At 42.6% G+C, this 136,207-nt stretch overlaps 4 protein-coding genes across 4 annotated transcripts; 2 read left to right on the forward strand and 2 right to left on the reverse strand.

The window, feature by feature from the left end:
* Nucleotides 1-2,441: 2,441 nt before the first annotated feature.
* LOC129814419 (transmembrane protein 125-like) lies at nt 2,442-11,708 on the forward strand. The gene is made up of 2 exons (XM_055867529.1): nt 2,442-3,108; nt 3,396-11,708. Exon 2 carries the CDS (start codon nt 3,449-3,451, stop codon nt 4,139-4,141), a length of 693 nt encoding a protein of 230 aa, XP_055723504.1. The 5' UTR covers nt 2,442-3,108; nt 3,396-3,448; the 3' UTR covers nt 4,142-11,708.
* A 12,934-nt stretch (nt 11,709-24,642) lies between these two features.
* Nucleotides 24,643-49,888, reverse strand: sec62 (SEC62 homolog, preprotein translocation factor). Its single transcript, XM_055867530.1, has 8 exons — nt 49,796-49,888; nt 44,673-44,781; nt 36,131-36,236; nt 35,687-35,888; nt 35,466-35,561; nt 33,171-33,231; nt 32,873-32,992; nt 24,643-28,071 (listed from the first exon to the last, which is right to left on the reverse strand). The coding sequence occupies exons 1-8, from the start codon at nt 49,829-49,831 to the stop codon at nt 27,542-27,544; spliced, it is 1,260 nt and encodes a 419-aa protein (XP_055723505.1). The 5' UTR covers nt 49,832-49,888; the 3' UTR covers nt 24,643-27,541.
* Nucleotides 49,889-55,594: 5,706 nt separating this feature from the next.
* LOC129814608 (sterile alpha motif domain-containing protein 7-like) lies at nt 55,595-58,906 on the reverse strand. The gene is made up of 6 exons (XM_055867780.1): nt 58,804-58,906; nt 58,186-58,510; nt 57,238-57,878; nt 56,960-57,081; nt 56,050-56,160; nt 55,595-55,843 (listed from the first exon to the last, which is right to left on the reverse strand). Exons 1-6 carry the CDS (start codon nt 58,904-58,906, stop codon nt 55,595-55,597), a joined length of 1,551 nt encoding a protein of 516 aa, XP_055723755.1.
* A 36,773-nt stretch (nt 58,907-95,679) lies between these two features.
* On the forward strand, nt 95,680-100,721 carry LOC129814609 (uncharacterized). Its single transcript, XM_055867781.1, has 5 exons — nt 95,680-95,777; nt 96,762-96,847; nt 98,113-98,157; nt 98,432-98,556; nt 98,870-100,721. The coding sequence occupies exons 2-5, from the start codon at nt 96,781-96,783 to the stop codon at nt 100,160-100,162; spliced, it is 1,530 nt and encodes a 509-aa protein (XP_055723756.1). The 5' UTR covers nt 95,680-95,777; nt 96,762-96,780; the 3' UTR covers nt 100,163-100,721.
* Nucleotides 100,722-136,207: the final 35,486 nt, after the last annotated feature.

A 136,207-nucleotide genomic window follows, 5' to 3' on the forward strand; every position in this document is an offset into this window, starting at 1 on the left:
TAGGATTCCACCCCTGTGACACGCTAGCAGAGAAGGCAAGTCATTTCATTGGCCACCTGCAGTTATGGAATGTTTGCTCACAAGTACAATTCAATGGATGATCTCTCCTGATGACCTGGGTGGAATTGTCTATCTAAGTTTACGGTGGAGGTGCAAAAAAAACAAGTGGAGGGCCAGTCACACCATCAACCAATCAGAGCACACAAACAATTGAAACGGACTGACGGGAGAGCATACACCGTTCATAGTTACTCTAACAAGGACACCTCCACCCAAGAGGGTATTCATATGAAGTGTTCCCATTTTCCTTCAATAGCATAAATCACATAGCCTTCAATAGCATAAATCACATAGCCTTCAATAGCATAAATCACATAGCCTTCAATAGCATAAATCATATAGCCTTCAATAGCATAAATCACATAGCCTTCAATAGCATAAAACACATAGCCTTCAATAGCATAAATCACATAGCCTTCAATAGCATAAATCATATAGCCTTCAATAGCATAAATCACATAGCCTTCAATAGCATAAATCACATAGCCTTCAATAGCATAAATCACATAGCCTTCAATAGCATAAATCACATAGCCTTCAATAGCATAAATCACATAGCTTTCAATAGCATAAATCACATAGCCTTCAATAGCATAAATCACATAGCCTTCAATAGCATAAATCACATAGCCTTCAATAGCATAAATCACATAGCCTTCAATAGCATAAATCACATAGCCTTCAATAGCATAAATCACATAGCCTTCAATAGCATAAATCATATAGCCTTCAATAGCATAAATCATATAGCCTTCAATAGCATAAATCACATAGCCTTCAATAGCATAAATCACATAGCCTTCAATAGCATAAATCACATAGCCTTCAATAGCATAAATCACATAGCCTTCAATAGCATAAATCACATAGCCTTCAATAGCATAAATCACATAGCCTTCAATAGCATAAATCACATAGCCTTCAATAGCATAAATCATATAGCCTTCAATAGCATAAATCACATAGCCTTCAATAGCATAAAACACATAGCCTTCAATAGCATAAATCACATAGCCTTCAATAGCATAAATCATATAGCCTTCAATAGCATAAATCACATAGCCTTCAATAGCATAAATCACATAGCCTTCAATAGCATAAATCACATAGCCTTCAATAGCATAAATCACATAGCCTTCAATAGCATAAATCACATAGCCTTCAATAGCATAAATCACATAGCCTTCAATAGCATAAATCACATAGCCTTCAATAGCATAAATCACATAGCCTTCAATAGCATAAATCATATAGCCTTCAATAGCATAAATCATATAGCCTTCAATAGCATAAATCATATAGCCTTCAATAGCATAAATCACATAGCCTTCAATAGCATAAATCACATAGCCTTCAATAGCATAAATCACATAGCCTTCAATAGCATAAATCACATAGCCTTCAATAGCATAAATCACATAGCCTTCAATAGCATAAATCACATAGCCTTCAATAGCATAAATCACATAGCCTTCAATAGCATAAATCACATAGCCTTCAATAGCATAAATCACATAGCCTTCAATAGCATAAATCACATAGCCTTCAATAGCATAAATCACATAGCCTTCAATAGCATAAATCACATAGCCTTCAATAGCATAAATCACATAGCCTTCAATAGCATAAATCACATAGCCTTCAATAGCATAAATCACATAGCCTTCAATAGCATAAATCACATAGCCTTCAATAGCATAAATCACATAGCCTTCAATAGCATAAATCCCATAGCCTATCTTTATCTTCATGTTTTGGCTCTGGCATTAACTATATGTAGTATTATGCCTGCACATCAGGAGCTGACATTGGAGTTTGAACAGTATAAGATGGGAAGGGCCAGTTAGAGCCTTTGTGGCCAACACAAGAGGCAATCTTAGATCATGTGAATCAATGACGCCATGCTCGGAGTGACAGAGGGGGCATTATCTGGGGACACTGACATCAGAGCCACCTCCACAAACACACCAGCCGTCTCCAGCTCAATCGTTGTCACCCCATTGTCTGTCTGTCCGTGTGCCGTCTCACTGCGAAGCACTGGTCGATGTCACCAATGCCACACCGTAACAATCCCACCCCTCCCCCCCTATTTCCACCATATGTATTGTGATTTGTGATTGTGCTTTTTGACCACTTAATGACGTGGTAGTTTTCCTTTATGAGAAGAGTAGAGAGGTTGTCCTCTCTCATCGTGTGTGTGTGTGTGTGTGTGTGTGTGTGTGTGTGTGTGTGTGTGTGTGTGTGTGTGTGTGTGTGTGTGTGTGTGTGTGTGTGTGTGTGTGTGTGTGTGTGTGTGTGTGTGTGTGTGTGTGTGTGTGCCGGTGTCCACGGTGCCAGCGAGCCCGTGATGCCAGCTTTGACAGAACCAAGTCAAATAAGTGGGCAGTGTGTCACTGTCACCAGGCTTGCCATCTTGTGGGTGAGCGACGCATATACAAATCTTCTGCCTATCCACCCTCACTACCATTATCATCACCACCACTAGCATCCCCACTCATGATGGATTGTCCTTCGACTCCCTCCTTCTGTGTGTCATCATCCTTGATTCACAGCCCTGACAATTATCACAACTCACAGTGAAAGTGTGTGTGTGAGAGAGAGAGAGAGAGAGAGAGATAGGAGAACAGACCAGAGCGAGAGAGAGCGATAGGAGAGGAGACCAGCGAGAGAGAGAGCGATAGATGAGCAGACCAGAGAGAGATTACACTAAGGAGGGAGGACCTGTTGACATATCTCTCAAGTCAGCCATGAGGATCTCCTTCAGGACTGGAAACTACCTCAGATAATCTGACACCACTGCAAACAAGCATACAGTCAATGCTGGAGCACATGGACCATGACACAACCAGGATGACTCCACTCTCTGAGACCCAACAAGACCCACAGCTTTGGAATTGTGAACCACAACTGTCTCAACCAGCCTCCAGGAAGTGTTGTGGAGTGTGTATGTCTATCGTGATGTGTTTTTATTATGACGATCTGATTGGAGGACTGACAGATGGGATGACTAAAGAGAAGCTGGAGGAACAGGCTCGTTAGTCTGCACTGGTAAGTCATCTACATGTGACATTGTTACTATGGACCATCACGTGCACCATCACGTGCACATTTCAGCACAACTCCAATAACAATCTCTGGAGAACTACTGTAGTATACACTGCGTCCTTCGAGAACTTTGAGTTTTGCATTGCTAATATACACAATGGATGTTGATGAGGCAACTAGCACAAAAGATAACAAGTAGAATGTGATAAGATTTGCATGACATCTTTAACCATTGATATAGTTCACAACATAGCTCAATGCCAGTTACCAACTGCTCTTAACCCCCTCAGGTATCTATTGTGAGCTGGCTGGATTAACCTCGAGGGGGGCTCCCCTAGTAGCCATGGCTGAGATGGAGGAGTTCTCCCCCATGTCCCCGCGGCGCACCCCACGCCGGACCCCCCGTGTGCTGCGCCTGGACCCGGCCCTGCTCCAGCGGCGCGTGTTGGAGGACCAGGTGGAACTGTGGTGGTTCCGCGAGCCGCGGCGCTCCCTGCTCTGCTACTGCATCTCAGTGAGCCTCGTCCTGGGCTTGGGGCTGGGCGGCGTAGGCCTCCTCTACACCACCACCAGCCTGTCCGGGGAGTGGCGCCTAGGAGTGGGCACCATGCTCTGCCTCCTAGCTCTGGCTGTCCTCCTCAAACAGCTCCTTAGCTCCGCCGTCCAGGATATGAATTGCGTTCGCAGCCGGAGGCGGATAGAGTTAATGAAGAGCGGTGGACGGGCGGACCCGGTGGTCATCCTTTTCACCGGGATGGCTTTGGCACTCAGCGGAGGGGTCCTACTCTACATGTCGCTAGCCAGCGGGCACCATGGGCCCAGGCAGCGCCACCGGGATATGTTCCTGTCCGGGGTGGTGCTACTGTGGGTAGGGGGCACCACCGGGTTGGCGGTGGCTGGGTACTTGCTGGTAGTGCACCTCCAGCAGAGGAGAGAGAGGAGGATGTTGCAGAGGCGGAGGAGGGGAGGGAGAGGGTTGCGGGACCGGGCAGTCAGAGTGTTTACAGTCTCCTCTAGTAGAACTAGCCTCATCTGAGAGAGCAGACCTGGGTCTTGTTCATTAGGCACCACACGGCGTTGCCCTAATGAACACTACCCTTGGTTCAAATAGTATTTGTATTTCTTTAAAATACTTGAGCTGTGCTTGATTGAGCTTGCCTGGCGCTATGGGACCAGAGCCATAAATACTGTATACATCCCAGGTCTGTTGAAGAGGAGAGGAAAACAAGTGAGGAGAGGAGAGCAGGAGGTGAAAAGAGGAGGGGAGAGGGAGGCAAGTTAGGAGAGGAGAGACAAGACGAGACTAGGGGACTTAATAGATGAAGGGACTTGAGGGGAGGGAAAGATAGGAAAGGGGTATCACCACTCACTCTCCCGGGTCTGTAACAGACTCCTGTGTTGGTTGCTGGCACTGTGACTGCGTCATCCTGTTGACTAATGCCCATTGCAGACCATGCCCACTATGCCAACTAGGCCATTCACCACTGATGTGTTGTGGGAACCAGGCTGTGCAGGGTGACACCAGCCTCACGGACCCCCAGGACCCTCTGTCAGACTGGCCATTGTTTCTGTCAGTGGCAGAATGAGTGCTACACTGCCATCGTCACAAACAAGCCACTCGCATGGGGGAGACCCGACTAAGTCACATTGTTCTAGTTCCTCTATGTTGTTTTGACTCACTTGTCCTATTTGATGTTGCTATATTGATCCACATTTGGTAGTCTAATCGGTGCTTAACTTGTAAATCGGAAGGTGCAGGAACAACATTTTTGCATGAAATCGGGTGACCTGGGGAGCTCAGAGGTACTGGAAAACATGACAAAATAGATGCACCTTTATAATAAAGCATAACGTGCATATCGTCGCATTCACCTAGTGGCATAGAGTTTACAGAAGTTTGCGCTTACAGAAGTTGCACACATGGGCAGTGGTGGAAAAAGTACCCAGTTGTCATACTTGAGTAAAAGTAAAGATACCTTTAATGGAAAAGGACTCAAGTAAAAGTGAAAGTCACCCAGTAAAATACTACTTGAGTAAAAGTCTAAAAGTATTTGGTTTTCAATATACTTAAGTATCAAAAGTATATTTAATTGCTCAAATATACTTAAGTATCAAAAGTACAAATCATTTAAAGTTCCTTATAATAAGCAAATCAGACGGCACCATTTTTTTATTTTTTATTTTAATTAACGGATAGCCAGGGGCACACTCCAACACTCAGACATTAGTTTCTTTCGGAATGTAGTGAAGTAAAAGTTGTCCAAAATGTAAATAGTAAAGTAAAGTACAGATACCCCCCAAAAAACGACTTAAGTAGAACCCTTAGTAGCCTAGGTTCTGGGGAAAATGTGCCCTTTAATAAACGCATTTCATGCAACTCTACATACTTTTACGACTGCAGACTTTGGAAGAATCTTTTTTAATACCACACAAATGATTGAAATGACAGGCTAGTTTGACACTGACAAACTGAGAATCTGAATTCATTTAAAACGACCTAGTCTTGATTCCATCAATAGCCTAGGCCTAGATGTGTGGAGACACATATTGTACAATATGAGGAAGAAACTACAGTCCTAAAATAGCTTTCCAGTTTCACTGACTCACCCAATGATGTGCAGCGCACTCGTGGCAAAAGCTCTTTCTTGTTATACTTTGTCAAACATTGTAAAACAATGCTGTTTGCTCAATAGGCCTATTTGGAAGTTGATCAAATATTTTGGTAGCCTACAGACAGATTAGTCTTCTCTTTTAAATGGAGGAGTATTCTGAATTATTTCATTTATTTCTGTACAGACAGCAGTAATTCTATAACTTTGGCAAATGTATTTCAATTTATCAGGGGTGCTGACTCCGTAAGGAAAAATTGGCATATAATTTATTTTTACAAACAAATGTGATGAAGTGCAATGCTGGAAAAATAAGAGTTGCAGGATCATGTCTTTCAGAGCAGAGAGAGGGAGAGAGATCATAGAAAGTGACTCTCATTCTAGTTCTGTGAGAGACAAGCGCGCTTCTCTCTCTCACCACAGCAACGACCATTCGTTGGTCTCAAACAGGCTACGGTGTTGCGCAAACCTAAATCAACTTTTTATTAGGGGGCAGGAAAATGAATGACAAGGCAACTCAAATGAACTTTGATCGCTTTTATTTACATTTTTACATTGCAAACAGTGAAAGTTATTTGTCGAAGCCACAAGCGGTATCGGATCCTACCAAATAGGTTCCGGAACGAAACAGTCCAAAAATTAGAGGTACCGGATCCTGTTCAAATTAAGCACTGGTAGTGTTTCTAATTAACAGTTATGCGTAAAATATAAGACCAAATGCAGGGATGGTTGCAATGTCCATATGAGGAAAGTCTCAGCAACACTTGTTCTAAGCTGTCCTAATATGGACACCGCACATTTATTTTGTATGTACTGTATCAGATGAATATCAACATTTTTACGAATATGATGATATGGACTCAACATCTACAGGTCAATCTGTCTGTATAGATTGTATATTCTACTGTTTTTAACTAAATGCTGAGAAGAAAGTGACAGTGTATATAAACCTGAGAACTGTAAACGATCGATGAGAACAAACTTTAATCTTTTCTCCATGAGACTTATTGTCTTAATTCTTCATCAATGATGATATAGTGGCAAAGAAAATGACTGAAAATAAAAAAAATTGTACAAGAGCCACATTTCAATAATTTATTTACCAAGTAGATTATAATAAATGTATCAATATCAATGGTTACATACAAGTGTTGTTCATTGTTATTGCTTGATAAAACAACATCACTTGAGCATAGTGTTAAATAGATCTCGCATCTTGAACATAATACAATTTTTACATTATATAAAAAGTGTCAAAAGACTACACAAAGTGCCTTCAGAAAGTATTTATACCCCTTGACTTATTTCACATTTTGATTAATTACAGCCTGAATTCAAAACGGATTACATTGATAAATTGTCTCACCGATCTAGACACAATGCCCCATAATAACAAAGTGAAAACGTGCTTTTAGAAAAGTTTGCACATTTATTGAAAATAAAATACAGAAATATCTCATTTACATAAGTATTCACATTACATGTTAGAATGACATTTGGAAGTGATTACAGCTGTGAGTCTTACTGGGTAAGCCTCGAAGAGTTTTTCAAACCTGGATTGTACAATATTTGCCCATTATTCCTTTCAAGCTCTGACAAATTGGTTGTTGATCATTAATAGACAACCATTTTCATGTCTTGCCATATATTTTCAAGCAGATATAAGTCAAAACTGAAACTCGGACACTCACTGTCTTCTTGGTAAGCAACTCCAGTGCAGATTTAGCCTTGTGTTTTAGGTTATTGTCCTGCTGAAAGGTGACTCAATCTCCCAGTGACTGGCTGAAAGCAGACTGAACCAGTGATTCCTCTAGGATTTTTTCCTGTGCTTACAGTTGCAGTCGGAGGTTTACATAGCCAAATACACCTTAGCCAAATACATTTAAACTCAGTTTTTCACAATTCCTGACATTTAATCCTAGTAAAAATTCCCTGTTTTAGGTCACTTAGGATCACCACTTTATTTTAAGAATGTGAAATGTCAGAATAATAGTAGAGAGAAGGATTTATTTCAGCTTTTATTTCTTTCATCACATTCCCAGTGGGTCAGAAGTTTACATACACTCAATTCGTATTTGGTAGCATTGCCTTTAAATTGTTTAACTTGGGTCAAATGTTTCAGGTCGCCTTCCACAATCTTCCCAAAATAAGTTGGGTGAATTTTGGCCCATTCCTCCTGACAGAGCTGGTGTAACTGAGTCAGGTTTGTAGGCCTCCTTGCTCGCACACGCTTTTTCAGTTCTGCCAACAAATTGTCTATGGGATTGAGGTCAGGGCTTTGTGATGGCCACTCCAATACCTTGACTTTGTTGTCCTTAAGTCATTTTGCCACACCATTGGAAGTATGCTTGGGGTCATTTAGAAGACCCATTTTCAACCAAGCTTTAACTTCCTGACTGATGTCTGGAGATGTTACTTCAATATATCCACATAATTTTCCTGTCTCATGATGCTATCTATTTTGTGAAGTGCACCAGTCCCTCCTGCAGAAAAGCACCCCCACAACATGATGCTGCCACCGCCGTGCTTCACGGTTGGGATGGTGTTCTTCGGCTTGCAAGCACCACATGTTATCCTTCAAACATAACGATGGTCATTATGGCCAAACAGTTCTATTTTTGTTTCATCAAACTAGAGGACATTTCTCCAAAAAAGTACGATCTTTGTCCCCATGTGCAGTTGCAAACCGTAGTCTGGCTTTTTTGTGGCGGTTTTGTAGCAGTGGCTTCTTCCTTGCTGAGCGGCCTTTCAGGTTATGTCGATATAGGACTCGTTTTACTGTGGATATAGATACTTTTGTACCCGTTTCCTCCAGCATCTTCACAAGATCCTTTGCTGTTGTTCTGGGATTGATTTGCACTTTTCACACCAAAGTACGTTCATCACTAGGAGACAGAACTCGTCTCCTTCCTGAGCGGTATGATGGTTGCGTGGTCCCATGGTGTTTATACTTGTGTACTATTGTTTGTACAGATGAACGTGGTACTTTCAGGCGTTTGGAAATTGCTCACACGGATGAACCAGACTTGTGGAGGTCTACAGTTTACTTTTTTAGGTCTTGGCTGATTTCTTTTGATTTTCCCATGATGTCAAGCAAAGAGGCACTGCGTTTGAAGGTAAGCCTCGAAATACACCCACAGATACACCTCCAATTGACTCAAATTATGTCAATCAGGCTATCAGAAGCTTCTAAAGCCGTGACATCATTTTCTGGAATTTTCCAAGCTGTTTAAAGGCACAGTCAACTTAGTGTATGTAAACTTCTGACCCACTGGAATTGTGATACAGTGAATTATAAGTGAAATAATTGGTCCGTAAACAATCGTTGGAAAATTTACTTGTGTTATGCACAAAGTAGATGTCCTAAACAACTTGCCAAAACTATAGTTTGTTAACGAGAAATTTGTGGAGTGGTTGAAAAACTTGTTTTAATGACTCCAACCTAAGTGTATGTAAACTTCCGACTTCAACTGTAGCTCCATTCCGTTTATTTTTTATCCTGAAAAACACCCCAGTCCGTAACGATTACAAGCATACCCATAACATGATGTAGCCACCACTATATTTGAAAATATGGCGAGTGGTACTCAGTAATGTGTTGTATTGGATTTGCCCCAAACATAAGTCTTTGTGTATAAAGGACAAAAAGTGAAATGCTTTGCCACATTTTTTGCAGTATTACTTTAGTGCCTTGTTGCAGACAGGAAGCATGTTTTGAAATATTTTTTTCTGTGCAGGGTTCCTTCTTTTCACTCTGTCAATTAGGTTAGCATTGTGTATTAACTACAATGTTGTTGATCCATCCTCAGTTTTCTCCTATCATAGCCATTAAACTCAATAACTGTTTTAAATTCACCATTGGCCTCATGGTGAAATCCCTGAGCGGTTTCCTTCCTCTCCGGCAACTGAGTTAGGAAGAACACCTGTATCTTTGTAGTGACTGGGTGTATTGATACACCATCCAAACTGTAATTAATAACTTCACCATACTCAAAGGGATATTAAATGTCTGCTTTGTATTATGGTACTTGTTAAGCACATTTTTACTCCTGAACGTATTTAGGCTTGCCATAATAAACGGGGTGAATACTTATTGACTCAGGACATTTCAGCCTTTTAATTTTTTTATAATTTGAAAACATTTTGAAAAACATAATTCCACTTTGGCATTATGGGGTATTGTGTGTAGGCCAGTGACAAATACATATACATTTGAACCGTTTTAAATTGAGGCTGTAACACAACAAAATTTGGAAAAGTCAAGGGTTGTAAAAGGCACTGTACAACCCTAAAAATCAAGGATATGTTGTTTGTGCAAACAGATCATCAGCATTGCGGAGTGTCTTCAGAAAATTAAAATCATTGCATATCAAACAATAAGATTTGCATCATCATTACTCATCTTCAATATGCATCATCCTTATCATCCTAATAATAAATTACATTTAAAAGCACTTCTCATTCGATGGGTGGCTCATTTAGTCCCACACCTGAGAATAGTCCAACTTTAAACTAAACATAACTTTTAAGTCTTAATGAAGCCGTCATAAAACCTTTATAAGGCTGACATTTAAATCATTCATAAGCAAACATCATGCCATATAAGTGTGGATTGTGTTAAATCCAACAATGTATAGTTGGTGTCCCTGTAAGGTGGTGTCCCCAAGGTTCTATTCTGGGTCCTGTGCTTTTCTATACTGTTATTATGCATAATTAGATGTAATTACCTTATATCATCATTTATGTATGTGTTTGCGTACAAATTATTTCAGTGTACAAAACATTAGGAACACATGTTATTTCCATGACAGACTAACCAGGTGAACCCAGGTGAAAGATTTAATCCCTTAGTGATTTCACTTAAATCCACTTTCAAGTAGTGTAGATGAAGGGGAAGAGACATGTTATCATCAGTGACAAAATCTATGACTCATAGCATACGTATCGGTGAATCGTCGTGACATATGAAATACGAGTGAGAGTGTAATCAATGTGTAATAACTACGTAAAAAATGTATGAACGTGTTAAATCATTATGTGACTTGGAGTCATATTCAGGTCCTGATTGGTCAAGAAGCTTATTTGACGCATCAAATAGTGTTATTTGACGCATATCTTTTTGACACGTAAAGACCCAAACGGCGTTCCATAGTCAACATGGGCCAGCACCCCGCTTTCGACATCTTGTAGAGTCCATGCTATCACAAGGCTGTTGAGGCTGTTATGAGGGCAAAAGTGGTTGCAACTCAATATTAGGAAGGTGTTCCTAATGTTTGGTACACTCAGTGCACAAAGTGTGCTCTTGACGGATGAATCACGGTTTCAACTGTACTGGGCAGATGGCATGTAATTGCGTTGTGTGAGCGAGCGGTTTGCTGATGTTAACATTGTGAACAGAGTGCCCCAAGCTGGTGGTGGGGTTATGGTATGGGCAAGCGTAAGCTACGGACAACGAACACAATTGCATTTTATCAATGACAATTTGAGATAACGTGACAAGATCCTGGGGCCCATTGTCGTGCCATTCATCCACCGCCATCACCTCATATTTCACCATGAAACGTTAAAGAAATGTTTTTTAAAGGAACATACCAAACCCTGGCCCCATGTTGCAAGGATCTGTACACAATTCCTGGAAGCTGAAAATGTCCCAGTTCTTCCATGGCCTGCAAACTCGCCAGACATGTCACCCATTAAGCATGTTTGGGATGCTCTGGATCGACGTGTGCGACAGAGTGGTCCAGTTCCCGCCAATATCCAGCAACTTTGTACAGCCATTGAAGCGGAGTGGGACAACATTCCACAGGCCAAAATCAACAGCCTGATCAACTCTCTCCGAAGGAGATGTCACGCTGTATGAGGTATCTGTGACCAACAGATGCATATCTGTATTCCCATTAATGTGAAATCCATAGATTAGGGCCTAATGAATTTATTTAAATTGACTGATTTCCTTATATGAACTGTAACTCAGTAAAAGCTTTTACATTTTTGCATGTTGCGTTTCTGTTTTTGTTCAGTGTAGTATTTATGAAGACTTGATGAATGTTCTATAAAGCCTTAATAATAGGTTGTTGTTTGTTTAAAATGGGACCATGATAATTTCTCAGTATCTTTCATCTATCAACATATTCTCACCAGACCTGGATTCAAAAAGTAATTTTTGTCCTTTCAAATACGTTGAGTGTTTGATTGAGACTGAAGTGAAGTGCCTGTTTCACCCGGAGGGCGGATTTTTCCACTTTAGGGTGCCACACAAGCTCAATTAAGCACAGCTGGAGCATCTGAAAGAAAACAAATTTTATTTGAATCCAGGTCTGGTCTGGACAGCATCTGCTCTGTGAAGTGAACCCACCACTGTCACCCAATCAACAGTAAATAATCATTTTCAACCAGTCCTGAAATCACCCAATGGTGAACTGAAGATCATCATCACTATCCTCCACCACCTCTCCTTCCATCCCTTCGTCCTCGTGACTCTCTGCCCGAGCCCGCTCGCTGGCCTGGATGTAATTATCCTCTATGAAGCCATCGTCGTCATCAGTATCCAACCCTCGATGGGTCCCATTACCTCCACCTCCTCGGCCCACCAGGCCGTGCCCAGGGAAGGTCACCTCGTCTGGGCTCTGCTGGCTTGCTGTGTCCCCCTCGGGGAGCAAGGAGTGGTGGTAGCTGGCTAGGTAGCGGTGGAAAAGGCGGCACTTGATGGCCACCACGATGAACAGGGAGATGGTCAGGGCGGAGGCCAGAGCTGCAGCCATGTAGGGCCAGGTCTGGGAGCTAACGTCCTCACCAGGGGGAACAGCCTTGCTGGAGTTGACAGCTGTGGGATGCAGGGGACAGGAGAATGGGGTAAATTCTGAGAATATCCTGAGAATTTACCAAATACCCACCACACTAGCATACTACATAGATTGAAGCAATGTATTGAGCAAGCAGGTATGCTCGTGTGAAAATTGGAACATAAGCATATTTATAGTAATTGAATGATTATTAAAGGGTTACTGAACATGGTATTTGTTCACTTTGTCCAAACTAATACTTTATTTAGCCTATACCAAACCAAAGATAACTCGTCAAGGTATGTCAAGGGTTAACATATGCCAGTAAACTGAAACAGTGTTGTAATTTAGCACTGGATTAGTGGACCTTATATGTAGTCTGTGAAGGTGTTAAATGTAACCTGGGCTGGCGTTATGGGCGGGACTTAGGGGACCTGGCCTGGCCTGCCCTACCAAATTAAATTTTATTGGTCGCATACACATGATTAGCAGATGTTATTGCGAGTGTAGCAAAATGCTTGTGCTTCTAGCTCCGACAGTGCAGTAATATATAACAAATTACACAACATATACCCAATACACACAAATCTAAGTAGGAATGAATTAAGACTATATACATATTGACGAGCGATGTCAGAGCGGAACGGACTTAGGTTACAGTAGAATAGTATAGAACACAGTATATACATATGAGATGAGTAATGCAAGATATGTAAGCATTATTAAGTGAATGAGATACCGTAGAATAGTATATAAAACAGTATATACATATGAGATGAGTAATGCAAGATATGTAAACATTATTAAGTGACTAAGATACCGTAGAATAGTATAGAATACTATATATATACATATTTTTTTTATATTTTTTTACCAGGTAAGTTGACTGAGAACACGTTCTCATTTGCAGCAACGACCTGGGGAATAGTTACAGGGGAGAGGAGGGGGATGAATGAGCCAATTGTAAACTGGGGGATTATTAGGTGACCATGATGGTTTGAGGGCCAGATTGGGAATTTAGCCAGGACACCGGGGTTAACCCCCTACTCTTACGATAAGTGCCATGGGATCTTTAATGACCTCAGAGAGTCAGGACACCCGTTTAACGTCCCATCCGAAAGACGGCACCCTACACAGGGCAGTGTACCCAATCACTGCCCTGGGGCATTGGGATATTTTTTAGACCAGAGGAAAGAGTGCCTCCTACTGGCCCTCCAACACCACTTCCAGCAGAATCTGGTCTCCCATCCAGGGACTGACCAGGACCAACCCTGCTTAGCTTCAGAAGCAAGCCAGCAGTGGTATGCAGGGTGGTATGCTGCTGGGTATGAGATGAGTAATGCCAGATATGTAAACATTATTAAAGTGACTAGTGTTCCATACCTACCTCACACATCGAAATAAAATATTGAAATATTGATCATTTATCTGTCCAGACAGCATCAGATACATGGATTTACATGTAGTAAGTAAGACAGAGGGGCGCTGTTTCGCTCACTAGGATGCATTCTCTGGTGAGTTTCAGCAGAAAAGAAGAGGAGAAGAGAGAGGACTCACTCTCACAAGAATACGTCCAGAATAAGCACAATGGTTTGCTATGGAGATAATATGGAGACCTAAGCTTGTCACTTGCCTTCCCGCCTTTGGGACAACAACTCTCATTGTTAGGGTTGAGACATGAGCATCTCGTCATTATATACAGATCTCCGGTTTCAGCCTCTCGCGAATTGGAAAGGAAAGTTGGCATGTGTACAGGGCACTGTTAAGATGCTGGCTTCCCCTAAAGTAAATGGATGTTTTGCCAAAAGGATGTAATTACTCTTGTCTAAATAAAAATATTCAAAATACTTCACCAGAGAGCTTAACTTAACCAGAGGACCATTAGCTTATTTTAATATAGCTGTGGATTGTTTCCAATCACTTGTGTCTAGCCATTTGAGCAGCGCACATGGCAATATGTTGCGGCTGTCAGTGAAAAGCATCTAAAATATGTGTGAAGATAATGAGTCTTGAGTATAACTTAAAATCCTGCAACAAGTGGGAGGGGTGTGTGACGAAGATCTGGCGTCTCGCTCCAGAATGCATGCACGCAGCTCTCCAGAATGCGCTCAGCTGTCTCCCGCCAATTATTGCCCATTCATTGTTTCCTTGTGTGAATTATTTGCCCTTTGGTGGTTTATTGTTGATCAATTCTCCATCACATATGTCACCAGTGGCCTAGTAAATGTATTATTAATCCCACTTCATTTGGTTACATACATTTCTGTTCATGCATTTTTTAATTACAGTAATTTACCATTCTCATTCTCAGAGGGGAAACATTGTTTGCAGAGTTCACAACATGCTACACTTGTGAGTAAAACGTTTTGGTTGATTTCATAACCATTACGCGTTTTGTCAATCTTGTCATTGTCTTTTGTTTAGAGTACTCCGTGAGCAATGAGCATGTGTCTGGTTTCACTGTCCTGACAACATTGAGAAAACACGCGCCTGCGTTTATGCATAAAAGTGGGCCTACCTGGTGCCGATGTGGCAATGTCGGATTTCTGATTGTCTTAATTCACCACATCTAACACTAATAAACGGAGTTTCTCTGTCATTTTTCTTCACCTCACATTTTATAAATGAAGTATTTGTTTTAACATACATTGCAAATGATAGTTCCTCAGTATTTGATAAATATGTCCAACACTCACGGCCTTGATAAACACCAAGTCTCGGTGTGAAAGAGCAAAATATCATGATCTGATGATCCCATAATATCCAGTGGAAACGTCACTGGCGCGGGAAACTGTGAGTGGCCAGAATAAGCTAGTTGATACAATGTTGCAAATTCGCTAGATACCAGCCAAGGAATAGCTAAAGTCAAACAGATAGAAAGGGAGGCAGACAGACGGAGTAGAATGTGATTGAAATAAAGCTAATTTTCATCAGGATATTTTATACCGATTTTTCGGCTTTAGGCCTATGTACTGTATTTTACTCAGTTGATGATGGAAGTTATAGGCCTACTGCAAATATTTATATAATAACCATCATATCGAAGTAAACTTGGAGTTACGCCATGACATGTTGTGTGGTCCTTCCTCTACGACTCATCAGAAAAGCATGCCGTTCATTAGGCTACAGATTAAATAAATTATGATGAACTTCACAGGGTGGTGAAAGTGCACAGTGATGAGCTTGATGCTCCTTTCAAATAAATATCGAGGGTTTTATTCTGGTGAAATTATCATCGATACTTGCCTGCTGTGTAACAAATAAAAATAATAAATTGCTCTTCTGTCCATAATAATCTCATCATGTAGGTGTAACGGATGTGAAATGGCTATCTAGTTAGCGGTGGTGCGCGCTAATAGCCTTTCAATCGGTGACGTCACTTGCTCTGAGACCTTGAAGTAGTGGTTCCCCTTGCTCTGAATAACGTATGCCCTGATATAAATACATATATAGACAGCAGCAGTATTCCAGTGGAGCTTTTTCAATGCTTATGTCCAGTAATGTTTGTTTTTACATCTTGCGAGGGGACGGATTAAAGTAATACTGTTACATGGGCTATATGTGTGAGGGCCAATACCAGAGTGGGCACACGCATTTTTTGAGACAAAACCATCAGTAGAGTTGAAAATGCGAAAGAAACCCCTTTCATTTGTATTTTTTATTCGGTACATGGGAATTTACGGCAAAATGTATTTTTATCCTCACGTCATCACGCACAGCCTTTTATCTGCAACAAGTACATTTGATGGAAACATCTCTGGTGGGAAAATTCACAAATGGTTTTATGCAGATTTTAGAATATTCTCATGAAAATCTAGTGCCAATTGGAAGGAAACCTAGCTAATGTGTCCGTCCATATGGCAAAGGCTGGTGATCTCCCCTTAGTTGAATTTTAACTTTTAGATTTTTATCATTTTACTTCAAATTGTTATTATTTACCATGTGTCAATGCTTTTGAGAAACAAAAACTTTATTTTTATTGAAATTAAACTGTTCCACGAAAATGCGCATACAAAAATAATCATAATTTTCACGCAGATCGGTAGAAATGGTAGGATAAATGGTAAACTTCACCTATGGTCTTTACTAAAACGGTAATAAAAAAATATGAACGCCCAAGCGCGTGAACACCTACGGGGTCTTGTGAAAAAACTTGCCCGCCTACGGACATCAAAGGCCCGTCCAACTGATTCGTTCTGGCACCGGCCCTGAATTTAACACTCTTCGAATTAAAGATACAGGTGAATTTGCTGTGAAAGTGACACAAATTAAATGCATGTATTTATCTGTTGACAGTGAATTATTTACTGTTTGTTGAGGCAAGGTTTTCATCACCTTCCATCTGGAAGTTGCTTTGAAATGCTTGACTTTCTCCCAGGACTGATCGAGGAGGATGTGCACCTGCAATAAGTGCCATCCAGAAACAAAAGGCCATGATCGCACTGCAGCCCAGATGTTCCATGATGGTCCTACAGAAACAAGAAGATTTGAGTGACATGATGAGCAAGTGTACTTTAGAGAATCATTGTACCATCTTGTACCATGTGAAATATATTTTCTATAACCAAAAATATTTTCTGCCGTTTGAAGAAGGGTGGAATTGTGGCCCGCAATTCAGGGCGTTCCTGCATGTGGGCATTCCTGCTCATGCAGGAACCCCTCTCTATACTTCTAGTGGTACATTTTTAAGTTAGGACAGGTAGAGGGGGCGTTCCAGTACAGTAGGTGGCGTTAATGCACAATTGCGTTGTGCATTAACAGAACTGTGGGGTTTATCGCCAGCCGCGATAAACCCCACAGAAGAAGGGGCGGGGGCAACAACGGCAACTAGCTAGCCATACACAAGTGGTAGACAGTGTCTGTTGCCCTCGACTGTCGGGCACTGTTTTCCTACAGTTCTGTTGATGATGGCGAGGGCAGGTGTTCGGCAGGCGGGAGTGAAGGACACTGTGTGCTAGCTTAGCCAGCTAGTCCTAAGGAGGACGCCGGTACACAGTTAGCTAATACACGGTGTCACCAGAGCCTCCAGTCGGCTGTGCTAGTGGGAAGTGGGGACGACTGGTAGACAGTGTCCTTCACCTCCGCCTGTCGAGCACAGTTTTCTCCAGTACACAGCAGGTGGTGGTGAAACTGTATGCTAGCTAGCTAACTTGCAAGCTAGCATACAGTGTTGCTAACTAGCACATGGTGTCGCCCTAGTCTCCCTTCTGCTGTGTACCGGAGGAAACTGTGCTTGACAGGCGGGGAGCGAAGGACACTGTCTACCCGCCTGTCGGGCACGGTTTTCTCCAGTACACAGCAGGCAGGGGCGACACTGTGTGCTAGCTAGCTAACTAGCTAACCAGTGTCCTTCACCCCCAGATAATACTTGTATTTCCCTTTTTACACAAATTCAAAAGTGTCACACAAGCATGAAGATGTCGTGCTCATGCAGGAACCAATGAGGTGCTCAGTGGGGCGGGGGGATGGCCACATGCAGTAACACCCAGAATTTCAGGCTGCAGTTGCACACTATTAGAATCTGTTTTTTTACCGAAAGTAAAATTTGCAAAATCAAAACTTAAGAACAGGAAGCATAGAAATAGCACACATAGAAAATATCTACCGCTTCTTAGACTTGCTTTCAAAGAATATGGCAGATCTATAACACACATTTCTAAGTGAATTTGGTCAGGTGGGACAAAAAGCTTCAACACAGAGATACTAAACTCATCTGCCCTGTTCCACACTAGCTCTTCGATTGGACACATTGATAGACTGAAGGGTCGTCTCTTAGACTCAATAGCGTAAACAGTTTATGCATAAGAATGAGGGTTAACAAAATTAAGGAAAAGTATGGAATTTACACAATACTGTCCAATCCATAATTAACACTCATTCTAATGCACCAACTATACCTCTTGATAAAAACAAGATGAGAGTAAAAATATTATATTCAACACAGTGACAAAACAACCACTGGGGTGACACATTTTCAATAACAATCCACAATCAACCAAGGTTGACAGTAACGATTACATTATAACAAGGTTGTCACCGCAAGTATTGTGTTGATTATCTTAATATTGCTCATAAACATTTTCCAAAGCAAATTCTGAAAATTAAAGAGGGAATCTCCAGATGGAATGTTGAGTCCCGTGATACAGACAGGGTACATCAAGTCCTTTCTAGGTCAACAACATACCGTGGTCATATGACCACCGCATGCTTATAACTGACATTACTCAAAAGTATCGCTAACTCCCTCTCCATACGAATATTAACACATCATTTATATTACATACCTGACAAACAATGTTTGTTGATATTCAAGTGGATTACAGAAGCTTCTAGATTTACAGGTGTTATGTTCCCTTGTTTAGCCTACTGCATGGAGACTTGTGCTAAAGGTTGAAGGAGGTGTCACTGACTGCCTCATACATAGCCTTAAGAAAGAGAAAGTTAATAAGTAACTTTATAACTGGGTTTGGTTTGTCATTCATTCCTTCATTCCCATCTCTGTCCCTTAATTCAGTCAGCTATCTAAGGCTCAACAATGTGCTGGTAATTGGCTCAGTAATGTATTAAATGGATTTAGTGGGGCTCCCGAGTGACGCAGCGGTCTTGAGGCGTCACTACAGACCCGGGTTCAATCCCAGGCTGTGTCAAGGCCGGCAGTGACAGAGAGACCCATGAGGTGGCACACACCTGTCTATATAAGGTCCCACAATTGACAGTGCATGTCAGCGAAAACCAAGCCATGAGGTGGAAGAAATTGTCCGAAGAGCTCTGAGACGGGATTGTGTCGAGGCACAGATCTGGGGAAGGGTACCAAAACATTTCTGCAGCATTGAAGGTCCCCAATAACACAGTGGCCTCCATTATTCTTAAATGGAAGAAGTTTGGAACCACCAAGACTCTCCATAGTGCTGGCCGTCCGGCCAAACTGAACAATTGGGGGAGAAGGGCCTTGGTCAGGGAGGTGAACAAGAACCCGATGGTCACTCTGACAGAGCACTAGAGTTCCTCTGTGGAGATGGGAGAATGTTCCAGAAAGACAACCATCTCTGCAGCACTCCACCAATCAGGACTTTATGGTAGAGTGGCTAGACGGAAGCCACTCCTCAGTAAAATGCACATGACCGCCCGCTTGGAGTTTGACAAAAGGCACCTAAAGGGTTCTCAGACTATGAGAAACAATATTCTCTGGTCTGATGAAACCAATATTGAACTCTTTGGCCTGAATGCCAAGCGTCACGTCTAGAGAAAACCTGGCACCATCCCTACGGTGAAGCATGGTGGTGGCAGCATCATCCTGTGCAGATGATTTTCAGCAGCAGGGACTGGGAGACTTGTCAGGATAGAGGGAAAGATTAACGGAGCAAAGTACAGAGAGATCCTTGATGAAAACCTACTCCAGAGAGCTCAGGACCTCAGACTGGGGCGAACGTTCACCTTCCAACTGTCACGTAGGTAAAATGGGATCGGGAGACAGGGGCAGGAATGCGTAATAGGGGTTTTTATTGACTCAAATCACAGCGTGCCATGTAAAGGCACGGGGACGCAGACCAAACAAGCACGTATACAAAACACAGGGTTAAAACCAAAACAAAAGAGTGAGGAGTAACACAAATAAATACACGGGGCGCACAATGATACCACATGAGATGAGACCCGTAATCAGCGTCTGAATACTTATGTAAATTTGACATTTCAGGTTTTTCATTATGGGGTATTGTGTGTAGATTGATGAGGGGAAAAAAACTATTTAATCATTTTTAGAATAAGGCTGTAAAGTAACAAAATCTGGAAAAAGTCAAGGGGTCTGAACACTTTCCTCATGCACTGTACACATGGAATTATGCAGTGTATTTTATGTGTGCTTTCTTTGCCAATTGTTTGCCAATTTGGAGGAATTACTTGAGTTTGAAGTCCTAATGGTTTGAAATTGAGGAACATTCCATTGCTTTACTGCACAAATCGAGCAGTATAGTCTTATGACCAGATGGCACTACACTGGTGTGCCATTTATATACTCCAGTACTTTTAATGTCAAATAACACCTGCAAACAGTGAGAGAAATGCCAGACACCTGAGGCATCAATTTTATTTACACCAAGGGGACACATGCCCTCCAAATTATCAAATTATCAAATTATATCCATTTGTAGAATATGCATAAGATAGGGGCCTCCCATGTGGCACAGCGGTCTAAGGGACTGCATCGCCGTGCTAGAGGCGTCACTACACACCTGGGTTTGAGCCCGGGCTGTATCACAACCGGCTGTGATCGGGAGGCTTTGTTTTGGCTCATTACGTTCTAGCGACTCCTTGTGGCGGGACGCGCGCCTGCAGGCTGACCTCGGTCGTCAGATGAACGGCGTTTCCTCCGACACGTTGGTGCGGCAGGTTAAGCGGGCAGGTGTTAAGAAGCGTGGTTTGGCGGGTCATGTTTCAATGACTCGACCACCCCCTGAGCTCGTTGGGGAGTTGTAGCAATGAGACAAGATCGAAATTGAGGAGGAAAAGGGGGTAAAATACCATGATGGTAAGCTAAATAAATACCTTCTTGTCAAGGCTAGGAATGTCAGTATTAATGGGTGAAAATGACTCAAAACATGAGTAGGTTTGTTTGTGTATGAGTATATGCCCAGAGTTAGCTTAAATGACGACGTACCTATTACTGTTATAGGCCTATTCCTATTTTGCCCTGTTTATCAAAAATGTTGGAAAAACTTGTCAATAAACAACTGACTGGCTTTCTTGATGTCTATAGTATTGTCTCTGGTATGCAATCTGGTTTCCGCTCAGGTTATGGATGTGTCACTGTAACCTTAAAGGTCCTCAATGATGTCACCATTGCCCTTGATTCTAAGCAATGTTGTGCTGCTATTTTTATTGACTTGGCCAAAGCTTTTTGATACGGTAGACCATTCCATTCTTGTGGGCCGGCTAAGGAATATTGGTATCTCTGAGGGGTATTTTGCCTGGTTTGCTAACTACCTCTCTCAAAGAGTACAGTGTATAAAGTCAGAAAATCTGCTGTCTCAGCTACTGCCTGTCACCAAGGGAGTACCCCAAGGCTCAATCCTAGGCCCCACGCTCTTCTCAATTTATATCAACAACATAGCTCAGGCAGTAGGAAGCTCTCTCATCCATTTATATGCAGATGATACAGTATTATACTCAGCTGGCCCCTTTATAGTGATTGGGTGTATTGATACACCATCAAAAGCCTAATCAATAACTTTACCATGCATTGGAAAAGCCCCCTGGTCTTTGTGGTTGAATATGTGCTCGAAATACACTACTCGACTGAGGGACCTTACAGATAGTTTCAAGGTTACAAATGTAAAGTTTTATTAGTCCTATTTACAGGATACACATGGTATATGGTGTTCTCAATTTGCCTACCTGGTTAAATAAAGGTTAAATAAAATAAATAAATAAATAAATACATCGTCCAACGAAATGCTTACTTGCATGTTCCTTCTCGACAATTACAATTGTATGTCCGGGGTAAAAAAAAAGATCATGTTAACCTCTATTATTGGACACAGATTGAGTCCATGCAACTTATTATATGATATGTTAAGCACAAGTTGACTCCTGAACTTATTTAGGCTTGCTATAACAAAGGGGGGGGGGGATACTTATATAACCAAGACATTTTTATAAAATGTGTCCCAAAAGAAATTGACATTTCAATCCCACTTTGTAATGCAACAAAATGTGAAAAAACCTTATGAATACTTATGATATGCACGGTTTGCACGGAAACGCATGTACTTTTACACACACACACACACACACACACACACACACACACACACACACACACACACACACACACACACACACACACACACACACACACACACACACACACAGACACACACACACACACACGGGTCATGAGCAAAGTCATTGATATGTCCACGCTTCTTCCCAAATTAGCCATTGGTAAACATACATCCTTTATCACTACCATAAGAGAAACTCCAGGGGGATGATGCAGACCAGAACACTACTGCCCACAATGGCTATGGCCAATACATAGCATCAGCAATCCAGAGTTTATATACATCACTTGTTGATTGAGTCGTTTGATCCCAGGTAATTGATGCATGTTGTTTTTCTCTGCTCAGGATTTGTTTACAAAGGGGATGTTTTGACTCACCATGACTGAAGGCTTGATGTGCAGACATAACACACATCTCATCTTTGTCTTTTGATCCAAAAGGTTTGCACCAATATGTCGACAGTACATTGATCCAAAAGGTTTGCACCAATATGTCGACAGTACATTGATCCAAAAGGTTTGCACCAGTATGTATACAGTACATTGATCCAAAAGGTTTGCACCAATATGTCTACAGTACATTGATCCCAAAAGTTTGCACCAATATGTCTACAGTACATTGCACCTGTGAACATATCTCTTTCAAAAGTAACTTGAGAGAGAATGTCAAATAAGTGTCAGTTTTTCTGTGAAACTCTTCTGCGTGTTGAGTTAAATGATGGAATGAAGATGTCCTTGATTTTGTTGCTGACCTATATGTCTTTACAATCAGTAATGGGGGGTGGGGGAGTTATGCTTGTTGTGTAGCTGTGGTTGGCTTTGGAACATATTTCCTCCTAAAGGTCAGTAAAGATTACCATCATCATCAGCAGAAGCAGCAACAGCAGCAGTAGTATAAGAGCAGCTATTAAGCGCGTAGCCTTAGGGCTGCACTCACTCACTAGCTTTTCTTTGTTTCGAGACGAAAATACAGTATAAGCACATACACAATCATGGCTGAAGCAAAGAAAAAACCTCCAATATCTCTTTGATTTTTCACTTGGAATGATCCTCCCCCTCAGTCCCCCCAAACAAACAAGTGTTATTTAGCCGAATTGTTGACAAGTAATTGAGGCTACGGATTGTACCTGTAATATTACTCCTTAACTTCTTCCTCCCCTCAAGGCTTACAATATTGACAAGCTGACTTCTGTGTGCATGTCACAGACATGGCTCCACAACACATCTGGCAGCACTGGAGAGAAATTATTGGACAAAGCAGCAAGTTTTTCGACGGGGCCAATTTTCTCTTAGTATGCTGGTATTCATAATTCTACACTACAATGGGAAAGTACGTACACACTAGCAATATAAATGGTACACCAAATTAATTTTATTAATTATATACATTTACATTTGGATGTTGTCATTTTATTTGTTATGAATGAATGGTATAACAATATAGAAAGGTAAATGTTTATTTTATCGTGAATTTGACATACTATTGAAAGTACGTACACACCACAAACACACAGTACACACTAAAGGCTATGGCAACAGTGCTAGAAGGCCAATATGTGACTGTGCGTTGGCTCCATCTAGTGGCCAAATAGGGAAGCACCTAATTGCCACGACACCTGGATCAGCTTGTTATACAGTACCAGTCAAAAGTTTGGACACACCTACTCATTCAAGGGCTTTTCTTTATTTTTACTATATTGTAGAATAATAGTGATGACCTCAAAACGATGAAATAACACATATGGAATCATTTAGTAACCAAAAAAGTATTAATTAAACAAATCAAAATATATTTTATATTTGAGATTCTTCAAATAGCCACCCTTTGCCTTTATGACAGCTTTAAAGATTGTAATTCAAACGTCCAATATCAACCAACTTTACCTCAGTCCCGAACCATATACCTACCGGCTTAATAAAAAGTTGGGTAAAAAATATGTTCCTCTGGATATTCTGTCTCAAATTTCAAGCAACAGGACACATTTTTTACCATTTTAATTTAAAACAAATCGCAGTAAGGTACTTAATTGTTATCAGAAATTATTTGATGAGAAAACTGGCTGCATTGGACATTTAATTAAAAACTAACAGTATTTCAATCTTCTAATTATATAATTAACCCAGCAGCAAATGACACCTTTCATCCCTGGATTGAGGTACGTTTTCAAGCCATATCCCTGGTTCGTCACAGCGATGCAAATATTACGGAATAGCTGCTTTTCGACTTGAAGTCAAGTACCTTCTCTCCCTCAAGTCGAGTTTTGGCGATCTCTGTCAAAGCCTGGAGTTACCTGCAGCTGAAAACTTTTTTTTTTTAAATGCATAATTTCACGCACTAACAATTAATACAAATAAGCCAGGAAACTCAATTGCGTTCTATATTTATTGCAATGATAAGATACAGATATACAATTCAATTATATTCCAAATATTGCAAGAGACAGTCTCTCTGATATTGATCCAAATATGAACAACTACATGACTAGAGACATTTTGACCAGATAGAACATGTATTTTGATGGGGAAAAAGCAGCATAGTTTAATACTACAATATACAACAGACTGTGCACGAAGAACACTCAAAAGAACAAGTCGAGATTTTGATGAAAAAGCCAAAATTCATAATACAGCTACTGGCACCTTGCTTTCCAGAAGACATCAGGAAACAGAAAAGCAATTCAAACAAAAATACTTAGAAAAAGACAAAAAGCTACACGATGCGCAGTTGTTAGTAGTATACGTGTCCTGTAGAAGAGCTTCACGCTGTTGAGAAGAGTTCAGGGAAACACGTCGACGAAGAAACCAGTTGGAGGCCTAAAAATCAGAGGTTAACATGCTTTTTCGAACAGGAAAGCAAGACTGAGTACTTGTACCCCTTTTCACACTAGTGAGCCTGAACAGACTGCCGCCGGTCTGGTTACACATCCAGCATGGTACCAGGAACAAGCCGGCACTACAAAATAGTGTGATATGAGTGTCTCGAAGATACTCCTCAGTTGACCACATTGGGTCGATCTGTGTAGGGTGCGTGATATCAAAGCCATTGAGTGACTTTTCCCCCCCTTGCTCTCACAAGTTCTGCTCTACCATTCCACTGTGGGGAGAACTTTCCACCGAAGAGCATTTTGTGTGGAACAGCAATATAAATGTTATGCAAGCCACTGCCAATGAGTTTCTCAACCACTAGTTAATCATTCACTATTCTTACAGTAAGTAGACAAATGGACAAACTAGCTACATTACTCTTCACACATTCAAAGAAATGACAGTGTAAAATTGATCAATATAAAATAAAACAAAATTAGGTAGCCCATCTGATCCACACATAACATAACCCACATTTCTAGTGTTTGAAAGTACCCAATTGAGTACAGTACACTCTTGACAATATGCCTATTGGAGGTCAAAATTATAGCAAAAAAGGTTTAATAAAAATACAAATAAATTATGAAAAGAAGTCTTGATACCAAAAACCTAAACAAAAAGGTTTCTGTTCAGGTTGAACAAAGTAGGTTCATAATTTCTCAGACTAAGTTAATGTGTGTGTGTGTATATATATATATACACATACACACACACACACACACACACACACATTTGATATATCAATAGATATCATTATATAAATGATACATTTATCTATTTTATCCTCACTATGAGTAAAAAATGTGACCTTACGAATGGACAGTCTTGGACTACAGCCCACATAATGCAACAATTGAGGAGAATTGGACCACGACCCCATTTGCTTTCAAATGGAGTCGCCATGCATTCACAGGGGTCTTCATCGTCGTCTGTTAGCTTGACTAGAATACCAATGAAGGCAACGCAACAAACGCAAATCATGAAAGGATGGGCATCCGAGTTGAACTGACAACAGGCCCACCATACTCATTATACAATAGTCTGTAATAGTATGAAGTACACTGTCTGCTTTGCGTGGCTTAAATAGAACTGAAGGGAGAATGGGATCGAAGTCTACAAACCAATGTCCTGGCTCCTATACTGCTCTACGTTCAAAAGGTTTGGAATCTGACACGAGTTACAAAAATGAATAATTGTACCAAAATCCCTTGCTGACACTTTTGACATGTCTTCTCGTATGAAAACTGCATGCATTGTAACAACGTACGTGTTTGGCACTATTTCATTTTGGCGCCTCATTCTAAAAATGGTGCATACGAACCTCAAACCGTTTTTCAATTCCATCTTTGCTGTCTGCATATGTGTGGCCTCAAAGAAAAGTTATTCTAGTAAGGAATATTTTAGATGATCAGTTTTACACTTAAAACGAGTCCCACTGCTCATGGACACTACTCTTATGTAATGGACACGACTCTTGCGAAACTCTGATTTTATGTGTGTGCAGAACTGCACCACGATCATTATCAACCATACAAACAAGCATTTCTCACTGAAAATAGAAAGTAATGCCAAAAAAAACAAGGCCGGGGGAGAAACTACAGATTCTGGTCCATCCAGATTAGTTATATTGGCGCAGCCAGCGGTTGGTCAATTGTAACGTGATGGCTGCCTACGAGAGATCAGATTCTGGCTTTAATCCAAATACAAGAGCTGAACCGTGTACAGGAGGGCCAGGACACTTGGCCCAGTTGTGTGACTGGTCCAAAGGAAAGGGCTGGTTTGAGTAGGGAAAACGTGCCTCCTGGACACAACACTGGGCTTAACTTAACTTTGATTGTGCCAATCACACATCTTTCATTAACCACAGTCAGGATTTGAGGGACAGGTAGAGAAGATGGCAGTATTTCTCCTGGCAAAACAAGGATTCCATAGTTCTATGATTCCCTCATCTGTGGAGATTGACTAAACTTTGCCTCGCGTACAAAAACAAGACATACAAGGGACCATTGTACACATAACATGTAGAGCAGATGAGTCTTTCTGAACTAGGATGATATGGGATAAAGTCATAACGTAAGTACCAAAAAAATTTGGGAAAACATCGGGAGAACTACCGTGACAACTTCCTCAGACAAGCACGTCTGTTAAGTTAGTTTGCATTTCTCAGTTGAAATCATTTCAGAACCACAATAAGGCGTTTTTTCTCTCTCTCTCTTCTCTTTTCCATTGTCATAGCCGTTTGCTTCGTTTCACCGGTGTCAATACCAAGACAGACGTGGTACAGTATAGTTAGTGGAAGATCGGAGCAGACAAGATGGGGAGGTGTCTCCTCAGCGAGGTTGAGAGAGGACCTGGAGGAGATCCTTCAGAGGAGGAGAAGGTGGTGGTAGTGATAATGTTTATGTTTGAACAGACAAGGGCTTTGCCTCACCGTCTCCCTTCTCCTCCACTCCTCTTTCCCCCTCTCCTTCCCCTTCCGTGTGCTGCTCCAGCTCTTCGCGGGTGATCATCTCAAAGTCGTTTCCGTTGCTGTGCTGCGAGCCCTCGTCCTCCCGGCGGTCGCTGTCCGTGTCCGAGTGGCGCTCGGCGGCGCTCGTCAACGTCCCCGCCGCCTCAGTCACCTCGCTTTCTTCCGTCCCTTTCGGCGCTGTACCCTCACCCTCTTCTCGTTCCACCTCTCCTTCCTCCCCACCATCACCGTTCTCCTCGCTGTCCGACTTCTGGGCCTTGGCTGTGTCTGCATCGGTGGTCTTGCCTTCTGTCTTGTCCGTGCTCTTCTTGCTGCCGCCCCGTGGTCCCTTGTACTCGTGCGTGTAGAGCGGGCGGAAGGAGTCGATGAAGCCCACGTCGGCAGTCAGGTTGGGCAGGAACCAGAAGTGGTGGCGACCGCCCGTCACCAGCCAGATGATCAGGAACAGGATGCAACGAGCTGATGGGAGACAAACAAAAACAATGTCAAATGGCATTGTACTGTTAAGGTAAGAGCCTGGAAGTAACATCATTGGTTCTGAGGGGAGGTAATGAAGTCCTATGACATCAACTTTGGTGCATTGTTACCAGTTTTGACTAGGGTAAACAAGTGGTAAACTTACCAGGGCTGCGTTTCCCAAAAGCATCTTAGGGCTAACTTCGTTGCAAGAACCTTTGTAGCCGCATCGATACATCTCTGAGCTGTTCCCCAAAATCATTGTTACTGAAGTTGCACTTAAAACGCTCGTTATTTACCGACTGCCTCAAACCACTCGTACAATAGCTAAGCGAGACGTGAGATAATTTGCCGTTGTTCACAGAAGACCTCCGCTAAACAGAATCAAGAACGATATGTGTGTGTGTATATAATGTGTAACATGCGCAATGACTTGCCAAATCTACAATTTAGTGCATTATTATAGGGTAAGCAGGACAATAAGCCGCCTCAATATTTGCAGCAATATGGGTGATAATATACACCACATTACCAAAAGTATGTGGACACCTACTCGTCGAACATCTCATTCCAAAACCATGGGCATTAATATGGAGTTGGTCCCCTCTTTGCTGCTATAACAGCCTCCACTCTTGTTGGGCGATTATGCCTGTTTTGCAGTCAGCCATCCAATTCATCCCAAATGTGTTCCATAGGGTTGAGGTTAGGGCTCTGAGCGGGCCCGTCAAGTTCTTCCACACAGATCTCAACAAACCATTTCTGTATGAACCTCACTTTGTGCACGGGGGCATTGTCATGCTGACACAGGAAAGGCCTTCCCCAAACGGTAGCCACAAAGTTGGAATCGTCTAGAATGTCATTGTATGCTTTAGCGTCAAGATTTCCCTTCACTGGAACTAAGGGGCCAAGCTCAAACCATGAAAAACACCCCCGGACCATTATTCCTCCTCCACCAAACTTTACAGTTGGCACTATGCATTGAGGCAGGTAGCGTTCTCCTGGCATCCGCAAAATCTAGATTTGTCCGTTGGACTGACAGATGGTGAAGCGTGATTCAGCACTCCAGGGAACGCGTTGCCACTGCTCCAGAGTCCAAAGGCGGCGAGCTTTACACCCCTACAGCCAACGCTTGGCATTGTGATCTCAGGCTTGTGTTTTTTATTTATTTATTTTACCGATATTTTACCAGGTAAGTTGACTGAGAACACGTTCTCATTTGCAGCAACGACCTGGGGAATAGTTACAGGGGAGAGGAGGGGGATGAATGAGCCAATTGTAAACTGTGCGGCTACGCGGCCATAAAAATCAATTTCATGAAGCTCGCAACTAACAGTTTTTGTGCCGACGTTGCTTCCAGAGGAATTATGGAACTCGGTAGTGAGTGTTGCAACCGAGGACAAACTATTTTTACGCACTACAGGACTCAGCGTTCCCTTTCTGTGAGCTTGTGTGGCCTACCACTTCACAGCTGAGCCGTTGTTGCTCCTAGACATTTCCACTTAACAATAACAGCACTTACAGTTGACAAGGGCAGCTCTAGCAGGGCAGAAACTTGACGAACTGACTTGTTGGAAAGGTGGCATCCTATGACGGTGCCACGTTGAAAGTCACTGGGCCCTTCAGTAAGGCCATTTTACTGTCAATGTTTGTCTATGGATATTGCATGGCTGTGTGCTCGATTTTACACCTGTCAAGGGGTGTCCACATACTTTTGTGTGTACACTACTATTCAAAAGTTTGGGGTCACTTAGAAACGTCCTTGTTTTTGAAAGAAAAGCATTTTTTTTTTGGTCCATTAAATTGATCAGAAATACAGTGTAGACATTGTTAATGTCATTTACAACATTAACAATGTCTACACTTTATTTCTGATCAAGTTGATGTTATTTAAGGGACAATAAAAATGTGCTTTTCTTTCAAAAACAAGGACATTTCTAAGTGACCCCAAACTTTTGAACAGTAGTATGTATGTATATATATATATATATATGTATGTATATATATATGTATATGTATATGTATATGTATATATATATATATATATATATATATATATATATACCAGTTAGTGCAAATACAGTGCCTTCAGAAAGTATTCACACCCTTTGACGTGTTTCATATTGTTGTTAAAGCCTGAATTTAAAATGGATTAAATAGCGATAATGTCAAAGTGGAATTATGTTTTTCCTAAATGAATTACAAATGAAAATGAGTATAAGTATTCATCCCCTTCGTTATGGCAAGCCTAACAACTTCAAGAATAAACATTTGCTGAACAAATCACATAATAAGTTGCATGGACTCACTCAGTAACAGGCTTTAACATCATTTTTGAATGACCTCATCTCTGTACCCCACACATCCAGTACAATTATCTGTAAGGTCCCTCAGTTGAGCAGTGAATTTCAAACACAGATTCAACCACAAAGACCAGGGAGGTTTTCTAATGCCTTGCAAAGAAGGGCACCTATTGGTAGATGGGTACAAATAAAAAAGCAGACAATGAACACCCCTTTGAGTATGGTGAAGTTATTAATTACACTTTGTATCAATACACCCAGTCACTACAAAGATACTGGCGTCCTTCCGAACTCATTTGCCGGAGAGGAAGAAAACCCCTCAGGGATTTCACGCTGAGGCCAATGGTGACTTTAAAACAGTTAGAGTTTAAATGGCTGTGATAGAAGAAAACTGAGGATGGGTCAACAACATTGTAGTTACTCCACAATACTAACCTAAATGAAAGGAAGCCTGTACAGAATAAAACTATTCCAAAAACATGCATCCTGATTGCAACAAGGTAATACTGTAGAAAATGTGGCAAAGCAATTCACTTTTTGTTCTCAATACAAAGAGTTGTGTTTGGGGCAAATCTAATACAACACAATACTGAGTACCACTCTCCATATTTTCAAGCATAGCGGTGGCTGCATCATGTTATGAGTATGCTTGTAATCGTTACGGACTGGGGAGTTTCAGGATGAAAAAAGAAACGGAATAGAGCTAAGCACAGGCAAAATCCTAGAGGAAAACCTGGTTCAGTCGGCTTTCCATCAGACATTGGGAGATGAATTCACGTTTCAGCAGGACAATAACCTAAAACACAAGGCCAAATCTACACTGGAGTTGCTTACCAAGAAGACAATGAATATTCCAGAGTGTCCGAGTTACAGTTTTGACTTAAATCTACGGCAAAACCTGAAAATGGTTGTCTTGCGATGACCAATCAACAACCAATGACAGAGCTTGAAGAATGTAGAAAAGAATAAATGGGCAAATATTGTACAATCCAAGTCTGCAAAGCCCCCCGAGACTTACCCAGAAAGACTCACAGCTGTAATCACTGCCAAAGGTGATTGTAACATGTATTGACTCAGGGGTGTGAACACTTATGTAAATGAGGCATTTCATTTCCAATACATTTGCAAAAAAAATTCTAAAAACATGTTTTCATTTTGCCATTATGGGGTACTTTGTGTAATGGGCGAGAAACCAAATTGAATCTATTTTGAATTTATGTTGTCACAACAAAATGTAAAGGGGTGTGAATACTTTCTGAAGGCGCTGTAGATAAAATATAGTGTTAATGCATATGATTGTGTTGACTCCCAATAACCAAAGTATTGGGAGAAACAGTTCCTCCCCTGAATGACTGAAGGCAGCAGACAATATACTAGGTGTGATTTACAACCTGATAGCAATATTTAGACTACTTAACGATTTATGGGTGAATTTCATTAATCATGCATTCACTGCATCCATTCAATTCTGCCAACAGTGCCTTACTGTACGTAATGGGATTTCTTGTCAAAGCATAAACTGTCAATGATATTTTAGACGGATATGATCATCTATGCGTTTCATTTCTGTAAAGAACTTAAAACGGTGTCAGCTCCACTAAGTTCCATTGGGCGCAGATCAACTATTAAAAGGGTAAAGAACAAAACAAACATTTTATTGGAATTTCATTCAAGGGTTGGATAGGTATATTAGCAATATTGTGATATATTCTACCTAGCATGTTGGAAGTACCATATTGATTGAAACTACCCAATCTTTTCAGGTTGTACACAAGTGTCTAGAGCAGGGATGGGCAACGTTGATGGGGGTGGGGGCTCATTGGCTCGTGCAGTCAGAGTCTGCCTTAGCCTTTTGGGGGCCATAAGCGGAATGTGGTTCAATCAAGGCTGGAATGAAAACCCGCAGACACTCGCTCCTTATATTTGAGTAGCACACGATTAATGAATTAAAATCAGTCAACACAAACGGATATTGAAACAATTAAAAAAAATCTACCTGCAATAGAGCTTGCTGGGAAATATGATGGGTGTGGTTTTGGTTCAAAGTGAATTGCATGAGTTTCAGGCGAGTTATCTCGGTTAAAACTAGGTCTTCAAAATAAGGACTTATGAAATGCGTATGATTTGTTAAAATGGAAATGTATGATAAAATTCACTTCGGGTCTCACTTGGTGAAGTCCATAGGACACAATAAATGTATGATAAAATTCACTTCGGGTCTCACTTGGTGAAGTCCATAGGACACAATAAATGTATGATAAAATTCACTTCGGGTCTCACTTGGTGAAGTCCATAGGACACAATAAATGCATGAATGTAACAACCATGTCTCTTTCACTAACAAATACAGTCATGGGTGGTATCTCTACAATTTACTCACATTTTTTACACTGGAGAATTCTGTGAATACTGCTGAAATGGGTTAATTGAGTGACTGACATAAGAGAAACTGCTGATGCACAACCCCCCCCCCAAAAAAGGCGTGTTTTCTTTCTGTCACTCACCAACAGCTAACAGCAGTATACTGGCCACGAAACAGCCTGCTGCCACGCTCAGGTAGTACACACCCACACGCATCTCAGCCGGCCACAGTGGGAAAAGAGTGGCCGCAATCACTGCAATTACTAGAAACACAGAGACAGACACGCCTTAGTACAGTGGAAAATAACCATTGTTATTCTCTTCTTTACCAATTCAGTCGCAGTTTTCAGTCATTTGTGTGAATGACAGTTTAAATCAGGCAGTTTAAAAATTTCAACAAAATGTAACGTTCTAGGTAATTAACACTACAATGCCACTCACCCAGAATCAGCCCCATGGCAAAGGTTTTAAAATGGACTGGATCATAGATCCAAACAAACACCTGGGAAGTGGAGTAAACGTCAATTTTACATTTCACCTTAATTATTTGTTTATTTGGGAGGGAAAAAAATCTGAATTTGCCACGATTCACCGGTTTCAGATATTACATGCTGTAGTCAGTGCATGTCACATTGAACCATCTGCCATCATATGATAACAAGCTAGCCTAGCAAACTGACGTCACAAAGAATTTGGGTCTTATGACACGTCATGGAGAATGTGTCTCGTAAAGTGCACCCTCAAACAGTTATTTTGTGAAATAACCTTTTTTCTTGGAATTCTCTCAAATGCCACATGGGAACACGAACACCAAAGTGCTGAATTCATGTACAGTTGAAGTCGGAAGTGTACATACACTTAGGTTGGAGTCATTAAAACTCGTTTTTCAACCACTCCACAAATTTATTGCTAACAAACTATAGTTTTGGCAAGTCGGTTAGGACATCTACCTTGTGCATGACAAGTCATTTTTCCAACAATTCTTTAACAACAGATTATTTCACTTATAATTCACTGTATTACAATTCCAGTGGGTCAGAAGTTTACATACACTAAGTTGACTGTGCCTTTAAACAGCTTGGAAAATTCCAGAAAATAATGTCATGGCTTTAGAAGCTTGTGATAGGCTAATTGACATCATTTGAGTCAATTGGAGGTGTACATGTGGATGTATTTCAAGGCCTACCTTCAAACTCAGTGCCTCTTTGCTTGACATCATGGGAAAATCAAAAGAAATCAGCCAAGACTTCAGAAAAAAAAACATTGTAGACCTCCACAAGTCTGGTTCATCCTTGGGAGCGATTTCCAAACGTCTGAAGGTACCACGTTCATCTGTACAAACAATATTATGCAAGTATAAACACCATGGGACCACGCAGCCTTCATACCGCTCAGGAAGAAGAAGCGTTATGTCTCCTGGAGATGAACGTCCTTTGGTGCGAAAAGTGCAAATCAATTCCAGAACAACAGCAAAAGGACCTTGTGAAGATGCTGGAGGAAACAGGTACAAAAGTATCTATATCCACAGTAAAACAAGTCCTATATCGACATAACCTGAAAGGCCGCTCAGCAAGGAAGAAGCCACTGCGCCAAAACCGCCATAAAAAAGCCAGACTACGGTTTGAAACTGCACATGGGGACAAATGTTGTACTTTTTGGAGAAATGTTCTCTGGTCTGATGAAACAAAAATATAACTTTGTCCATAATGACTGTCGTTATGTTTGGAGGAAAAAGGGGGAGGCTTGCAAGCCGAAGAATATCGTTCCAACCGTGAAGCACGGGGGTGGCAGCATCATGTTGTGGGGGTGCTTTGCTGCAGGAGGGACTGGTGCACTTCACAAAATAGATGGCCTCATGAGGAAGGAAAATTATGTGGATATATTGAATCAACATCGCAAGACATCAGGCAGGAAGTTAAAGCTTGGTCGCAAATGGGTCTTCCAAATGGACAATGACACCAAGCATACTTCCAAAGTTGTGGCAAAATGGCTTAAGGACAACAAAGTCAAGGTATCGGAGTGGCCATCACAAAGTCCCGACCTCAATCCCATAGGAAATTTGTGGGTAGAACTGAAAAAACGTGTGCGAGCAAGGAGGCCTACAAACCTGACTCAGTTACACCAGCTCTGTCAGGAGGAATGGGCCAAAATTTACCCAACTTATTGTGGGAGGCTTGTGGAAGGCTACGTAAAACATTTGACCCAAGTTAAACAATTTAAAGTCAATGCTACCAAATACTAAATGAGTGTATGTAAACTTCTGACCCACTGGGAATGTGATGAAAGAAATACAAGCTGAAATAAATCACTGTCTACTATTATTCTGACATTTCACATTCTTAAAATAAGGTGGTGATCCTAACTGATCTAAGACAGGGAATTTTTACTCTGATTAAATATCAGGAATGGTGAAAAACTGAGTTTAAATGTATTTGGCTAAGATGTATGTAAACTTCTGACTAAACTGTACATACGAAAACGCTCAAACTGTACACTTTCTCTGATTCAGAGGGGTTGGGTTAAATGCAGAAGACACATTTCAGTTGAATACATTGTTGGTCAACTGACTAGGTATCCCCCTTTCCCTTTCCTTCAAAGCGGATATTACAAATACCTCTGGCTAAAGACGTTCTCGTCTACATGTCAACTGAGACATGCTCACTTTCCCAGAAATTCTCACGTTCATATTTCCCTATCCTAACCTGTTATCCGAAGTCACCCTGTGTTCCAACTCACCTCATTCCCATCCAGGAAGAGCTGGTCCTCATGAGGCTCCAGTTTGAACTTCTTCTTGGCATCTTTTTTCTTCTTTGGCATTCCGGGGCTATCATCCTGATCAAAAAGACACAGCAAGATCAGACCCAGAAATATGACTGATCCATGTCTACGACGAGACTGCTTCGGTGGTCTACTACAACAACATGCTTACGGCCTACGTATTCACCGGATTTACTCACACTCTTCTCCTTCTTTGCATCTGAAGCCTCGGCATCCTTGGAATCCTTCTTCTCTTTCTTCCCCTTCTTCTCCTCCTCCTTGCCGCTGTCGCCCTTAGCCTTCTCCTTTTCTTTCTCTTTCTCCTTCTCTTTCTTGATGTCCTTCTCTGGCTTCTTCTTCATGACTTTCAGAGCGCGGTGGAAGAACTGCTTCTTCAGTAGCCTGAACGAGGAGAGCAGAAACCGGGTGGTAGATAGTTACTCTCGTGTGTAGGGTGGTAGTTAGCTAGTGCAGTGTTCGTGAAGTCAGTGTAGGGTGGTAGGTAACGGTAAACAGTCAAGTGTATAGTCAATGTGGTAGTAAGTGTGGTGTAGCGTGGTAGTGATATTAGTTAGTCTAGTATACAGTGGTAGTGATGGTAGTTAGTCTAGTGTGGTATGTAGTTGAAGGTAGGTGGGTCCCACCTATTGCAGTAGTCCACCACAGAGTCTCTGGTGGTGAACACAGCCTCCTCTCCCTTCTTGGCCTTGGCCCACTTGGAGTCCAGCAGACAGTCTACTGCCTTGGAGGCTGACATGGGGAAACCGGCAACATGTTCAAACATACAGACAAGACACGGAGATACCGAGTGTTGAAACTCAAATGGCTATCATGCCATGTCAACAGCTGCTGTGTGGGACCAGTTATCAGAAGGCTCAATCCAGATCAAAAGTATCCTTTGTTGTCTCAATCCTGTTTATAAAGAGACAGTGATGAAATATTCCAAACAATTGTTGTGGGATTATCGACACTATCTTGGTTGTAGCATGTGATGTGGTATATAGAGCTTTGGTCTAGTTTTGTCATCAAGACTCATCCAAAAGCAAGGGGGGGGGGGGGGGGGGGGGCATAGGCTCACTTAAAACAATTATTTTGTTCTGGGTGAACGTTCTGAAATCCTGGCCCCTGGGGATATGATGTGTACAAAAGCTACTCTCCACAACAGACACAGAAGCTCACACAGACATTTAACCCACACCTGTGCAAACAACATTGACTGACACTGTTGAGAGCAGCAGCTCTGCTATGGGGCTAACATTGAAAAGGTACTAAAACGTGATAGGATGTCATTCTTTGGCCGAAACAAGTAACCCTCTTTGAATCTTGTATTAATCCACATCTTCATTTGAGACAGACCAAATGGCACAGTTCTAAGCAATCTTGTATCTATACCATTTCAAGCCAAAACCATGGCTTGAATGTACAAAACATTAGGAACACCATACGAACATTGAGTTGCACCCCCTTTTGCTCTCAGAACAGCCTCAATTCATTGGCGCATAGACTACAAGGTGTCGAAAGCCTTCCACAGGGATGCTGGCGCCGATGCTTCCCACAGTTGTGGGAAGTTGGCTGAATGTCCTTTGGGTGGTGGACCGTTTGTGATAAACAGGAGAAACTGTTAAGTGTGAAAAGCCCAGCAGGGGTGCAGTTCTTGACTCTCAAACCGGTGCGCTTGGTACCTCCTACCAGACCCTGTTGAAAAAGGCACTTAAATCTTTTGTCTTGTCCATTCACCCTTTGAATGGCACACACACACAATCCATGTCTCAAGGCTTAAAAAAAATCTTCTTTAACCTGCCTCCCCCCCTTCATCTACACTGACTGAAGTGGATTTAACAATAAGGGATCATAGCTGTGTCCTGGATTCACCTGTTCAATCTGTCATGGAAAGAGCAGGTGTTCCTAATGTTTTTACACTCAGTGTAGAGGGTTACCTACTGAGCACAGCATGTTTGTGTTGGAGACTGTCTGGTCTGAAATCCCACAGCTGAGGCCCTGAACTGATTCATGTAAATGTCAAGTTTGATTTTGAAAATATATCTTATTGTAATTCTGGCTTTTCAAACTAGCACAGACATTTAGATAATTACTGAAACCTGGTTAAAGTCTGTGCCAGACACTGATGTGTCTCTGAATGGATACAATTTTTATAGATCTGACAGACGTGTGGGTGTCACCATATTCATAAAGAACAACTTGCATGTTGCTGTGTGTATATCCACCTCAGTCTACAAACTTTTTGAATATCTTGTCCTAAATGTGGGCCTGGGTAATAATGCCCAACTAACATCAGTGGGAATTTATCGCCCTTCCCAATAGACCTTAGCAAATTGTCTGACTTGCTGTCTAACTACGGTGAATCTGAATTATTAACATTGGGTGATCTTAACCTGGATTAGTTGATGCCAGTATCAGACAGACTGAAATATATTTGCACTGAGCTAAATTAACTCAACTGAAAACTAAACCAACACGCCCCAACTTAAAAAACGCCACGAAAAACCTACTCTTTTGGATATCATTCTGACAAACACCCCTTATTAAAGTATACAGCCAATGGAGTCTTTGCTAACGAGCTCAGTGACCATTGTCCCATTGCCTGAATTAAAGATACTAAGCTATCTAAATCGTGTCCATGCATTATTACAAAGAGACATTTCAATGACCAGCATTTCCTGTATGACCTGGTTGGGAGGGTGTGTTGTCCTCTATCTCCGATTAGGTCCTTACATGTTTAACCTCTCTGTTTAACTCTGATGCAGATAAGCATGCCCCATATAAGAGATTAAGGGTAAACGACAGCTATAACCCTTGGTTCACACATGAATGATCTGAAAGATTTCATGAAAGAAACTTAGCTTGGGCTAAGGCTAAATTGACATTCTACCTCAAAGGCAGTCCTTAAGATATTCAAGAAATAGACGTCTTACTCTGGTTAGAATAGCAAAGTGAACATACTTCCTGAATTGTGTATATGAGGGGTTGAAATTCCCCCCCCCCCCCCAAATTGCCCCAGCAGGTTAAGACAGCCTCTGGTCCCATAACAGACAAAATAGACCACATTTGTGGTGCTATATTTAACCATTTTGCCTCAGCTGGCTGAGATGAGATTCAACTAGATATTTTAAATAATGGTTTCTGAAAATAGCAAAGTTCCACTAGAAGGAGTCCTTTATTAATCTCTAAACAGACAGCAGAGACTGATGTACTCCAAGGCACTCTTTTTTCCATTTGAACCATTTTGTGTCAATGATGTAAAGTGCCTTGTAAAAAAAATGTATCAAAAGATATCCACTGGAGTTGATTCGCTTTACCGCTTTCTACTGCAGCTTTCTCCCCCAATCCCCGCTCACTGTAGAACCTTTGACCAGCATTCTTTATTTAACAATTGCTTCTGGTGCAATCCATAATATCTGGAAGGGGGTACATGTCCTCCCTTTTTACAAAAGGTTGAGAGGCTTCTGACCTAGACAACTACCACCCAATTTCTAAACTATCTTGCAAAAATATTGGAATCACTTGCAAACTCTCAGCTAAGAACTTTTTCACTTCAAATGATATTCTTAATGTGTACCAGTCTGGTTTTAGAACGGGACATAGCACCGTGTCAGTCTTAAATGACATTCAATTGCTTAGATCATAAGAATCACTATGTTGCCATATTTATAGACCTATCCAATGCTTTCAACACTGTCAACCATTCCCTACTCATTCAAAGGTTGTATGAAATGGGCCTCGACCAGGTGTCTTGCAAGTGGTTTGGGAGCCATCTGTCAGACAGGACACAATGTGAGCTTTCTGATGGTGTCAAGTCACCTCGATATTACTGAAGGTGGTCCCGCAGGAGTCGATTTTGGGACCTGCCCTCTTTACTATTTATATAAAAAATATTGGTCTATCTGCAAAACGTGTAACGTTCATCTATAAATAGATTACATTTATCTACGCTATTGCCCCTACCAATTTTGGCGCCCTGCAGAAAGCCCTTGTGAATTTAAAAATTAGTACTTAAATGTGGGAAAAAATAAATGTATGCTGTTTTCTAATTATTGTAGAAATATTTCAGATGGCTTACCCATTTATGCATTGGATGGTTCTTTCATAGAGCAGGTTTCGCCTACACATATCTGGGCTTTTGAATTTACAATAATTTGATGTTAAAAAAAAAATGAATTAGCTAGTTATGATGAGATTTAAATGTAGGCTTCTTTTATAGAAATAGATCATGCCTCCTTAATTAGAAGGAAACAGACTGACCAAAAGTATGTGGACACTAGGGTTGTACATTTTGGGGAATATTCTGGTGGAAACTTTCCGTGGGAATTAGCGGCACTATATGGGAATTAACGGGAATATATGCAATTAATATCATTTAAATTATGTTTTTTTGAATTGAATATATTTACCATATCATATGGAGACAGAAACGTAAACCTTATGAGTAGACAATTGCAAATTACTAAATCCTTTCAATACATTTTTTTAATTTTTTTTTTTTAAACAATTTAGTTACGAATTAAATTACTTGACTTCACATGGGATGATTTCACTATACAACAAAAGGTAATACTGAATGATCACCAATGATCCCATCTCATCTCCCCAAAAACAGACTATCATCTGTAAAATGATAGTCTGGAAACTAAAGCTTTGGTTGTCTTCCTCTCACTCTTCCATGTCTTCTCCCTAGACCTCCTCAATGTCCACCTCTTGAACATCAGACTCTGAGGCCTCATCTTCAATGTCACTTTCATACCCTGTTGAGGATGACTCGTTGTCAGGCTCAAAAAAACTCAAATTTGCCCGGATGGCCACCAATTTTTCAACCCTTGTATTGGTCAGCCTGTTGCATGCTTTGGTGTGTGTGTTCCCAAACAAGGACCAGTTGCGCTCTGAGGCGGCTGATGTTGGTGGGATTTGGAGGATGATAGAGGAAACAGTGGAAAGAGCCTCAGATCCACAAAGTCTCTTCCACCAGGTGGCTGCTGAGATATGTTGGCACGACTGCCATATTGCATCTCCATCCCAAAGCCTTGCTTGAAAGTGTCCTTCGCAGGACTGCCAAGAACCTTGCCCTCATCCAGGCCAAGGTGGCGAGATACGGTAGTGATGACACCATAGGCCTTGTCGATCTCTGCACCAGACAGGATGCTCTTGCCAGCATATTGGGGTCCAACATGTACGCTGCGGCATGCAAGGGCTTCAGGCAGACGTTTTCACGCTTTTTGATGCATATCAGAACTGGAGCAACAGTGAAGTGGTCAGGACAGTACAAATGTATTCTCTTACAATCTCTTACAAGCAGAGTCTGAACATCAGACAGGATGCCATTGTCTCAATCCGTGCAATGGCTACTGCTATTGGTTTCAGGAGTTTTAGGCTGCTTACCACTCTCTCCCAAAATACATCATCCAGGAGGATCCTCTTGATGGGGCTGTCCATATCGGCAAACTGTGATATGGCCATTTCGTGGAGACTCCTTACCCTCCAGGAGACTGTCAAATATGATGACACCAACACCCCAACGGGTGTTGCTGGGCAGCTTCAAGGTGGTGCTCTTATTCTTCTCACTCTGCTTGGTGAGGTAGATTGCTGCTATAACTTGATGACACTTCACATACCGAACCATTTCCTTGGCTCTCTTGTAGAGTGTATCCATTGTTTTCAGTGCCATGATGTCCTTGAGGAGCAGATTCAATGCATGAGCAGCACAGCTAATGAGTGTGATGTGAGCGTAGGACTCCTCCACTTTAGACCAAGCAGCCTTCATGTTCGCAGCATTGTCTGTCACCAGTGCAAATACCTTCTGTGGCCCAAGGTCATTGATGACTGCCTTCAACACATCTGCAATGTAGAGACCAGTGTGTCTGTTGTCCGTTGTGTCTGTGCTCTTGTAGAATACTGGTTGAGGGATAGAGATGTAGTTTTAATTATTCCTTGCCCACAAACATTTGACCACCCATCAGAGATGATTGCAATACAGTCTGCTTTCTCTAGGATTTGCTTAACCTTCACTTGAACTCTGTTGAACTCTGCATCCAGCAAATGTGTAGATAAAGCATGTCTGGTTGGAGGGGTGTATGCTGGGCGAAGAACATTCAGAAATATCTTCCAATTCACATTGCTTGTGAGCAGAGGTGAACCAGTTGCATACACAGCTCGAGCAAGACATTAATCAGCATTTCTCTGATTACGTTCCTCCACTGATTCCAGGAGCACCATGAGCTGTTGCTATCGATAAGGTGTCTGATTCATCATTTTCACCTCGAATAGAAGTAGAGGGACTTTTGTCAGAGGTTGTTTGTTGTGAGCGCTGAGGGAACTTTATGCACTTGGCCAGATGATTCTGCATCTTTGATGCATTAACAAAAAAAATATATACAACTCCATGTAAAGATCAATAGTTAATCAGTTAGATAAACAACTCCTTTGTAAGATAAATGTTTTAAAATGAAACATGTATGGAAACAGGGGAATTAATACTCCTCAGTTAGCAGGCTCAAGCAAGCTAAAACCCACATGGTAGGAAAAACTAACTAGCAGAAATTGTTAAAAAGTTATAAATTATTTAAACACTTATATCCTGCCTGTTTGTCCCTGTCCCTGGTTATCGTCAGACGGGGCCAGTGTCTCCCGACCCCTCCTGTCTCAGCCTCCAGTATTAATGCTGCAATAGTTTGTGTCGGGGGGCTAGGGTCAGTCTGTTATATCTGGAGTATTTATCTTGTCTTAACCGGTGTCCTGTGTGAATTTACGTATGCTCTCTCTAATTATCCCTCTCGGAGGACCTGAGCCCTAGGACCATGCCTCAGGACTACCTGGCCTTGCTGTCCCCAGTCCACCTGGTCGTGCTGCTGCTCCAGTTTCAACTGTCCTGCCTGTGGCTATGGAACCCTAACCTGTTCACCGGTCATGCAACCTGTCCCAGACCTGCTGTTTTCAACTCTCTAGAGACAGCAGGAGCGTTAGAGATACTCTCAATGATCGGCTATGAAAAGCCAACTGACATTTATTGCACCCTCTACAATCACTGTGATTATTATTATTTGACCCTGCGGGTCATCTATGAACATTTGAATATCTTGGCCATGTTCTGTTATAATCTCCACCCGGCACAGCCAGAGGACGACTGGCCACCCCTCATAGCCTGGTTCCTCTCTCGGTTTCTTCCTAGGTTCCAGCCTTTCTAGGGAGTTTTTCCTAGCCACCAAGCTTCTACACCTGCATTGCTTGCTGTTTGGGGTTTTAGCCTGGGTTTCTGTACAGTACTTTGTGATATCAGCTGATGTAAGAAGGGCTTTATAAATACATTTTATTGATTGGACTTCTCTGTAGGTTACTATTCACTAGTTAAAAACTCATGTATGTCATTTAAAATATAACAATGCATTCGGAAAGTATTCAGACCCTTTGACTTTTTCTTACATTACAGCCTTATTCTAAAACGGATTACATTGTTTTCCCCCCTCAACAATCTACACACAATTCCCCATAATGACAAAGCAAAAACAGGTTTTTAGAATGTTCTGCTAATTTATTAGAAATAAAAAATGAAATAACATTTACATAAGTATTCAGACTCTTTACTCAGTACTGTGTTGAAGCACCTTTGGCAGCGATTACAGCCTTGAGTCTTCTCAGGTATGGCGCTACAAGCTTGGCACACCTGTATTTGGGGAGTTTCTCCCATTCTTCTTAGAAGAATGTCAGGTTGGATGGGGACCGTCACTGCACAGGTATTTTCAGGTCCCGAGTCTGAGGTCCTGAGCACTCTGGAGCAGGTTTTCATCAAGGATCTCTGTACTTTGCTTCGATCCTGACTAGTCTCCCAGGCCCTGCCGCTGAAAAAAAATATATCTTGTTTCTCACGGTCAGAGTCCTTTAGGTTCCTTTTGGCAAACTCCAAGCGGGCGGTCATGGGCTTTTTACTGAGGAGTGGCTTCCGCCTGGCTACTCTACCATAAAGGCCTGATTAGTGGAGTGCTCTCTGACCAAGGCACTTCTCCCCTAATCTCTCAGTTTGGCTGGGCTGCCAGCTCTAGGAAGAGTTGGAAAAAGTTTGGAAACACCATTTAAGAAGGAAGGAGGCCACTGTGTTCTTGGGGACCTTCAATGCTGTAGACATTTTTTGGTACCCTGGCACGAACACAATCCTGTCTCTGAGGTCTACCGACAATTGTTCGACCTGGTCTTTGCTCTGACATGCACTGTCAAATGCGGGACCTTATCTAGACAGGTGTGCACCTTTCCAAATCATGTCCAATCAATTGAATTTACCACAGGTGGACTCCAATCAAGTTGTAAAAACATCAAGGATGATCAATGGAAACTGGATGCGCCTGAGCTCAATTTAGAGTCTCATACCAAAGGGTCTGAATACTTACCTTATTTAGGTATCAGTTTATTTAATACATTTGCAACATTTTCTAAAAACACGTTTTTGCTTTTTCATTATAGGGTATTGTGTGTAGAATGATGAGGACGTATTCTTTTTTTATTTTAATCTATTTTAGAATACGGCTGTAATGTTACAAAATGTGAAGAAAATTGAAGGGGTCTGAATACTTTCTGAATGCACTGTACCTCTAGTAACTTTTTCAACTGATACCGGGGAGACCTTCAGACGAGTCTTGTGAGACCTGTGGGCTCCCTAGAGCAAAACAACCGACACGTACGTCTTCGTGAGAGTCTATTGTGTAGCCCAAACTGAAAGACAGAAGTTGGCTAAGACATTAAGAAAACCCGCTAAGCCCTCCAACATTTTCAACCGCTCTCTGTAATACCTAAATGTTTAAAGCAGACCACATAGTCCCTGTGCCCAAGATCGCCATGGTAACCTTAAGGCAAATATTAGTCTATTGTATTCTATACATGCTGGTTTTCGTGGGATATACCTGAGACATGAAACAGATAGGTGGGAGGGCATTACAGGCTGTAGCCAATTTATTAAAGTGCAATTTGCCTAAATGGGTAATGGCAACACTTCAGCCACTACTTTGTTATTCAACACTAGGTTTTCGCGACACTAGGTGTTCAATTGTGACGGCATTACGTCCAGCTGTTTTTAAATCGACAAGATCGTTACATGGAAACGCAACCTAGCAGGCAATAGTCGCATCCATTTTCTATGCTAACTTCCTAAATGTCGACCAAAGAAAAGCTTACTGAAACATATTTACTGACCGATGAAGTAGTCCACCCGATGGCCCATCATGTTAGTGGATTTGGTGGGGCAGTTGAAACGGAGGAACTTGGCCACTGCCTTCTCCTCCTTGGTGGGCTCGCTCACCTCCTACACACACACACACACACACACACACACACACACACACACACACACACACACACACACACACACACACACACACACACACACACACGTGAGGAAGGCACATAATAAAGTAGGGCTAAATGTTATCCTTTCTCTACTTCTACAGAGCATTGTAAATAACTTTTATATCAGACCAGTGAAGCAGATCGGCCAGTTAACTCAGGGCAGGGGTGGGGTTTAGGTCAAGTTGTAGAAAACTCCCACTCACTTCCTCACACTCAACCCAGTAGCAGTTACATAAATGTCCAGGTTCCTGCAGGGGTGGGAGATCCTTCCCCAGCACACCTTAACTGGACTCACCTGCACCCTAATCAGTCGATTCCTTCTTTGTATTATCCTCATGTGTGGAACAAACGAGGAAGAGGTGAAGCGAGAGGTTTCACTCATCCCAAAATCGGTTCACGAAAATAGGCCCACGAAGCGAGGATTTTTTTTAATGGAGGTCAATGAGTGTCGAATTTGGTCAACAAAAAATGTAATTGCTCATTTGCAACGTGAGGCTTATTTAATCTAATAGAAGCTTCGTAATGGTTAGGTTGTTACGAATGTAGTGATAAGTAAAACGTATGTGGCATTTTGGGAACTTTGAAATAAGAAAAAAAGGACTTCATATCGGAGCTGTCTGTTGTAATAGAGATGGATATAACCCGTTTTAGCGTGGACATTGCCATTTAGGGCTTCCACCATTTTAAAGTAAGTATTCCTAGGAGCGATCAGCCAATGAAGAAGAAAATATACTACTTTAAAATGGAGATCGCCTCAATGGCGATGCTAATGCTGTCACAGACGCTATAATGGCACTCATCCAAATATGCGTTCTCTATCCCTATGGCCTGTTCACATGAGTATATGCCCTTTCATTGGCTAGAATGGTCCAACCTGATCTCAACCCCTCCCATCTGCTTTCCATCTTTGAGGACATGTATTTCCATTGTTAGAGCGGTCCCGTGTCTATCTAGTCAACATTATAGACAATCTTAGGTTGGAGTTATATGCAAGCTGGCGAGGGCTCCAAAAAGTGAGTAGTATCGTGATATCACAGGTATCCTGCAATTGACACACGTTGAATTAGTCAACAGAATGTGACAACCGTAATTAATGAGGCAGTCTAGACAGCGCAGGTGAGTGCATGTAGGCCTACACAGAGGACGTTTGTGGTTACAGCCCTGTTCCACCACTTTGTTAATGTTTGCATATATGCAAATACATTCAGCGTATAACTAACATAGGCTTGACAGAAACAGGAACCCCATCACTGTCTGCACACCTCAGCTCGCCATCGCGGCAAAATAACATTTTAAAACTGATGGAGATGCAAACAGACGGAGAGAAGCAGCTGATTAGGATAACGGCTGGTTTGGGAAAGCGTGATATTGGATGAAGAACTCATTCCGATATGACATCACGCTCTGGACTTGGTCTGATATTCTATTTACACACTTATCCATTTGGGGGTGGTAGTGTTAGATTGCCAACTTAGATGCTAGCTAACTAACACACATTGTGTGTGTAATAATTTGCGCGTTATTGAAACACCTACTCATTCCAGGGTTTTGCCTTTATTTTACTATTTTCTACATTGTAGAATAATAGTGAAGACATCAAAACAATGAAATAACACATACAGAATCATGTAGTAACCAAAAAACTCAACAAATCAAATTATATTTTAGATTTCAGATTCTCCAAAGTAGCCACCCTTTGCCTTGATGACGTATAAAGTTTGTCTCACTAGTCTTAACTAAACATAACCCAATACAGGAGAACACCAGAGCCCCCTTGGCCCACTTAGTCCCCACTAAGCTGCCCACGTTAAGGCTTTGGCAATATACCTTTTATACTGCATACCCCGCAGGGCCTGCGGAGGTGTGTGCTATACCACTGCTTATAACTATAAATTAAGTATAACTACAAGAAATCTAAGATGTGTCAAAAAAATTATATGCCAACTTGCTAGCTAAGTGACTAGATGTCAAGATCAAGCTTCTTGGTTACAGCAGAGACATTCAATCCCCTCCTGTATCAAGTTCCCTGTTAACTAATTAACTAAAATATTGATTTATATACAGTACCAGTCAAAAGTTTGGACACACCTACTCATTCAAGGGATTTTCATAGTTTTTTACATTGTAGAATAATAGTGAAGACATCAAAACTTTGAAATAACACATTTGGAATCATGTAGTAACCAAAAAAGTGTTAAACAAATCAAAATATAGTTTCGATGCGATTCGTCAAAGTATCCATCCTTTGCCTTTATGACAGCTTTGCACACTCTTTGCATTCTCTCATCCAGCTTCATGAGGAATGATTTTCCAACAGTCTTGAAGGAGTTCCCACATATGCTGAACACTTGTTGGCTGCTTTTTCTACACTCTGAGGATCAACTCATCCTAAACCATCTCAATTGGGTTGAGGTCAGGTGATTGTGGAGGCCAGGTGATCTGATGCAGCACTCCATCACTCTCCTTCTTGGTAAAAAAGCCCTTACACAACCTGGAGGGGTGTTGGGTCATTGTCCTGTTGAAAAACAAATGATAGTCCCACTAAGCGCAAACCAGATGGGATGGCGTATTGGCTACACCAGGCCACGGCTCGGCTACACCAGGCCACGGCTTGGCTACACCAGACCGAGTGTAGGCCGAAGCTCCTGTATAGTTTGAATTGTCATCTTTATTCTGTTTGTCTGTATACTATGGTAATTACAATATGCTAATATCTGCACTCACACATGATGCAGGAATGTGGCTTTGGTCACACCACATCCTAACTATATTTTGATCTGTGGCAGCAATGATGGTTAAGTGTGCCTTTCATTCTAAATAAATCACTAACAGTTTCACCAGCAAAGCACTCCCAAACCACCATGCTTCACGGTGGGAACCACACATGCAGAGATCATCCGTTCACCTACTCTGCATCTCACAAAGACACAGCGGTTGGAACCAAAAATCTAAAATGTGTACTCATCAGACCAAAGGACCAATTTCCACCAGTCTAATGTCCATCGCTCGTGTTTCTTGGTCCATTGCTCGTGTTTATTTTCCAAAAGCAGCCAACAAATGCTCAGCATATGTGGGAACTCCTTCAAGACTGATGGAAAATCATTCCAGGTGAAGCTGGTTGAGAGATTGCCGAGAGTGTGCAAAGCTGTCATAAAGGCAAAGGGTGGCTAATTTGAAGAATCTCAAATGTAAAATATATTTTGATTTGTTTAACACTTTTTTGGTTACTACATGATTCCATGTGTTATTTCATAGATTTCGTGTCTTCACTATTATTCTACAATGTAGAAAATAGTAAAAAATAAAGCAAAACCCTTGAATGAGTAAGTGTCTCCAAACTTTTGATTGGTACTAATATATATATTCGTTATTTTTATAGCTCCGCTTGTGTCCATATTCAGTAATACTACACACCTCGCTATGGTACAGAAACGGTACGACGAAATATGAAAATCTGGATACCGCCCAACTATAGCCAACGTCTTGGCCAAGTCCCAGTAATCTGCATGCTAGCTAGCCAAACAAAAGTCTATCAGACCACATAAATAAAGGTAAAAATCTGAACAAACATGTGAGGATAATCAGATAGAAGCCAGATTAGAATAGGCATTAGCCCAAACAAAGGAAGCCATGTTTCTAAGTTCATACATGTGCATCCAGGTATACTTTTGCGACTGAGTCAATTTATTTTAATAACATTATTTAATACGTGTTATTAGAGCCCCATGCAGCTTTTGTTCACTGTATGTGTAATAAATCACTGTGTGTGTTTGTTTTGGCTATGCTCGCTTTAAGTTCACTTCACTCATCGTGGTAAAGCAACATTGCAAGCAGTTATTCCTGAATATTATTACACCACCATGAGTGAGAGAGCACGCAAAAGGGAGGTAAAGGAATAGATAGAATTCTAGCTGTTGCATAATAATGACATGAGCTGTTCTTTCAGGCAAAAACTGCCATAAATGAGATATGGGTCTGCAATTTTATGAAATTTTACGACTACCAGCCAAGCTGTCTGTTTCAGTTGTTGTTGATGCATGTCAACCGGTTTCATTATCTGACAATGACCACCAGAAGGCCTAATTGCTTGTAATCTTAGCACTACAGTGAGGTATTTTATCGTCATCATCAGGTTTGTCTCAAACAAAATTGAGACGGACTCACACCCAACAGTACACTTGTCAAGCCTTGCTGGTAAATCCTGATACTATCTACGTTTAGTTACGTCATCGATTGGAAAATAAGAAATGTACTATTTTCGTGCAGCCATCAAACATCAATGAATGAGGATGTACTGGTACATCATTGACATTTGGCTTGCTAAACAGTATTTATGCATACCAAAACACTCAAACACGCCTGCACATTTGGTTACAACCGCAACTTTGCCTGCTTTAAGTTAGCTAACTACTGTCATTGGTGATGGTAGCTAGTAAGACACCGAGTTTCGCTAAAAACTGTTAAAAAGTAGCTTAAGTGTTTTGCGCTAGCGTTCAATACATGAGGTGTATTCATTAGTCGGTTTCCGTTGAAAAACGGAAGCATACAGAGTAAACGTAACGGAGGGGACATACCTGTATTTGCCCAATAAACTCGTTTTCATTTGGAATAAACGGTTTCCGTTCTGTTCAAAACGTTTTGCAACGGAAACCGAATACTACACCCCTGGTTTCTGTGATACCCCGACACAGTGAAATATTCGGGTTACAGATAACGGTCTACATAGAAAATTACTTCCTTCAAAATAAAATATTTCGGTGGCTAGCAAGCTAACGTTAGCTAGCTACCTGCTAGTTGCAGCTTTTCGCCAATCAACTGCATCGATTCACCAGCAAGATTATCTTCATATAAAACTAGCCTGTTGCTGAAACTTATACATATTGCCATGTCCAAAATGAGAACGGTTTTCAACTCTGTAATATATCAAACCAAATATTATCTTCTTCCAGTTAGCGTTAAAAAGATTTTACCTGGATCCGTTTCTTATGCCTCCTGCGCTCCGCCATGATCCTCCAACACTGCTCGTCTGACGTGTGTTCACGTACGGGTAGTATCGCGATAGCAAAAATGATCTTCGTTAGGTTTTTACGGCGGACTACATCCAAAAGTTGTATTGCTGCCACCTACTGTGCGGGATGAAAATAAAAGATCACAAATGATTAAAAAAAATATGTGGATAAAAATACTCATACTGACTACCAGAAAGTAACTCAATATTCTCCTTGCCTATAATGTTAAAATGAATAATCCATGTCTGATCCCTACACAGGCTCAGGAGCCTGGGGGAGCGCACGTCTTCCTTTGCATATAACCCTTGCAACTCTTCCGCTGTGAATTCCTGATGCCCCAGATACGTTCCTGCCGCAGCCACAATGATGGCCAATTTCTTTGACTTCCTTGCTACTTGATCCGTGTAGTTTCACATTTGCAAATGAACGGCACAAAACCCACTTTCTTTACATACAGCATGTCTGGTTCTCTTACATGCGTAGGGAGGCATTCATTATCAAAAACAACAGTACCGACAAACTTTCTTCCATTCCTCCATTCACTATGCGGGTCAGGCAATGGGCCCTAACCACACCTGGGATTCTCATTGCAAGGATTTCCTCCTTTATTTCCACCAACACCACAGAGATGACTCCTTTAACAGGTGCCCTACTCAAGAGTTCGAAGCATGACACTTCAGATGGTCCTTGGCCGACATACACTTATCATCCCCTTCAGTTTTCTTCTTTTTCTTTCCCTTCTTTGATACTACCGTTCTCCATTCCTCTCCTCTAACTCCACTCCACTCGCTTCTCGTCTCACTCTCGACATCCACTTCCGCCATGATCCTCCGTGACCGAGCAAAATGGATCAAAGCACTACATTGCCAAATATCCAAGATTAAGTTTTTTCAACAACATACCCTTCTTCAAAAAATGTAATCGAATGAACCCCCTTGTAGTAAATCATGTTAAATCCAATATATGGCTACTGTTATGTGTTTTAAAATAGCCTTACCGCTTTCTCTCAAATGGATAAAGAGTGTTCATTCGAATCTAGATAAACTGGAGGCTTACTGAATACTTTTAGATAATGTGTAGCTATCTATAAATGGTTTATATCATTGATGTTCAGTGTCCATTGCTACATCAAAATTGAGTAACGACTGTCCCCGTAGTGACCAGGAATGTTCCGGATTTTTGTGTGTGCAAAAGTTGTGATTTGACAGGCTTTGTTGTGCAATTAAAATCAATCGTTCATATTCAATCATAAAAAGGGGCAATATTCATTGGAAATAATTATTTTACTAAAACAAAAAGAATGCATTAGCATTTAAATAATACTGTTTAGTCTTTCCCAAACAGGTTCTACATTTCATTGGCTGCATTTAGACAGGCAGCCCATTTGGAATATTCTTTTCACTAGTTGGTGTCACGCCTGCTCCCCCCCCCCCCCCCTCCCCCCCTACCCCTCCCAGGCGCTCGAGGGCGCCAGACTACCCTTCTTTACACGCACCTGTCACCATTATTACGCTCAGCAGCGCTCATTGGACTCACCTGGACTCCTTCACATTGTTGATTACCCCCTGTATATCTGTCTGTTCCTCGGTGGTGTTCCCTGTGTCCGCATTAATTGTTGTTGTGTTCCTGTTCCGTTTCGTGTCCGTCAGCTATTAAAACTTCACTCCCTGTACCTGCTTCTCATCTCTTGCGTTGATCCTTACAGTTGGTCTTTTGACAAATCAGATCAGTTCGGAAAAAAATCTAATGTGAAAAGATCTGATGTGATTGGTCAAAAGATCAATTAGTGGAAAAAGTATCAGAATTTGGCTGCTGTGTGAACGCCATCGTCGGAAGTAGAGTCACTGCCTGCATCGGCAAAATGGCAGCGACTTGTAGTTGGTAGTGAAGTTATGTTTAATACCAGAGCTCCGGGCATGCGGTGAAATAGCTAAGAAGTTTACTTCAAAGCAGTGTGCCGAAGCAGTGTGCTTGTATCACTTTAACAGAAGAACGTGATCAATGACGTCCGAAGCTTTGTTTCTTCTAACAACCACCTGATTGGTTTTGTATTGGTTTCAGTAGAAGATAAAAAAGGCTACTCTGTGCACTCGCTACAGCGTGTGGGACGTCATCTATAATAATTTGGCTGCTCTAAATGATTTTAACCAGCAGGTGCCACTAGTCTACACCGTGTTGATCAAAGCCTCGTAATGAACCTATTTTCGACACAATTGGCTGGAAAGCTCAATGCTTCAGGAAGCTTAGTTTCCCCATCACTACTAGTTGGTCTGCACTGCAACGCTGCTCAAAGAACAAAGGAATGTTTGATGGGAAAAAGGGGCAGAGCACTGGAATTTATTCTAATTTTCACAATCTACATGGGAGGTGTGAATTGCAGGCTGTTACCACTTTCCAAGTGGTCAGGTAGAAGCCACACTAGCCTAGCCATTAGCCCAAACAAAGAAAAAATCGAATCAAATCAAAGTTAATTTGTCAGGTGCGCCGAATACAACAGGTGTAGTAGACCTTACAGTGAAATGCTTACTTACAGGCTCTAAACAATAGTGCAAAAAGGGTATTAGGTGAACAATATGTAAGTAAATAAATAAAAACAACAGTAAAAAGACAGTGAAAAATAACAGTAGCGAGGCTATATACAGTAGCGAGGCTATAACAGTAGCGAGGCTATATACAGGCACCGGTTAGTCGGGCTGATTGAGGTAGTATGTACATGTAGATATGGTTAAAGTGACTATTCATATATGATGAACAGAGAGTTAAAAGTTTCAACTTTCAAAGTTGATACATGTGCATCCAGGTATACTTTTGTGGCTGAGTCAACTTACTTTGATAACATCATTTCACATGATTTAATACATGTTTTTAAAGCCCCCATACAGTCTTTGTTCACTGTATGTCTAATAAATCACTGTGTGTTTATTTAAGGAAAATAACATCTAAAATATATTTTTTATCATTTATTTCGCTGAGCCTCCTTTGGCCCTTGAAATGCTCAGTCTGATCTTGTGGGCTTTAGGAAACAAATGTAAAGATATTTACATACACAGCCCTGATTGGCTGAAAGGATGATCTAGAGCCCACCCCCTTAACCAGAGGAACAGTCATTAGTCTATTATAATCAGATCACATTGTGACATCATGAGGTGGGCCAAAAGTTCCATCCCATCTGAACAGGCTGAAAATCCAGGCATTTTTTTCATAATTTTCACAATTTCAGAGCGTTATTTCTACCTCACTAGCTAGGTTTCCATCCAATTGGTGACAGATTTTCATGCAAATACTCTAAAATCCACATGAAACCAATATGTGCATTTTCCCACCAGATAAAAGGGATAAAAGGCTGTGTGTATGATGATGTAGTGCACATAGAAATACATTTTGCGGTTCAATTCCCATGTACCGAATATAGAAAATACAAGTTACAAGTCAAATGTGTTTCCATCACATTTTTTACTTTACTGATATTTTTCTCACAAAATACTTTTCCATTACAGTATATAGCAAGTGTGTCCACTCTGGTATTGGCACGTGCTCTCTAGCCGACAGCTCACAGATACAGTGCTAGTATAGCCTACATGATGAGATTATTATGGACAAAAGAGTGAGATTATTTTATTTGTCAAACATTGATGATCATTTCACCAGAATAATACCCTCGATATTTATGGGAAAGGAGCATCAAGCTCACCACCTTGCACTTTCACCACCCTGTGAAGTTCATCATCAATTATTTAATCTGTATCCTAATAAACTGCATGCTTTCCTGACGAGTTGTAGTGGGAGGACAACACATGTCACCGTGTGAATCCAATTTGACTTTGATATGAAGGTTATTCTATCAATATTTGTGCATAAAAGCGTTTCCACCAAAATGTCTCACATAATTCATTTTACAGACACAAAAAGATCCCACCTTGTCTAGCGTATTTTGTTTTGTCGACATTTGGAAAGTTTCCTTCATAAAAATTTCTGTCCAACATGTACTTTACTCACATTAAATGGTTGGATGGAAACCTGGTTATAGTGTGGAAATATCATTAAAAAAACTGGAAAATCACGTTTTTAACTGCACTGTGCTCCTTGTGTGCTTTGTAAACTTTAACACATGAAACAGAAAATGTAATAATTTTGAGACAATATGAAATAAGTTGACTGCTATGTTAAACAACTGTAGTAATGGTTGCTTTGGTTGTCAACAGCCTTGTGGCTATTGTAGTCTTTTTACTGTAGACAAACAAGAATCTCTAGGTGAGGCAGGCAGCATGCAAGGGAGGGCTACCTGCTCAGGCGCCTAGACAGTCTGGAACTCACCCATGGGTCATATTCCCCTGCTCAGACGTCAGCTAACCACATCGTATGTTATAGCAATCTGGTGCCCGACGGCACAGTCGACGACGTGGCACGCAACCATTGGTTGACGCATGCAACTTCTGAGCAGGGGAATACAACCATGGTCTCCTGAATCTGAAACATGGCACAAAAAAGTACCAAACATTTGAACTAGAACTAAACACTGTACATACAAAACAATTCCATCATATTCTTAGCAGTTTAAACACTGTATGACACACCCTAGAAAACTGAACCGAGCACGCTCCCATTCTCATCGACGGGGCTGTAGTGGAGCAGGTTGAGAGCTTCAAGTTCCATGGTGTCCACATCAACAACAAACTAACATGGTCCAAGCACACCAAGACAGTCGTGAAGAGGGCACAATGAAAACTATTCCCCCTCAGGAGACTGAAAATATTTGGCATGGGTCCTCAGATCCTCAGATCCTCAAAAGGTTCAACAGCTGCATCATCGAGAGCATCCTGGCTTGTTGCATCACTGCCTGGTATGGCAACTGCTCGGCCTCCGACCACAAGGCACTACAGAGGGTAGTGCGTACAGCCCAGTACATCACTGGGGCTAAGCTTCCTGCCATCCAGGACCTCTATACCAGGCAGTGTCAGAGGAAGGCCCGAAAAATTGTCAAAGACTCCAGCTACCCTAGTCAAAGACTGTTCTCTATGCTACTGCAGGGCAAGCGGTACCGGAGCGCCAAGTCTAGGTCCAAGAGGCTCCTAAATAGCTTCTACCTCCAAGCCATAAGACTCCTGGACAGATAATCAAATGGCTACCCAGACTATTTGCATTGGAATGCTGCTGCTACTCTCTATTATTATCTATGCATAGTCACTTTAATAACTCTACCTACATGTACATATTATCTCAATTACCTCGACACCGGTGCCCCTGCACATTGACATTGACTCTGTACCGGTACCCCCTGTATATTGTTATTTACTGCTGCTCTTTAATTATTTGTTATTCTTATTCTTAATTTTTATAGGTATTTTCTTAAAACCGAATGGTTTGTTAAGGGCTTGTAAGTAAGCATTTCACTGTAATATGTGTTGTATTCGGCGCATGTAACAAATACAATTTGATTTGAACACAATAGCCTGATAGAAAGGGTAAGCAGCTTAAAAACAGCTCTTAGGGCTGAAACACTTGCTGAATTCCAAATGGACCCCTACTTCCTACTACCTATGCACTTCTGAATGTTTGCAAGGATTGGACAGATGCAATTAACATTTCACCTAGCCGATCAGAGGGCAAGATGCATCCATTACCTTTACCCGTCCAATGCTTAAAGATCTACATTAAGTCCTGAGGGGGTTTGTGTCTATATGTACAGTATGTGGTAGGAGCTAGGGGTCGACTTGGAACTGAGTCACTGACCCGAGGACTCGTACCTCCCTCACTGATGCCTCAGGCAGTTTCACTGCTGGCCGAGGGGGGAGAGGGGTTGTCAGTCTCTGGGAGGGGGTCTGTGGGTTTCCGGCCTTCTGGGTCTCTGGTGCAGGGGCTGCCCATCATCTCCACACTGTTACAGTATACAGGGGAGCTGATCTCTGACGATCTGTCTCCTCCTGCATTCTCAGGGGTGGCCTGTAGGGCGGCGGCAGCGGAGAATGGGAGGCTCATCGTGTAGAACATGCTGCCTAGCCGGCTCGATACCTGGTGAGTTGGACAGAAAAAGAGCGATACCATGAGATATTATAATAAGAAATGTGCTGGTTTCATTATTAATCATTTCCAAAAAAATGGTTCTGTGCTAGGTTATGGTAAATATAATCCATTGGAAATGAAATACACAGCACTCCAGAAGATTCTGGTCAGTTGTCCGAATTTGTGAGGCTAACTGTTTTTGATGGTTTGTATACCCGTGATCGTATCTTGAGTGCCGGGCCCAGCTTCAGTCCCATCGTGTCCAGTAGATGGTCTTCTGTCAGGAATGGCAATGTCTCTCCATCTATCACGTGGTCCTTGAACGTCTGTAGGGAATAATCAGGTATGATGAGGAGTAGTATAGTAATGTCTATCCATTGAACAATTTCCTTAAAGACAGATGCAGCAGTGTGACAGCAATGCAACTTCCTGCTGACATAAATGATCAACAGAATTAAAACCTGCCAAGATGGCCTCCATTTGCTCTCTTCCACTGTTCGAATGCCTCAAGGTAGGGTGCAAATTGGAAAGAGTCAATAGTGGCAGTCCTGGCCGATTTGAATTCTGTTGCTGATTTACATGGAGTGTACAAAACATTAGGAACCCCTTAATATTGAGTTGCCCTCAGAACAGCCTCTATTTGTCGGTGTGTGGACTACAAGGTGTTGAAAGCGCTCCACAGGGATGCTGGCCCATGCTGACTCCAATGCTTACCACAGTTGTGTCAAGTTGGCTGGATGTCCTTTGGGTGGTGGACCATTCTTCGTACACACGGGAAACTGTAGATCGTGAAAAACCCAGCAGCATTGCAGGCACCTACTACCATACCCATTCAAAGGCACTTAAATATTTTTTTTTGCCCATTCACCCTCTGAATGGCACACATACACAATTCATGTCTCAGTTGTCTCTTCAAGGCAAAAAAAATCCTTCTTTAACTTGATCTTGATCACTTCATCGACACTGAATTAAGTGGATTTAACAGATTGCATCAATAAGGGATCAAAGCCTTCACCTGGATTCAACTAGTCAGTCTATGTCATGGAAAGATCATAATGTTTTGTACACTCAGTGTATATTTCTAAGCACCAAATCACTTGATCATTATTAGGAAATGACACCAACCTGAGCATATTCAGAGCAGCTGGGCATGTTTTTAATGAAGATGTACACGTCATCCACTGTCCACTTCCTGAGGTCTTTAACAGAGGACATGTCTTGTCCGTTAAGAAAGAGATTGGGTGGCCCTGATCAAAGCAAAAGACAAAATGTGTTAGCACACATGCGGCTCACATCTGTCACATCTGTCCTTGTTCAAATACATTATAGAAATCAAATCAAAGACAGCAGCATAACCCCTGAATAGTTTGATCAAAACAAGACTGTAGAAAGTAGACACTCACCAGGAGGGAACATGTAAGGCATGCCTGGGATAGGTCCACTGGCGGAGGGATACTGGAACGCAGAGCATTGAGTGGGCCTGTCTTTGTCGCTGGCGCCACTGTTGCGGTTGGTGACGTCAGGGCAGCCATCTTGACTGTTTATGCAGGCTTTGCGCAGGCCCTGCGCCGCCTCCTTGTAGCTCTTTCTGCCATTCGACGAGAGCTCTGTGTCCATTTTGGCTTGATGTTGTTTGCCGACTGCCTCCCCTCCCATATCCATTTTCCCCTCCGCCTCTTTCTCATCTCCAGAGGCACCCCCGGGACTCTGCTCCACGCTCTTGCCCTCCGATTGGCCCTTGGGGCCAGACGCATGGCTCTCTGCGCTCTTGTGATTAGTTGCCCTGCGACCAGCCCTGCGGCCCCTCTCCCTCTGCAGCGTGCTGATTGGTGGATAGGGGCTGGAGGACATCAGGAGGTTGTTGGCCTGCATTTCCTCCAGGGTGGTACGGTGGACGAAGAAGTCGTGGCCATCTGGGAGGCGCTGGCGCCCCCGGAGAGCCATGGCGTTGGACTGGTACATCATGGGCGCATCCATACCCACCAGACCCCTCTGATGGGCATTCTCCATCTCCTTCTGGTGGAGGATGGCATTCATCTCCATCCTGAAAAACAACCAACACACACCAATCAGACACAATGCACGCCATCAAGACATAACAAAATAAACCAGCTAGATATAACAATACACCAATACGACATAACAATAAACGTTTCTAGGTCACATGGGCTCTAAATATATTCAAATCATATCTGCCAACTGTTCTGTAACATAGTGCATAGAACAGACTCTTGGTATCAGGTTGAAGGGGGCCATAAAAGGAAGGCTGGGATATCTAAAGCCCTATTGTCCATGATGTGTACTTTGACAAGCCCTGTGACAAGCAGTTGCAGGTCAATGTCAGACAATACCTGGCGACATTCTGCTTGTGGATGAGCTCCTGTCGCCGGGCAACTGTCTCCATGGGCTCTGAGGGCATGAAACTGTAACCAACTCCAGGGAAGCCCCTGCCAGAAATTCCAGGGTGTGGGGGCATGGGCGGACCCAGGTGACCCCCCATGTGCATCTGCCTGGCCTCGGAAGATCCCATCTCCGAGGGTGGAACCAGCTCTCTTTCCATGAAGCGAGGCTCAAACTGGGTGGGCACCCCCTGTAACCTCTGCTGTCCTTGGGCCAGGATCTGAGGAGCCATGGCTATCTGGTTCCTCATCATCATCTCTTGCCTCTGACATAGCTCTGAAACTCAACACAGTAAACACAATGTTAGATGTGTTACAAGTCTACAGAACTAGGGCCGTACTGACTACTAAGTTTCTACTGACTATGTGACTTGACCAGGAAAAGCTCTGGGCCCCAGTAATTACCTAGGTTAAGGAAAAGTTCCTGACTCCAAGATTGTAAAGCATAAAAATGTAGAGTGAATTTTCTAAGCAAGGCTAAGGATTTACAAGCTAATACCTAGGGCTTTAACTCAGCAGACTAACAAAGTCTTGAAGCATACAGATTCAAACCAGGTGGGTCAGCCTTACCTCCGGCAGACATGCCGTTGACCAGGCGGTACCAGTGTTTCTCGTCCAGAGCCCCCTGCTCCCCCATCGCTGACATGTTCCTCAGCTGCTCCCTTGGGGTCATGGCCCGACCTTTATGTGGAACCGAGATGAGGAGATTAGTGTATAGATTAGTATATAAAACCAGTGTTTCTCAATCTGTGGCCCGTGGACCGGCACCGGTCTCTGGGATGTTGCTGACTGGATCTCGGATTGGTTAGCTGACAGCAATTTAGTCTGTTTTCAAGTACTAGTTTTAAATCGGTCTGAAGCACCCTAGCTTACGTATCCCTGGTACAGGAAAGATCACATTTGCCCGGGAACAAAAACAGTTGAGTAGTGGTGAGCAGATTATTGTTTGCTCGTAGAGGGCAACCCTCTTTAAATGGCTTGTAATTTTCCTCTTTCACCACTAGGAGTCACCCATGACTTATGAATTCAAAGGCCCTCTATGACAATGATGATGCTACACAGTTAATACTGTATGCACGAACGTAGCCTCTTCGAGAACCTGGCTTCCCCAATCGGAAAGCCCGGTGAAGTCAAATGCCTTGCTTGGGCAGTGCTCAAAATGTGCCCATTAGTGCCGTAGAAGCAAGAGTGCGAGAGGATGGACAGGAAATCGCAGATTAAAACCCCATGAAAATATGTTAATGTATGCCATGTTTGTGCTGACTTTCAATTTCAATAAATCGCAGACTGTCGGCCACACTTGATACACTAAACGTATACCATAGCACTTAGGTAGACACGCCATAACGTTGTTCTCTGTTCAAGCAGAGGAGTGGTAACGCATTCATCGACGCGGAAAACAGTGACGAACATAACACGCAGCACTCCCTTCTACGGGCATGTGGAGGGGAGGGTTCTTAAAAATGTAAACAGCCAATTAAAACGGAGCCACTGGAATCCAGCAGATGTTTCGGCTAATACAATATTCTCCAGACCTCCAAAGGAGGAGTGACAACAACGAGATTTGGAGGTATGGTTACGCGAGACTAGCGCTAATGTAACTGTGTTAGCACTGTGTTAGCCTAATGAGCAAAGCTATAGCCAACGAGGGATGCAGCATTAGTCCACAGGTCTCAGAAAGATTAGGCTACTCATCAGTAATCACATGAGCGTTTGCCTGTTCGACAAACCCCTCCACTACACCATAACTATACTTATTAATAGGTTGAGCACGTAAAGATAACTAGCCATTGCTAAGCATGTGCTCATCAATAGTATTTAAGGGAGAGAGACACAGATGACTTTGAAGTGTTCCTATAGAGATTTAAAAACCTGTTGGCTGAATTTGTCAAAAGTGACATTTAAGCTGGCGGAGGGACCAAATCTATATCGAGGGAATACTGTCTAGACTCAACATTCACCTCAGAACAGGAGAAGTCCACAAATGGAAAATACTGTCTCCAGTACCTCTGCCTCACTTCTACAGTCATTGTAAACAAACAGACCATGTCATCATATTACACGCACACAGTGCGTATCATTGGCCGTCGCTGCAGATTGTCGTTACACCCGATTGACTTATCTGATCTGATTAGCCTCTTATGAATAAATCCCATTCATAAATATTAGACAGAACAGGCAGTGCTTTAATCCAGGGATAATAATCCTGGGCCAGTATGGGCTGTAGATTTACACAACATTAGAGATATAGATTACAACACTAACTACATGGAAAATGAAGGGAAATAGCAGAGGGCACTTAGAAATAAATGTGCTCATGGGGGAACTGAAATTAATAGGTGTCTCTCTTACTTTGTATGTGAGTGTGTGTGTGTGTGTGTGCATGTCTCTATGTCTAGATACATATATAGGATACCCTCCAACCATACACCCTGAGTTTATTTCTCCCTCTCCCCCCTCTCATCTGCGGCCATACGATCCAGCCCAACCCTAACCGTTAGCAGCCCGTAGCCCCAGTCAGTCGTGTACCGTATCACCCCACAGTCCCCTAAAGTTACCTCAGACACATCTAATCTGGGCTCCAGTAATCCTCCTGTTAGTCCCACACAGTCTGCCAGGCCCAGAGAACATCTGCTGACCCCGCGTGTCTTCCACCCTGGTCTGGGTGGCATTGGCAGGGCCAGCAGGATCCAACACCTTATCCTCCCCCACTATCCGATTAGCCTAAATCCTGGCCATACAGCACTTTAAAGGGATGTGTTGAGGTAATCCAGGCGTTTAGGAGTTTTACCCTCAGAAAACCTTGTCTGTAAGCACACCGGACAAAACACCCTGAGTGATAAGCCTATTAGCCTCCATCAGCCCCTTGAGATGTCCTGAAAACACCTTGGGGGATAAATCTGGGAGGGAAAACAGTTTATGGGGGAAATATCTGGCACACGCATGCACCCTGGTCCCTGCCATCAATGGCACTCTACACACAGCATTTTATCTTTCTCCTACTATAGTAAGCAATTGTACACAGGGACGGATAGAGGTAAGAAGAGAGAACATTTAAAAAGATGAGATAAACCATACTGGATTACTGTAAAAGATGTGGTTCAAGGTTTTGATGTCTTTATTATGTGTGTTAGGAGTTTGTGTGTCAAATGTCTCTACACAACCAAATGTGAGTGTGAGAAAATCTGTTGCTTCATAGTGTCATTTTGCCTGTGTGAAATGTCAATGTGTGTATGTCTCTGCGTGTATAAATGAATGAACACTCACCCAGTTAGTGACCAAACCAGCGCTTCAAAGCAACAAACAGACTAATGTACATTCAAGCCTGTCACTACTATCATTACTGCACTACCAGTCAGAAGAAGAACGGAATTCTAGTCTTTGTGGTACAGCGTTCAACTGGAAAAACGACTTGTACTCGGTAATTCATCTTATACAGGAAGAGTAGAGCTTGCATGAACTTGAACCAGAAGTTTGGGGTAAGTCCGAAAGGCCTGGCCCCTATTGCAGCACAGACAGTAAGAATTGCCTAATATCAAAGCAACTGCTACTGTATAACCTTTTGATTCAGTAAAATGCCTGTTTCATTGTGGTTCCAATGGCTCAGTGTGTTAGAGCTTGTTGCCGGTGGCAACACCAGGGTTGTGGGGTTTGATTCCTGCACAGTAGTAGATGACCTTTAGCTTGAGTTCTAAAGGGGTAACTTTAGACTAATGATACAATTAGTCAATCATCATTTACTAACTACCAAACATGGGTGGAAGTAATGAATTATAAATATTCTCATTAATGTAATTGAGTAGCTTTTCCGAGAACTTTTTCAGAGTATTTTTCAAAGTCAGTCATTTTACTTAAGTATATTTTTAATGAAGTATTGTACTTCGCAACCTTTTTAAAACCATCCACTACAGAGTTCAATTTTGTAAGCTATCCATAATTGTAGTCTATGGAAAGTTCTGTGGGCGGCATCACTCGCAAACAGGCCAATCAAATCAAGCTGTCCCCCCCAAAAATGTACTTTGTGGGAGAGATGTGTCGGGAAAGGTTTTTTATCAAAGCGGTGTGTCTGAAAAACAATTGAGACGGAGGGGACTGAAGAGTCAGGAGACAGTCGAGACACAGACCCAGGACTTTTCTCAATTAGAAACTCCTGCATCCTCTCTCCTTCGTCCTCTCTGGCCTCCTTTTGAAAAAGGTCAAAGGTAATCGAGGAGAGGTGGCGATGAGAGGGAAAGTTGCTAAAAATACGCTTGTATGAAATTAGACTCTCCTTCTCCAATCGCGTGTTATCAGGCAAATTACATTTACAGGGTGGAATCTCAAAATAAATGTATAAAGTGATTTAAAAAAATGCTAGTTGTGCAAGAAATGTTATAGATAAAAAAAGATAAGTAGCATTTCATTGTTCAATGTTGGCATGTTTTTCTCTTTCCTGAAAACAATAGCTGATTCAAAGCGTGCGTGGCACATTTCAAAACTCTTCTGCGAAGAACTCAGGTAGGATACACTTGTACTTTCTCGCCAAAAGGAGGCTATTGAGGAGGACCGTCTTCCATTTGCCTTCTTCTTCTTCTTCTTCTTCTTCTTCTTCTTCTTCTTCTTCTTCTTCTTCTTCTTCTTCTTCTTCTTCAGGGTTTAAAGGCATTTTCCATTCAATATGTTGCATCACTGTCCCCAACTGGACTATAGTATAAATCCATTATACCTTGTGATACAAAATGGGATAAAAAAACGCTCTTCCAACTAACCCTACACTCAATAAAAACCCACTACTTTTACCATATCTGCTCCTGCACCATGCCAATGGCCTGGGACGACGGGACACAACCACTCAACACAACCTGTAACTCTTCTGAAGTCAAATCTCGTACATCCAAGTACATCTCTGCAGCTGCCACCACAGCATCTATATTCTGTGGAGCACCGTTGATAGCCATTGCTATGAATACTAAGAGGCCAACCTCTGTGGTGGTACAGATCTACTATTCACAGGGATCCTCTCAGGATCCCTCACCCTTGACCCATCCTCCTCTTCTTTCTTCACTGCCTCAGCATATGACACCTTCTGCACTACTCTGATTCTGGCGACAACAACACCTGCCTCTCTTACACCGGACACATCCGATCCTCAGAAGCATGGGCACACCTACAGTACTTTTCCACCCGACCTGATACCACATATGAATCAGCCAAAATATCTGGATCCACTATCTCTAAGAATCTCACTCTCACTTGACCAAACTCATCTTTATCATGTCCATCGATGCAAGGCTCGGGCTCGAAGCTCCTCACCACAACTTCCACTTCACTTAAATCTCCCTCATTCACTTCCATTTCACCTCCAAAGCTCGGTCTGGCGGACATCTCACTCTTTTTGTACTTGACCCCAGTCTGCTTTGACACACCATATTCTTTTTAATCTTCATCAAATTCAGATTCAACCTCTGCTTCCCTCATTCTCTTCTTCCTCTTTTTCCTCCTCCATTACTCCTCCGAAATCAACCTTTCCGTGTCCCTGTCCCAATATTACTATTCTCCCGTCCTTCACGGAGTCGTGGCTGCCAACGGGACATTCAAAACAGTAATATCTCATGCTTCATGGAGTCGTGGCTGAACGACGACACTATCAACATACAGCTGGCTGGTAATACGCTGCACCGGCAGGATAGAACAGCTGCGTCTGGTAAGACAAGGGGCGGCGGACTATGTATATTTGTAAATATCGAAGGAAGACTCAAGCTATTGCTCGCCTGAGGTAGAGTATCTCATGATAAGCTGTGGACCACACTATCTACCTAGAGAGTTTTCATCTGTAATTTTTGTAGCTGTTTACAGTACATACCACCACAGACAGAGGCTGGCACTAAGACCGCATTGAATGAGCTGTATTCCGACATAAGCAAACAAGAAAACGCTCACCCAGAGGTGGCGCTCCTAGTAGCCCGGGACTTTAATGCAGGGAAACTTAAATCCATTTTACCAAATTTCTACCAGCATGTTAAATGTGCAACCAGAGGGAAAAAAACTCTGGACCACCTTTACTCCACACACAGAGACACATACAACATTCTCCCTCGCCCTCCATTTGGCAAATTCGACCATAATTCTATCCTCCGGATGTGCCAGTGACTCGATCAATAAAAAAGTGGTCAGATGAAGCAGATGCTAAGCTACAGGACTGTTTTGCTAGCACAGACTGGAATATGTTCCGGGATTCCTCCGATGGCATAGAGGAGTACACTACATCAGTCATTGGCTTCATCAATAAGAGCATCGATGACATCATCCTCACAGTGACTGTACTTGACATACCCCAACCAGAAGCTTATAAGCTTATAAGAAATCCCGCTATGCCCTCCGACAAACCATCAAACAGGCAACGTGTCAATACAGGACACAGATCGGATCGCACTACACCGGCTCTGATGCTTGTCGGATGTGGCAGGGATTGCAAACCATTACAGACTACAAAGGGAAGCAGAGCCGAGAGCTGCCCAGTGACACGAGTCTACCAGACGAGCTAAACTACTTCTATGCTCGCTTCGAGGCAAATAACACTGAAACATGCATGAGAGCACCAGATGTTCCGGGAAGACTGTGTGATCACGCTCTCCGCAGCCAGGACGTGTACTCCGAGCATGCGCTGACCAACTGGCAAGTGTCTTCACTGACATTTTCAACCTCTCCCTGTCCGAGTGTGTAAGACCAACATGTTTCAAGCAGACCACCATAGTCCCTGTGCCCAAGAACACTAAGGTAACCTGCCTAAATGACTACCGACCCGTAGCACTCACGTCTGTAGCCATGAAGTGCTTTGAAAGGCTGGTCATGGATCACATCAACACCATTATCCCAGAAACTGTAGACCCACTCCAATTTGCATACCGCCCCAACAGATCCACAGATGATGCAATCTCTATTGCACTCCACACTGCCCTCTCCCACCTGGACAAAAGGAACACCTATGTGAGAATGCTATTCATTGGCTACAGCTCAGCGTTCAACACCATAATGCCCTCAAAGCTCATCACTAAGCTAAGGACCCTGGGACTAAACACCTCCCTCTGCAACTGGATCCTGGACTTCCTGACAGGCCATCATCATTCAATTTGCAGATGACACAACAGTGGTAGGCCTGATCACCAACAACGATGAGACAGCCTATAGGGAAGAGGTCAGAGACCTGGCCATGTGGTGCCAAGACAACAACCTCTCCCTCAACAAGATCAAGACAAAAGAGATGATTGTGAACTACGGGAAAAAGAGGACTGAGCACGCCCCCATTCTCATCGACGGGGCTGCAATGGAGCAGGTTGAGAGCTTCAAGTTCCTTGGTGGCCACATCACCAACAAACTAACATGGTCCAAGCACACCAAGACAGTCATGAAGAGGGCACAACAAAACCTATTCCCCTTCAGGAAAGTTTTGGCATTGGTCCTCAGATTCTGAAAAGGTTCTACAGCTACACCATAGAGAGCATCCTGACTGGTTGCATCACAGCCTGGTATGGCAAGTGCTCGGCCTCCGACCACAAGGCACTACAGAGGGTAGTGCGTACGGCCCAGTACATCACTGGGGCCAAGCTTCCTGCCATCCAGGACCTCTATACCAGGCAGTGACAGAGGAAGGCCCTACAAATTGTCAAAGACTCCAGCCACCCTAGTCATAGACTGTTCTCTCTGCTACCGCATGGCAAGCAGTACCGGAGCGCCAAGTCTGGGTCCAAGAGGCTTCTGAACAGCTTCTACCCCCAATCCATAAGACTCCTGTACATCTAATCAAATGGCTACCCATTTGGACTTTGTCCAATAGAAACTCTAGTTTGCAACTGTTGGAATAATGATTGCACCCTAGATCAGCTGGATGCAGGCAAGAGTGTGCAAGGCAGTATTGAATGTGTCACTGTCTGTCACCTTGGTGACACAAAATTCTCTCGACCTGTGCACCTACAGTACGTCGTAAACTTTCATTCATAGGCTAGGCTGTAGCAACCTCATTATTGGTACAGAGAACAATTTGCGTATCATGTAGTAGCCTAGACCTATCGATGTTACATTGAGCTGGGTGAATGTAATATGAATGACAGTCATCCAATATGCTGTAAATAGAAATAGAAAAGGCCATGTTCATGTAAAAGAAATGATCATCCTCCCTCATCTTAAATGACTGTGACCACCACTGAAAACAAGTATGAAAAGTCTGTGTTTGGGTGGGCTATTGTAATGTCAGTCATATGATGAACTAAGTTGCCACAAAGCAGAATTTTCAGAAATACACATTGTGTATTTGCCACTATACAGGTTAACATACTGTATAGACGAGACAGAGCAACAGAGGCAGTATTCATCTGATGAAGATGATTTCTTCTTATAACTGATGCCCAATAGGTCACAAGGTACAGGGGAGATGGATGGGTACCTTTCCTGTGTGTCAGACAAGATGGACATGCTTCCTTCTTTTCCACGCATAAAGAAGCTGTCGCTCAAACTGAACACAGGCCTGCCTGCCTCTGTAGCTTTTAAGAGTCTTTTTAGCTGTGCTTTACTGCTCTTCACTGCAAAGTAGGCCAGGATAGACTCGATTCACTTTGAACATCAGCTGAACCTGCTGAAACTGAACCGCAAGTTCAGAGAGAAGTGAAGGCAGTAGAACAGAAGTCCTTTGTTTTTGCTGAAGGAACACTACATAACCTAATGTATTCTGTACATGTAGCCTATAGTTTATCAATCTATTGCAACATCTATAGCGGTGTCTTAAACGTTTTCTCATTCATGTGTAACAATGTTCAGGTACCCTTAGGGAAATTAGCTAATTATCAAGGTCAGTGTTATATTTGAAAAGTAACTCAATTATTTTTTACTCTGAGCACTTTTTAAATTAGCTACTTTTGTTAACTTGAGTGTAGTAGTTTTACTTCTACTTGAGTAAAATGTCATTATAGTAACAGTACTTCTACTTGAGTAGGATATTTTTGTACTTTTTCTACCTCTGCTAACTAAGCACCTAGCTGATTCTATGGTATATTTGAAATCAGGCCACTTTACCCAGTAGCCAATCAGAGTAATGCCATTCAATTGGATGAACACGTCCCTTTTTATAACCTTAGAAAGCTTGAGGTTTCAAACAGTGAGATTTAGGAGTCTCCCCATCCAATCCGGCATATTTCCACACAACAAGTGGGATTTTGGCCTGTATGTGACAAGTGGAAGCCATACTGCATCTAAGCCTAGAACTCTGGGTGCCTGAACTTGCGGCTGCCCGGCTAATCTCATTACAAGAATGAGCTAAGGGAAAATTGCTGACGACTTACATGAAGCCTTGCATTTGGGGAGGTCATATCAGACAAGACAGAAGAATTGTCTGAAACGTTTTAATCCCTCTAAGTGACAAACAAGTGCAAGACATACTTTTGCTGAGACCGTAAATACCTTGTAATTATGTTTGAATGAACCTGAGCCATTTTGATATCAATTAGCTTTAGATTTTAATTAGATTTGGATTTAGTTAGATTTTAATTTAGATTTAACACGTGAGAGTATTGGGTAGGTTTGAGAAATAAAGTTTCACATTTCTTGAAAATGTTTGAAAGTGTCCGAGCTACAGACAGGTGCATAGTTCAAAGCGTCATTACCTAAATATTTTACAGAAATGAAATAAATGAACTAAACAGGCAAAAAGTTAAATGGATAGTTCAGCGAATTTGTCATTTTGATATTTATTTTCTTACTTTGAAAGCAGTCTACAGACAAGGAGTGACTGCAATCCACACTTTTTTTTGTTATCCACGCTAAGACTAGCCTTTGTCAACAAACAAAGCTAGCATTTTTGGACCCAAACCCCATGTACTTGGATAAATCGCTAAACTATCCCTTTAAGGATAACATTTTGGGGATACAAAGTTGATGTAGACATTTGACAATGTCTATTTTCTGAAATGCATACAATTTGAAATATGTAGAGTCAACGTAGAAAGAATCAATATACTGTGTGTATGTATATATATATATATATTTTTTTTTTATGGTATTTTCTGCTCTTTACATGATGAAATGCTATAAAATCTTATTTCAAAGTGTTTAGCTCTTGCAACACATTAGAATGGATGAATGAGAGAGTAGAATAGAGAGAAGCAGGATTGAAGAGTAACAGAGAGAAAAGGTGACACAGTGAGAGAGGTTCAATTGACTCACCTTCAAGTTCCTGCCAATGAGAAGAGCTTGTGACTGGCTTGTCCCAACGGAGTAGACAGAACGAGAAGCTAATCTGAATAGAATTTCAATAAAAAAACGTACAAAACCTTAAAGCTACACTCGGTCTTCAGGTCAGGAGTTCACAATTTCTGATGGTGACAGACTCCTTAGTGCCTTGGTATAGCAGCCTAGCTAGACATCTCTGATAAGTTAAGTGACAACTCAAACTGATCAGCCAATCAGCCACACCCTTGTCCTGTGTCACTAGCTAACGACTAACTAAAGGCTTTAACCAAAAAATAACTTTAAATACCGCTTCGCCTCATCTCCATTAGTCTGGCTTTATCTCCCGTGTTAAGTCCCCCCCCCTTTACTGAAATCGAGGTGATCTCCTCGTCCAACTACACACCGGCTGCACTAGGCGCTACACAGTAATTACTCCCAGGAGTTCTGCCTTAAGCGTTGGGCAGCTAAACCTCTTTTAACATTTACCTCACTAAGCCCTTGTTAGCACTTTAGGCCGCGGTTAAGACACCTAAATGCTTCAGCTTCCTTTTCCCCGATGGCGAGGCCTTATAAGTAGTCACTACCATTCGGTGGCCACTAATAGTACAGGGAAGGTTGCCCGTGTAGACTGTGTTATGTGGAAAGAACAACCATGGTTTTTTTGTTTGTTGGTGAGGTGTCTGGGTTTGGCACAACTGTTAAGACTCCCTGTAGTTCAATACGTTGATTCTGGCCAAACATGCAAGCTGGTCATTTGGTAGGAAACAAAATCCTGCTAAATGTGTGACCGGGATCATCCTCTCAGACTTCTTAATCTGACAGTTTGTGCTCACCACCCGCTTACAGCAGAGGCAGTTCCTCGAATGATGTTTTTTTTTTATGCTGGAGGGATAAAGTGGGATTAGTCTACAGCTAGGTGTGCTGTATTGCGGGCCGGGATGGGGGGGGTTTTGCTATCTAGTGGTGTTATTGCATCCCTCTCCCTCCCTCTCTCCCTCCCCAGTCTAGGAGTGAGCATGAGGCTCGGGCAGGGCTAAGTAGACTCAGGGTCATTACGCTGTTGCTATGCTTATGCACACACACTGACAGGCACACACACTGACAAAGCATGTAAATAAGTCATATTCCTCAAAGATATGCACAACAAAAATGCACACAAATGCTGACATTTACCACAAATATATCAGTGGTATTTGAACATTTGTCATATATTTGACAAACACAAAAAAACATTCACAGTATGTATTTTACTGTAAGAAAATTGGGTTTAAATCCCAAAATATAGTTTTGAACATCAGGTCTGTCTGTCTCAATGATGTGTATATCATCATTGTCTGTCTGTCTGTCTGTCTGGGGGGGGCAGGGTGCCAAACCAGACAGCCATATTGTGAGGGGAATGCTCACTTCATCCCACCAAAAAGAAGAGCAACTCACTGATAAAGGATTTAGGAAATAGGTAAACAGAGTATTAACACAGTTAGCTAAACTGCTAATTTAAGAATCCCCGGGTGTAAACCGGGATTTCTGTTTGGCTTGTTTGCACCCTGTATTATGGAGTCACTGTGAGGAAAAAGGGTTAAAAGCGGGTTTAACCTTTAAAAAAAGCAGGACAGGGCTGTCCAAAGGTAAACAAGAATCCATTTTAAAAAATTCTGTACATCATAATTTTTTCCAACAGAATACAAAAACCACACACAATCACTTATTTTGAAGCCTAATCCTTGAGTAACAGGCTTTAAATCCCTGTTGCATTGGGACACATGAGAGAATTTATCTAGTCATATTACTATACATAACATATGGCCTCTAATCTTACAATATAATAAAATAGAAAATAAATGACTGTAATAGAAAAAAAATGGACCAGAGAGAATGTTGATCTACTTGTGATAAATACATACACTACCGTTCAAACGTTTGGGGTCACTTAGAATTGTCCTTGTTTTTGAAAGAAAAGCACATTTTTTTGTCCATTAAAATAACATCAAATTGATCAGAAATACAGCGTAGACATCGTTAATGTTGTACATCACTATTGTAGCTGGAAACTGCAGATTCTTTAAATGGAATATCTACAGACGCATTATCAGCAACCATCGCTCCTGTGTTCCAATGGCACGTTGTGTTAGCTAATCCAAGTTTAGAATTTTTAAAGGCTAATTGATCATTATGGAACCCTTTTGCAATTATGTTAACACAGCCGAAAACTGTTGTTCTGATCAAAGAAGCAATAAAACTGGCCTTCTTTAGACTAGTTAAGTATCTGTAGCATCAGCATTTGTGAGTTCAATTACAGGCTCAAAATGGCCAGAAACAAAGAACTTTCTTCTGAAACTCGTCAGTCTATTCTTGTTCTGAGAAATTAAGGCTATTCCATGCGAGAAATTGCCAAGAAACTGAAGATCTCGTACAACGCTGTGTCCTACTCCCTTCACAGAACAGTGCAATCTGTCTCTAACCAGAATAGAAAGAGGAGTGGGAGGCCCCGGTGCACAACTGAGCAAGAGGACAAGTACATTAGAGTGTCTAGTTTGAGAAACAGATGCCTCACAAGTCCTCAAATGGCAGCTTCATTAAATAGTACCCGCAAAACACCAGTCTCAACGTCAACAATGAAGAGGCGACTCCGGGATGCTGGCTTTCTAGGCAGAGTTCCTCTGCCCAGTGTCTGTGTTCTTTTGCCCATCTTAATATTTTCTTTTTATTGGCCAGTCTGGGAAATGGCTTTTTCTTTGCAACTCTGCCTAGAAGGCCAGCATCCCGGAGTCGCCTCTTCACTGTTGACGTTGAGACTGGAGTTTTGCGGATACTACTTAATGAAGCTGCCAGTTGAGGACAAGCTCATTACTAAGCTAAGGACCCTGGGACTAAACACATCCCTCTGCAACTGGATCCAGGACTTCCTGATGGGCTGCCCCCAGGGGGTACAACACATCTGCAACGCTGATCCTCAAAACGAGGGCCCCTCAGGGGTGCGTTCTCAGTCCCCTCCTGTATTGTGGACTACAGGAAAAGGAGGACCGAGCACGACCCCATTCTCATCAACGGGGCTGTAGTGGGGCAGGTTGAGAGCTTCAAGTTCCTTAGTGTCCACATAACCAATGAACTATCATGGTCCAAATACATCAAGACAGTCGTAAAGAGGGCACGACAATGCCTACTATCCCTCAGGAGACTGAAAAGATTTGGCATGGGTCCTCAGATCCTCAAAACATTATACATCTGCACCATCGATAGCATCCTGACTGGTTGCATCAACGCTTGGTAAGGCAACTGCTCGGCCTCCAACCGCAAGGTATTACAGAGGGTCGTGCGTACGGCCCAGTACATCACTGGGGCCAAGCTTCCTGCCATCCAGGAGCTCTATACCAGGCAGTGTCAGAGGAAGGCCCTACAAATTGTCAAAGACTCCAGCCACCCTAGTCATAGACTGTTCTCTCTGCTACCGCACGGCAAGCGGTACCGGAGCGCCAAGTCTAGGACCAAAAGGCTTCTGAACAGCTTCTACCCCCAAGCCATAAGACTGCTTAACATCTAATCAAATGGCTACCTAGACTATTTGCATTGCCCCCCCTTCTTCGCTGATGCTACTTTCTGTTATTATCTATGCATAGTCCCTTTAATAACTCTACCTACAGGTACATATTACCTCAATTACCTCGACACCGGTGCCCCCGCATATTGATTCTGTACCAGTATTCCCTGTATATAGCCCCGCTACTGTTATTTTACTGCTGCTCTTTAATTATTTGTTATTTTTATCTCTTACTTTTTTTATAGGTATTTTCTTAAAACTGCATTGTTGGTTAAGGGCTTGTAAGTAAGCATTTCACTGTAAGTTCTACACCTGTTGTATTCGGTGCATGTGACAAACACAATTTGGTTTGATAATTTTTTTTATGTGTCGTCCATAGTGGAAATGACTAAGTGAACATTGGAGAAGTGTTTCAACATCAAGCAAAAAAAGACGACGTCTAGAGAAAATTATACATCCATAACACATACAGCAGTGGAGGCTGCTGAGTGGAGGACGGCTCATAGTAACGGGCGGAATGGAGTGGATGGAATGCTATCAAACATGTTTATGTGTTTGATACCATGCTATTCACTCCATTCCAGACACTTTTATGAGCCGTCCTCCCTCCAGCAACCTCCACTGACATACAGGTACTGTAAGGTCGACTAGGGCCGTGTTATATTGGTTTCTCTTGATCAATATCTTGTCAGAAATCTGAAAGATCTCAGGTAGGATCATTCAAAGATAATGAGACGTTACAAATCCTCAGATATCTTGTCAGTTTGAGCAGCAGCAAAAGATGCAATCATCTATTTGTGTACACCAGATCTCCTCGAAGAGCTTTTCAATTCCCTGTGTCTTCTATCTGTCTGTTTATAATGAATCCTCAGGGAAGGTTTTGCTTATCATGACATGGAGGTTGGGGGCTTAGGAAAATCATATTCTTCTGATGTGACCACCTTTACAAACCCGTCGGATCGTATTTATCATAACTCAACCCAATTGGTTACTACCTGCCTGGTACCAAACGGTGCCATGTGGACCTTGTCCGAATGATCCACAGGTTATTGTGTAATTACCATTTTATCATGTAATATCCGATTGTTTTTATGTCATGACAGGGTGAATAAAAAGCGAATAGCAGTAAATAACATCTTAGGTGTTAGAAATTGCATGGTTATATGGTAAATACACCGTTATAACCCATGCATGACTTTATCTCTTAGGTATTGTAAAAGAGAACGTGTTCTCATTGACTTACGTGCTTAAATTAAACGCAAACACAAAAGCAGTGAGTGTCATTGGATTATTGACTGCTGACGTAAAAGGTAAGGACGTGACAGCCAGAGGCACTCAACAGGAGGTAGAGTCCCAGGAGAGGGGAACCTTCCCCCCCTTCATCAAACACGTTCACATAGCAGACCCCCGGAGTGTGTACACAGGTGCCTTATACACAGGGTTTTGGCACCCTTTAGGGTAACACGTCGATCATAATTATGCAAGTTCTACATCCATGTAACTACTGACAGCTGTTTCACATACAGTACATGTAGCACTCTCATTCGATGTTCCCTCGAAGCTGCGTGCAGTAGCCGAGACTGCCGTGCAGACGAAATATCAGAGATTTTGTTGAAGGCAGAACCCATTGACACACATGACTCAGCCCATACTCTCTACACAGACCAGTGCGGCATAACCAATCAGAGCTGCAGTAGGCCTATATGCAAATAGACCATTGCCATATATGGATCTGTGCCATTTACCTTTAACTAAACTGTGTTTACAGAATGAGTGGTCCTGAGTAGATGCGCTTGTTTTGTGATCAAAGCTAGAGCTGCGTGCAGCCACATGTGCACGTTTTGTTCATATCCTTTGCTAGGTAGTGAGTTATTAACCCAGTTATAGATCATTTGTAGTCAGCAATAGGGGAGTGATTGCTTCCTACAAGACGTGTACATTTCTAGACATCTTTGAAAAGCAAATCAGGTAAAGAGCTTTTTTTTGTCTTAAAGGGGCAGTGTTGTATTTTGAGGCAGGCTTGAAAAACCTAAGTAGCCAATAGGCCGAGGGTAGCATCATTTGTGTGATTCTCTGTAATAATGGTACGGGAATAATAATGCACTTTATTTTGCAAAGTGGTTTCTTACATCATACAACACAACAACATTTTCAGTCACCTCCTTGTCTGAAGGACAAGTGGATTAACAGGCTCATGTCAAGCCCTGCATGTTTTTTTCAAAAGTCTCATCGAATGTAGGCCTACATTGAACACCACACATTGGCTGCTACTAATTACTGATGAGACAGGCTATAGGGAGGAAGTCATACTAAGACAGTCGTGAAGAGGGCACGACAACGCCTATTCTCCCTCAGGAGACTGAAAAGATTTGGCATAACTTCCATGTTAAAATGTTATGGGATGCATTTTCTTCATTGTTTTTGAAGGTAGGCCACTCTGGTAGACCTACATCATGATCAAATAGCCACAGTAGCCTACTTGACCACTGTTAAAACTGTAACTTAAAGCGGGTACAGGCTCAGTGTTCCCAGTAAATGTGCGCTGGAAGTTGCACCGAACCTTCAAGTTTGTACTCAGCAGACCTGAAATTTGCTCAGAGGGAACATTGCTCTCATTCATGGTTGAGCTGCGCAATTACTGGTACCATATAGGAGCGTCATACTGCATGTTGGTTGTTCAATTATTATCGGTCAAATAGTCTGATTACTTGGGTTAGATTTAGGTTGTTTGTATGTCTCAAAACTAATACTTCGTATTAAATTGTTTTTTCTTCTGAAAAACAATTTTCAAAAATAAGATACAATTGTAACGGATTACGCTAGAGATGAGAAGTAGGTACGGGGAATCTAAAATTTAATTAGGAAAAGACATAGAACAAGACAGAAACAGCGTCAGCACACGGGTAACACGGACATATGACAATCAATGCAGCAGCGGGGAACAGAGCTGGGGAACTGACAAATATAGGGGGGGTAATAAACAGGTGATTGAGTGCCTCCAATATCGCTGATGCGCGTGACAAGGGAAGGCAGGTGTGCGTAAATGATGGTGGCAGGAGTGCCTAATGCAGGGCAGTCTGGCGCCCTCGAACGCCAGGGGGGAAGAGCGGGAGCAGGCGTGACAACAATAAAAGAAACTACAACACGTGATTAATTATAACTGCCCAATCTGATATGAATCAACAGACATTTTTACATAGTTAGTCTGTTAGTTATGGGTAGATTCAACTTCACCATATTGTCACGACTTCCACCGAAGTCATTTCCTCTCCTTATTCGGGTGGTGTTCAGCGGTCGGTGTCACCGTTCATCGTCGATCCACTTTTCATTTTCCATTTGTTTTGTCTTGTTTTCCTACACACCTGGTTTCCATTTCCCTCATTAAGTGTTGTGTATTTAACCCTCTGTCCCCCCATGTCCTTGTGTGGAATTGTTTGTTTGTAAGTGCTTGTGCACTATGTTACTGGTGCGCGTCGGGTTTTGTACCCATGTAGTTTCTTTTTTTATTGTCGTTGGTTTTGAAATTAAACTGCTCCGGCTATTACCCATCTCTGCTCTCCTGCGTCTGACTTCACTGCCACCAGTTCCGCAACCCTTCCAGAATTCCACACCCCCCATATGGAGTCAGCAGGAGCAAGTGCTACTGGTATAGGGGTCTAGGAGCGTGTCCTGGAGCAAGAGGCGATGATCCAATATCTCGGCGCCGCCATGGACCGCGTTGTCCAAACGATGGATCGCTGAGAGAGACAGGGAGTTCCTCCAGTGCCTCCCCCAGCACAACAGGGACCTCCACTACTCACTCCCCCTGCACCCGGTTCCAGTGGGATTCGCCTCACCCTCCCCGGGGAGTACGATGGGACGGCTGCCCGCTGCCAGGGTTTCCTGCTGCAGTTGGAGTTGGTTCCTCTTTCTTCTCGAAGAAGCTCAGCCCGGCGGAGCGAAACTATGACGTGAGGGACCGGGAGTTGTTGGCTGTCGTCAGGGCCTTGAAGGCGTGGAGACATTGGCTTGAGAGGGCTAAACACTCTTTTCTCATCTGGACTGACCACCGCAATCTGGAGTACATCCGGGCAGCGAGGAGACTGAACCCTCGCCAGGCAAGGTGGGCCATGTTTTTCACCCGTTTTGTGTTCACCCTTTCCTACAGACCAGGCTCCCAGAATGTGAAGGCAGACGCATTGTCCCGGCTGTATGACACAGAGGAGCGGCCCATGGATCCCACTCCCATACTCCCCACCTCCTGCCTGGTGGAGCCCGTAGTGTGGGAGCTGGACGCGGACATTGAGAAGGCGTTACGTGCAGAGCCCGCTCCCGTCCAGTGTCCCGCTGGGCGTCTGTACGTCTCGTCTGTTGTTCGTGACCGATTGATCTATTGGGCCCACACGTCACCCTCCTCTGGTCATCCTGGGATCGGTTGGACAGTGCGCTGTTTGAGCGGGAGGTACTGGTGGCCTATCTTGGCTAAGGACGTGAGGGTTTATGTTTCCGCCTGCTCGGTGTGCGCTCAGTGCAAGGCTCCTAGGCACCTGCCCAGAGGGAAGCTATACCCCTTACCCGTTCCACAACGGCCTTGGTCGCACCTGTCGGTGGATTTTCTTACCGATCTCCCCCCTCACAGGGTAACACCGCAATCCTGGTCGTTGTGGATCGGTTCTCTAAGTCCTGTCGTCTCCTCCCTCTGCCCGGTCTCCCTACAGCCCTACAGACTGCGGAGGCCTTGTGTACGCACGTCTTCCGGCACTACGGGGTGCCTGAGGATATAGTGTCTGATCGAGGTCCCCAGTTCACATCTAGGGTCTGGAAGGCGTTCATGGAACGTCTGGGGGTCTCGATCAGCCTTCCTTCAGGGTTTCACCCCGAGAGTAATGGGCAGGTGGAGAAAGTAAACCAGGATGTGGGCAGGTTTCTGCGGTCTTATTGCCAGGACCGGCTGGGGGAGTGGGCGGCATTCGTGCCCTGAGCCAAGATGGCACAGAACTCGCTTCGCCACTCCTCCACTAACTTCTCTCCCTTCCAGTGCGTACTGGGGTGCCAGCCGGTTCTGGTGCCTTGGCATCAGAGTTAGACCGAGGCTCCTGCGGTGGACGACTGGTGCAGGCGCGTGGAGGAGACATGGGAAGCTGTCCGTCTTCACCTTCAGGGGGCCGTTCTGCGCCAAAAGGAGAACGCAGACCGTCACAGCAGTGAGGCCCTGGTGTTCGCACCGGGGGACCGGGTCTGGCTCTCAACCCAAAACCTGCCCTTCCGCCTGCCCTGCCGGAAGCTGGGTCCGCGGTTTGTCGCTGGAGGCTCCGGACTGTGGCCCCTTTCTGGAGGTTCCGGACTGTGGCCCATCTCTGGAGATTCCGGACTGTGGTCCGCCGTTGGAGGTTCCAGACTGTGGCCCGCCGTTGAAGGTTCCGGACTAGATTAAGGTTATACCGGGCAACTTTCATAAGGTCTGGATGCCTTATATGGAATACAGTCCGACAAAAGGAGTCTGTATTAAAAACACCTAATTAGCCTATCCCTAGTTGCTAGGCTGCTCAGTCCTAGCCTGGGGGTCTACCGTCCTGTGGGTTGTCACTCTGGGCTTGGCATAATACACCCAAAAGCAATAATGAATATTTCAATAAGATCCTAAAGCTGAGTAGGGTGTGTTGGGTTGGGGCACTGCAGGGTGGTGGACCCATAGAGTCAGGATGGGGCGACCCAGCAATATTGTGTGCAAGTAAAAAAAGCTCTACAATACTATTAGGCCTATGAGATTAATTATATGGAGGATGTGCTGTTTCTGTGTGTTAATGTATATGTGTAGTTGTATGTGTGTGTTTTTTAAACTTTTGTTTCCAAATCTTTCCAAAAATGTGGGATATTTTTTTTGGGGGGGGGGGAGTTGAGGTATTGACTAGACTGGTGGGGGTCAGGCGTGCAGGTGGCTCGAGCTGGCTGGGAGTCTGGCTGAAATTTGATATAGAGAATGTCTTAATAAAGACAATCAAACCCACAAATGCTGATGCAGGCCAGTTTAATTGCTTCTTTAATCATCACAACAGTTTTCAGCTGTGCTAACAGAATTGCAAAAGGGTTTTCTAATGATCAATTAGCCTTTTAAAAATGATAAACTTGGATTAGCTAACACAACATACCATTGGAGCACTGGAGTCATGGTTGCTGATAATGGACCTCTGCCTCTGCCGTTTCCAGCTACAATAGTCATTTACAACATTAACAATGTCTGCACTGTATTTCTGATCAATTTGATGTTATTTTAATGGGGGAAAAAATGTGCTTTTCTTTCAAAAACAAGGACATTTCTAAGTGACCCCAAACTTTTGAGAGGTAGTGTATGTGTATATTTATTTCCTCTGTGTGTCTTTCTATGAATGTCTTACCTTCGTGTGTGTGTCTCTCTGCTCTGTCTCTAACAGTCCTGCCCTACTCGCCTTACTGGATCATCTCCACCGACTATGAGAACTCAGCTCTAGTCTATTCCTGTACCGATGTCCTGCGTCTGTTCCACATGGACTTTGCCTGGATCCTGGGGGCGCACACGCACCCTCCCTCCCGCCGCCGTCGACAAAGCCAGGGAGATCTTCACAAGCAGCAACATTGATGTTAGCCGGATGGTCACTAACAGGCAGCAGGGCTGTGACAGGACTCTTTGAGAGATGGAATAGAGTTTGATAGAGTAGATGGGAACTTAGTAGACTTTTCCCAGAGGGGAATTTTGTTTGCATCAACATTGTATGCAGAAGGGGGGGAGGGGGGGGGGGGGCGGTTGTTGTGACCTTATTTAAATGTTTATGTCAAACTAAAAACATGCGTATTCTCATTAGAGGCAGTAAAGTACAAGGAAATCAGTATCATGTGAGCTTGATTGATCTTGGACAGATGTCTACTGCCACCATGTGGTATACTGTCAAAAGAGAATGCCTGATAAATGCAGTCTTAAAGGCCCAGTGCAGTCAAAAACCAACATTTTTTGTTTTATGCAGTTGCTTACTAAACATATTGGCACCCTTGCACTTTTCTTAAATAAATACCTTTTTTTTTTTTTATAAGTGGACATTTAGTAAAGTAAAAGGTCTCCACACCTTGTTATTGGATTTTAAACATTGCAGAACCAATTACATTGTCAACTTTATTTTACTATTTTAATTTAGCAAATGAATACAAATGGGATGGACAAAAGCTAGTACTTCATTGCACAGCCTTGGCCAAGATAATTGCCAACAAATGCTTCTTATAGCCATCAATGAGCTTGCTTCACCTTTCGATTGGCAATTTGGCCCACTCTTCATCAGCAAACTGCTCTAATTCTTTCATGTTTGAGGGGTGCCCTTCATCAACTGCTGTTTTCAGCTCTCGCCATAGTTATGGATGTAATTCCGATCTCGTCTCTTCACTCCACAACAGAACAGTCAGACATTTCTTTAACCATTCCAGGGTGCTTTGTGTGGTTGTGGCTGTTGTCCTACTGGAAGACCCACAACCTTCAACAGAAAGATAGTTTTTGGACAATGGGTTTGCACTCCAAAACACTCCACCCAAAAACTATTTTTTGGTATTTGTTTCATGAGTCCATTGTTGACATAGTCCCTAACGGTTTTGCTTGTCAGCAATCAAGTTTTCAAGATATGAAACTTTAAAAATACAGAAATCATCCCTGTATGATAGATGTAAAATTGTGCAACTTAAACATCCTCTGCAAAAACATCAACATTTATTATATATTTCTTGAGTTATCTTAGATTCATTCTGGGGATTTTGAGGAAGTGAAATAGGCTTCCGTGTCTACAGTGTCTCATGGGGGACAAACATCCTTAACCAAATGCGGAATCGGTCAGGAAATCTAGTTTTTCTTCTTCTTCGGGAATGGGTTGGCGGATCGCATCCAACTTACAGGTGCATACACTGCCACCTACTGTACTAAAGTGTGAGGCCAGTCATGGCCGACCTACATTAAATGATCTTAATTATTCCTGTTCCTAGAAGAAAAAATTAGTTCCAAACTCGTTCCAAACCACACCTAGTTCAGTTTCCCCCTCCCTATTCAGACCACTCCTGGACAGTCCTAGCAAAAGAAAAATTGCTCTTTGCTAAGAAGCTATTTTGCTTTATTTTTTAGGTACTAAATTGTTAGCCAGAAATGATTGATATTGAGATAAAAACAGCTTCATTGGACCTTTAATACGGACATCCCCCTACAGTGTTTTAATCCATCATATGGTCAAATTCAACATAGTCTTATACTCTGAAATACAATGTCAGTATAAATGTGCATGGGACTTCCATATAGCCTGTGCACACAGAGATATCCTGTATCTCTATTCTGTTGCATGCACGTTCCTTGTCTCCCCATCTGATATATTTGTAATGTGACACTGCATCAAACCAGCGACGGCACACAGCTAGTTAGCTAGCAAGGTAGTTTACCAAACATTCAAGTGTGAAAAAATACATTTGATTCATCTATGCCACTTAAAAGACCAATCAAACTCAACCATGATGAAGCCAGCAGTCGACAAGATATTCCCTGAAGGAGCTGGGTCATACGTGGATCTTGATGAGGTTTGCAAACATTTGTTTTGCTTCAGAATTGTTAGTTAGCCAACTATCTAGATGTACTCTGCATGAACTCACACAAGAAGTAACCAAGCTCTATTTGGTTGTTGTAGGACATTTTTAGTTAGCTGGAGACTAGATTTCAAATCACATTTATTTAATTAAGTCAGCCAGGTAGCTAGCTAGCTTCCAACACAGAACTGTTGTAGATTAATACAGCTAGCTAACGTTAGCTAGCTACAACACTAGCTAGCTAGCTATTGAAGTAGAACAATATACTTATTGTACATTGTCAAAGAGAAACAGAAATGTGGCTTCTGCTTTAACCCTCTGGAACACACTCACTTAAAGGTTGGAGCACAGCGTCAGTCTTAGTTCGGCAAACCTTGGCCAGTTTGAGTGCTTTGCTCAGGGGTACAACGGCAGTTTATGGCATCTGGGATTTGATACCAACAACAACCCTCTGAGAGGCCCGCTTCTCTAACTCGGCTACCTTCCCCCAAAATGTCTGCTTGTTGAGTTTCTCTATCAGCTTGTCACATGCTGCACTTTCAGACTTTTTCAATGGTAAGAAGAACACCTGTTAGGGTGAAAGAATACGTTTACCGCTCACATTGTAAATGTTGAAATATCTATTCCAGGGGTGCACACTGTAGCAAACAGTTGCAAATCAAAAACTAGTTTCTATTTGCCAAATTCAGGTAGGTCCCTCCCTGTTTTCGTATGTTCTGTTTGATTCTGTTTGGTTTCTCGTGAATACACCCCAGGGGTAGGCCTATCCTATTAAAATATCCTATACAAGTACTGCTGGTCTGTTCTGACAGATAATGAATTGCTCCCACTTTGTGTCCTACATCTAAATCAGTTCTAGATCTGAGGAGAATAATTAAAACCAGCAGTGGAACTGGCTTCTAGGTCCACATTTTAGTGATGTCGTTTGATACCGGAGCTCCTGGGCATGCGTTGAAATCGATAGGCAGTTTACTTCGAAACAGTGTGCCGATGCCTGTATCACTGTATCAGAAGCATGTGATCAATGACGTTTGAAGCTTCGCTTCTTCAAACAACCACCGGATTGGTTTTGTATTGGTTTCAGTAGAAGATAAAAAAGGCTACTCTGTGCATGCGCTACAGCGTGTGGGACGTCATCTACAATAATTTGGCTGCTCTAAATTATTTTAACCACCAGGTGCCACTAGTCTACACCGTGTTGATCAAAGCCTCGTAATGAACCTATTTTCGACATAATTGGCTGGAGAGCCTCAATGCTTCAGGAATCCCTACGAGATTAGAAGTTTCCTGATCTATATAGCCTACTACCAGAGAAAGTGATGCTTCTGCATCCTTGTTTTTTACTATTTTGTTCAACTGTCTGCTTATTGGTCAGGGCCATAGCCGCCTTTCTCCCGATAGGCCTTCCGCTGCTAAGAAAATTAGCATGATTCATAAAGGTACACCACATAGCCTTCATCCCAGTGAGCAAAACTGTTTGCAATGATGTCTTTGAGGCGTATTTTGTGTGACGTCATGGACAAGTTGTGTACTGACTCTAAAAGTATGTTTTCCAGATGTCTTTTTTAGTGATCAGAAAAAAGGTATTTAATTGACCAGTTAAGAACCAAAATATGACATCCGAGAAAGGTACGTATGTATATACTGTATTCTAGTGAAGACCTATCCTATTTAACTATTGCTGTACATGTAATATTCTTCAAATACTACATATTCTATCCATATACTGTCCATATTGTCTACACATCCCATCACACATATACTCCGGACCCCGACATTGCTCGTCCTAATATTTCTTAATTCCATTCTTTTACTTTTTAGATTTGTGTGTATTGCTAGATATTAATGCACTGTTGGAGATAGGGACACAAGCATTTCACTAAACCTGCAATAACATTGCTAAATATGTGTAATAGACCAATAACGATTTGAGTTACGTGTCACATTTTCTGAACTATCTAGACAAATAATTGATTTCCTCTCACTCTGAGCTATGGAGAAGGCATATTTAAACGGGACAGTCTAGCGATTTCAGCAATCGTGATTTCATCTCAGTGATTTAGAGCTCTCAACATGAAAAAATACTAAATAGTTTTGTAGAATTGAAGCACGACTACTTTCTCTTGGCACAGAGGGACGAAATCACTTTGTGTTGTAAAGTAAAGTTGTAACGAGTCTGCAGTAGGGCTGGGCGGCAAAGTTCCCTCAAACTGTGCGCAGTAGCCAGAAATATCAGCTCACAGAGAGAAAGAAGCATGAGATTGAATTTCACTCAACTTTCTAAAGCGGTGGTCACCAACCGGTTGATCGGGATCGATCTCCAAGGCATTTCTAGTCGATTGTATTGATTCGAGATACCTGCCAAAAGGTTGAACATACGTATCATTAGGATCGTAAGAAAATCCATACGTAAATTGTTATGATTGTAAGAAAAGCCATGCGTGAAACGTAAATGTGAAATTTAATCTGTGAATATACAAACAGCATGTTACGATTACAGACCAACATTTTAGGCTTGAACAAATCTTGTGTTGCAATTCTGACGTGCAATAATACCTTTTGGGGTTTTGGCAGTTTCATCTCACCAACAAACAAAAAAGTACACCAAAAGGCCTGTGAGGAGTGCTACACGAAAAAGTATAACACAGTATAAAAAAACGGAAGTCAGGGAAAATGGAAAGAGGTATCCTGCACATTAGCTCACAGGCCTCTAAACATACCCTCAAATACATTTTTCAACAAATAGTTGATGAAGCCTGTGCAGTGGCTGATAGAGAAAACAGATCTGGCAATGAGAATATGCTATAGATAGTCTTGACCCTTTCGGATCCCTTGGCTATTTCACTCAGGACAGATTATAGCCAAGACTTAATCAATATTTTGTTTTGTCTCATTTATTGATATAGCCTCTGTGTGATGGGGTTTTGCAATGGAAATGGCTATAACAAGCCTACATACAGAGTGGAATTCACTAATACAACAGTCAAAATGCCTAATGTAAGGCTTACAGTCCATGCTCCCAAATACTTGAAAAAGCCTGATTAATTACGTTGCATGATCACCACAGTAGACCCTCGCAGTTTTAAAAATAAATTCTGCAATTATATCTCCATGAAATAACACACAACAGGCATATACTGTGAGATTTCAAAACGTTTAAAACCATGACTAGAGAGAGACTGTCAACGAATACAGCAAACAGATGCTGTTTTTACGAGTGAGTTCATGTTTCTTACTCAGCACTGTCAACACCTTGTATTCAACACTTTTATAAGCCATAAAAAACACGTTCTTCCTATTTCCACTCAGCGCTACAAAAAGCACAGCAGCAGTAATGAATGAGTAGGAAAGTGTACCTATAGGCTTGTGTTGTTGTTATTATTAGCAGATTGGGTCGTTTTCAATATCAAGGAATATTTCACTTTCTCTGTTCATAGGAGTAACAGCATGTTTTGCGCACGAGGCAGAAATAATGCGGTGCGAGTCGAGTTTCGCCAGCTGGAAGACGGTGTCCCTTTTTTGGTCAGTGTCAGTGGAGGAAAGGGAGAGCGGAGGGATGTGGAGAGGCGGAGCCTCAGTCTGCTGCTCTCTCCATCAGCTGAGACTGACCATCAGATGCAGGCACCATCAACTCAGTAAAATAAAATTAAAAATGTTCACTTAGCTGTGCTTCACAAGTAATACAACAATGGATCTATTACCGGTGTGATCATATAGCCTTTGATTCAAAGTGATCCTCAAAAGGTTAGTGACCACTGTTCTAGAGTTTTCCCTGTTAACACTATCAACGTTTCCCTTTACTGTGGCAATTGTGATCGAATCAACACAAGAGTTGCAAGAGATTTGTTGTGGGCAGAACAAATCGGAGTAGGATTCTAGTGCATTGACATGCACTACTCAGCTAGTACTCTACACAGACCTGTGCTCCTATATGCAACTAGACCATTGCCATATGGATCTGTGTTTATAGCATGAGACAGGCTTGAATAAGCTAAGTAGCCAATAGGCAGAGGGTAGCATAATGTGTTTGTTTCTCTGTAATAGTGGTACGGGAATAATAATTCCTTTTATTTTGTAAAGTGGTTTCTTGCATCAAACAACACAACAACATTTCTAGTCACCTCCTTGTCTGAAGGACAAGTGGATAAACAGGCTCATGCCCTGCATGTTTTTTTCTCCAAAAGTCTCATGGAATGTAGGCCTACATTGAACACCACATATTGGCTGCTATTGTAGGCTGAATGATAGAACAGCTCTTTCCATGTTAAAATGTTATGTGATGCATTTTCTCTATTGTTTTTGATGGTAGGCCACTCTGGTAGGCCTACTGTCACGTTCGTCGTCGTGAGGAGACCAAGGCGCAGCGTGATATGTATACATACTCTTTAATAAACGAAGAAACACTAAACAAACTAACAAACTAACATGACGCTATAAACAACGAGTGCTGACATGCAACTCCACATAGACAATAACCCACAAACCAAACTGGAAAATGGAAACCTAAATGGGATCCCCAATCAGAGACAATGATAAACAGCTGCCCCTGATTGGGAACCAATTCAGGCCACCATAGACCTACATATGCCTAGACTACACACACACACCTAGACATACAAAAAAAAAAAAGACATACAAAAAAAAAATCATACCCACCCTCGTCACACCCTGACCTAACCAAAATAATACCGAAAACATAGAATAGCCCGAGGTCGGTACACCTATGACAACACCCCCCCCCCCCCCCCCCCCACACTGATTAGCATCGCTAGCATAGCGTCACAATTAAATAGTAGCATCTAAATATCATTAAATCACAAGTCCAAGACACCAAATGAAAGATACAGATCTTGTGAATAAAGCCACCATTTCAGATTTTTAAAATGTTTTACAGGGAAGACAAAATATGTAAATCTATTAGCTAACCACGTTAGCAAAAGACACCATTTTTCTTTGTCCACCATTTTTTCTCTCCACCAGTAGCTATCACCAATTCGGCCAAATAAAGATATTGATAGCCATTAACCAAGAAAAAACCTCATCAGATGACAGTCTGATAACATATTTATTGTATAGGATAGGTTTTGTTAGAAAAATGTGCATATTTCAGGTATAAATCATAGTTTACAATTGCACCCACCATCACAACTCGACTAGAATAAATACACAGAGCAACGTGTATTACCTAATTACTAATCATAAAACATTTCTTAAAAATACACAGCTCACAGCAATGGAAAGACACAGATCTTGTGAATTCAGACAATATTTCAGATGTTCTAAGTGTTTTACAGCGAAAACACAATAAATCGTTATATTAGCATACCACATGTGCAAACGTTACCAGAGCATTGATTCTAGCCAAAGAGAGCGATATATCGCCAAAATATATTAATTTTTTCACTAACCTTCTCAGAATTCTTCCGATGACACTCCTGTAACATCATATTACAACATACATATAGAGTGTGTTCGAAAATGTGCATATTTAGCCACAAAAAAACGTGGTTATACAATGACAAAACTAGCAAAACTAGCCTGAAAATGTCGGGCGCCATATTTGACAGTGATCTTGTCTCATGATTAACTATTCATAAACTTGACTAAAAAAATATAAGTTGGACAGCTATCGAAAGACAAATTAGTTCTTAATGCAATCGCTGAATTACATTTCTAAAATTATCCTTACTGTGCAATACAGGGTTCGCCAAGCGAAGCTATACCAAAGAAAATGGGGGAATATGCGTTTAAAATTTTTCGACAGAACAACGATTTATCATCTTAAATATTTCTTACTATGAGGTGATCTTCCATCAGAATCTTGGGCAATGTATCCTTTCTTGGGTCTAATCTTCTTTTGGTCGAAAGATGTCCTATTGTGCGTCGAAATGCCCACTAACGTTCGACCGGTACTGGAAACGTGCCCGGCGCTTCAAAGTGCATCACCAAGAATTGCCTCAAAATCGCACTAAACGGATATAAATTGCTATAAAACGGTTTAAATTAACTACCTTATGATGTCTTTAACACCTATAACGAGTAAAAACATGACCGGCGAAATATTACTGGCTAAACCCAAGCTTGGAAAGAGAGCAGGTCCAACGTACATCGTGCGTCAGGCGCAGCAGGAAAAGAACGGTACATCCGGTCTTTGGCGTTTTATACAGGCCCTGATTGCGCAATCGACTCCATTCAAATTGTCACCTCTTACTGACATCTAGAGGAAGGCGTAGGCAGTGTTTGTAGCATCATAGCCTTCACAGGGACTTATGAACTGACCTGGGAGCAGGGGCCAAGATTTCTGAAATCTCACACATTTTCAGGAAAAGTGCTGTAGAATGAGTTCTGTTCCACTCAGAGACATAATTCAAACGGCTATAGAAACTAGAGAGTGTTTTCTATCCAATAATAACAATAATATGCATATTGTACGAGCAAGAATTGAGTACGAGGCCGTTTGAAATGGGCACCTTAAACAGAGCTACTCAATACTGCCCCTGCAGCCATAAAAAGTTAATGACTCCAACCTAAGTGTATGTAAACTGCCGACTTCAACTGTATATTGCCATTTTGCTCAAAGGTTGAGAAGTCCCTCCTAGACAGTTGCAGTCTCCATATGGTACATGGATATATATATATATATATATATATATATACATATATATATATGTTATGTACCAACTTCTGAAAGATACTCCAGCCCCGAAGGGAGGACTATTTTAACATCATTGGATCATCAGATCCCCCAATGCCACTTATGTTGGGTTGAAAATGCGTCCATGCTTGAAAGAGCTTTAAGAGTTTTTACCCAATATGGCAACATATGTGAAGGCTGTAGAGAATAGAGGTCCAAATCCAGGCACAAAGTCCTTTGAGATGATTCAGGAGGCCGTTAAGGACCCTCTTATGACAGCAAAAAGGAATTTCATCTTGTCAGAGAGCAAAGAAGTGACACCATTCCTCACACGCTACCAGACCGATAAGCCCATGGTGCCATTTCTCTCTACAGACTTGTCCAAGCTGCTTAAGAGCTTACTGAGCAGATTCATTAAGCCAGACCTCATGAAAGAAGCGAAGACCCCTCAAAAACGTCTTGATGTCGAGGTGAGCCAGTAATCCAATCACATCGACTCCTCACAGGTCGACTTGGGCTTTGTTACTCAAAGAATTGTGAGAGACTTGTCCGCAGGGAAGAAAATTGGACAGAAAACATTGATGGACAGAAAACATTGATGGACTTCAAAATCGCATGCAAGAAGTGTATGATCACAACTGTTTACAAACTCATTGAGAAATCTCCATTTGTAACTAGTGCGCTGGGAGTCGGGAAGCAAGTTCAGGGATTGCATAATTTAATTAACAAATGAACAAAACGAGAAACACGAACAACGCGCAGACAGGAAACAGAAACAGAAACAATAACGCCTGGGGAAGTAACCAAAGGGAATGACATATAAAGGGAATGTAATCCGGGAAGTGATGGAGTCCAGGTGACGCACAGGTGCGCGTAACGATGGTGACAGGTGTGCGCCATAACGAGCAGCCTGGTGAGCTAGAGGCCGGAGAGGAAGCACAGTGACACCATTGAAGTACTCTCTGGTCTTACATCTTTCTTTCTTGGATCCAAGGGAAATGGCAGGCACAAATGGAAAGATGCTGTGTACAGCAAAATTGAAGAAAGCCCTGACCTACCTTGTAAATAGTCATCGGGTGAAGGAAGAAGATTGTGATGACATCATTCGACAACACTCACATTTGATTGATGACACTGTCCAGGCCCAACACTCAGAGTTTGTAAACTTTGATCCTGTCCAAGACAGCGTGGTCACATTTTTACATGAGTATATGTCAAAGGACAAAGAGCTCAGAAATCTATGGAGACTTTGCCGTCATCTCCTCTTACTGTCACATGGGCAATCCTCAGTAGAGCGCGGATTCTCCATCAATCGGCAGATTGAAGTGGAAAATTGGAAGAAAGATTCAAACGTAGCACAGAGATGTATAGTTGACCACATAAGAGCTGTGGGTGGCATACATAATGTGTGCATTGACAGACCGCCGCTAATGTCAAAGGCAGAGGTATGTGACACATCAAGAAGAACAGAGACAGAGAAGAATGGATGAGCAAAAAAACTGAAAGAGAAAAGACCTTATAGATTAAATAGATGAACTTAAAGGGAAGAAAAGAAGACTGACAGATGACATAAATGCTCTCGAAGACCTCAGCAGACAAATTTGCACTCAAAGCGGAGAGCACAGGCAACCTCACTCTTATTGCCAAGTCCAATAGCCTGAGAAAGGGTGGTAAAGATAGAAGATCACATGTTTTGTGTTGTTAAGCTGGTGCTAATGAAATAAATGAGGAGTTACTTAGCTCTTCAACTCTCTGTCTCTGTCGCTCAACTTACACAATATACTGTTTTGCTGTGTTGTGTTAGAGTAGGCAAGAGACCACATACAGTAGTCTGCCATCACTGTAACACAGCACAATTGAGAAGTGTTCACACATTCAAGCCTCTCTCTCTTTTTAATTGTATGTATATATATATATATATATATATATATATATATATATATATATATATATATATATATATACACACACAGTGGGGAGAAAAAGTATTGGATACACTGCCGATTTTGCAGGTTTTCCTTCTTACAAAGCATGTAGAGGTCTGTAATTTTTCTCACAGGTACACTTCAACTGTGAGAGACGGAATCTAAAACAAAAATCCAGAAAATCACATTGTATGATTTTTAAGTAATTAATGTGCATTTAGATTCCGTCTCTCACAGTTGAAGTGTACCTATGATAAAAAAGACCTCTACATGCTTTGTAAGTAGGAAAACCTGCAAAATCGGCAGTGTATCAAATACTTGTTCTCCCCACTGTATATACTGTACTCGATACCATCTACTGCATCTTGCCTATGCCGTTCTGTACCATCACTCATTCATATATCTTTATGTACATATTCTTTATCCCTTTACACTTGTGTGTGTATAAGGTAGTAGTTGTGGAATTGTTAGGTTAGATTACTCGTTGGTTATTACTGCATTGTCGGAACTAGAAGCACAAGCATTTCGCTACACTCGCATTAACATCTGCTAACCATGTGTACGTGACAAATAAAATTTAATTTGATTTGATTATACTACTAGCTGTCTAGTCTGTTTTATAAATGTGCAATGAACATAAAACACAATTATATAAGGAATTGGCAACTCATTCTCATTCTGAGAAATAAGGTAGGCCACTTGATTTCAACATCTGTACAAAGTGGACAGGCTAACGCGCTGTTCAAACAGTTGGAGATGGACAGAGGGGTGTGTTCATAACAATTCAACTGTTCTACCTTCTTACCAAGCAAATAGATCCAAGTTGGCTAAACTTGAAATATAAAGATTAGCTGGCTACTCACTAGCGCGTGGGCTTGTGTTTGAGAGATTGTGAGACCTGTGTTCATTTTCTATATCTGCTACAAGAAGTTAGTCATTATTAGTGAATGTGCATTATGCATGGTTCTAGTTAAATTTGTAACAAAAATTGCATTTTCATAGACAGACTTGAAAGCCATATCAGTGATTATTGCAAAAAAGAAGGTTAAACTGTATTGATAAAATAATCTAATTATTATTGGTTCTTCTGGTTGCAGAAGGCTTCAGAACAGCCTCCGTTCGTTGTGGCATGGACTCCATAGGGATACTTGCCCATCTTGACTCCAATGCCTCCCAGAGTTGTTTCAAGTTGGCTGGATGTCCTTGGAGTGGTGGACCATTCTTGATAGGGCTCCCGAGTGGCGCAGCGGTCTAAGACACTGCATCTCAGTGCAAGAGATGTCACTACAGTCCCTGGTTTGAATCGAGGCTGTATCACATCCGGCCGTGATTGGGAGTCCCATAGGGCGGTGCACAATTGGCCCAGTGTCGTCTGGGGTTTGGCCAGGGTAGGCCGTCATTGTAAATAAGAATTTGGTCTTAACTGACTTGCCTAGTTAAATAAAGGTTAAATAAAAATGCACAAGGGAAACTGTTGAGCATGAAAATCCAGCAGTGTTGCAGTTCTTGACACGCTCAAACCGGTGCCCCTGGCCCCTACTACCATACCCCATTAAAATGCACTTAAATATTTTGTCTTTCCCATTCACCCTCTGAATGGCACCCATACACAAACCATGTCAGATAATGTTTGTATGGATTGAGCCTATGCATGTTTGTACAGAGCTATACGATCAACCTCTGACCTCACAAACCGTACACAGACGCACAGGAAGGGCACACAAACATCCCAGAATGTCCTTCACTTTTTACCAGGGTGCACTTCTCTGACCCACTACTCTCTGAGAAAATGCCTGTTAGAACTGATCATTTGTGTCAATTCAATATTAACCGGATTCTTCTAAAAAATTTTTTTTTTTCTCCACAGATTTTGAAGGCCTTTTTGATGACGACAGTGAGGAAGATTATGGATGTAGTTATTTTTGTGGAATTTGTGAATTTGTTGATTGAATAAACAAGTGAATGCGCAAATATACTGTACTGTACATGTCAATTATTTTCCCCTTCATTTTTTGGGACTATCTGGCAAACTAGCTATTTCAGCTCTAATGACATATAATTTCCATTCAGCCAAATAGGGGTGCTAGTTCTAGTTTTTGTTTTTCATTGCTACTGCTGGCACCAGATGTTGCAAGATTCGTAAAAAAAATCCAGGCATTCTACTATATGTTGGAATGTTAAAATGATGAGTTGCTGTCATGCTCATGTAGATTCAATGGACTTCCATGCTGGATTGTAAATTACTGTCTCTCTCAGAACACCTGTTCGTTGGGCATTTAGAATTTAATTATATATGAGATGATCCCTGAGACTTTGATGCAGTCGCCCCCTAAAACATACTGCAGATGGCAGATGATGAATGGGGCTCCGCAAAGAATCACTTAAATTATTTGTAATGACACAAATAAATACAACACTTGTTATTGTGAAGTGGAAACCTCTAGGAGCAACAATGGCTCAGCCGCGAAGTGGTAGGCCACACAAGCTCACAGAACGGGACATCCGAGTGCTGAAGTGCGTAAAAATCGTCTGTCCTTGGTTGCAACACTCACTACCAAGTTCCAAACTGCCTCTGGAAGCAACGTCAGTACAATAACTGTTTGTCGGGAGCTGAAATGGGTTTCCATGGCCGAGCAGCCACACACAAGCATAAGATCACCATGCGCAATGCCAATTGTCGACTGGAATGGTGTAACGTTCGCCGTCATTGGACTCCGGAACAGTGGTAACGCACTCTCTGGAGTGATGAATCACACTTCAACATCTGGCAGTCCGACGGACAAATCTGGGTTTGGCGGATGCCGGGAGAACGCTACCTGCCCGAATGCATAGTGCCAACTGTAAAGTTTGGTGGATAAGGAATAATGATCTGGTTCGAGCAAGGCCCCTTAGTTCCAGTGAAGGGAAATCTTTATGCTACAACATACAATGACATTCTAGACAATTCTGTGCTTTCAACTTTGTGGCAACAGTTTGGGGAAGGCCCTTTCCTGTTTCAGCATAACAATGCCCCCTTGCAAAAAGCGAGGTCCAAACAGAAATGGTTTGTCGAGATTGGTGAGGAAGAACTTGACTGGCCTGCACAGAGCCCTGTCCTCAAACCCAACAAACACCTTTGGGATGAATTGGAATGCAGACTGCGAGCCAGGCCTAATCACCCAATATCAGTGCCCGGCCTCACTAATCCTCTTGTGGCTGAATGGAAGCTCCCGCAGCAATGTTCCATCATCTAGTGGAAAGCCTTCCCAGAAGAGTGGAGGCTTGATATTAATGCCCATGATTTTGGAATGAGATGTTCGACGAGCAGATGTTCACATACTTTTGGTCATGTAGTGTGTATATATACTGTTGTCAGGTCCAATATTATTGGCAACCTTGATAGAGATGAACAAAAAAGATGATACTGAAGTATAAAAATGGGGAAAGTATTTTATTTTATACAAATACATTAGGGGGAAAAATATTTTGTTCAACAAGTAATAAAAATAGATCTAGGGGTCAAAATAATTTGCACCCCTGTTTTCAATATATTTTACTCACTTATCAGACACTCTTATCCAGAGTGACTTACAGTAGTGAGTGCATACATTTGTGTACTGGTCCCTGTTGGTGATTGAACCCACAATCCTGGCGCTGCAAGCAACATGATCGACCAACTGAGCCACACACCGTGCGAAGATAACAGCACTGAGCCTTATTGAAAATAATTTGTATGAGATTGGAGTACAATGGGGATGGATCTTGGCCCATTCCTCCATACAGAAACTTTCCAGATCCTTCCTTGCGGATGTTGATGTGTGCTTGGGTTTATTGTCTTGATGGAAGATCCACTTCCGGCCAAGTCTCCACCTCCTGGCAGAGGCAACCAGGTTCTTGGCTATGTATGTATGTATGTACTGTATGTATATATATGTACAGTACGAGTCAAAAGTTTAGACACACCTACTCATTCATGATTTTTTCTTCTTTAAAAAAAAAATCTACATTGTAGAATAATCCTGAAGACATCAAACCTATAAAATAACACATGGAATCATGTAGTTAACAAAAAAAGTGTTAAAGAAATCTAAATATATTTTATATTTGAGATTCTTTAAAGTAGCCACCCTTTGCCTTGATGACAGCTTTGCACACTCTTGGCATTATCTCAACCAGCTTCATGAGGTAGTCACCTGGAATGCATTTCAATTAACAGGTGTGCCTTGTTTAAAGTTAATTTGGGGAATTTGTTTCCTTCTTAATGCGTTTGAGCCAATCAGTTGTGTTGTGACAAGGTAGGGGTGACATACAGAAGATAGCCCTATTTGGTAAAAGACCAAGTCCATATTATGGCAAGAACAGCTCAATAAGCAAAGAGAAACTACAGTCCATCATTACTTTAAGACAAGAAGGTCAGTCAATGCGGAAAATGTAAAGAACTTCAAAAGTTTCTTCAAGTGCAGTCGCAAAAACCATCAAGCGCTATGATGAAACTGGCTCTAATGAGGACTGCCACAGGAAAGGAAGACCCAGAGTTACCTCTGCTGCAGAGGACAAGTTTATTAGAGTTACCAGCCTCAGAAATTGCAGCCCAAATAAATGCTTCACAGTGTTCAAGTAACAGAAACATCTCAACATCAACTGTTCAGAGACTGTGTGAATCAGGCATTCATGGTCAAATTGCTGCAAAGAAACCATTGCTAAAGGACACCAATAAAAAGAAGAGACTGGCTTGGGCCAGGAAACACGAGCAATAGACATAAGACCGGTGGAAATCTGTGCTTGGTCTGATGAGTCCAAATGTGAGATTTTTGGAGTAGGTGAACAGGTGATCTCTGCATGTGTGGTTCCCACCGTGAAGCATGGAGGAGGAGGTGTGATGGTGTGGGGGTGCTTTGCTGGTGACACTGTCAGTGATTTATTTAGAATCCAAGGCACACTTAACCAGCATGGCTACCACAGCATTCTGCAGCAATACGTCATCCCATCTGGTTTGCACTTAGTGGGACCATCATTTGTTTTTCAACAGGACAATGACCCAACACACCTCCAGGCTGTGTAAGGGCTATTTGACCAATAAGGTGTGATGGAGTGCTCCTACTGTACTGTGATTGTACTGTACTGCATAGGACACATTTAGATGTTCCAGATCCGGAATGGAATCTTTCCTGACCTTAGAATGAACCGTTTTCCTGACCACAAATATACTTTTTTTAATCAAGTACGAATTGACGACGGGTCTGTTCAGGAGGGTGCAGAACACAGAACATTATAGAACTTTCCATGTACTGTGTAGAATAGATGATTGTCTGCAATGTAGCCGAGATGATCATGACGCCTCTAATCATTACATTTCTAGCTGCACATTTCAGAATGTTTCCCTTCATTGATTACAACCCAATGCATGTATTCCTCTCCTGTTGGTGGTATGTAGTTCACCATACGAACGTGCAAGAGAACACAGATGATAAACTTCTTACTGTACATGAAAGTGGAGGTAGGGCCTCATAATCTTTACAGCAAGGGTCTGTTTTTTAATGATTTTCTTTTCTCCACGAGTGGTATGAAACCGCTTTATGGGCTTTGCACACACATCACTTGCCATGAATTTTCCAAGAATATAAAACGTTGACATATTTATATTATGGTACTATTAACTTATAGTTATTTTCAAGGCAACTGGTTCATTGACCTATATGTAAAATGCATACTTTAAGAGGAATATTGAGTGTGTAATGTTTTCACTTAGCTGATTATCCATATTCTATACTATATACTATGCAAATGTGGAATAGCCCTTTTTACGCACTCTATGTAGAAAAACATTTGCTCATGAATGGTTTATGGAGCATCTACGAAGGCCTTCCGTAGGGTCATTATAGGCTTCATAAAGCCTTTCAAGTTGATTCCAATGAGACCAGTGGAATTGAGTTGGCTCTACGTGGCATTTCCCCCAGGCACCAGTCAGAGCTGAGTTGGCAGTGTGCTAGTAAAGGCCTCTACTTGGACAGCAGTCGCCGTCTTCATTAGTGTTTCCAGGAAATACAGTGTAAGAGGAAAGATGGTGCAGTGGGATATATAGGACTGGCTAATGACTAGGGCTGTCTCTACAAACCTGCCGGAGACACAGCACATAGAGGTATATACTAGTAGAAAGTGTGCTAGATGTAAGGCCGAGTGAGGGACCTTTACGTTGTATTAACCAGAGGTTTACTGGTTTTAGGGTTTACTGGGAGAATCATGCTGCCCGAATCAGCTCCAAGATCCATAATAATGGCCATTCTATCCAAAGACATTGCTGGTTGATTGTTATTGGGAGCAATCCAGATGCCTCACATCTTAACCCTAAATTCCAAATCGGTGTCAATAAATAAGCTATACATTAAAGTTACACCCCGTTAATCCGTTTTTTTATCCAGGGGTCTCGCTGTTCAGTGCGGTTAATTACAGGCCCCCTATTGGTCAGTCAGCCAGCGGTGAAAGAGCCAATCCTGGAGTGCGTAACAGCATGCTCGAGCCGTACGACATGCCTTTTGTTTTTAATGATCAAGAGGCTCTTTAAAAATGTTACCCTGCGCTCCTCTCCCATACAGGGGAGCAGAGAGGTAGGGTGTACACACAGCTCGGTTAGCTACACCCACTAAACCAATCAACCCAGATAGCCACTTTCTCCTTGAGGCCATCCCAGGAAGGCAGAACTTCAGTTGAACAACAGGTAAGTCATGGATCACAACGCTTATGATGTGATGATTACAACACAACGATGTGCTCATAAATGTCTAATGTATGCTAATGTATACTTTATATACAGTTCATCTAAATGGTTTACATCACCATGGTTAAAGCTAGGCTTATTTGCACCGAGTTATTTGTATGATATGTTAGTGTCAGTCTGTAACAACATGCAGAGTTTACTTTTGAGAATCTTCAATGATTTAGTTGTTGGTTTGGGAGGAAAGCTGAAGATGGATTTTCATTATAACAGATAAATAAGTAACGTTAGATTCTGTCAAGTCAATCCCTCTGTCAGTGGTAAAGCCAATAGCCGGAATACATTGGATATCAGTACATTTACATGTTCTAAGTTCAAAATCCTTTGAAGACTTTAAAAATAAGAGAAACTATGGTCTAGTCTGACCTCGTTGAGAAGTTACTGGCCATCAGTGCTCTACGATTAGTGCAATGCTCCAAGTTCAGCTGTCGTCAACGTTCAACCTTGATAGAACAACCAAATTAAAATGATAGTTTTAATTATTGACCCTTGACAGGACCACTACTTGGGCCTGAATAAACCAGTTTATGAATGTACATGACCGTACACAAGTAGACAGTTTGTGCGGTAGGGGAGCCGTTCGGTACTTGCAAACCATTGTTAAATGGTGCAGGGCGTGCTGAAAGGAGAACACCATTGTTACATTTTATAATAACTTTTGAATAAGCCATTAGAAATGCTTAGAAATCTTTGTATAAATGTTTAATACAAATTGCGAATATGATGTTATAAATGAATTGGGAACGCTTAAATGCTTATACGTGTTTATAAATGTTCACAAATTAGGACATTTTCATTTATTATGTTCTTTAATGCTTATTCATGAAAATGTGTATAAAGCTTCACCCATTTTAACATGGTCAGGAACAACTTCCACCCTCTCAATTGTTCCTTAAAAAGACTGAATATTCCCAACTTTGCCCGCAGGAAACAGATCAAGCCGAAAATGGCACGGACAGGAAGACTAATGTTTTCCCTCATATACGCCGGAATTATTGTAGTGTTATTGCCAGGTGAGTGACACTTCTGTGCTCTAGCGCTTTCTGTTTTGATTTGATTTGATTAGGATCCCCATTAGCCAACGCCGATGGCAACAGCTAGTCATACTGGGGATCCGACATAATGACAAATATTACAATTTACATACATTTAAAGACGTTAACATGTAGTGTGTGTGCATCTATCAGTTACACATACATGTCAGTACATACGCACAACAAGTAGGTCACATGGGGAGAGGCGTTGTACCATGAGGGTGTTGCTTTATAAGTGGGAGATGGGAGTTCCATGCAATCACGGCTCTGTATATTACTGTACTGTTTCTGAAAGACATGATTGTCTGACTAAAATGAAAAAAATAGATCACTTTATATCAGTCACTTTACTGTTGACTGCAATGTAGAGTAGATTATAATCCATACCACAAATGGATGCTAGTACACAACAGTTTATTTTCAACGTCACTCAAATGACGGGCTGTTCCTACACACGAGATAAAACCAATGCATGTACTGTAGATGACAACTTGCCAGGCATCGGGGCATAACATACAACTTCTTATGTGTATCAGAACTTTTTCGCAACCCCACCATAAAAATACATAAAGTACATCTCTGATGCCTTGGACCAGCGCTTTAGCATCATTAGTAAAGGTACCGCAGACGTCACCCCACAACTGAACTGGCTGACGGGGCGTTGTTCCCTTCTGCCGTAAACTTCTGAAGGGAAACCCCTGGTGCTTTTAATGTATAGAGACACGGTGCACAGAACATCGGAACATGTTCCACTCCTAAACATCTTAGTTTACAGTAGAGGTTTAATTGGGAGGGATGAAGTGAGGGGGGCCTTTTGGGGCCCAATGCTCTTTGTAGTTTTACCGTTTCCACTGACTTCCAGTGGAACCCCATGCAGTAGCACACAAACTCAGGCCCTTCAATCCTGTTCAAAGTGACTGGAGTGTGGGTGTGTGCGTGTGGGGGGGGGGGGGGGGGGGGGTATGTATTTATGTTGTAAGGGTGTGTCTAGGTGTGTGTATGTGTGAATATGTATGTTCTGATGTGTCTGTGCGCATGCATGCATGCATTAGCGTGTGTGCGTATGTGTGCCTGCAGCCGTGTGTGTTTAGGTTAATCGGGAAAATGCTGCCTAGGCTGTACCTCTAAGGGTCGTCTCCTGCCGTGCACTGCCAGGGGTCGATTAGCAGAGCCAGCATTTTACCTCATTTGGGGGACACAACATCTGGTTCCTGTCGACTCATGTCCCTACTGTTGTTTTACAGAGTTTCTGGGGGCCAGCCCGGTGAGGCAGAATGCGAAGAAGGAGGGTGAGTGGGTGACTGGTTTGTAGGGGACATCAAGAGGAACATGGATATTAGCATGCATACTACTGGACAGTATGTCATATCAAAATATTTTCAGACATTAACAGCAAACTCACTTCCTGTGATATTTATATGCAAGTACACACATCCTTACAGTACATACACAAATACTCAGTCATGTACTCACACATACTTGTGTACTGGTGTTTCTTTACTCTAATATGGCACTTTTTGAGTCCACATTCTCTTTGTAATATGTTTTTCTCTCTTGTTTCAGCATCTGCAGTATCCAGTGATGTCCGCAGCAAGAGGAGTCTTACCGTTCCCGTTCCTGTCCTCAAGCGTCTTCCTGACTTCTGGGGATGGTACAAATTCTTCATGGATACTGGTAACCAGGAAGGAGTGAGTGGCAAACATTCCACAATCATTTTTGTTTTTAGAGAATGTACTTTTGGTTTGACACTTACCTTTTATAGTCATCCTGCACACACACTTCACTTCGTTCACTTGTAGATAAAGCGGCACTTTCTGCCTCCCGTACCATCTTCATTGGCCCGTATTAACAGTCTTGATTGAGCTTTCCTTGCTCAATGTAATAGTCAAAAAAGTGAACTTCAACCATCCGGCATTCCAGGCAGGCTCAATCAAACATAACATTTGAACGAAGGTCTGGATCTGATGGGAGTCTTGTCTTTCCCCTGTCTTCACCCTATAGGTAGAGCATCTGGACAAGATGTACAAGATCTACCTGCAGAACAAGCACCGTTCCGAGGAGGGCCCCACCTTCACCCATTACCTCGCCCACCTCAGTGCTATCTACAAGATTTGCGCCGACTCCGACGACCCAGAGTGCATCGCCGAGTCCACCAGCAAGCCCAAGGCCAAGGTGGTGATGCCCGTGCCTGTCAAGACCACCACAGTCAAAGTATGCAACCCTTATATCGACCCCTACTGCCCCTTCCCCATGATCCCTAAGATTGCCGCCCCAGCCATGGTCAAGGCCGCCCCAGTGCCTGTCCTGACCCCCCTCCTGCCGCACCCTCAGAAGACCCCCACAGGGTTCTACTACTATGCCCCAGTCCTGGAGCCCTTCCTCACCGCAGAGCAGAAGACGGAGCTGCTGCGCATCTGCAACCCTGACGACCACGAGTGTCTGCAGTACCACTTGCGTGCCGCCTATGGCTATAGGCCCGCTCCTGAACCCGCCCCGTCCTACGCCGCCCTGGGCTGCGATCCCACCGAGGACCCCTACTGCCGGCCAAAGCTGGTGAAAAAGGCCCCCTCCAGCTTCTACCACATGTACCCCACCTGTGACCCGGCCACCGACCCCCTGTGCATGGCTAGCATAGCGGCCCCATCTCCCGCTGCCAAGGAAGCCCCTAAGGAGCAGCAATGCAACCCCCTCTTCGACAAGGGCTGCAACCCCCTCACTGCCACCAAGTTGGCCAGCCTCACCAAGCCCGTCCTGGAGTACACACCCAAAGACAAGCCGGCGCCCGGCCCTCTGGCGTGTGACCCGCGCTACGACCCATTCTGCCTGCTAGGTGCCGCCGCTGCCCTCCGTAAGGCTCCCCCAATGCTGCCCCAGTACCAGATTCACTCCCGCCTGGGCGTCCTTGGGAAGACAAAGGAGGGCCATGACTGCTACGTGCACTACGATAAGGGCTGCACACCCTTGGAGGCCAGTGATGAACCCAGCGCCCCCGTCGCACCCCAATGCCACCCCTATGACTTTACCTGCAATGGAATGTCTGCCCCTTCTCCCCTCACCGCTGAGGCCAACAAGCCCAAGAGTGGCGTGATCCTGCCCGATCCTGACTGTGACCCCGAGTACGACTACAGCTGCCGCCTGCGTCGTGCTGAGCATGCCTCCGCCGCAGCGGAACCAGCAGCCAAGGAGCCCAAGGATGAGCCAGTGCAGCAGGATGCTGCCCCCGAGTATGCCGTCCCACAGTTTGAAGACTTCCTCAGAAGCTACATGGCCATGGATCAGTACAGGAAGAAGTAAAAAAAATAAAAAAATAAAAATCTCAACTAGATGCTATATCTAAATCGCTAGAACTGGAGGAAAGTGATGCAAGTTCATGTGTTATACATACACACACTCAGTCCTCCCAAGGTGCTAACATATCTCCAATGGTCAAATACTGCTAAAGCAGGACGACTAGGGTCCTATCAACAGAAAAATCCATACCTGCAATAGTGAATCAGATTCGCTCAGTTACAGTGCCTGAAGGTGTATTATTTTACCGTCTGTGATATATGTGGGGAACCCAACATGAGTCCCTCTAAGGTTTATGGTCCCATAGAAGACTATGTGAAAGGTGTGCATTAAATACTATGCTTGTCTCTAGAAAATGTATGTGTTTGTAGAATAGGGGAAGCTAGCATACTTGAAGACTGTCTAAGGCAAATTTGTGCCCATGTATGTTTTCTATGGTTGTACATTGTCTATTTCTAGTGTATTGTGAACCTAGTGTCTCTTGAGTGTATTTAATGTTGTTTGCATAGCTTTTCTAAAACCTATTAACCTCAAACCCTTCCTCTGGTTAGATTTTTTTAAAGTTCCAAATAAAAAGTTTTAAAACAAGCTCCCATTTCCCTATGGAAACAGTTAATACCCCCAGTACACAATGATATATCACAGTGGTATCTGATAGTGTGTGAAAACCCACATGAAAACAGAAAAGGTAATTGCTGGCTGAAATGTCATATTAGCAAACATGTTCAGCATTTTAGCGATAAGAACAATCACTGTTGGCCATCCCCTGAATTCAACAGTGGTGTTAGAAGTGGGATCCAGCGGTGTGGTAAGGTCATTGTTGCCGTGCCCAGGTAGTTAGAATACGTTTCAATATCATGACAAGGCTTCTCTATACGATGACTGAAACAGAGCCATATAAAGATTCAGATCTTTAGCAACGCAACATGCAACAATTAAAAAGATTTTACTGAATTACAGTTCATATGAGGAAATCAGTCAATTGAAATGAATTAATTAGGCCCTAATCTATGGATTTCACATGACTGGGAATACAGATACGCATCTGTTGGTCACAGATACCTTTCAAGTAAACAGTAGGGGCGTGGATCAGAAAACCAGAAATCTCCTTCGCATAGAGTTGATCAGGCGGTTGATTGTGGCCTGTGGAATGGTGTCCCAATCGTCTACAATGGCTGTTCAAAGTTGCTGGATATTGGCGGGACCTGGAAATCGACGTCGATCCAGAGCATCCCAAACATGCTCAATGGGTGACGTCTGGTGAGTATGCAGGCCATGAAAGAACTGGGACATGGTCAGCTTCCAGGAATTGTGTCCAGATCCTTGCGACATGGGGCCGTGCATTACCATAGTGAAACATGAGGTAATGGCAGTGGATGAATGGCACGACAGGATCTTGTCACGGTATCTCTGCATTCAAATTGCCATCGATAAAAGGCAATAGTGTTAGTTGTCCGTAGCTTAAGCCTGCCCATACCATAACCACTGCCACAAAATTTCAGATAAATACACATTTTGTGCTTATGGAACATGTCTAGGATCTTTTATTTCATCTTATGAAACATGGAACCAATGCTTTACATGTTGCGTTTATATTTTTGTTCAGTGTAGAACACATAACATTTATTTACACTCAGATATGGACTCTGCACATATGGGTTCTTATTCCTTACACTGGACTTTGAATTGTCAGAGTTCCATCCAGCCCTCATAAAAGAGCTGAAACCAAATGGTCATATTACAAATCTATGCTCCTGACTGAGAAGCATAGAAGGAAACGCTACAACTGTATGAGTTTTGCAGGTATCAATTTGCTTTAGCCGCAGCCGTCGGCAATGGGAGGCTTCCCCAGGTTTTTCAACTGTCACCAGATGTAGCAAACATTCTGGCCTCAAGGTGTACGCTGCTGCTGACTTTTTTAAAAACGGGACGCAGTGGAAGACTGTAATAACTACCTGAATCCAAATTGTGCTTCTGGAAGCCTGTAGAAATATGCCCTAAATTGCAGGTGTGGTCTTGTAAATGTTTGGTTTCTGGTGTGTTTCTGCTGGTTGAAGGAAGTTAGCAAGGAACATCACCGCTAGGGGATGCTATACTGAGGCTACCTTCGATTTCCTGCTGAGGCTACCTTCGATTTCCTGCTGAGGCTACCTTCGATTTCCTGCCAACTAAGTGTCTATTTTCTCAGAAGGTTTGAAAACCACAACTCATTAGTGAAAGTATAATATCTGTCACCCTGATCTGTTTCACCTGCTGTATTATCCAATTGGAATTAATATTATACTAGTGGTATATGGTATACTATTATATTACGTTATATGAATATACTAACATTATATAATTATTATATAACATTATACTATTATATTAGCATTATACTTTTTATTTAATGTTATAATATTACACTAATATATTCATTTATACTAATTACTCATCCAGGTTGAGGATAGTGCATCTGCAGTGGACAGATGTAGATTGAGCCAGAGCCAGGTTGCCACTGCCACCCCAATGTTTTATTATTTTAAGAGGCCGACGTCAGGGGACCTAGATATGTTTTTTAGTTTCCACCCCCAACAAAAGTGAAAAGTCTGTGGTGCAGAAGGTTTTCTTTTGTAAAGATGGGACCAACAGGAAGTAGCTGTCATACAATGAAGAGAACCGTGTTTATTCTGCTTCATTTGTATGGCATTTGCAAAGCCCACAGAGAGCAGCCCTATCATGAACAGAATGGCAGACTGGAGGCATGTCCATCAGAGAGTGGGAGAGCATGAGAAGAGCGTTATGCATAGCGGTTATGCTGAGGCCTACTTTCTAAGGTCCGCCAAAGGTAACATTGAGACTCTGCTCATCGGCAGTCAGATGTCTGCTCATGGAGAGCAGGTGCGCAGAAGAAGGCAAGTGCTAGAGCGCATTATAGATGTTGTTAAAGTCATAGGCAAGAGAGGTCTGAGCTACAGATGCATACAGTCTGAATGTCACGTTCGTCGTAGTGAGGAGACCAAGGCGCAGAGTGATTTGAATACATTCTTCTTTTATTAACGAAGAACACTAAACAAACTAACAAAATAACAAAATGAATGTGAAGCTAATCAAACGAGTGCTGACATGCAACTACACATAGACAATAACCCACAAAACCTAAATGGAAAATGGCAACCTAAATAGGATCCCCAATTAGAGACAACGATAAACAGCTGCCTCTGATTGGGAACCAACTCAGGCCACCATAGACCTACAATAACCTAGACTTACAAAAACCCCATAGATCTACAAAAAACCCTAGACAACACAAAACACGCATACCCACCCACGTCACACCCTGACCTGACCAAAAATAATACAGAAAAAATATATAACTAAGGTCAGGGCGTGACACTGAAGCAGCTTATACGTTAGATGACAGCAGCATTGACCATGGCAACTTTTTAGAGATGATCATTCTGCTGGGGAAAAAAAAAAGTACGACCTGTGTATGAAAGAGCTTCTCTGCCTGTATAGAGAAAAGCAAAACGCTGCATGAGTCTGGGTCAAGAGGGGGCTGAGGCTCTCTAATCACTCTATTATCAAAGACTACCATCGATAACGTCATTACCACCATCCAACACACAATGCAGGCCACCATAGCAAGTGAAATCTAGGAAGCCGGTATGTTTTCAATCCAGATTGACAGGACATTACAACACAAGATCAATGTTCTGCCATAGTCAGATATGTGACGAACGTCATCCGTGAGAGGCTTGTGGCTGTGGTGAAATGCGAGGCATCCACTGGACAATACTTTGTCCAGGTACTGAGTGAAGAATTGGAAAACATGAAGCTTGACATCAGCAAGTGAATTGGCAATTCCACTGATGGAGCCTCCAGCATGCAAGGTCAGAATAAAGGCTTCTCTGCCCTGCTCCCTGCAAAGTCCACCAATCAAGTGCATGTGTGGTGCTATGTACATATTTTGAACCTTGTTTTGACAGACACAACAGAGTGTCTTGGCAAGTGGGTCACTTTTTTCTCTCATTAACAACATAGCTGTGTTCTTCCGTGAATCTTACCAGAGGATGAACATTGGGGAGAAGGAGAGCAAGGACCCAAGACACAGACGTCTTGCTCCAATTGGAGAGACACGCTGGTGGGCTAAAGACAGTGCCTTAAAGAAGGTCTTTGGAGCTTTTGGAAATCCAGATGAGGGTCTGTATTTTGATGTCCATCTCACTCTTTCAACCAGACAAGATCAGAAAAACATCAACACTACTGCACGGGTCAAGGCACAAGGATACATTGAGGGGTTGCTGAAGTATGAAACAATACTTACAGCTCAGATATTCCTCCGAATATTTCAGGTCACCTCACCAGTCTCAAAATATCTTCAAACAAATAGAATGGACATTCTGTCTACGCACCGTATGGTTGTGTCTACAGAGGAGCCGCTGAAAAAAGGAACGGCCAGAGATTTTGAAAAAGTCAAGTCTGCTGCAGACACATTTGTTCAGTGGGCCAACAGGAAGTTGCAGGAATGGGATGAGGAAACAGAGCTGGAGTTCGAGACCACTCTGCCAACGAAAAGGGCTTAAAAGAAGAAAACCATGCCTGGAGAGATGGCACAAAACAAGACTTTTACTGGGACAGAGAGTGCATACAGGATTGGTGTCCATAATCAAATTCTGGATACAGTTATAGATAGCATCAATCTGCGATTTCGGAGTAATGGCACTTTGTCTGCCAACATGGCTCTTCTGGACCCTAAACACTTTAGTCAGCTAACATCCGTTGCCAGTGGCCTTCCACAGACAGCCCTTCAAGAACTAAGCAAATGTTTGATCAAATTTGACAGCAGAGCAACGGTGGCCAATTTACAGAGTGAGCTCATGAGTCTGGCAGAACAGGTTAAAACAATCGGGATTTGAAGAATACACAACCAGGACTATGGAGGATCATGTACCTGAAGGAAATGAAGACGAGGTGGAGATGGTGAACAAGAGCTGTTCATCTTGCAAGGACTGTCCTGTTGCTACAGTATTCTTAGTCAGTACAACCTATTTATTGACTGACGCATACCACATTCTGGGCCTTGCTTACAAGTTCCTACTTACCCTGTCAGTAACCCAGGTAGCTTGCGAGCGGAGCTTCTCTACTCTGGAATTCCTCAAGAGTAGGCTCAGGAGCACTCTCTCAACAGCACCTGGAGGCTATTATGCTCATGGCTACTGAGCGAGATGTTTTAATGGCCCTGGACAGTGACCTGGTTATAGATGGTATTGCTGATAGAAGTGAGCTGCTGCAGAAATGGCTAATTTAAGGAGGTAGGAAATATTTGTATTTTGTTTTTATTCTATGACTTGCCTACTCACCAGTCTTTTCACCAATACATTTCTTCCTATATTATACATTTTTCTGGTCAGATGGTTCCAGAGATTCTTTCCACCTTGCTGCCAGTGCCATTGTGCCAATATGTGCTCCTTCTAGCCAGCCTCCTCCTAAGAGCAACACGTTCCCCTTGTTTTATTTTACATATATTTTACTAAAGTTATTGTTATAAATATTGTTTAGTAATCTTTTTACATAAAGTGTGGTGTGGGCGGTGGTCCAGGGCCATTTTTAATTCCCAGTCCATCCCTGTCTGACACCGCCTGATATAGAGGTTCTGGATGGCAAGGAGCTCGGCCTCAGTGATGTACTGGGAGCACTAGGAGTGGAGAATTTTCCAAATACGATTACGCAAGTTTTTTGGGTAATTATCCGCCATCAGGAAAAGGTCATTTCCAGTTGCCAGCACACATAACTGTGTGCTCTAAACAACTATTGGCTAGTTCTTCTGTCTGTAAAGAAACAGCCGGGGAATAGGTTGACCCTGCTGCAATAATTAGATTATAACAAGCCACTCTCCCTCTGCTCTCATTTCCCCATCTCACAGTCATCTCAAAGTCTCCCCTTCTCCAAACATTATGTATGAATCAGAACCCGTAGCTAGTCATTGTTGTTAAATCTAGTTATTTCCTGTCGACTTTGCTGATGTCATGGTTGTTTTTGTCTGTCTACTTGGCATTGTTTAGTAGGCCTACTTTATCTGTCCGCATAATTAATACATGGCTGAAGACATTTGTTGTTATGTAGTAATCCAAGCCTATGTTTGCCTGCTATTATTATTTATTCTCGCCCAGGCAAATTTACAGAGCGACAGATCATTATAAATTAAAATGACAAATGTAGATAGTTTATTTTGAATGTACAAATGTTGTGGCATAAGTGTCAGGAGTGAAAGGTTTTGCACCTCTCAAAAGTGAAACAATATATGGAGCAAGCGAATTAGCCTACATTCATCTAAATCTGCCTGGAATAAATGCAGACAGTAGTAGCCAGCCATGCATTAGGCTATTTATTAGCCTATTCCGTTGATAATTTAATAGGACTAAGTAAGTAAATCATGTGCATTTTTATCTGTCGGGGTCGTTTACCTTTCAACAATGTGTGTGAATGAGTGAAGGAACATAACGATACGCTCTGAGTGATAGCACATGACGCGGATGCTATGCTACAGGACTGTTTTGCTAGCAAAGACTGGAATATATTCCGGTATTCATCCAATGGCATTGAGGAGTATACCACCTCAGTCACCAGGTTCATCAATAAGTGCATTGACGTTGTCCCCACAGTGACCGTACGTACATATCCCAACCAGAAGCTATGGATTACAGTCAACACCCGCACCGAGCTGAAGGCTAGAGCGGGACACTAATCTGAACGCTTATAAGAAATCCCGCAATGCTCTCAGACGAACCATCAAACAGGCAAATCGTCAAAACAGGACTAAGATTGAATCCTACTACAGCGGCTCTGACGCTCGTCGGATGTGGCAGAGCTTGCAAACTATTACAGACTACAAAGGGAAACCCAGACACGAGCTGCCCAGTGACACGAGCCTACCAGATGAGCTAAATATATTTTATACTCGCTTCGAGGCAAGCAACACTGACGCATGCATGAGAGTACCAACTGTTCCGGATGACTGTGTGATCACGCTCTCCATAGCCAATGTGAGCAAGACCTTTAAACAGGTATACATTCACAAGGTCGTGGGGCCAGACGGATTACCAGGATGTGTACTCCAAGCATGCGCTGACCAACTGGCAAGTGTCTTCACTGACATTTTCAATCTCTCCCTGACCGAGTCTGTAATACCTACATGTTTCAAGCAGACCACCATAGTCCCTGTGCCCAAGAAAGCAAAGGTAACCTGCCTAAGTGACTGCCGCCCCGTAGCACTCACGTCAGTAGCCATGAAATGCTTTGAAAGGCTGTTCATGGCTCACATCAACACTATCATCCCTGAAAACCTACACCACTCTAATTTGCATACCGCCCCAACAGATCCACAGATGACGCAATCTCAATATGAAGTGTTTTAATTATTACATTTTTATTTAACTTTTAATCTACTTTCTCTTTTGTTATTTAAATGATTTACACATCAAACTAGCTAATTAAAAATATATATATTGGAAAACTCCCCCTCCCCCACTCCTTTGCCCCTGCGTGGGCGCACACTGCACTCGTCCTGCAGGCACTCGCTACTGGCGCCGAATGGTAATGTAGTAGTCCTAGTGGCTCCCTTTTGAGTTGCAGATGTCATCTCACAGTCAGGTACAGGGAAAGGCTTCAATTCAACTGTTTGTTATTAGGCCTAAGAGGTAAAGACTAGTTCGATTGCTTCAACAGCATAGCTAATGAGCTGATTTACATCATCTACATTCACTATGATCAGCTGATAGCCCACCCCTCTTCTCTTTGAGCAGTAGACTTGCTTACAATGGGATGAGTGATTTTGCATAAAATAAAGCCTATGCTAAATAATATATGACAACTTTATTTCCAAAATGCTATATCCACCAATTGTTTTATATATTTATTTTACAATAACTGATTGCTTATGGGTACCTCCATGTGTGTGTAAAATATTACTGTTCTCAGATGTTTTATTCATGCATTTGAGATGTGTATTAAATGTATTTTATTTATTTCACATTCTTAAAATAAAGTGGTGACCCTAACTGACCTAAAACAGGGAATTTCTGCTAGGATTAAATGTCAGGAATTGTGAAAAACTGAGTTTAAATGTATTTGGCTAAGGTGTATGTAAACTTCCGACTTCAACTGTCTATATAGGCCTGTGTTTAGTTTATGGGTGTGTTCTCAACCCTTGTCCTCTTATTCCTCTACACACTACACTGTAGTTTTAAATAGTCCTTTAGGTGCTTGTGAGCCTGAGGACGCCACCTGTCACCTGAACTTCCTGCTGACCACCTGAACTACATCATCTGGTGGAGGTGGGTCTATGCTCATGGTCTCCTGTTCTTTCATACCGCTGTGTTAGTTATATTTATGATGTTCTACTGCCACCTAGTGGGATATATATATGTTTTTACAACTGTGTAACATCTGGCTGAGGTCCTAAGGGATGTGAGAATAAGGAAGTTGGAAGAGTGAAGGGAAAGCTATAGGCTATATTCATAGGACCACCAGGAGAGGAGTGTTGACTACACTGGGACCAGGCAAGGAGTATCCACCGCCTGATTATTCACAATTGGACAGACTCTGGAATCAGTTTGGCAATAATCCCAGAAGTAGGTAGACTAAAGAAATTGGAATTGACCTCTGGAGTAGCTGCACTGCAGTCTCTGAAAAAGGAACTGCCCCACCACTTGCACATCACACGCATGACTCGTTCAGAGCTTGCTACTGTAACTAACTACTCATCCCATCCTTTCACTCTGCTAATCTTTAATATACTCCATTTAGTATACGTTGGGCGTGGACAGGAAAAAGAATAGGGACAGAACAAGTACACGTACGAGTCAATTTAAGAGGGGGGAGAGAAAGAACAGGAGTTGGTGTTGGAGCATTATTTTTTAGATAGGAAACAAACTGGAGAAAAAAAAAGAGAACGAGTAAGGCTTCAGGACAAAGAGTGAGAGGGGGAGATATACTGTATGCCTTTTCCAGAGAGTGTGAGCAGGTAATGGGGGGGGGGGGGGGGGGGGGGGCAGAGAACTGTTATCAAGGTGGTTCTTCAAAATTAGGCATAATACTTGTTGGATGCGCATTTGGTGTTGAGCTGTATAATTACTGCGTAATATTTTCACACATCATCTGATCCAAGAAGGAATTTTCCGAATGACAGTGATGAGCAAGTGATGAACAGCTACTGTGATAACTCATGCGATGCAACAACAGCCTAACTGCTGGAAAAGAAGGTGTTCACGGGTAATGTCCAGAATATTTTGGTGTTTCATTCCATACACCGGTGAAGACAGTTGTGCTTGGATCCACATTGGATCTAATATCTCTAGCGAATTGATGTTGATCATCTGTTGTCTGCTTGATTTACAGCAGGGTCTCGTTAGATTTAACAGAGAAATGATTAAGGTAATGAGTTCATGTTTTCATATTTTTTTGTGCCTCGGATAAGACACAGAGTCTACTGTGCGCTATTGTGTAGGAGAGACTTTTGCGCAACAGCCAAAGCTATTCCTATTCATTATTCTGGATATGGTGGGTTTCTTCACAATAGGACCTGGTAATGAAATAACATGAAAAATAGATGTTGGTTTCCATGTTACAGCTTGCAATTTTAAACAATACAAGGATCTTGATGGAGACTTACTTGAACTTGAATTTGAAGCTCAGAAATGAAATTACTGAAATAGACCTACCTTGAAAATCAGACATATCCTTTAGTCCAAGGCCTATGCTGTTTGTTGTATAGGTGGAGTTACAGTATTGGGAAATTTGCATGTATTAACTTTCTTTCCTCTGTGCATGTGGAACTGCATGGCAAATGTTTCAAACCATTTTACATTTTTTTATCCCAATGTCACACATTGGCCCCATTATGTATAGAAATAACCTACAGCACTGCAACAGTAAAACACACAAACACGCATGCACACAGATACATGTGCACACACACATTCTCTCTGTCTCCATCTCTCCCCCCTGTGGTGGAAAGATCTGTAGAGGACTTTTGGGTTCCTCCCTGGTCGATACAGTGCATTTTTCACAGCAGTGGTGTGGTGTCTTCTTTCAGGTCCTCTCATCGATCTGCCATGAACAGACGCCAGCCAGGGTCCTCTTCTGTCTGCATACGGGTGGCAAAGGCATCAGTCATGTGACAGGGTGTGTTGGTGTGGACCGGTACAAACTGTCACCCATTCGTTCTCTGTCTTCTTTCTCTCCCAATAACTAACCCCCCACAATGGTAGACGGCCCCAGGTGTGCTCTAACAAACCCCTAGTGTGACTAGATGGCCAATTGGAGGGAAAGGGAGCTGGTATGACTCCCTTCTCTTTCTTACTGACAGACTGACCCCAGCCCCTCCCACCACCAGCTGGTGGCAGAGTTTCATATAAGGCTTTGTGTCCCGTGAGGCCAGTCTGTTTGGCATGACAATGACCATAACAGTTGTCAAGACAGCACAAACAGATCTGGAACTGGGCAACTGTTCCCTACACTGTAAAAAACTAAATCGTAAGGCAACCAGAGTTTGCTCAACATTTGGGCATGTAGCTGAACCAACATACAGTCTCAATTGGAGTTGTATGTTCACTCAACTTTGAATTTTAGGTTGATTGAACATACAATTCAACTTGAGAATATATTCTACCTTATTTGCGTATTTCTCAGTGTAAAATGTAACTCTTTATGACAATACATTACATACTGTGTATCATAAGGCCTTTGTTACACCCTAACGCAGTGGTCTGAAACTCCTGGTTTACAAGCCAAATCAGTCCTGCAAATCACGTTATGCTGGCTTGCGAAGTGATGTGTTATTCCTATTGAAATCCAGCCAGAGTGAGGATATCCAACAATTGGAACTTTTAATCACTGCAACCTGCAATGAGAATGACTGCCAGGGTAGGGAAGATTGATCATTGAGACTACCAAAATAATTTAAACTAGAACAGCCATCTCAGTAATGGGTGCAAAAAGTCCAACTACTAAGAGATTGGTTTAGTTTAGAAAAATGTAGCTAACACTTTACTTGACACCCAGTGTCATATCACATTATGACGGTCATAACCATGTCATAACAGCTTACATAACGTGTCATAACCTGTCATAATATGGTCATAACACTGTCATGACTTATATATTTACGCCTGTTGTGACATATTTCGCGTTATTTTGTGGCTGGTTGTGACACCTCCATAAGAGTGTTAAACGCACATTTATTCAAATTCGTTTTTTCCAGCCAAGAAGTTTCCTTTTGTTTTGAAAGGTTGTTTCTTAAATCTTTTGTTGTTGTAATCAATTCTTTACAGTCATGTTTTTTCCATCACATTTTAAATCACTTGTAGAAAATACACGTTACGATCCTGTCATGAAGCATTATGGCCATCCTGTGTCACTTTACTTGGACTAAGAAAATACACTTTATGACACTGTCAAGCAGCATTATGACCATCATAATCATATAAGCCAGATAGGCCTATCACGTATATGCCCTTATGTAGGTCAAAAAGAGGGTGTCTTGTCCTGCTCCTGAAGGATCTGCTCCTGCATTCATCCCAGTCATCAGAAACAGAGCATTTGGGGTAGGTACATGTCTGACATCACTGTGTGCGCAATTATAAATATATATATTTTTTGTATATATCATAAACATACTGGCTGACATGTAGCCTGTGGTGTAATTGAATGTTTTGCCTTGTGTGGTAGGTTTTGACACTCCTATGTAGGTGTCATAACCAGCCATAAAATAACTACCATGGTAGGTTTTGTGGGTTTTTACACTCTTATGTAGGTGTCATAACTACCATGGTAGGTTTTGTGGGTTTTTACACTTTTATGCATAACCAGCCATAAAATAACACAATGTATGTCACCACAGTTCTAATTATATGTGTCATGACAGCTATTATGACACGGTTATGACCGTGTCATAACGTGTTATTACGCTAGGTGTCAAGTAAAGTGTTACTGTTACTTATGTTTGTGTCGCATACAATTAATTAAACGATCAATGTACATGCAAAAACAGGTACTGAAACAAACAATTCTGAAAATCAACCTGCAATAGAGCATGCTGGGAAATATGTTAATGATGGGTGTGGTTTTGAGCAAACATATATTTGTAATTTTACTCAACAAGCTTGTTAAAATTCAGCTCACTTTGAGCGGAGTTTGTTGATTCAAAGTACAACTGTAAGGCAACCAGCTGCAATAGGATTGTGTCAACATTTGGGCATTTAGTTGAACCAACATACAGTGTTGCCTTAAGGCAAACAGGAATTTTGTTTTTATACATTCAGCTAGCTCACTGTGAACAAAGTGTGTAGAGTGAACAAATGCTTACACATTAGCTAAATGTTTTGACTTTCTGAAGTCCACCCAACTCACAGAATAACGCTGAATAAGCAATTGGTTAAGTTGTCTTTTTTTTCCTGTGGAGTTTGTTTGTAAATATGGTAATTAGAAGTGATGATGACCAGGAACACATTTGTGGGCTTTGGTAACTCCTCTGCACCAATCAGGACCTATTTACATCCATATCCTCCTGAACCTTTCTGCTTCGGATCAGGCTCTTTTGCATTATCCTGGACCAATTTACAAACTAAACCAATAGCTTTCATGCAAATAATATGTATATTTTATATAAACGAGAGACTATAGTCAAAGGCAGATGCCCTGTGAGTTTGATTTGGCCATGGGGATCTATTTCAGCGGAGTCTGGAAACAAACATATTTTTTTTATACCATCAGGAAACACAATCTGTTATCATAGTGTCCTAGCAGAGTGCTGACTAGAAACCAAATAGTATACCGAATTGTATTTTCAAAAAAAACCTGGGTTAAATGCATAGGAGTGAATTTGAGTTCAGTGTATTTGAGTATTTTAATATACGTCAAAATATTTAAATAAATTATATCTGAATACTTATTTTGAATGTATATGAAAGTAAGTTAGATATTTGAAATTGTATTTGAACCCAAGTCTGCACTGCACACACATTACGCTTGTTCTTTCAGGGTGGAAGTGGGGTCGAGGGCTGAGTTAAAGTTCAAACATTTAAACTGAAGTTCTTTGATAAAATGTGTGGTACATTTATCTGCCAACAGTATTTCATTTCAATGCTATGTTAGATACAGTTAAGTAATGGGGCCCATTTACTTGAGACAATATCATTGATCCTCATTCATCAAATATTGATATTCTGCAAAACATCCTCTTTCGCTAGGTTATTAATGGACTTACTGTACATTGTCATACACACGTCATCTGCACTTGTCATAACTAAAGATTGCCTGTCACAAATTATCTTGACAGATGGCTATACCAAGTCAGCGTTCTGACAGGATAGGGAAAGGGTCAAGGCCAAATGAGGTGCAGATTAACAGAGGAATTGGTTTAGGTGATGACTGAATACACTGTAGGTAAATAAATGACCTTACACCTTGACCAAACCGGCCCCACGCGTACGCCATACTGTGCATGTTGATTTGGTCTATCCCCACCAGACGCATTCATGACACCCAGGTTAAAATACCAAAACTAATACTTAACCAACTATATTCATTTGGGGACAGGTCGAAACACACATTCAAAATGCATGGACATTTAGCAGATGCTGTTAGGTTTTATTAAGTTTTAGTGCCTTGCTCAAGGGCACATTGACAGAAGGTAATGTTCACCAAGCCTTTTTTTGTTGTTGCTGGATCTTTGTAGAATTTTTACCCATTTGAATCATACTCATACTCAATCGTACTCATACGACAATTAATCCACAGATAAAAGGAGAACCCTAGTTAGTTTTTAGGTCGTTTTCTTTGATTAATCTCTCCTCGTTCATCTTTTAATCTCCCACGTGGGTTAGTATACTCATGAAAACCAATGAGTAGATGGGAGAGGTGGGACTTGTAGGGCATCAAGCATCTCAAATAGAACCAAGTTCTATTTTAGCGCCTGGCTACGGAGACGCCCGTGAGCAGTTTGAATAAAATGATTGAATAACGTGTGTGTACATTTATTTTGCAACACTTGCACACGCAACGTGGCCGCTCTAGTCAGTCTGTTTGTAAGGGGTGTTTAACTGGCGGCAGAGAAGTCAGACGCAGGAGAGAAATAACTGTGTTTCCAACGGCGCAGTTTATTTAAAAAAAAACTCACCGGAAAACATAATAATAAAAATCAATGGGTAACATAACCCGACGTTCACCAGTACAGACGTACACAAACACTTACAATAAACAATCTCCGACAAGGACATGAGGGGAAACAGAGGGTTAAATACACAACATGTAATTGATGGGATTGGAACCAGGTGTGAAGGAAGACAAGACAAAACCAATGGAAAATGAAAAATGGATCAGTGATGGCTAGGTCAGTGACGTCGACCGCCGAACACCGCCCGAACAAGGAGAGAGACCGACTTCGGCGGAAGTCGTGATACTGTTAGGCTATTTTAGGCTTACTGTAATTATTTGGGATTTATAGTATAATTTATTTCCATTTTCCATGTAGCAATATTCTTGCAATGTGAAAAATGTACTTCCTTTTACTGATATAAAGTCATATTCGGCAACAAAATCAGGCAGAAATACTTATTACATTGTTTGTTGTTAATTTTAGACCATCTGAATGAAGAAAGGTGCCACTGCATGAGTACATGCACACTAATAATTTGATTACAAACTGTTTATGGCAGTAGGCTGAGTGTGGCAATAGTCATGAAAAACACTTTACTCTGCTTATCGTAATTGGCATACTGTCAAAATCAAAGTAAGCATACGCTGATTAAAACACCTGGTTTTCCGCGCAATCTTTTGAATTATTATGACATGTAAACAGCTTAATTGGCATTTCAGCTGTGTTTTTGACCTGCACATGTGCTAGCACCGGTAGCGCAAGTTTCCCTCTTACGAGCGACTGAAGTGAGTTCAGAAAAACTGAAATAATGCATCTTAGAAATAGATTTCACATACAAACTTTATTGCAAAAATAACATGGTTATTCGCTGTGGTGAACGTTTATGATTGGCGATTTTCTGCATTTATTTAATTCCAATCAGGTAACCTGACAGGTAACCTCAAACAGGTCCCAGACATGCTCCATGGGATTGAGATCCGGACTCTTCGCTGGCCATGGCAGAACACGCACAGAACGAGCAGTATGGCTGGTGGGTCATGTCAGGATGAGCCTGCAGGAAGGGTACCACATGAGGGAGGAGGATGTCTTACCTGTAACACACAGCGTTAAGATTGCCTGCAATGACAACAAGCTCAGTCTCATGATGCTGTGACACACCACCCCAGACCATGACGGACCCTCCACCTCCAAATCGATCCCGCTCCAGAGTACAGGCCTCGGTGTAACGCTCATTCCTTCGACGATAAACGTGAATCCGGCCATCACCCCTGGTGAGACAAAACCGTGACTCGTCAGTGAAGAGCACTTTTTGCCAGTCCTGTCTGGTCCAGCGACGGTGGGTTTGTGCCCATAGGCGACGGTGTTGCCGGTGATGTCTGGTGAGGACCTGCCTTACAATAGGCCTACAAGCCCTCAGTCCAGCCTCTCTCTGTAACGGATTTCCTCCTCCTCTTCATCCGAAGAGGGGGAGCAGGGATTCGACCAAAACGCAGCGTGGTTATATTATATGATATTTATTAAACAAAACCGAAAACACGGCCTCCCGGGTGGCGCAGTGGTCTAGGGCACTGCATCGCAGTGCTAACTGCGCCACCAGAGTCTCTGGGTTCGCGCCCAGGCTCTGTCGCAGCCGGCCGCGACCGGGAGGTCCGTGGGGCGACGCACAATTGGGCTAGCGTCGTCCGGGTTAGGGTGGGTTTGGCCGGTAGGGATATCCTTGTCTCATCGCGCTCCAGCGACTCCTGGGGCGGGCCGGGCGCAGTGCGCGCTAACCAAGGGGGACAGGTACACGGTGTTTCCTCCGACACATTGGTGCGGCTGGCTTCCGGGTTGGAGGCGCGCTGTGTTAAAGAAGCAGTGCGGCTAGGTTGGGTTGTGCTTCGGAGGACGCATGGCTTTCGACCTTCGTCTCTCCCGAGCCCGTACGGGAGTTGTAGCGATGAGACAAGATAGTAATTACTAGCGATTGGATACCACGAAAATTGGGGAGAAAAGGGGATAAAATTATAAAAAAAAAAAAAAAAAAAAAAAACGAAAACACGAAGAACACTTGAATAGATACAAAAACAACAAACGACGTAGACTGACCTGAACGTAGGAACTTACATGAAACGAAGAACGCACGAACAGGAAAAACAGACTACACAAAAGCCGAACGAACAAACAAACCGAAACCGAAACAGTCCCGTGTGGCAACATACACAGACACTGACACAGGAGACAACCACCCACAAACAAACAGTGTGAAAACACCTACCTTAATATGGCTCTCAATCAGAGGAAATGAAAACCACCTGCCTCTAATTGAGAGCCATATCAGGTCACCCTATTACCAACATAGAAACACATAACATAGACTACCCACCCAAACTCACGCCCTGACCGTCAAACACATACAAAATAACAGAAAACCGGTCAGGAACGTGACATAACCCCCCCCTCAAGGTGCGTACTCCGAACGCACCACCAAAAGTCTAGGGGAGGGTCTAGGTGGGCGTCTGACCACGGTGGTGGCTCAGGCTCTGGGCGAGGTCCCCACCCCAACATAGTCAATCCCAGCTTCCGTATTCCCCTCTGAATGACCACCCTCCTATTCCAACAATGCAGGACCAAGCGGCGTGTCAAGCGGGAACAGGACCCACCTACACAGGATTCATGGACATGGAAGGAGATACTGGATGGTAATGGGCCTTGGGCACAACCGGGAGAATATCGCCTCCCTCGTGAAGAGCTGGAGGCAGCTAAAGCCGAGAGGAGGCGATATGAGGAGGCAGCACGGAAGCAAGGCTGGAAGCCCGTGAGTACAACCCAAACATTTCTTGGGGGGGGCCTTAAAGGGAGTGTGGCGAAGTCAGGTAGGAGACCTGCGCCTACTCCCTGTACTTACCGTGGAGAGCGAGAGTACGGGCAGACACCGTGTTACGCAGTAGAGCGCATGGTGTCTCCTGTACGAGTGCATAGCCCGGTTCGGTACATTCCAGCTCCACGTATCGGCCGGGCTAGATTGAGCGTTGAGCCGGATGTCATGAAGCCGGCCCAACGCATCTGGCCACCAGTGCGTCTCCTCGGGCCGGCTTACATGGCACCAGCCTTACGCATGGTGTCCCCGGTTCGCCTACATAGCCCGGTGCGGGTTATTCCACCTCCCCGCACTGGTCGGGCGACGGGGAGCATACAACCAGGTAAGGTTTGACAGGCTCAGTGCTCAAGGGAGCCAGTACGCCTGTACGGTCCGGTATTTCCGGCGCCACCTCCCCTCCCCAACCCAGTACCACCAGTGCCTCCTCCACGCACTAGCTCTATGGTGCGTGTCTCCAGCCCAGTACCACCAGTGCCTCCTCCACGCACTAGCCCTATGGTGCGTGTCTCCAGCCCTTTGCCACTGGTGCCTACACCACGCACCAAGCCTACTGTGTGTCCCCAGAGTCCTGTGCGTCCTGTTGCTGCTCCCCGCACTAGCCCTGAGATGCGTGTCCCCAGCCCGGTACCACCAGTTCCGGCACCACGCACTAGGCCTAATGTGCGTCTCCAGGGTCCAGTATGCCCTGTTCCTTCTCCCCGCACTAGCCTGAAGGTGCGTGTCCCCAGCCCGGTAACACCAGTTCCGGCACCACGCACCAGGCCTACAGTGCGCCTCAGCCGGCCAGAGTCTGCCGTCTGCACAGCGGTGCCTGAACTGCCCGTCTGCCAAGCGCCATCTGAGCCATCAGTCTACCCAGCGCCATCTGAGCCATCTGTCTGCCCAGTGCCATCTGAGCCATCCGTCTACCCAGCGCCATCTGAGCCATCCGTCTACCCAGCGCCATCTGAGCCATCCGTCTACCCAGCGCCATCTGAGCCATCCGTCTGCCCCGAGCCATTAGAGCCGCCCGTCAGTCAGGAGCCGCTAGAGCCATTCGTCAGTCAGGAGCCGCTAGAGCCATTCGTCAGTCAGGAGCCGCCAGAGCCGCCAACCAGACAGGATCTGCCAGAGCCGCCAACCAGACAGGATCTGCCAGAGCCGCCAACCAGACAGGATCTGCCAGAGCCGCCAACCAGACAGGATCTGCCAGAGCCGCCAACCAGACAGGATCTGCCAGAGCCGCCAACCAGACAGGATCTGCCAGAGCCGCCAACCAGACAGGATCTGCCAGAGCCGCCAACCAGACAGGATCTGCCAGAGCCGCCAACCAGCCATGAGCAGCCAGATCCGCCAGCCAGCCATGAGCAGCCAGATCCGTCAGCCAGTCATGAGCAGCCAGATCCGTCAGCCAGCCATGAGCAGCCAGATCCGTCAGCCAGCCATGAGCAGCCAGATCCGTCAGCCAGCCATGAGCAGCCAGATCCGTCAGCCAGCCATGAGCAGCCAGATCCGTCAGCCAGCCATGAGCAGCCAGATCCATCAGCCAGCCATGAGCAGCCAGATCCGTCAGCCAGCCATGAGCAGCCAGATCCGTCAGCCAGCCATGAGCAGCCAGATCCGTCAGCCAGCCATGAGCCATCCAGCCGGGATCCGCCAGAGCCGTCATCCAGCCAGGATCCGCCAGAGCCGTCATCCAGCCAGGATCCGCCAGAGCCAGCCAGCCAGGATCCGCCAGCCAGCCAGGATCCGCCAGAGCCAGCCAGGATCCGTCCCTCAGTCCGGAACTGCCGTCCCTCAGTCCGGAGCTGCCCCTTATCCTGGTGCTGCCCCTTAGTCCGGTGCTGCCCCTTAGTCCGGTGCTGCCCCTTAATCCAGTGGGGTTAATGTGGAGGATGGCTATTTGGAGGAGGCTACGAAAGCGGGTAGTGACTATGGTGGGGTGGGGACCACGACCAGTGCCAGAGCCGCCACCGTGGACAGACGCCCACCCAGACCCTCCCCTAGACTTTATGCTGGTGCGCCCGGAGTTCGCACCTTAAGGGGGGGGTTATGTCACACCCTGGCCTTAGTTATCTTTGTTTTCATTATTATTTTAGTTAGGTTAGGGTGTGACATGGGGAAGTTGGTGTGTTTTGTATTGTCTAGGGTGTTTGTAGGTTTAATGGGGTTATGTCTTGTCTAGGTGTTTGTATGTCGATGGCTGCCTGGATTGGTTCTCAATTAGAGACAGCTGTGGTTTATTGTCTCTAATTGGGAGCCATATTTAAGGCAGCCATGGGCATCATGTGTTTGTGGGTAATTGTCTATGTTGAACGTTTGTTGCTTGTCTGTGCACTAACGTTTGTAGCTTCACGGTCGTTTTGTTGTTTTGTTTTCAGTTTATGTATAGTGTTCGTTTTGTGTTTTCTCTCTCTTCGAAATAAAGAAGATGTATTTTTCACACGCTGCGCCTTGGTCCACTATCAATAAAGAAGACGATCGTGACACTCTCAGTCTATTGCGGACAGTCTGAGCACTGATGGAGGGATTGTGCGTTCCTGGTGTAACTCGGGTAGGTGTTGTTGCCATCCTGTACCTGACCCGCAGGTGTGATGTTCTGATGTACCGATCCTGTGCAGGTGTTGTTACACGTGGTCTGCCACTGTAGCGCTGTCTTAGGCGTCTCACAGTACGGACATTGCAATTTCTTGCCTCCTTGCAGCATGCCTAAGGCAAGTTCACGCAGATGAGCAGGGACCCTGGGCATCTTTCTTTTGGTGTTTTTCAGAGTCAGTAGAAAGGCCTCTTTAGTGTCCTAAGTTTTCATAACTGAGACCTTAATTGCCTACCGTTTGTAAGCTGTTAGTGTCTTAACGACCGTTCCACAGGTGCATGTTCATTAATTGTTTATGGTTCATTGAACAAGCATGGGAAACAGTGTTTAAACCCTTTACAATGAAGATTTGGATTTTTACGAATTATCTTTGAAAGACAGGGTCCTGAAAAAGCGACGTTATTATGGGCTTCCGAGTGGTGCAGCGGTCTAAAGCACCGTATCTCAATGCAAGAGGCGTCAATGTAGTCCCTGGTTTGAATCGAGGCTGCATCACATCCGGCTGTGTTTGGGAGTCCCATAGGGCAGCGCACAATTGGCCCAGCGTTATCCAATGTTTGGACAGGGTAGGCCGTCATTTCTTCTTACCTGACTGGCCTAGTTAAATATTTTTATATTTTTATAAATGGTCGAAAGATCAGCCATGTTGGTCAGGGAGATGGTCACCCATAGTTTTCCAGTGCTGTGATAAGATATTGTTTAAAACAATGAACGTGAACAATGTATCTACACTGTAGGCCTACAGTGTGTGTGTTAGCTAACTAGCCTGACAGTTTTAGAGGAATGATTCCATGAATTTTCCAAATGAACTGCCAATAGTCATCCATCCAAGATGGCGTAGCAGTCACAATTCTTTGTCTTTGTCTTATCTCGTCCCATGTATATATATTTTTATATATTTTTCTTTGCATTCTTTTTAATATTTTTCCTAAACCTCAACTTCAAAATACTCTCCTGCAACCCGCCTCACCCAATGTGGTGTGGATCTGATAATTTTCTAAAGTATTTCTATTTACCTCCGAACTGGAATACTTCAACTGAAGCTAGCTAGCTAACTAGCTACCAGCTATCAGTTATCAGTCAGCTAACCACTTCTAGCGGTCATCAGCTAACCTTTAGCTCGGAAAGCTCTTGCCAGTTCGTACAACGCGTTTCAAACCAGAGCATACCGGACCTATTTTTCTCTCCATATCTCCAGATTCCTACCGCAAACTCTGAACCTTTTCATCTGGATCATCGCAGCTAGCTAACCGCAACCCGGATTGACTACTTCTGGCTAATGTTTCTGTCCCGGAGCTAGCACCAACTAGCCTGGAGCTAGCCCATGCTAGACCCATCTCCCGGCTAGGGCTCCTGGGCTACTCCTGAAGCCCACTCCTCGGCTACAATATCCGGACCTCTTCTACTGCTGGTACGGGGCACGGAACCCCGCCGATCCTTCACGACTGGAATACCGACATAATCTGCCCGAGGATCCCCTGAAGGCCCATTCTGCTAACCGCGGCCTGCTAGCTATCTAGAGCATATTGGACTGTTAGCTGATCCATCGGCCAGTTTCTTGGACCACTATACCCATTTTGCCAATTGGACTTGGACCCCTCTGCTACTTGGAACCCTACTAATTCCACGACTGGTCTATCGACGTCACCGCACGAGGCAAAAACAGACATTCCCCCATTGCGACATCCATCTAAGGCCATTATGCTAGCTTGCTAGCCCCGGCCTGCTAACTGCTAGCTTGCTAGCCCCGGCCTGCTAACTTTCTGAATCGCCGTGTCCCCAGCCAACCCAACCACTCACTGGACCAATACGATCACTTGGCTACGCCTGCCTCTCCCTAATATCAATATGCCTTGTCCATTACTGTCCCGGTTAGTGATTACTGTCTTATTTCACTGTAGATCCTCCAAGCCCTACTCAATATGCCTTAACCAACCATGTTGTTCCACATCCCACATATGCGATGACATCACCTGGTTTAAACGTCTCTAGAGACTATATCTCTCTCATCATTACTCAATGCCTAGGTTTACCTCCAATGTACTCTCTTCCTACCATACCTTTGTCTGTACATTATGCCTTGAATCTATGCTATCGTGCCCAGAAATGTGCTCCCTTTACTCTCTGTTCTGGATGTGCTAGATGGCCAGTTCTTATAGCCTTTAGCCGTACCCTTATCCTACTTCTCCTCTGTTCCTCTGGTGATGTAGAGGTTAATCCAGGTCCTGCAGTGCCTAGCTCCACTCCCACTCCCCAGGTGCTCTCATTTGTTGACTTCTGTAACCGTAAAAGCCTTCGTTTCATGCATGTCAACATTAGAAGCCTACTCCCTAAGTTTGCTTTATTCACTGCTTTAGCACATTCTGCCAACCCGGATGTCACGTCTGAATCCTGGCTTAGGAAAACCACCAGAAACCCTGACATTTCCATCCCTAACTATAACATTTTCCGCCAAGATCGAACTGACAAAGGGGGCGGTGTTGCAATCTACTGCAGAGATAGCCTGCAGAGTTCTATCTTACTATCCATGTCTGTACCAAAACAATTCAAGCTTCTACTTCTAAAAATTCCCCATTCCAGAAACAAGTCTCTCACCGTTGCCGCTTGCTATAGACCACCCTCTGCCACCAGCTGTGCCCTGGACACCATATGTGAATTGACTGCCCCCCATCTATCTTCTGAGCTCGTGCTGCTAGGTAACCTAAACTGGGACATGGCCATCCTACAATCTAAGCTTGATGCCCTCAATCTCACACAAATTGTCTATGAACCTACCAGGTACAACCCCAAATCCGTAAACACGGGCATCCTCATAGATATCATCCTAACCAACCTGCCCTCCAAATACACCTCTGCTGTTTTCAACCAAGATCTCAGCGATCACTGCCTTATTGCCTGCATCCGTAATGGGTCTGCGGTCAAATGACCACCCCTCATCACTGTCAAACGCTCCCGAAAACACTTCAGCAAACAGGCCTTTCTAATCGACCTGGCCGGGGTATCCTGGAATGACATTGACCTCATCCCGTCAGTGGAGGATGCCTGGTTATTCTTTAAAGTGCCTTCCTCACGATCTTAAATAAGCATGCTCCATTCAATTTTTTTTAACCAGGAATAGATATAGCCCTTGGTTCACTCCAGACCAGCACAAAAATATCCTATGGCATTCTGCATTAGCATCGAATAGCCCCCGTGATATGCAGCTTGTCAGGGAAGTTAGGAACCAATATACACAGGCAATTAGGAAAGCAAAGGCTAGCTTTTTCAAACAGACATTTGCATCCTGTAGTTCAAACTCAAAAAAGTTCTGGGACACTGTAAAGTCCATGGAGAATAAGAGCACCTCCTCCCAGCTGCCCACTGCACTGAGGCTAGGAAACACTGTCACTACCGATAAATCCACAATAATTGAGAATTTCAATAAGCATTTTCTATGGCTGGCCATGCTTTCCACCTGGCTACACCTACCCCGGTCAACAGCCCTGCGTTCCCCATAGCAACTCGTCCAAACCTCCCCCACTTCTCCTTCACCCAAATCCAGATAGCTGATGTTCTGAAAGAGCTGCAAAATCTGGACCCCTACAAATCAGCCAGGCTAGACAATCTGGTCCCTCTCTTCCTAAAATTATCAGCTGAAATTGTTGCAACCCCTATTACTAGCCTGTTCAACCTCTCTTTCGTATCATCTGAGATTCCCATAGATTGGAAAGCTGCCGCGGTCATCCCCCTCTTCAAGGGGGAGACACTCTAGACCCAAACTGCTACAGACCTATATCTATTCTAACCTGCCTTTCTAAGGTCTTTGAAAGGCAAGTTAACAAACAGATTACCGACCATTTCGAATCTCCCCGTACCTTCTCCGCTATGCAATCTGGTTTCAGAGCTGGTCATGGGTGCACCTCAGCCACGCTCAAGGTCCTAAACGATATAATAACCACCATCGATAAGAGACATTACTGTGCAGCCGTATTCATTGACGTGGCTAAGGCTTTCGACTCTGTCAATCACAACATTCTTATTGGCAGACTCTATAGCCTTGGTTTCTCAAATGATTGCCTCGCTTGGTTCACCAACTACTTTTCCAATAGAGTTCAGTATGTCAAATCGGAGGGCCTGTTGTCCGGACCTCTGGCAGTCTATATGGGGGTGCCACAGGGTTCAATTCTTGGGCCGACTCTCTTCTCTGTATACATCAATGATGTCGCCCTCGCTGCTGGTGATTCTTTGATCCACCTCTACGCAGACGACACCATTCTATATACCTCTGGCCCTTCGTTGGACACTGTGTTAACTAACCTCCAGATGAGCTTCAATGCCATACAACTCTCCTTCCGTGGCCTCCAACTGCTCTTAAATGCAAGTAAAACTAAATGCATGCTCTTCAACCGATCGCTGCCCGCACCTGCCCGCCCATCCAGCATCACTACTCTGGACGGTTCTGACTTAGAATATGTGGACAACTACAAATTCCTAGGTGTCTGGTTAGACTGTAAACTCTCCTCCCAGACTCACATTAAACATCTCCAACCCAAATTGAAATCTAGAATCGGCTTCCTATTTCGCAACAAAGTGTCACGTTCCTGACCTGTTTTCCGTTGTTTTTGAACTTTGTTTAGTTGGTCAGGACGTGAGCTGGGTGGGTAGTCTATGTTTTGTGTTTCTATGTTGGGTTAAATGTGTTGCCTGATTTGGTTCTCAATTAGGGGCAGGTGTTTGACGTTTCCTCTGATTGAGAACCATATTAAGGTAGGCTGTTCTTCTGTCTGTGTCTGTTGCACCACACGGGACTGTTTAGTTTTCGTTCGTTTGGTTAGTCTGTTCCTGTTTGTGCGTTCTTCGTGTTATATTGTAGTTCTCAAGTTCAGGTCTGTCTACGTCGTTTTGTTGTTTTGTATTCTATTCAAGTGTATTTCGTGTCAGTGTTCGTCTTGTTAAATAAATTCTTTATGTCTGCATACCTCGCTGCGTGTTGGTCCGATCCATGCTCCTCCTCGTCCGAGGAATATGACGAACATTACACAAAATATCCTTCACTCATGCTGCCAAACATACCCTCGTAAAACTGACCATCCTACCGATCCTCGACTTCGGCGATGTCATTTACAAAATAGCCTCCAACACTCTACTCAACAAATTGGATGCAGTCTATCACAGTGCCATCCGTTTTGTCACCAAAGCCCCATATACTACCCACCACTGCGACCTGTATGCTCTCGTTGGCTGGCCCTCACTTCATACTCGTCGCCAAACCCACTGGCTCCAGGTCATCTACAAGTCTCTGCTAGGTAATGCCCCACCTTATCTCAGCTCACTGGTCACCATAGCAGCACCCACCCGTAGCACGCGCTCCAGCAGGTATATCTCACTGGTTACCCCCAAAGCCATTTCTTCCTTTGGCCGCCTTTCCTTCCAGTTCTCTGCTGCCAATGACTGGAACAAACTTCAAAAATCTTTGAAGCTGGAGACTCTTACCTCCCTCACTAGCTTTAAGCACCAGCTGTCAGAGCAGCTCACAGATCACTGCACCTGTACATAGCTCATCTGTAAATAGCCCACCCAATCTACCTCATCCCCATATTGTATATATTTATGTTGCTCCTTTGCACCCCAGTATCTCAACTTGCACATTCATCCTCTGCACATCCTACCATTCCAGTGTTTAATTGCTATATTGTAATTACTTTGCCACCATGGCCTATTTATTGCCTTACCTCTCTTATCCTACCTCATTTGCACATGCTGTATATAGATTGTCCTACTGTATTATTGATTGTATGTTTGTTTATTCCATGTGTAACTCTGTGTTGTTGTATGTGTCAAACTGCTTTGCTTTATCTTGGCCAGGTCGCAGTTGCAAATGAGAACTTGTTCTCAATTAGCCTACCTGGTTAAATAAAGGGGAAATCTTTTTTTAATTTTTAATATGCCTACATTCCATTCAAACGATGATGTCAATCCACAGCCATACACTGGCTCAAATAAGTTGATGATAGGACTTAGACAAGTTATAAATTCAACAAGTACTGATATTGAGTCATATAATGGTCTAACAGCTTTCCAAGAACATTTATGGTCTCTACATATATTTTAGAGGCTATTTATACAGAAAATAAGAATAAAACGTGTATAGACTGTATTTGTAATAATATGACAATATCTTAGGTTGACTATAATTCCATTACACAATTTCTGATACATCACATGTCTTACTTTTATTTCCCTGCGTAAGTGAAAGCAGGAAATGCGTCACCTATGTCTCTACTCCCTTTCATAGTTTTGGATTTCCCCCTGACCAAGATGTTTGCCATTTTCGCCCCATTATGGAACTTTGAGGGTTTATAACATTGCCCCTCTGGTAATTTATTAGGATCTCTTTGGATTTGGCGTTCTCTCTTGGGGTACCATTTGAAAATATATTACCACAAGTGCAATCCCTTACAAAAAAATGAATTTGTTGCGGAAAACTTCCCCCAAGACATTGAATACATGTTGTTTGGTATATTTGGTACATTTAGTAAGTTTAGTTTAGTTCTAGTTTAGTTTAAAATGATATGTGATTTGGTTTATGTACATACATTTCAATGTTAATACACAAAGTAACCAAAAACCTGATCTAGTTTGCATATTCATAGTTGCAGCAAGCAGCAGAATGTTCGCCACAAGTTTCCCAGAATTTGACTTAACAGTTTGCCACATAACCATTAGATGCAAACATTTTGGATCAAAATAAAAAGATGAGACGTGTGTTATTATGTCTGCACAGCAAGCTTTTCTGACAACAGCGTCCAGACAGTCAGGTACAGTACCTTATGGCAGGCTATACTATTCCAGCCTGCACCAAAATATATTATTCTCGACTCTTCTTTCTCTCTCTCACACACACACACACACACCTGAACCCCCGCCCATTTCAGTCATAAAACTCAAGCACAACACAAACAGACACGCCAGAATAGCTGCTCTGTCGGAACTCGTCTGTTTATCGATCTCACTTCAGCTCAGAATCCCATTCCGCTACTGCTGTCCCATATGAAGAGGGGGAAAGAAAGCACTCCCCGACAACGCACATTCACATCGACGCCGTCTTCAACTTTCTCGCTGACCAGCTTTTTCGCAGCGGAACATGAGTGATAAAGATAAAAACGCCGGTAAGAAACGTTTATGACCTTTTTTAATTTTATTTGTGTCGGTCTATCTACGAAGGTGCCGTGGATGCAGGCTATTGCAGCGTGTGTCAGTCAGTGTGCGAGTGGGTTGTGGAAGCCTACAGAAATCCTCAACTCCTACTTTCCTGTATTTGTACGTCCATTGCTGTAGGGGCCAGGGAAGTTGCATTTCACGTTACTGTTGTGCAGAAGATAAATGCATTTCCGTATCCCTTGAGCGCTTCGTCATATCAGGTGGTGAGGAAAAGTGCTTGCTGATCACTTTTTTCCCCGCGAGATAAATGTTCTGTTCCGCCTGTCTCGAGCTCCCTGATCACATCAGCATGTGCCCAGTGGAGGGATCGTTGTTGCTGGAACAAGTGCCAAGTCTGCCAACATTTCTGACAGCGGTTACGGCACGGAGCACCCGAGGTTGCCAGTTGTTAAAATCAAGTTTATTTATGACCCCATAACTTTAACCGCCCAATTTTGTTTAAATATTAGCTCATAATGGGTTGCATATTGCCAAGGTAGTGATTTATGAATAGTAATTCGTGAATTCTGTATACAGTGGATTATTGTTTGCATTTATTGTGTGTAGGCTAGTTCTAGTTGGCTCAATGTTTTCCAGTGCACGTGTTGTCTTTGTACTTCAGGTATTATGTAATAGCCCACATTAGCTGCAAAAAGTCATATCAGGAGCATGTTCACTGAAAGGGGACTTTCAAAGTGCTGAGGGCACTTTTTACTTTTTACACATTTTGTTATGATACAGCCTTGTTCTAAAATTGATGAAATTGTTTTCCCCCCTCGTCTATCTACACACAATACACCATAATGAGTAAGCAAAAACAGGTTTTTAGAAATTAAATATTACATTTACATAAGTATTCAGACCCTTTACTCTGTACTTTGTTGAAACATATTTGGCAGCGATTACAGAATCTAGTCTTCTTGGGTATGACGCTACAAGCTTGGCACACCTGTATTTGTGGAGTTTCTCCCATTCTTCTCTGCAGATTCTCTCAAGCTCTGTCATGTTGGATGGGGAGCGTTGCTACACAGCTATTTTCAGGTCTCTCCAGAGATGTTTGTTCGGGTTCAAGTCCGGGCTCTGGCTGGGCCACTCAAGGGCATTCAGAGACTTGTCCCGAAGCCACTCCTGCGTTGTCTTGGCTGTGTACCTTCACCCCAGTCTAAGGATCTGAGTGCTCTGGAGCAGGTTTTCATCAAGGATCTCTCTGGACTTTGGTCTGTTCATCGTTGTCTCGATCCTGACTAGTCTCCCAGTCCCTGCCGCTGAAAAACATCCCCACAGCATGATGCTGCCACCACCATGCTTCACTATAGGGATGGTGCCAGGTTTCCTCCAGACGTGACGCTTGGCATTCTAGCCAAAGAGTTCAATCTTGGTTTCATCAGAACAGAGAATCTTGTTTCTCATGGTCTGAGAGTCTTTAGGCGCCTTTTGGCAAACTCAGAGCAGGCTGTCATGTGCCTTTTACTGAGGAGTGGCTTCTGTTTGGCCACTCTACCATAAAGGCCTGATTGGTGGAGTGCTCCAGAGATGGTTGTCCTTCTGGAAGGTTCTCCCATCTCCGCCATCGCCACTCTGACCAAGGCCCTTCTCCCCCGATTGCTCAGTTTGGCTGTGCGGCCAGCTCTAGGAAGAGTCTTGGTGGTTCCAAACTTCTTCCATTTAAGAATGATGGAGGCCACTGTGTTTTTGGGGACCTTCAATGCTGCTAAAAAACATTGGTACTCTTCCCTAGATCTGTGCCCCAGATCTGTGCTCTGACATGTACTGTCAACTGTGGGACTTTATATATATAGACAGGTGTGGGCCTTTCCAAATCATGTCCAATCAATTGAATTTACCACAAGTGGACTCCAATCAAGTTGTAGAAACATCTCAAGGATGTTCAATGGAAACAGGATGCACCTGAGCTCAATTTCGAGTCTCATAGCAAAGGGTCTGAATACTTATGTAACTAAGGTATTTCTGTGTTTTATTTGTAAGAAATTTGCAAAAATGTGTTATGATGTATTGAGTGTAGATTGCTGAGGAATGAAAAAAAATACATTTTTAGAATAAGGCTGTAACATAACAAAATGTGTAAAAAAGTGAAGGGGGTGAATACATTTCAAAGTATGCATGTTGAGAACATGTACACAATTATCATTCATACGGCCTCCCGAGTGGTGCAGTGGTCTAAGGCACATGCATCGCAGTGCTAGCTGTGCCACTAGAGATTCTGGGTTTGAGTTCAGGCTCTGTCGCATCCGGCCGCGACCGTGAGACCCATGAGGCATGCACAATTGGCCCAGCGTCGTCCGGGTTAGGGGAAGGTTTGGCCGGCAGGGATGTCCTTGTTCCATCGCGTACTAGCGACTCCTGTCCCGAGTCCGTACGGAGACAAGACTGTAACTACCAATTGGATACCAAAAAATTGTGGAGAAAAAGGTGTAAAAAAAAAAAAAAACAAGGGCATTAAATATGAGCATAAACATTATACCCTATTCATTGCATTCCAAAATGCATAGAAACAAATATAGAACAATGGAATCGATCCATGAATATGCTTATACCAGATATGTCGGTGTGTATCATGCAGTTAAACAGACTTACTTGCATATTCCATATCATAATCCCTACCTATACTTACTAAAACATCAGTTTACTAACCTTGTTTTTCACATATTTGACATGAATGGCACATACCATTCACTCTCATATCACAGCCGTACAATAACACACAAACTATTCCCAACAGTCTTACCCTTGTAACTAGAGGTCAACCGATTATGATTTTTCAATGCCGATACCAATACCGATTATTGGAGGACCCAAAAAAGCCGATACCGATTAAATCGGCCGATTTATATATATATATATATATATATATATATATATATATATATATATATATATATATATATATATATATATATATTTATTTATTTATTTATTTATTTATTTATTTGTAATAATGACAATTACAACAATACTGAATGAACACTTTTATTTTAACTTAATATAATACATTAATAAAATCAATTTAGTCTCAATAAATAATGAAACACGTTCAATTTGGTTTAAATAATGCAAAAACAAAGTGTTGGAGAAGAAAAGTAAAAGTGCAACATTTGCCATGTAAAAAAGCTAACGTTTAAATTCCTTGCTCAGAACATGAGAACATATGAAAGCTGGTGGTTCCTTTTAACATGAGTCTTCAATATTCCCAGGTAAGAAGTTTTAGGTTGTAGTTATTATAGGAATTATAGGACTCTCTCTCTCTCTATACCATTTGTATTTCATATACCTTTGACTATTGGATGTTCTAATAGGTACTTTAGTATTGCCAGCCTAATCTCGGTAGTAGATAGGCTTGAAGTCATAAACAGCGCTGTGCTTCAAGCATTGCGAAGAGCTGCTGGCCAACGCAGGAAAGTGTTGTTTGAATGAATGCTTACGAGCCTGCTGCTTCCTACCACCGCTCAGTCAGACTGCTCTATCAAATCATAGACTTAATTATAATATAATAACACACAGAAATACGAGCCTTAGGTCATTAATATGGTCAAATCCGGAAACTACCATTTCGAAAAAACAAAACGTTAATTTTTCTGTGAAATACGGAACCGTTCCGTATTTTATCGAACGGGTGGCATTCCTAAGTCTAAATATTGCTGTTACATTGCACAACCTTCAATGTTATGTCATAATTATGTAAAATTCTGGCAAATTAATTACGGTCTTTGTTAGGAAGAAATAGTCTTCACACAGTTCGCAACGAGCCAGGCAGCCCAAACTGCTGCGTATACCCTGACTCTTCTTGCACAGAATGCAAGAGAAGTGACAATTTCCCTAGTTAAAAGAAATTCATGTTAGCAGGCAATATCAACTAAATATGCAGGTTTAAAAATATATACTTGTGTATTGATTTTAATAAAGGCATTGATGTTTATGGTTAGGTACACATTGGTGCAATGACAATGCTTTTTTAGTACGCTGTGATTTGATGATAAATTAACAGGCACTGCATCGGTTATATGCAACGCAGGACAAGCTAGATAAACTAGTAATATCATCAACCATGTGTAGTTAACTAGTGATTATGTTAAGATTGATTGTTTTTTATAAGATAAGTTTAATGCTAGCTAGCAACTTACCTTGGCTCCTTGCTACACTCGCATAACAGGTAGTCAGCCTGCCACGCAGTCTCCTCGTGGAGTACAATGTAATCTGCCATAATCGGTGTCCAAAAATATCGATTACCGATTGTTATGAAAACTTGAAATCGGCCCTAATTAATCGGCCATTCCGATTTAATCGGTCGACCTCTACTTGTAACACCGCTAAGCGAATCCAATTACGCTCACATAAACAGTGCCAATAGAACTACTTCTAAACTCCCAAAACTCTCTCTTGTCTATTCATTGTTCAGTTTGTGGCCCAGGAGTAATGAAAAATTTACTGACGTGTCAGAATTACTTTTCTTGGCGCAGGGATACAGAGTTTGTTTGTGGTTGGATGGATACAGAGTGTCAGTAGCTTTATCATTCTCAACCACAAGGACTCATACAGAAGCATAGGCAGGCAGGCGTGAATAAAAACACTCATGCATAGACATTTGCATGCAAGCCAAATTTTTGTTGAAATCCTATTTCAAATCTTTCAAAAACTCAGTGTCTGGAGCGCCAGACATGGTTTTGTGACTAATCTATTGGTTCCATTGGGCCAGGTAAGCACAATCAAGCCCAGTTAACGTACATGAAATGATTATAAATAGTATTTGGACCTTTCTGATGCAAGCACACACCTACACACACACACACACACACACACACACACACACACACACACACACACACACACACACACACACTCAGCCAAATGTCAATATTAGGAGGTTCTGTTCTCTGTCAGTGTTCTGTGTTTCATTAGCGAGGCTAGCCTACCTTTTACTGACCTAGGCATCTTTTCTGTTTACCCCTGGTTTTCTTAGTAAGGACTGTGAGATCCTTAAACACAGTCATGCTTACCTCTTCATATTTCACATCCTGCCTCCCTACCTCGCTATCCTCGTCTTTCAAAATCCCATCTTTCTGTGTCATGCGTACCGCAGCTGTCATCACCTTTAATTGCTTCTCCTCTCTCTCACACACTTGCAGAGTTTGACAATCTTATTATGCTCTCACTCACACACACACACACACACACACACACAGACACACACACACACACACACACACACACACACACACACACACACACTTTCAACCCCTTCTCTCCAAAACATGTGACAAATCGTTTCGACATGGTGTGTTGACGGTTGCAACCTTAACCAATTAAATGCATTGGCTACGTAAGTAAGGGCATTTATAATGCAATATTATCTTTTATATTGAGTTGGACTAGGAGTTCCAAATCAAAGTAAATTTTTTGCGTACACAGATTTACAGATGTTATCGCAGGTGCAGTGAAATGCTTGTGGGATGGGAGGAAAGCCCTTCTCATGGTATTTTATGCTTGGGGGTGAAGTTTCCCCTAGGTACAGATCTAGGTCATCTTCCCCTCCCCCAATCCCAACCTTAACCATGAGTGGGGGAAATGAAAAACTGACCCAAGATCAGCGTCTTGGGGCAAATTCACCCTACTACCGTAACACTCCCCAAAGAGACTTAATGAATGTTCATCTCATGGGACTACATACACAACATAATACATTATGCATGTGTCACAATTGATTGAGTAATAGTACAGTACATGTGTAGAAGTTATGATATGCAGATACACTACACAGATATAACAAAAATTCAGTAAAACAACTTTATTTATGGGAATTTCATATGTGGTTGGCTCATTCTAGAAATGCGGTTTGCAACCATGGAAAACACTTTAAAATCCCAAATAGTTATATCTGTTAAATGTGATATCTGTCATATCTGTACAGTTCATTTCTTCAGAGACAGATAACATTTTTTGTTGCTGCAGACTCATGCACGTTCAATCTCAAACATCATGATTGTACATATGTTTTCCTCGGACAGACCATTGGTACTCTTGTGGCACCTTAAATAGATTTGCAGTCATGCTTTTGTGATTTGTAGCTCCAGATGCCTTGCCTAGCAGGTTGAAGAGACATTGCTCACTCGTTGACATTTCAGCCAAAGGAGCTTCCTTTTCCCCGTCCTTTTGTTTCAGTTTATAGATCTCTTGCTATTCCCCTTCCCCTAGCTCTGATCCAAGGTGTTATGCTCAGCTTGCGGACACTCAGCCAGCCGCACACCCTGAACCCAGAGCTCCATCTACTCTCTGAGCAAAGACATCAGATCTCCATACCATTTTGGTTGATATTTGATTGAGTGGTCAGCAAACTTAAATTCAATTAGAAATAAACCAACCATAGGAACTCGAGTGGTGAATTGTGGTTGAAATCTGGGTTAAAAGGAGACAAAGACTGTGTACGTTGTTCACTTTTAACAAATTCAACCAATCAGCTCCGTTGATGGACCATGATGACGTTGATAAATTAAGTTGTGATAATGGGAAACTAGGTTGACTCAACCAATTTTTGCTTTGGCCTGGAGGGCATTGGGGGCTGCTGATGGATCTATCAGAAAAAGAGTGGCATGCTAACTCATTCATGTTTATTCGGGCCCCTGATTATTAACTTAGTGGCACACTAACTCACGATCATCATCATCATTGCACTCCCACAAACAACTTTATTACAGCCAAACACTTCATGAAATCCCAGAGTTCCGGGCTACGAGTATGGACGGATCGTATAGACCTACAAGGAGTTCTAGGGAGGACGGTAGGACAGATGTGGTTGGGGAGCCATGTTCGGCATTGACCAAGTTGGCTGTACAGCACAAACCGACATGGGACCAGGCTACTGCTGGGCCCCCAAGTTGGGGATAGCGGTAGAGAGAGATGGTGGAAATGTAGTTTCAAAGCATTACTGGAGATGTCTAGTTCAACTATTTGCAGATTTATTCCACATTTTTTACCAAAAAGTGAAGTAAAAATGGCTGAACAGTAGATACTAGAACACGTTTAGAAAGCAACGAAGACAAGTTTGGGTTGTTTACAGTCTAGCGTAGTGTTTGTGTGGGAGTCCTCCCCTTTAGGTGTCTTGCTTCTTTCTTCCTGTGTAGGCCTCTTCTCTTCTCACCTGAGACAGCTGCTGGGCACTGTCATGTTGGATTCCGATTTCGCTTCTGCTGCTGGTATTGAAATATCCGACCGCTGCTATTTGCTTGTCGTTTACTTAAGCGCGACCATGACCCTTTACCCTTGTGACAAAGTCACCACAATCGTGTAGCAGTCTAATGCTTGTGGCTAACTGATGAAGTGGAGCTGCTGCATGGTCTTTGCTGTTTCTGTAATCTGTGAGGTAAGTTCTACAACTGTACAAATCCCCAAATGACCACTACGAATGTAATTTGTGTGCAAGAGGAGTAGAAAAGCAGTATGAGGGTCTGCGCTCAGTCTTGAATGAATGGTGGCCGGTGCGTGAGAGAGAGAATATTCGGCAGGTACTCCCACTCAAACCATAAAAATGAATAAAAAATCACGGAGGCTATGCTCAAAATAATACAAAAAGTGCCAGTGTAAAGTGCTAAACAGAAAAGAGCATACCTTTTGTTGCAATGGCATCATTGTGCTGTATATTTTTGTATCTTTGCCTCCTTCCCTTTTTTATGGTTTGAGTGGGAGTACCTGCTGAATTCTATGCAAGACGAGTGCCAAAAGTCTGTGGGTGGAATACAGTTCTGCACGTCTTAAAGAAATGATCTTACATGCAAGTGAAAGTTGAATGTGAAAAAGAAAAAAACAAACAGAAATGATTTGGGCTTACACTGATAATAAAGTGTATTAGTTTCTTAAATAGTTAACAACTAACTTTTGTTTTTACAAAGGATTGATTTTTACATTCACAAATGTTCCATTCATAAAAGCTACCATTCACAGCCTTTTGGTACTAAATTCACTCCATATGTGGAGTGCGTTTTTAGTGCCTAAATACATAAAACATGTATTTGAATATCAGGTTATCAAGTCATTTCACATGCTCTGCAACATGTTAGAATTGCAAAAGGAATGTGTTCATTTCCCGTTATCTGTAATTGAATAGTTTGGATCGTAACAACTTGCCATAAAAAAGATTATGCATGCAGCAGTGTGTAATCTAACAATAGCGGAGACGGACTGTCCATTTTTAGCCTAGTGGGACGGTATAAATTGGGGTTTAAGCACAGAATGATCATTATTTGGCTAATCATTGGGTCCTCAAATCAAAAAGTGGGCCGGTGTGGGGGCCTCGAAGAAAAAAATGACCTGGTGTGTTAGAAATTCCCAGGACGATTTCTGTTCCCAGTCCCTCCCTGAACAATAGTGACCTTGCTGTTGCTAAGAAGCTGCAGCACTATGACATGGCATGTTCCAGAAATTGTTATTTTTTATTCTATATCCACATAAACGGATATTGACACATTTGATTATTGTTATGAGGGATCTCAACTGATGTTTATGATTACTGTATATTATTTACTGATAATTACTATGGCGTATAATAAGATTTAACTTTCACTTTTAACTTTGAGCGTTCAGCTTTACAGTTCCTGTTACTGCCTGGTTTTAAGCTCCTATCACCTTACAAGGTGAACATTTTAACCTCGCTACTGTTGACATAATTATGTGAAAGGAGAGAGGGGTCGGGCCAAGCTTCTGGCAACAACAGTATCGCAGCCAATAATGAGTTGACTCAAATAGAATATATACTGATAGCATACTTATCAATGTGTAGGCCTATACATCATTGCGATATTTCCCTTTTAAATGTATTCTTAATTGCATAATTTGGTAGGAAATGGAAAGAGGCAAGCAGCAAGCATTGGTATAGTCCCATATTAAAAAATAATCTATATGAATTATATAAGGATTCTTATATGGGTACTCCTGAAACATTTTAAGTAACATACAGTTGAAGTCAGAAGTTTACATACACTTCGGTTGGAGTCATTAAAACTAGTTTTTCAACCACTCCACAAATTTCTTGTTAACAAACTATAGTTTTGGCAAGTCGTTTAGGACATCTACTTTATGCATGACACAAGACATTTTTCCAACAATTGTTTACAGACAGATTATTTCACTTATAATTCACTGTATTACAATTCCAGTGGGTCAGAAGTTTACATACATTAAGTTGACTGTGCCTTTAAACAGCTTGGAAAATTCCTGAAGATGATGGCTTTAGAAGCTTCTGATAGGATAATTGACATAATTTGAGTCAAATGGAGGTATACCTGTGGATGTATT

This window comes from Salvelinus fontinalis, chromosome 17, assembly GCF_029448725.1.
Source record: "Salvelinus fontinalis isolate EN_2023a chromosome 17, ASM2944872v1, whole genome shotgun sequence".
In the NCBI taxonomy this organism is placed as follows: Eukaryota; Metazoa; Chordata; class Actinopteri; order Salmoniformes; family Salmonidae; genus Salvelinus; species Salvelinus fontinalis.

Coding starts and splice junctions, on each gene's coding strand:
- LOC129814419 (XM_055867529.1), top strand. CDS start 3,449: ATGGCTGAGATGGAGGAGTTCTCCCCCATGTCCCCGCGGCGCACCCCA.
- sec62 (XM_055867530.1), bottom strand. CDS start 49,831: ATGGCGGAGCGCAGGAGGCATAAGAAACGGATCCAG. Junction 35,562..35,686: donor ATGCAAAGAAGGAGAAGAGT/GTGAGTAAATCC, acceptor CTTTTTGATCAG/GATGATAGCCCCGGAATGCC. Junction 28,072..32,872: donor TATACTGCTGTTAGCTGTTG/GTGAGTGACAGA, acceptor GTCTCCCATCAG/CTCGTTGCATCCTGTTCCTG.
- LOC129814608 (XM_055867780.1), bottom strand. CDS start 58,906: ATGACCCCAAGGGAGCAGCTGAGGAACATGTCAGCGATGGGGGAGCAG. Junction 58,511..58,803: donor CAACGGCATGTCTGCCGGAG/GTAAGGCTGACC, acceptor GTTGAGTTTCAG/AGCTATGTCAGAGGCAAGAG. Junction 57,879..58,185: donor CACAAGCAGAATGTCGCCAG/GTATTGTCTGAC, acceptor GTTGTTTTTCAG/GATGGAGATGAATGCCATCC.
- LOC129814609 (XM_055867781.1), top strand. CDS start 96,781: ATGGCACGGACAGGAAGACTAATGTTTTCCCTCATATACGCCGGAATT. Junction 96,848..98,112: donor TATTGTAGTGTTATTGCCAG/GTGAGTGACACT, acceptor GTTGTTTTACAG/AGTTTCTGGGGGCCAGCCCG. Junction 98,557..98,869: donor ATACTGGTAACCAGGAAGGA/GTGAGTGGCAAA, acceptor TTCACCCTATAG/GTAGAGCATCTGGACAAGAT.